The 142,639-nt window shown below is 39.7% G+C and overlaps 6 protein-coding genes, 2 long non-coding RNA genes and 1 pseudogene across 19 annotated transcripts; 3 read left to right on the forward strand and 6 right to left on the reverse strand.

The window, feature by feature from the left end:
- Positions 1-1,730: 1,730 nt before the first annotated feature.
- Positions 1,731-7,515, reverse strand: RABIF (RAB interacting factor). Its single transcript, XM_001364223.4, has 2 exons — positions 6,529-7,515; positions 1,731-2,873 (listed from the first exon to the last, which is right to left on the reverse strand). Exons 1-2 carry the CDS (start codon positions 6,652-6,654, stop codon positions 2,628-2,630), a joined length of 372 nt encoding a protein of 123 aa, XP_001364260.1. The 5' UTR covers positions 6,655-7,515; the 3' UTR covers positions 1,731-2,627.
- Positions 7,516-7,668: 153 nt separating this feature from the next.
- LOC130457121 (uncharacterized) lies at positions 7,669-13,884 on the forward strand. The gene is made up of 2 exons (XR_008916159.1): positions 7,669-7,845; positions 13,183-13,884. It is a non-coding gene; the product is annotated as an uncharacterized LOC130457121 (long non-coding RNA).
- Positions 8,414-35,849, reverse strand: KLHL12 (kelch like family member 12). The gene is made up of 12 exons (XM_016429508.2): positions 35,714-35,849; positions 29,484-29,717; positions 25,382-25,535; positions 23,960-24,177; positions 21,414-21,563; positions 18,759-18,873; positions 13,622-13,728; positions 12,697-12,892; positions 11,867-12,025; positions 11,462-11,560; positions 10,033-10,219; positions 8,414-9,850 (listed from the first exon to the last, which is right to left on the reverse strand). The coding sequence occupies exons 2-12, from the start codon at positions 29,664-29,666 to the stop codon at positions 9,724-9,726; spliced, it is 1,695 nt and encodes a 564-aa protein (XP_016284994.2). The 5' UTR covers positions 29,667-29,717; positions 35,714-35,849; the 3' UTR covers positions 8,414-9,723.
- A 542-nt stretch (positions 35,850-36,391) lies between these two features.
- On the forward strand, positions 36,392-56,390 carry LOC100012104 (ras-related protein Rab-9A-like; annotated as a pseudogene).
- Positions 43,048-69,993, reverse strand: ADIPOR1 (adiponectin receptor 1). Of its 7 annotated transcripts, XM_056815737.1 has the most exons (10): positions 69,191-69,993; positions 62,855-62,936; positions 62,449-62,510; positions 51,046-51,280; positions 49,628-49,744; positions 48,985-49,156; positions 47,682-47,868; positions 46,459-46,646; positions 44,144-44,337; positions 43,048-43,974 (listed from the first exon to the last, which is right to left on the reverse strand). In XM_056815737.1, exons 4-10 carry the CDS (start codon positions 51,184-51,186, stop codon positions 43,846-43,848), a joined length of 1,128 nt encoding a protein of 375 aa, XP_056671715.1. In that variant the 5' UTR covers positions 51,187-51,280; positions 62,449-62,510; positions 62,855-62,936; positions 69,191-69,993; the 3' UTR covers positions 43,048-43,845. The 7 variants fall into 7 exon arrangements, with proteins under 7 accessions (XP_056671715.1, XP_056671713.1, XP_056671714.1 ...); XM_056815735.1 differs by lacking the exon at positions 62,449-62,510; XM_056815736.1 differs by lacking the exons at positions 62,449-62,510; positions 69,191-69,993 and adding an exon at positions 68,906-69,075.
- Positions 69,994-70,397: 404 nt separating this feature from the next.
- On the reverse strand, positions 70,398-76,757 carry LOC100012151 (NADH-cytochrome b5 reductase 1). Its single transcript, XM_001364455.4, has 9 exons — positions 76,610-76,757; positions 76,087-76,236; positions 75,902-75,974; positions 75,158-75,264; positions 74,730-74,859; positions 72,922-73,005; positions 72,217-72,302; positions 71,592-71,691; positions 70,398-71,248 (listed from the first exon to the last, which is right to left on the reverse strand). Exons 1-9 carry the CDS (start codon positions 76,622-76,624, stop codon positions 71,076-71,078), a joined length of 918 nt encoding a protein of 305 aa, XP_001364492.1. The 5' UTR covers positions 76,625-76,757; the 3' UTR covers positions 70,398-71,075.
- Positions 76,758-98,281: 21,524 nt separating this feature from the next.
- On the reverse strand, positions 98,282-106,478 carry LOC103102801 (alpha-1,3-mannosyl-glycoprotein 4-beta-N-acetylglucosaminyltransferase C-like). 4 transcript variants are annotated; one of them, XM_016430077.2, is made up of 8 exons: positions 106,366-106,447; positions 105,655-105,765; positions 105,518-105,572; positions 105,160-105,261; positions 104,825-104,967; positions 103,720-103,800; positions 102,926-103,076; positions 98,282-99,465 (listed from the first exon to the last, which is right to left on the reverse strand). In XM_016430077.2, the coding sequence occupies exons 5-8, from the start codon at positions 104,930-104,932 to the stop codon at positions 98,375-98,377; spliced, it is 1,431 nt and encodes a 476-aa protein (XP_016285563.1). In that variant the 5' UTR covers positions 104,933-104,967; positions 105,160-105,261; positions 105,518-105,572; positions 105,655-105,765; positions 106,366-106,447; the 3' UTR covers positions 98,282-98,374. The 4 variants fall into 4 exon arrangements, with proteins under 4 accessions (XP_016285563.1, XP_056671717.1, XP_016285562.1 ...); XM_056815739.1 differs by lacking the exon at positions 105,655-105,765 and having other exon boundaries at positions 104,825-104,955; positions 106,366-106,478; XM_016430076.2 differs by lacking the exon at positions 105,655-105,765 and having other exon boundaries at positions 106,366-106,478.
- A 9,907-nt stretch (positions 106,479-116,385) lies between these two features.
- Positions 116,386-122,252, reverse strand: LOC100015496 (alpha-1,3-mannosyl-glycoprotein 4-beta-N-acetylglucosaminyltransferase C-like). 3 transcript variants are annotated; one of them, XM_007481168.3, is made up of 4 exons: positions 122,113-122,252; positions 121,264-121,391; positions 119,921-120,065; positions 116,386-117,622 (listed from the first exon to the last, which is right to left on the reverse strand). In XM_007481168.3, exons 2-4 carry the CDS (start codon positions 121,366-121,368, stop codon positions 116,481-116,483), a joined length of 1,392 nt encoding a protein of 463 aa, XP_007481230.1. In that variant the 5' UTR covers positions 121,369-121,391; positions 122,113-122,252; the 3' UTR covers positions 116,386-116,480. The 3 variants fall into 3 exon arrangements, with proteins under 3 accessions (XP_007481230.1, XP_056671718.1, XP_007481231.1); XM_056815740.1 differs by lacking the exon at positions 121,264-121,391 and having other exon boundaries at positions 122,113-122,241; XM_007481169.3 differs by lacking the exons at positions 119,921-120,065; positions 121,264-121,391; positions 122,113-122,252 and adding an exon at positions 118,849-118,980.
- Positions 122,253-122,719: 467 nt separating this feature from the next.
- Positions 122,720-131,042, forward strand: LOC103103228 (uncharacterized). The gene is made up of 3 exons (XR_461531.3): positions 122,720-122,846; positions 124,656-124,749; positions 126,156-131,042. It is a non-coding gene; the product is annotated as an uncharacterized LOC103103228 (long non-coding RNA).
- The last annotated feature ends 11,597 nt before the right edge of the window (positions 131,043-142,639 follow it).

Genomic DNA, 142,639 nt, shown 5'->3' on the forward strand with positions numbered 1-142,639 from the left:
GTTACCTACCCCCTCCTTCTTCAAGTAGGACAAAAGCCTTAAGTGAGTTTGTCTGGGAATTTGCCGGGAGCAGCGTCCCAGACTGTTCACATTTTTCCCCCTAAACCTTTACCTTCCACCTTAGAATCAATATTGCATATTGGTTCCAAGGCAGAAGAGTGGTAAGGGCTAAGCAATGGGATTAAGTGACTTGCCCAGGGTCACACAGCTAGGAAGTGTCTGTAGTCAAATTAGAACCCAGAACCTCCCATCTCTAGGCCTGGTTCTCAATCCACTGAGTCAACCAGCTGTGCCCTTAACTTGCACACCAAAAGCTCCAGAGCCCTTTGAGAAGGGAGTTGGAGCCTTTTTTTTTCATACCTTTCCCTTAAACACAACAACAAAATGATTCTGAAATAAGAACCACAGTCTAGTGGAGTGAGGGTGGGGTGGCTGGAGATGGAAAGGCTCTGAGAGAACAAGCATATCTTGTTCACCAAGAGATGGAATCAAGATAAAACATTAAGACTGCCAGGCTTCTTTGGGGGGCATTTCTGAGTCTGTGTCAGTGAGGTATTTCTTGAATCTTTGGCCTTAGCTCTCATTCCTGACTGTCCATTCCCACCTCCATGTATTTAACCCCTTACACTCAAAGCTCAAATGGGGACATTTAAAAACACTTCCCAAAGAACCAGGAAAAGCCAGGAAACTGGTGTCTCCCTCAGCTCAGCAGTTATTCCTTTTCCATTCTCTAGTTACAAAGGACCCTAGAAACGACCAAATGTTTTCCCTGGAGCAACTGCAGTGACCTTGACCACAGGAGTAAGCACAATTCACCCTTTCAGATGTAGTGAAAGTGAATAATACATTAATTAAAAAAAAAAACATTTACTTAAAGCATCTGCTATGTGGAAAGCACTGTGAAAAGATACCAAAAAATAAAAGTTTTCTATTTAGGAGACTGGACACCAAAAAGCCAAAGCTGAGTGGGGATTGGTTTAAGTAGCTGATGAGCCCCAGGAGGCAGGAAGGTCCAAAATGAGCCCCAGGAGGTATGGTCCATACCTTCTCTCCAAGGACACACATGAAGTCTTTTAGCCACTGTTCAGATATTTTTATTATGGGCAGTATATCTGAAAAGATGAAGTACTAAATGTCTTGTACTTTGGGCTTCTGCATAAAAACTGCATGTCCAGGTTTGGCTGATGATATTAGGGGCCAACATGCCCTTAGACACACCAATTTGGCTTTGCTTCTTTGGCCCAAATGTCTTTTTATGAATAAAAAAAAATCCTGTTGTGTTCCTAGCAACTATACAGCAACACATTTTACTTACTGGATATTAAGAAAATATCAGTACTGTCCAATTCTACAGTAGCATTTCAGTGGTCCATGACTGGGAAATAAAGTCATTATTTTTTGGTGGACAAGTTGTTCAAAGGTTTATGCACAATGCTTTTACCTTGACAGGGAAGCCTATAAAAATATGTTAAGGGATTGGGGAGAGGCAAAGGAAGAGGTGAGAAGAGGGAAAAGAGCACCAAACCAAGGGGTGTGAGGCACTGAAGTTCTCAAGATGGTATTTGCACTTTGAATTATCATTGCTTCTTCTCTACCTCAACTCTCAGCCCTCTGTGCTGTCCTAAGAAGTTGCTTTAAACTTTATACATCACTTGAGAAGAAGGTACCATGGACCAGTTGAGTGGAGATGATAGAGTAAGTGGAAATCATAGAAGAGAGTAAAACAAGTGTGCCAACTCATTCATATTTAATGCCCTCTTGTATCAGCACCAAACCAGAAGGGCCAAGAGTTTTCCTAGCAGTCAGGAAACATAATCCCACTCAGAATGAATAAGAATACAGGTAACTCAATGGAAATTTGCATTCTGTAATTTGTTATGATGGCGAATGTTAAAGATAAAGTCCCATCTCATCAATTATTCTTGCCTGTACCACTGTCCATTAAGTTCAGTTACTCTCAACAGATGATGCTTTCTTTAGACACAATTCTTCCCATAAATAAGGGAATCAGTCATCTGTTTAGACATGAGCCAAGTCTGTAAATTTCACCTACAAGTCAGTAATGGCTCCTCCCTTAAGTGCTCTCCACCCTGATACTCAAAGGAGAATCTTGGACACATCTGGCAAATTCCTTTTCTTTGTGGTGGTTATCAGAAGAAGATGCTAAAAATTTAACTCTCTACTCATACATCATAAGTGTGGGGTTAGACAAGAAACCACATGAGAATTTAAAAAGCTATAAAGAGTTCAAACAAATAAGAACAGTAAAAATATGAATGTCAATTTAGAGCAAGAAACAAAAAAATAGCACCCGGATAAGAGACATGAACACACAGGTAGGGCAGTGGAGGAATTCTGGGAGGCATTTGGCTTCCCATATCCCTCAAATTAAAGAGGGAAAGAGGAGGAAGTGTTATTATACAGGGAGAACTATGAGAGACATATGCACTTGAGGTTTCAAGGAAGCAAGTTAGGGTAAAATCCTCTGTATGTTCAAGTAGACATGTTGGTACTCACAACTTTACATTAGTATAGAGAAGAAAGCAGAAAAGTTATATCAGATTAGAATGACCACTTTTTGGGAGAGATGCTTCCACCATGGTAAGTCGCTGCTGAAGGTCCCTTAGTCACTCATGGGAAACTCTCTCCAAAGCCACATAGAAACTATTTTTGTCATCCAGGCAGTGCCAGCCGATGGGTCCAATTTCACAATCTGCGCAGACCAGAAATTTGATGTTCCCCACATCTTTGGTGAAGCCCACATTCTCAAAGGTGAACATGTCATCCACCAGCCAGTGTTCTTGAAGGAAGTCACCCTCTGGGTTGCTGTCATCAGCCAGAGCTGGCTTCTTCCTCATGGAGGGAAGGAAAAGCTGCCATGCAAAAAAACATAGAGTCACCTGGGCTCACACACCACCCCATTTCTTGATCATATTCAATGCCCTACAATCTCATAACAAATTTTAAAAGGGGAACATGGTCTATGGTTTGAAATTTTGGATGGTTTCTGATGATATTCTGATATAGGAGAGGTTCTAGTTTATTGCTGGTGTCTTCTCAATGTAGCAGCACAGAGTATACTAGCTCTCTAATTCCTTGCATGTCCTGAGTGTTGGGGATAAATAGCATTATATGAAGGATTCCCTAGGATTCAAAGGCAACATCAGGACTTGAGATTCCAAGTCCAAGATCCCTGGAATTCCACCCTTTCAACTTCTAGGATTCTTCATCAGCAGACCAGAAAACCTTTTGCAGCTAGAGAACCACTTTAATTTTCCAGCGCTACAAAATCAGCTCTGCTTCTACTTGACCAATCCAAATCAGGTTTCCAATCTCTCATACTTATTGCTGCTCTTATCACATTTTCCTCTAGCAATCTTCTCTTTTGTAAAATTATCTCTATTATTATCTCTAAGTTCTCTTCTAGCTCTAAATTTTAGGATCTCTATGGTCTTCAAAACCAGTCATGAAACAGGACAATAGCTTCAGTGTACTGATTTGGCATTTTGGATGGCCAAGAACTCAAGTGGAAGCCCTTATATAGTAACAGACATGTGGGACAGGAAGAACAGGGTAAGCAGGTTCTCTCCAAAGTACAATCAATCATGATGTGTGTGACAGATGCTGATGAAGGCTTCCTTAGTTTGCATTCAGGAACTCCTGGGTGGAAACACACTGGCGGTCACTTCAAGAGTTCTTTTGGGAGAATCATGCTCCTAATCCTTCCCTGACTTTGAGTACTTACTTACCTTTGTTCAAATAGATGTCTCTGTGTTGTCCTAATACACATTTATGTCCTAATTCACCTGTGACTTCTCTGATTACACAACAAAGTTAGAAGCCATTTCATGTTTACAGGCAACAATTTCCCCCAAAATATGTTGGACCCACACTCAGTCTTCTGGGCATGGATTAGATCATATCATAACAATATACAGGGAGACAGGTTATGTGACTTGAGGCAATCCCTGAGAATTTAACCTTGTGAAGAGCTTTGATATCAACAGATTAAGCGATGATATAAATATACATTATTCCATTAAACAGTGCTCAAGTAAATTATGTGCTTGGCATTAAAGTGTTAGCACAACAAAGAAATATAACTCTGTTCTCATTTATAGACCAATACACTACTATTTACCCCTGACTTACTAGTACTATCTTTTTTTTTTTAAACTATCTCTTCTTATTTGCTGGTCACATATATTCAACAACACCTCAGTTTACTGAGTGTCCACTCTGTAAGGTCCACTAACTACTCTCACTAATCTCTGAACATTCCCATTTAAATTTGCTTCTTGCTTAGAGCAATAACAGAGAAATATCCCAGACTAATTGTGTCATGTCAGGGACCTCCCTCAAATGAAGGCCAGGTTATGGGATGTGTTTTTAATTGGAATATTTAAGGGTATTAGTTGAATACTGGGTAGATGCTTAGCACCTAGGGCCTAGATGTCTAAAAAAACCCTCTATAGATTGAAGAAACCTAATAGCACCTACCTCACAGGGTAGTTCTGAAGATCAAATAATATGGGGAAAATACTTTGCAAACCTTAACATGGATTAAAAATGGTAGCTTTTACTATAAGGGTAACGGATGCCACTGGATTAATCAACTGAATTATACTAGGGATTCTAGAGTTACCTTTGCATAGTCTGGAATGCTCCCTCACAACCTCTGGGAACACTCAGCTTCTTTTAAAATTCAAATGCCACCTTCTTCAAAAGGGCTTTTCCTAATTTTCAAAGTTGTTAGTCCCTCTCCAAATTACTGTGCATTTATTTTGCATGTATCATGTATTTACTTACTTATGAACATGCTATATACCCCCTACTGAGGGCAGAGATTTTTTTTTTCTTGTCTTTAAATTCAGTGATTGGCATTCATCAAGGAAGTAAAAAACTTTTTCTTTCCTTTATTTGTGAGAGAAAAATGGGCTTTTTTGGGGAAAAACTGAAACACATGGATGGGTTTTTCCAGACCTAGAATAGATCAAAGGATATAGACAACACCCAGACTAAGTTACTTTTTGTTAGTTTAGGAATATTATGTCTTATGTTTATTTAATTAGTTTGTAAGAAGTGATGTTAGGTTGTAGAAAGACTAGACTGAGTGACCTAGGTTTTAGCCACACCTCAGGCCCTATCCAACTATGATGCTCTAGGAGTAGGTTTTCTCCTGAGGGGATTGCCATGAGTTAATTTTGATGTTTTTTGCTGTTTTTTTTTTTAAATCCTTACCTTCCATCTTAGAATCAATACTATTTACTGGTTTCAAGACAGAGGAGTGAAGGTAAGGATTAGGCAATAGGTGTTAAATGTCTTGTCCAGCACACAACTAGGAATTGTCTGAGGTCACATTTGAACCCAGGACCCTCTCATGGCTGTCTACTGAGCCACCTAGCTGAGTCAATTTGATATTAAGTTTTAAAAGTTTTTTTACTTAGTAATCATACATTTACAAACCAAATTAATTTATTAAATATAGGTTTTTTAATTTCTGTAATAAATGATCTAAACTTTGAGTTCTAATTTTAGGAAACCTTACTTTTACTAGCTAAAAAGAAATCATTACTATTGGAGGAAAAGAAACTCAAGTACATGCTTTGAGATAAGATTCTGGAGAACAGGTATAATTCTATCAATCTATGACATCAAAAAATCAAGAGCATGAGGAATCACAGAAACAAGGGCATGAAATCCGCCCTTCCCTCCAGAGAAAATGTCGGTGGGGAGATGGAAAAGTACTTCTGAGGGTTAAACCATTCAGTTTATCCTCCATATCACTCAGTTGGTCACTGGCATTTTAGTAATCTGACCCAGCACACAGCTGTACCTGAGACTCTTTCCAAAGCCATTTCTACAGTCGTTGTGGGAATGTGGAGACGAATCGGCAAAGTATGTGAACAGCTGACTCTGAATCGTTACCCTCTTCTGAAGGTTATTTTTTTAAATTGGGGGGTGAGGGTGGACATGGGATCTTTCCCATTTCCCAGGACTTGGGAGTCTAGGTGTGACTAGAGGGTTGGGGCCAGGAGGCCCGCGGCCGTGGTGCTTGGGCTTAAAGCAGAGGCCAGGGAGCTGAGGCTTTTTCACCCACGAAGTGGCTGAGGGGTTGACTTGAAGGGCCCTGCTTGAGGCGCACCCCCGGCCTGGAGTACTAGGAGGGCACCCCTCTGCCCCGAAGCTTCAAGGGCTCCCGGGTGTGGGCCCGTCTCAGCTCAGGGTTCCGACCGTGACTCCCCCAAAGATTGGGATCAATGAGGAAAGGCTGGGGCAGGGTATGCAGGGTGCACGACAGAGCTGCAGAGGAAAGGGGGACAGGAGTGAAAGCTTGGAGAGGTGAGGCACGGGCCGGAAGGACCAGCTAGCGAGGGTGCGGAAGTCGGAGCAGGAAGAAGTCTCGCGTGTTGACGGGCGGGGCTCAGAACTGCTAGAGGGCGGGGTCTCAAGGAGCAGGGGGCGGGGCTACGGACCCCGCAGTCCGCTCCTCTAGGCGAGGAAAGAGGGCTCCTTCTTGCGTGATACCTGTCTGCGGGAGAAGAGAGCGGCCCCGGGCTGCAGCACCCGGGATCCACAGCGCTGACACAGCACAGCTTTTCTGTTTCGGCCCTCAGCTGACACTAGTTCGTTCGTCTGCAACTCCGGCTCCATCGCGCCGCTGCCGCTGCCGCTACCGCTGCCACCGCCGTCACTACCACCACCACCACCACCACCACCACCACTACTACCACTTCCCTGAGTCGCCTCCACCGCGCAGGCGCAGACTGTTTCTCGGCGTGGGAGCCTTCTTCCCCACCTTCTTTCTTCAGTGCGCAGCCGCTACTTCTCTAGTCACCACTGTCACTCGAGTCACCGCGCAGGCGTCTTCGGCTACTTTTGGGTCTGCTACGCAGGCGCTATCCTCCTCCATTGCTTGCGCTGAATGGTCAGCTGTGTCGGAGTGGCTTTGTGACACGGACACCGGACTACTGGAAATCAGTGTCAAACTCTCTCCTCCCACCATAGCCAATTCACAGGACGTCAGCGCCCAACCTCCTTTATCCCGAACCAGGTTAGGCCAAATGGCTTACGAAATAACCTTGTACCATGTAACTAACGTTTTCAGACCTTTTGGAAGAATGACCCAGTGACTATTTCCTTAGGCTGCTGCCGGTGGGAGCAGCATATTCACATCGAAGCACTCAACCCGATTCTCTAATCCTTTCAGGCAAGCTGGTTTAAAAATCCGGCGTTGCTAGAAAATGCTGACCATCTTTTTTATCCTGGGAATAGTAAAATTAGTTCTGAAGATGTCAGCCTTCATTTCCCTTTTTGCTATAGGCCTTTGGTCTGGTGAAGAAAATGAGGCTGAGGCTATTTTCACCCCACAGAACTCTCATTTAGCTTTAACTACAGATTTTTACTAATATCTACGAACACTTCTGAGCAGGCCACAGGTTAAGATCTAGTCTTTCCCCTTCATTTTACATTTGTAGAAATGAGCCTGTCTATGGAGGCTGCGATTTGCCCAAAGGTAATGCAGGCAGAATCAAGAGGTTAGAACCACACAGGATGCTGTGGATGGTTTTAGTCCATCATCTTTATCTCTCATATCCATGAGGTTGGGAGGGGTTTTAAAACTTGTGACATAGGTTTGGCTCATAGTCTTGAATGTTCTGGAGGTCATTGGGAGATTATGACTTGCCCAAGGTCATACAGCTAGTGTTTTAAAGCAGGTCTTGGATTTCCCCTGGGGCTGCCCCACTTCAGCATATCTAATATACCAAGTTATCATCTATTTAATTTTGGAAATTGCTTTAAACCATTGGTCAGAAGATCCCAGGTGTTTAAGACTTTCAAAAGGTTGGTATCCTTTCTCAAAGATGGCTTCCCCTCCTACTTCAGTGGCCCCAAATTCCTCCTCTGAAAGGCTGAATGTTTGTAGAAGTAGTAGTAGAGACAGTGTAGGTTTTGGGGAGGCACATGATTTAGGACTAGAATGTTAATGGGTTAGGACCTGTAAAGGAAATCTGTTCATTTAGGAAAAGGAGCACTACAATACCTCCTTAAGCTAGTGCTTCCTACATTCAGTACCATTCATTTAGATGTGGCATACATACTTAGACAATAACCACATAGATATGTTTCTTTTCCTTGGCCTCCCTACCCCATCTGAGTAAACTGCAGTTGGGCAAAGAGTGGTATGGTAGGAGTGGTATGACCTGGCCTTCAAGGTTTTTCTTCTGGTCTCTACAAAAGAACAGCAGCTGCCTCCCATCTCTTTAATTGTAGCAGAACCTAATGCTCCATAGCAAGTATAGAGTGGGTAAGAGATTTAATATAAATCAAATTCTCAAGAAGGTACCTACAGCTGATCCTCTCCCCTTTTTCTATAAAGGCCTTTAGAGTACAGTGAGGATCAGCCACAAACTGCACTCAAGACATGTGGTTTTTAATATTTTCATAAAAAAATACAAATGAAATGAACTCTATGAGGAGAGTCAAACACAAAACTCTGGGAAAGGGGCCCAAGTAGATTTTTAGATCAGAGGTCAAGTGCTTCCTTACTCAGATGACTGTGTTCTATCCCCACACCCCAAGCAAGCATTTCATTTCAATTCTCAGTGGGGACCAGTTGGCAAAATGGCTCAGAAGACCACCAAAGGTGTGGAAAGCCTTAGAGAACACTTCTGCTTATCCTTGATTATGCAGCACTAGGACACAGGAACATTAATTACAGGGAGAAGTCAGGAACAGTAGAGGAAGATAAAAAAACAACTGAGCAGCAGCAAGAACCACTCTAAGAGATGAGCCCTGCTGAAAACAGGGCTCTGTCCATTCTAGGCAAACCTTGCCATGGCTAGATGTGGCCTGCTATGGATGAAGCATATGGACCGATTGCACTGATCCTTGAATTTCTTCCCTGGCATATTCCACTTCCACAGTGAGACATTCCATTTGTTAGCTTTGTTTCTTCCAGAGCTTAGTGGTCTCCAACATAATGAGAAACAAAGCTCTATCTTACACGCAACAGGGGAGGATGATTTCTGAATGGGTACACCAGACTTTCAGGATAGAATTAGTATGCCAAGTCCACTTATTCTCTACATTAAGTTGGATTCTGGTCCATTACCCTCTCTCCCTTCAGCAGCACCCCTGACTTTAGGGTGCCTGATGACCTCCCCCCCAGGCCTCTAACCTATAAGTTTTGATAAGAATCTAATTTCTCTGAGGCTGTTAGTGTCTTATGGAATGAAACTTCGAGTTCTGTCATCTCCAGTTACCAGTGCACACTAAAATAGTTGTTTTCCTAGAAAAAAGCTTTGGACTTAACCAATGTTAAATCAAGTTGGCACCCTGTGAAGTAGGCTGGGCATATCAAATGCCCAGGAAGCCATGCCCACCTCAGCTTTCTGGCAGGCATCAGGCACAACACAAAATTTGCTTAAGCACAAGGTAGGCAGGAGAATACCAGGAAAAAGCTCCCAGAACCAAGGACTGAGAAGACAGTGATCTCTCACATGTCACTCAAAGTGCTTTCCCTTGTGTTTCTGTCAACTACCCAATCCCAGGAGCTGCTGCCAATATAGGGGAGTTCAAATAAGTATAGCCATCACTGCACCGGTGCCTGTAATCGCCCCGTCCACACAGTGGGAAAGAAATTTCTGCAAGGAATCCTTGGCTCTCCCCCAACCTGCCCCTTGAACTGGTCAATGGCTTTGGCTGGTGCTCCACCCTTGGTCACTTTTCACGGAGGACACACACGCCTGCATCACACCGCTGGGTCCCCATGGATGTCACCACTTCCCAGCTGTCGACGATGGGGTCATAGCACTCAATGCTACTCAGTAGAGAGGTCCCATCATAGCTGGGGGGAAGAAAGCAAAAGAGGACATTAAGAGCTCTGCTCCTTCCCCTGACAAACTACTGTTCAATACAATAACTATGTTCCACTCCTAAACCCTCCTCCTTCTAAAATGTAGGTTTGGGTCCCACAGAGTCTCTTGCCCTAGGCACATGATGACTCCTTCCTAATTCCTGAATCCTCACCCTGCAATAGCATAGAGCCTCCCCCGAAGCACTGTGGCCCCAACATAGCATCGTGGGGTAGTCATACTGGTAACTGTGGTCCAGGAGTCAGTTCGGATATTATAGGCTTCCACAGAAGAGAGGTGTGCAGTACCATCAAACCCTCCCACAACATAAATATGGTCATTCAGCAGTGCTACACCTGCACCTGTGGAAAAACAGGGGATACCAAATAAGTATTATCAGGTTTAGGATTCTGTTCTAACTAGATCATAGAAATAGAAACTAAAGACCCCTGCTCCTCAATCCTTATAGCCAATTTGCCTTGGGGCAACCTAGGGATATGTATGCATAACAGGCCTATAGTATCCATTTCCAAAGGGAGATCTTGGGGCAAGGTCTGAGGCAGAGAAAATTAGAAATGGTTCTTATTTCTTATCTTTCCCTCCAATTTCTTCTAGTCCATACTGGATTCAACCCTTAACTCCCTTCTCAAAAGAAAGGGGAAAAAGCATCAAGGCAAGAATTGAGAACAAGATATACCATGAAAGGCAATGACAGTTTTTGCCTTTTTGTCTTATCCCCAGCCTGGCATATAATATTAACACTTAAAAAAGAATTAGCACTGGGGGCAGGTAGGTGGCTCACTGGATAGGAAGGGAGGTCTATACAGGAAGTCCTGAGTTCAAATCTGAGCTCAGATCACCAGTGTGACCCTGGACAAGTTACTTACTCCTAATTGCCTTGCCTTTAATATTCTGCCTTGGAACAAATATTTAGTATTGATTTTAAGAAGGAAGGTAAGGTGTTGTTTTTTAAAAATGTTTTTTGGTTGAGTTTTCACGAATTAGAAGAAATGATATGTAATTAAAGTCCTTCATTAAGAATTAGAACACCAGGGGGCAGCTGGATAGCTCAGTGGACTGAGAGTCAGGCTTCGAGATGGGTCCTAGGTTCAAATCTGGCTTGAGACATTTCCCAGCTGTGTGACCCTGGGCAAGTGACATAACCCCCATTGCCTAGCCCTTACCACTCCTCTGCCTTGGAACCAATACACAGTATTGATTCTAAGATGAAAGGTAAGAGTTTAAAAAATAATAATTAAAAAAAATAATTAAAATACCAAAGTACTCCCCCCCCCCCCTTTGTTCACATCTATTTTTTAAAAAAATCTTCACTCACTAAACACCTAAGGCTTTGCCTACAACATCCTATCAGAGAGCTGGAGACTGAAGTCTACTTTATGACAAATGCTACTTTGATGGGGAAAACAAAGAGAAAAGAAATGGTTTTGTCCATGCTTTACAATAAGCAGGTGTTAGAACCAGTGAAGAGAATCCACAGTTCCAGATTCCTAGTATTAAAGGGGCCTTACCAGTACTGGACAGTAACTTAAAATGAGTCCATCAGCATTGTTTTCTCTCCTAATTCCAATCTGACCTTTCCTCACCTGAGCGTTTAGTAGCCATTGGTGTAACATTAGTCCAGTGTCCTGTGTGGGGATCATACTTCTCAACCGAATTCAAGATATTCAGACCATCATATCCTCCTGGAACACAAAGTAGGACCATTTTGGCAATTCTCATGAATATTTTTTACTTCCCCATTTGATCTCAGTCCTCCTATTGTAGTTTCTTACAGCTTGAATAAACTACTGACCACCATATTCTTAGAAGCTAACTTGATCTTAGTTATTAGAATTCTAGAAGGAATCTATTTTGTGAAAGCAGCACACCAAATGGAAAATGTCTATGGACTAGCCTGTATTTTGATGAAAAAGAATTCATACCCAACAAGCAGTATCTGAAATAGAGCCCCCCCCCCCCCCCCCATCTCTAGGTCCCACGCTAAGTACCAAGGCAGTAGATCACCCCATTGGCCACCACTAGTCCGGCACCTTCCCGTGCTGTCTGCATGTCTCCCAACATACTCCACTGGTCGATATTTGGGTCGTATCTCTCCATACTAGTGTGCCGCCTGCTCCCATCAAAGCCACCAGAGACATAGATCATATCTGTACACAATACACAAACAATAATAAGAATAGCAGCTAGCATTTAAATAGAACTTTAAGGATTGAAAAGCACTTTACAATATCTCATTTGAATCTCACAACAACCTTGGTAGATAGGTGCTATTTTTAATTGCATTTTGCAGATGAAGAAACTAAGGCTGGGAGAGGTTAAGTGTCTTGTCCAGGGTCACAGAGACCATATTGGAATTTAATGTTCTCCTGACGCCAAGGTCCATCAATAGGGTCATCCTAGCTTCCTCAAATCACAAATCAATGGAAAAAAAAGGCTTCTAAAACCTCTGTTCCCCTATAAATTCTGGAAGTAAACTGAGAAGCTCTGTTAAACTTTTTTTGTGACATCATGAAGATCTGAAGCTAGAAAAGTATGCTCTATGACAATTCAAGGCAAGAGGAGTATTAAAATATAGTTTTTAATCTTAGTTTTGCAGCTAGGACACATGGGGACTTGATTACCCATCTCCTACCCATCACAACTTAGTTCAATGCTTCTTTTATACTCAAGGGGCTAATGGTTAAGGAGATGCAATTTTGATCTTTTCAGTGTCTTCCAATTCCTCTGATCTCACTCCCATGCCTAACAATAATTAATGTTACAAGTTCCAATTATTTAGCCACAGCTGAATGTGTTTAATACCCTAAAACATGCCTACCTCCTAGAGTGGTGGCACCTGCCAAGCCTCTCCGGACATTCATGGGGGCCATAGAATACCAGACTCCATCCTCATCAGCTGTGTAGTCCAGGCACTCTACTGAGCTGAGGCGGGAGCGGCCATCATAGCCACCAATTACATAGATTCTGTCATGTAGGGATACTGTGGCTACATAACGCCTTTTCCGAGTGATGCTCTATGATATGTAGAGAGAATAAACAAATACTAGGGATGGGGTTCAAAGACATCTACCATATGTTTATGAAAGAAAAATCTTGATTGCTACCCTTTGCTATCATATACTTTCTCCTAGCCTCTGCTGGGAGTCATCCCTATTCTCTTTCATGATCTTCCCACCACACCTGACTTCCATGTTTTTATTAAAATCTTTTTGGAAGACTCATCAAGTCTACATATTTATTAGGTTCTTCTTTAATGTCCTGCTAACCATCCAGTCTTTTATTACTGTTTGTCTTACTCTTATAGTGCCTGCCTGGAGAAAAGCAACATGAATTTTCTTGGTTGGATTTTGAAAGCATTTTTACTTTATCACTGCTCAAATCAGAGCCACAATCATGACTCCATTTAGGTCCCAGGAAGCCTCTTTTAGCTCTGAAAGTTCATCTCATGAAACAATAAAAAAGGTAAAATTAATTACTAATAGGACAGTTCAGAGCTTTGTTTGAAGAGACCATCCCTCCCGAGTTACAATGAGGCTGTGCTAAGTCCTAATACTATCAGAAGGACTCAAACCTTTATAGTAAAGTTTTGAATTAGAACCTCAACAAAAGCTAAAACTATCTTCATAGAAATTATGACAAGTTTATCTACTCCTGATAGACTGATAATGCAATTTATCATCACTTGGAGAGTAATCGATGCAAACTGAAAATCTCTGTTCAAGGATGTTTTTATTATTTCTTACTGGCAAAAAGCTCCATTCCTGAGTCTTGGGATCATACTTCTCTACCACATCAATGGGGGACTGCTGGCTGCCAAACCCTCCAATCACCAGAAGTACCTCATTGGCTCCTGAGGACAAAGTGAGAAAATGATAGGTTACTTTCTATCCCTAGTTGGAAATGAAGTTCCTCCTCAGGAAATCCTGACAGAAATATTTAACAGGCATCTAGTCTTTTCAGTAACTCAGAGTAATGGTTCAAGGTAAAAATATGTAGTTGGAATGTCTGAGAGAATGTTACTTTTTCATAGGGCCTCTGATTGGGAAAAATTGCATTCCTGATATCCTAAGAGTATTTGATATTCATGACAGTAAAAACCCAAAATGCAAAAAAAAAATTCACATCTTAAAAGTACCACTATATTATAGATTCTACTTAGCTGTGAGAAACTAAAAGGACTGGCGTCATTGAGTTGGAACCTACAAGAACAGTGAGGAACTTCTTGTCTCTCATTGTGAAAAACAAATCTGGAGATATGGATTGAAGGATAGGGGAGGTCTCTCTCACTTAAACCCTATTTCCCTAAAATGGCAAGTAGGTTTTTTCTCTATGACACCAATTCCCTGATTTTCATCACCTGAATGAGTAAACTCCTTACCAGCTGACCAAAGCTGCCAAAATCCTGAGACTGCTCACCAGAAAAAGAAAGCTCCATCATTTTCTTTCTTCCTTCCTTTTTTCCTTCATTCCCTTTCTTCCTTTTATTAAAACCCTTAACTTCTGCCTTAGTATCAGTTCTAAGACAGAGGTGCAGCAAGAGATAGGCAATTGGAGTTAATGACTTGCCCAGGGTCACACAGCTAGGAAGTGTCTACAATTAAACCCAGGTCCTCCTGACTCCAGGCCTGGTGCTCTATCCATTAGCTATCTAGCTGCCCCTGCTCCATTATTTTTAAAGAAGAAGAAAATCCCCATTTCAACAGCATTATTTGCCTCTGTTCTTTTGAAGCACATCAGGGCAGCTAATTTTAATTCAGTTTCTAAAAGACTGTTACATATCAGACTATTAATGGTTACAATAGTAGCCTGGACATGCCTTGAACCTACCAGGAAAAGAACACAGACTCTAAAGTTTAGTCTCATTCTCTAAGGGTAAATTCTTCCCCAAAGTCCAAATAAAGAAGTTCCTTTCCCCAATCTGAAGTAACAGCCAAACCATTCTTTCTTTAGAAAATCAGTGAGTTTTGACCAAAGGAACTTTTCAGATTACACTAAATCTGTAAGCATATTCCCATAGAGTCTATCCAGTTGGGAGGGCAGGACCAAAGTAGCTTTGTTTCTTCCCTTTAAGCATTGTACCCACTTCTTCCCAGTCATACCCACTATAGTGACATGGAAAGGAAAGGGTGGGAATTCAATCTAAATGCCACTGTCCTTTATATGTGATAATGCTACTGAAAGCAATGAATATATGACTGAATAGACTTAACCAATACATAACCAATTAACAGGTTTCATATTTTGCAAACATTAAGGTTGTCTTCTGATTTGTGGCTTGTAGTCTCTGCTATTCTATGTAACACATTTTGTTCAGGATTTTGCAGATATTAATATCAGAAGAAACTCGTACCCTCTTTTCTTTTAAAATATTCTAAGTACAGATGACCAGCTTTTTGAAGGATTGGCTAGATCAGCTAGATTGCTCTGAACTGGGGTAGTAAAACAACTCCCAACAGTCTGACATTCTCTCAAGTGGTCTCCACTAGTGAAAGATTCAGATGAAAGTTAGTTTATGAGCCCAAGTGGATTCCTAGTTCTAAATGGTTTTACCATGGGAAAGTTTGGCCAACAAGTGAAACTAAAGGTAGGGGAAAAGCTCATTTCAGAAATCAGCTGCTCTTCTCACTGTCCCTTAAGGAGACAGATTTCATGCTTATGATGAAAGAAAGGATGCCTACAAATTTACAAGAACAGGATCAAACACAGTATCACCGAACAGCTTATAGCAGTGACAAAAAAAATGACTTCTAAAAGTAAGGGGTTCAGTTACCTAAACTTTCATCGTGTACTAATATTTAGTTTGTATTTAACCCAAAGACAAAATAACTATTTTTGATGCTTACTCTTTTCCCAAAGAAATGCTATTTTTTTAATGTAAATATTTTTTGGCTGGGGGAAGCTAACAGTTAAAGAAAAAACCTACACAATATGCTTTTTAAAAATTTAGCTGCCCAAAACCAAGGCTTTATTCTAATTTTCAAATGAACTTCTATTCAGAACCATTATTCCACTTGATATATCTTTTTTTTTTTAAACCCTTACCTTCCCTCTTAGAATCAATACTAAGTGTTGGTTCCAAGGCAGAAGAACGATAATGGTTAGGCAAAGAGGGTTAAGTGACTTGCCCAGAGTCACACAGCTAGGAGGTATCTGAGGCCAGATCAGAACCTAGGACCTTGTCTCTAGGCCTGGCTCTCACTCCACTGAGCCACTAGCTCCCCCTTCCATTGGTACATCTTTCAGCCATTTCTATAGACAGAGAAAGTTGGAAAAGAGTGAATTAATCCTCAGTCACCTCCAAGTAGATCCTAAGCTTAAAGCCTATATGTAGAGTGCCAGAGGATTGCCATGCTACAACTTCCAAAAAGAGAAAAATGAGAGTCATTTGGCTTCTGAGAAACAAACCAGAAATCTCTCAATCATATCAGAAGGCAGGATTTGCTGCAGATGCTGATTAGCTGGTTTATCCCACAGCACATTACAAAGCATTGAGAATGTGTCCATGTATGTCAGGAAATGTAGCTAAAGGGATATCTATATTCTATAAAGGCACAGGCAGAGCAAAAAATATATTCTCTACATACATGCTCAGAGAAACTTTTTTGTCATGGAAAAACTGCCAGAGAAGGGGGAACTCTATTCCTTTTTTTTTTTACACCCTTACCTTCCACCTTAGAATCAATACTATTTATTGATACTATATATCTAAGACAGAAGAGCAGTAAGGGCTAGGCAATGGGGGTCAAGTGACTTGCCCAGTGTCACCCAATAGGGAAGTGTCTGAGACCAGATTTGAACCTAGGACCTTCCGTCTTTAGGCCTGACTCTCAATTCACTGAGCTACCCAGCTGCCCCCAGGAGGAAATCTATTCCTGAACTTATATCAGGATATACATCTATGAGGATAGGACGAATGGGCTTCTCTAAAGTGCCTTGAATTACAAGCATGGTCACCCATTCCTGGTAAACAACATTTAGAAAAAGGATATACTTCAAGTTGTGGCTGTAATTCTTTCCAGATACAAAGGTAATGCCAGTATAGAATGTATAGTTTTAGGACAAGTGTTAAGACAAATATACCTGAAAAACAATTTTTAAAAAATTATCAGATTTGTCTTATAAGAACTAGTTTCAAAGCAGAACATTAAGGAGAGGCAGTTGGGGTTAAGTGACTTGCCCAGGGTCACACAGCTAGGAAGTATATGAGGCCAGATTTAAACTTCTAACCCACTGAGCCACCTAGTGCTCCAGAAACAATCTATTTTTTTTCTCTCGAAACCTATACCTTCTGTCTTGGAATCAATACTGTGTACTGTTGTGTATAACTGTTCCTATGGAACTAAGTGGCCCCTTATCACATTATGTCACTTCTACCTAGTATTCTCCAGGAGAAGCTCCATGATGATGTTAGCTTCGTCCCTGAACACTAGTAGTTTGCACATATTAAGGGCTTAATAAAATATTTGTTGGCTTGGAATTAGTAAAAGCTTGTCTTTGCTAATTTTTTAAAGTCCTTACCATCTGTTCTAAGACAGAAGAGCAGTAGAGGCTAAGTAATGGGGGTTAAGTGACTTGCCCAGGGTCATAAAACTAGGAAGTGTCTGAGACTAGATTTGAACCTAGGACCTCCTTCAGGCCTGACTCTTAATCCTGAGTCACCTAGTCCCTTCAATTTTGCTAATTTTTGCTGAAGTTCTTTAAAAATCTACGTGCTAATATCCTGTGACAATGCCTTACACAAAACAGAAGCTTATGAATAGATGACTTTTAAATTAAGTCAGTCCTGTTCCAATTGTCAATAGAGTTGTTAGCTCTTTTGGGACCATTTTCTGTCTTGCAAAAAAAGAAAGGAACTAATGATAGGTCTTAGAGGACCTAGGTTCAAATTCTGTATCAAAGGATTTCTCCCTGTGGGATCCTAGATTTCTTCCTCTATAAAATGAGGGGGTTGGATTAGCTGGCTTCTGAGGTCCCTTCTGGCTCCTATGATCCCATGAAGTCTAACTCTTATTTTTGCTTTTTTAAAAATTATGGAACAAGGGGCAGCTAGGTGGCTCAATGGATAGGACATCAGGCCTATAGAGACAGGAGGTCCTGTGTTCAAATGTAGCCTCAGATATTTCCTAGCTGTGTGACCCTGGGCAAGTGACATAACCCCCATTACCTTGCCCTTATAGCTCTTCTGTCTTGGAACCAACACACAGTATTGACTCCAAGAGGGAAGGCAAGAGTTTAAAAAAAAAAGGAATGCTTCATGAATTTGCATGTCATCCTTGCACAGGGGCCAAATTTCAGTATATGTGCCCTCTCTAGCTCAAAAAATTGTTTAAACCCTTATGAGCCTTCTGTCTTAAAAAGGATACTAAGTATGGAGATATGAACTCAGGACCTCCCAACTCCAGGCCTGGCACTCTATCCACTGTGCTACCTAGTTGCCTCTTCTTTCTTAGAGAGAATCAGTCCCTAAAAGGCCAGATCTTATTTCTTAGAGTCCTAGTACACAGGTTTGGGAGATGGTGCTAAATTTTCATGTATCATTTATAGGAAGAGCAGATTACATGTTTGGAGAGCAGTTGTATTACTGAAGTGAATATCTTAAGAGAGCTGCTACACTATATTTGCTCCAGGTTATAATTTAAGCATATTAGTGAATTTCTTCATCATCAGTTGATCTACTAGGGATTAAATGATTGCCAATGGAAAGCAAAAATGACAGAAGAGGGAATCTAAAGGGCAAAGACAAACTCTACCAACTTCAGGATCCCCCATTTCATCATGCTCTTAAGGCAATTTCGGTTTCCCTGTTCTTTCCCTTCCATTTACCACACATTGTATTAAAAAAATAAAATAAAAGAGGGAAGTTTGTACATCCATCCTTACCAAGCCGAGCTCTTGTTCTGGGACCCTGCATCTGACTTCTCAGTTCTGGCCTCAGGTGGAACTTCTTTGCTTCATCAACCAGGTCCCTGCACTGCAAGCTGCATCGTATGAAAGGCTAGAATACATCCAATGTTTAAATGAACCACAGGCAATAAATATTTTCAGGGATATGCAAACTATATTAAATGGGAACTGACTTTTGAATATACAGAGCCAAGAGACTGGGCTCCACAAGGGCTGCAGGGAATAAAACCACAGAAAGAAGTCTTGAAAAGATCCCATTATGTTGTTTAAGAATGTTTAAGGGGAACACTACATGGCTGCAAGTGACCTCCAGGCACGAGAGGGATGAATATCCTATTTAAGAAGGTAGGCAGCATACCTAGCTCTCTCACTTTCCTGACCACCCAAGAAGGGCTGGTATGAATGGGATAGCAAAATGTAAAGCCAAATGATCAAAGGATATGAATTTGAATAAATAGTTTTCAGATGAAGAAATCAAAGCTATTTGATTAGAGAAATGCAAATTAAATAATTCTGAGGTACCACCTTACACCTAGCAGATTGGCCAAAATGGCAGTAAAGGAAACTAATAAATGTAAGAGGGAATGTGGCAAAACTGGGACACTAATATATTGCTAATGGAGTTGTAAATTGAGTTAGCCATTCTGGAAGGCAATTTGGAATTATGCCCAAAGGGCTTTAAAAGACTGCTGGATCAAAAATCCAGCAATATCACTACTAGGTCTGTATCCCAAAGAGATTTAAAAAATGGGAAAGGACCCATTTGTACAAAAATATTCATAGCTGCACTTTTTGTGGTGGCAAAAAATTGGAAACTAAAGAGATGTCCCTCAATTGGGGAATGGTTGAACAAATTGTGGTAAATAATGGTGATGGAATACTATTTATAAGGAATGAAGAACAGAATTATTTCAGAAAGAACTGGAAAGACACATGTGAACTGACGCAGAGTGAAATAAGCAGAACCAGGAGAACATATTGTGGGACGATCAAGTGTGATAGCTATTAACAGCAACAAAATGATCCAGGACAATTCTGAGGGACTTATGAAAAAGAATGCTATCCAACTCTAGAGAAACAACTGTTGGAGTAGAAATGTAAATGAAAACATGATTTATCACTTGCTTATTTGTATATATGATTTGGGGTTTTGGTTTTATCAGATTATTCTCTTACAAAAATGAATAATATGGAAATATATTTTGAGTGATAATATATCACTAGACTATAGAGTGGAATTGCTTGTCAACTGGTGGGGGGGAGGGAAGAGGGGAGGGAAACAACATGAATCATATACCTTTGGAAAGTTTATGTGTAAATTTGTTAATGGAATAAAGATAAAATTAAAGAAAATAATAAATCATTGTGACAAAAAAAAGAGTAAAGGCTAGCAAGAGGTGTGTGTGTCGGAGTTGTAAAGGATGACGGGCAGATTAAAGATAATCTGAGCTTTGTTGCTAAAAAATTTGTAAATTCTTCAGTTTCCATTTCTTTCCCTTGACAAATATATATTTTTAAAAAGTTAAAGTTAGGTTTGGGGGGGAACAGGAGAGAGGAATTAACAACCATGAGAGGTGGCAAAGTAGATAGAGCACTGGGCATAAAGTCAGGAAGATGACTTCAAATCTCTCTTTAGACACTTACTAGCTATATGACCCTGGGCAAATCAATTAACCCTGTTTCCTCAGTTTTCCCATCTGTAAATTAAGTTGCATGGCAAGCCACTCCAGTATCTTTGCCAAGAAAATCCCAAATGGAGTCACAGAGAATCAGACAGGACTGAAAGGAATGAGCAACAATAACAAAAAATAACACTATATCAGGCCAAACAAATGAGTTTACAAATTAACTTGACTCAGTTACATTTTATACTCATGAAGTCAATGATTAAAATACATAAAATCAGAATGGTGAAATATAACATTTTAAAGATACTTTCAGATAGCTTATACTCAACTAATGACCTTGACTTCTCCATGGTCGTTTAATAAACAAGAAATTACTCCTATTCCTTACTGGTCCTGTTTTCCTAGCCAAACTAAAATAGGCTCCCCTTAATTTGGGTGAAAGGGGAGCTGGCTGGTTGCTACTGGTTAGCTGTGTGAAATAGTTAAAGTCTCTGAAATACATAGCAAGTATTTAAGATCCTGGGCAAGCAGCATGCTATGGTAGAAAGGTGAACGATTTCAAAGACTTGGTCCTGCCATTTAGGCAATTTGTGCAACCCTGAACAAGTCACTGTACTTTTTGTTTCCTCATCTGCAAAATGAATGGGCTAAAAGAGATGGCTGCTATGGCCCAGCCAATTTCAAGTCTATGAGCCTAAATGACAAATTCAAAATAATAAAACAAAATGAAACAACATATATTATTAGTTTGTGTGTACCTAAAAGCTTCCATAGACAGTACTTCTGGCTACACTGATATGTAAACTTAAATACATTATCCTAGATATTTGAGGATATGACTGTTTTTAGCACCCTTTAACCCCAGCTTCCTGGCTAGGGAGATCTCTTAGAAAAACTCTATGTTCTACATACAGAGAATATAAATCTTATTCAGTACATGTGGTTAAGAAACAGTGAAACCAAAGAAAGTGGTGGTAGAGTCTAGGCATCTCCTAGGACCTACCTCAGCATCTATCACATCCGTGATGTACCTGGGGGTCAGCAGGGGCATCCGGACATATTGTAGCAAATCAGGCAAGGATTCCTCCCTCTCTTTTTTGGCATGCTTCACCCAGTTGATAACAGCCTCAAAAACTGGCTCTTCAGAATCTACCTACAAATGTACCATACAGAATATGGGTTACTGCTATTCAATTCAGTTCATCTTCTCTAGTTACTCATAGGGTGGATGAAGCTTTCTTAAAGAGATATTGTTTTAATCTCCCTCCAAACCCACTTTCCTAAGTGTCCCTGGTCTAGGCGACAGTTTTCTGCGTTATGGTTAAATCATGTCAGTCACAAAATTATTGCTGGGTGGCTAAGAATATTTTCTAAGAACATCATAACCAATATGCAGTAAAATGTCTGTTTTTATTTTTAATTTCTTCCTCTCCTTCCTTTTTTCTTAAGCTTTAGAAATGTGAGGACATTTGTTATCTTTAATTCAAAATGAGGTCTTCAATTAACCCTTCATTCAATTATAACATCTCTATATAAGAGGCACAGTTCCTAACATTCATAATAGCCTGAAGAGTGTGAACACAGCACAGAGTCTAAATCAAGTTAGGAAAATAGAAGGAATTCATCACCCCTAGTTAGAGAAGGGAGATTTAGGTCTGAATGTTATATTATTTCTACTTTGTAGTATCAGGTTTCAGTTTATTTTATTCCATTAAGTCCATTACCAGAGGTTTCTCTACTAATTTTTTCAGGAAAGCAAGTTTTTGAGAAGCTTTTAGTATTTTATTGATATTAAAGTAGACAGGGCAGAAATAAATGGAACAAAAGCGCCACACTCTAGACTCTAACATCTCTTGGCTTAAGGTAGAGCTAGCCAGCTCAGCTTCAGTTGTAGGTTTCTCAGTCACATACACCAGACACTCAGCCTGCCAGGAGGCCACTCCGGTTCACTTAGAATGATGTGATTTACCAAAATTCAATGTTCAGTTAACATATCTGCTATATAAAGTAACATACATATTTGTAGTAGGTGCCATGGATAGTGATTTTCAATTAATCTTTCACTATTGTCATAGGAGAATTTAAAAAAACCCTAAAGATCTGAAATGAGCTGCAAAAAATTCAAAAAGGTTTATTCCCCTAATGGGGAGAGGGGAAACCAGAACATTTCCCTCTAGAGTCAGCTTATAATGAAACTAACTAAATGAAGATGGAAAGCCAAAAATAGACATAATTATGATCTGTATAGGTAAGTTCTGTCTTTACAAAGATCTCTCTCTAGCCCTTAGAGTGATCCTTTGTTTACACCTAGAAAACTACTCTACTCAAGAAAAGTAAATTCTGGGGGGCAGCTGTGTAGCTCAGTGGATTGAGAGCCAGGCCTAGAGATGGGAGGTCCTAGGTTCAAATCCGACCTCAGCCACTTCTTAGCTGTGTGACCCTGGGCAAGTTACTTGACCCTCATTGCCTAACCCTTACCACTCTTCTGCCTTGGAGCCAATACACAGTATTGACTCCAAGATGGAAGGTAAGGGTTTAAAAAAAAAAGGAAAAGAAAAGTAAATTCTGCTAAATGACTAGCAATGGGATTTAGGACTAGGATTGACTGGTCTTAATATTCCATTTCTTGCTCTGTCATTAACTGAAAGTTTAATTATCTTCTACAACAATTTTTGCTTTGTGAAAAATTGAAAATATATAAAGAATTCTGAAAGAAATCTCCACTCCATTCCTGCTCCTCAGATAGGCACTATATGGCTTCCCACTCCCTCACCCCAAACCAAAACAAGCCTCCAAACCAAAGCAACCCCTCCCTACCAAATTCAAGTGGAAGAACAATAGATTGCCCCCTCCCCCCATAAGGGGTTTAGTTTGAGACCTTTAGCACTGAGAAAAGAGATCTTTACCCTGCTCTATTTGTTTACCTGCATGTTTGGCTCTCCTGCCCCCCATCTGTCTTCCAGTCAGCCAGGCAGGGTGCTGTATCTGTCCTTGGTCCCCAAATGGCACCTTTCCTTTCCTAGCTGTGTCTATATGTCAGCCTACTTCCCCCAGGTACATCTAATGATCCCTTCTTGTCTCCTTCCCTCCCTCTCTTCCTTAGGTCATAAAAATTCACATTATGTTTATAGACATTTTTGGAACTGTCCCTCATATAAAATGAAGTCTAGCGAGAGCTACTCTCTTTTGCCAGCAATAGTTTATCCCAATATTGCAACATAGTAATTCCCATAATGGTAGATAGAATAACTAGCAACAGCTGGTAATATCTTGTGGCCAGGACTATCATTGAAAGTACTGTGTGAGGGGGGCAGCTGGGTGGCTCAGTGGATTGAGAGCCAGGCCTAGAGATGGGAGGTCCTGGGTTCAAATTTGACCTCAAACACTTTTTAGCTGTGTGACCCTGGGCAAGTCACTTGACCCCCATTGCCTAGCCCTTACCACTCTTCTGCCTTGGAGCCAATACACAGTATTGACTCCAAGATGGAAGGTAAGGGTTTAAAAAAAAAAAGTACTGTGTGAGGCCAAACCAACAAGTCATATGCAGACCTGAATTTCATCACATTTGATTAGCTTTTCCACCTCTCCTTGGCTCAGAAGGATGAACTCTTCATGCTGTACCACTTCAGGAAAATGCTTCTGACTGAAGACTTCAGCTGCCTGCATCAGGTCAACACAATTATGTGTCTCCGCAAAATCCCTGATACCTAGGCAGTTGGATGGGTCCAGCTGGCTTTCTAAGAATTCACAACAGGCTTGCTTGACACCTATGATGAACAACGAAAATGAGAAAGACTTTAAGACACCTTGGAAGAGACAGATGTGTGGCACAGTAGATAGAGTACCAAGCCTGAAGTCAGGAGCATCTTGGTTCAAATTTGACCTCAGATTCTTTTAGCTGTGTGACACTGGGCAAGTCACTTAATCCTGTTTGCCTAGCCTTTGCCCTTTTATTTTATTAAGTTGTTAATAAGACAGAAAGTAAGGGTTTAAAAAAAAAAGATACCTTGGAGAGGCTAAGTCTGCCTGCATCCTCTGGATCCAGCTTTATTTTTGTATGTTTAATGTCAATGAAAGTCTGAGTCCATGATTAAGGCACAGATTGAAAAACAAAGGTAGGATATTGTCTCTTAAGTTGTTCCTTCATCAAGATCATTTTACTTTTCTATTTCTCATATTAAAACAGAAAAATCAATTTTATTTTCAGAGAGGTTGGAAAGAATGCAATAAAAATTATTGCCAATGGTTGGGGCAGCTAGTTGGTTCAGTGGATTGAGGAACAGGCCTGGAGGTGAGGTCCTGGGTTCAAATCTGGATTCATATATTTCTTAGCTGTGACCCTGGATAAATCACTTAACCCCTACTGCTTACCCCTTACACTCTTTTGCCTTGGACCCAATATACATTATTGATTCTAAGATGGAAGGTAAGGGTTAAAAAAAATTATTGCCAACAGTTAAGTCATTTAGCAATATTCCTTTTCTACATTCAAGTCTACCAAACAAATGAAGCCTATTTTTGGTGCAGATAGGGTAGCCACAATCTCATAACTCCCTAGTTAGTAGTTTAGAACATAAAATGAAATCCAAAAATATGTACAAAAGCAAGTGTCACACTAATGCATTTTGCTTTGTTTAGACCATACAGAAAACAATGACGACTAAAAATAATGAGGCATAACTGGTGTCAAAGTAAAAACTGGAATAGGAGGAGGGTAATTCATCACAGTTGAGGAATTATGATGGACCCCAGGGATATAAAAGCCCTTTTCTGAAGAGAATCCAATAGCCTTGTTTGGAGGTTATAATATACAGCAACTGATACGATACAGCCCATCTGGTACATTTCCTTAAACTAGGAGCAAAAAACAAATGTAGCATATATTTGTCACAGACTGCCCATAGCAATGTTTCAAAAATCTACAGCAATATCTGAATTGTGAAAAGCATCAACTCTGTATGACTGGTATACCTTTCAGCTGAAGCAGACAAGCTGCAGGAAGCAGTTCCTGTACATTCTCCACCGTCACATGCACTGTCTCTGTGTATACAAAGTCCAACAGGATTTCCATAGTGGAGGCAGTCAAACCTTGAATATCCACGTATGGCTTCCCCTTTTCTGAGAGCTGCAGATTCAAAGAGTAGTCAGCAGGGATTGAAATTCCAGGGGATACAGATATAATTTCATTTGATGAAGTTTAGAAGGCTATAAAAATTGCAACACTATATTTAAATTTTGTGAAAACTGAAATTTATAGCTACAGTGTGCCAAAGAGGCAAATGGTATTATTTATCCTGTTCACACAAACACATTGTTGCTATAGGCTTCTATTTTGACAAGAATTGGCTAGTGTTACAATGTACACAGTATACTAAGACATCTAGAGAACAATGGTATTAAGATACTGGCATTTGTAGCATTTAGCAGTTGAAGTTCACTGAAAGTACTGCACAATTTCCCAAATTTGATCTAGGTCAATTTCTTCCTCCTCCTCCCGCATTATTTGTTGGATGTTATGGAATGTATTCTTTGTTCAGGTGCCAGTTACATTAGATGGTCTCTCAGGTTCTAATTCTGACATTCTGTGATTCTGGGGATTCAAAACTGCAGATGACCAAAAGATACCATATGATTATTGTTTACTTTTAATGATTCAAATAGGTACAAATAACATGCATCATGAGGGGAAAAAGCATTAGGAAACATGACTAAAAATCAAAGTGTTGGGCAGGAAATGGAGACCCAAGGGACCTAAGACGTATAGACAGATCTAAGAGGTATAGAAATCACTGCTGCCCATTGAAGCAGGTACATCAGAAAAGAAAGGTAGATTCAAACACTTTAATAGCTGCCTACTAAAGAGAGTATCTGACAGGATGATGGCTTAAAATAATGCAATGATGGTCTCTACCAAAGATGATAGGAACCTAATAAGGGCTAGTAATATATCTATATGGAATCTTATAAATCTAATAAAAAATTCTTTAAACTGAAAAGGAATGGGAAGGAGAAAGCTGCTTGTGTTAATCCATCCACAAAGCTAGAGACCATAGAAAGTGGCTACAAAGTAGACAGAATGGGAGTAGAAATCCTGTTCAAAGGAGAAAAAATCCTAAGAAAGTATTAAAAACCCATAGTCTTAGCGGTTTTTGCACAATGTCCCTTAGTAAGGTTAAGGGGCAAGATCAGTTAGAGATTCTAACAAAAGGAAACATTTGACCTCTATGTTCTTTTCTGAAGCTTGGTAGGATGAAACCCATGACTAGACTATGGTTCAGGATAATAATTTATTCAAAAGAAAATAGGATAGGTAAAAGGGAAAAAGAATGGTATTTTATATTAAAAAGATGAATTACCATGAAAACCTCCAAGAATCAATCTAAGGGAGGAAAGTAGGATAGAGAACATTTGGGTTAAAAATCAACAGATGTAGGATCAAAAGCAAAATATACTACCAGCCATTGAGAAAGAGAGAACAGATGAGGAGTTTGGAAAAAGGATCACAAAAACCAATATTACAGGGATGACACTTCAATTATTTGGACAGTTTACTGGAGTCCTTTCTCTGCCAAAAGCAGAGAAACAAATGATTTATTGGATTGGTTAATAATAATTTCATCCATCAAAAAATATGGAGGGACTGACATGAAAAATTCTGTATTAGTAAGAAGAGTTGGTTATTAGGGTGGAAATGCTGGGAACCTCAGGAAAAAATGACAACTCTCTTAATTGTAATAAAAATGAAGCAAGTCAGATGAATTCTGACATGCATCTTGATATGGAAAAATAGGTTTCAAAAGCTTTAGAGGAAAGAATGGGAGGGGACTGATAGACTACAATTCCAGTCAATCTAGTAGTGAGAGGAAACTCTCAAGGATGAAATCCTGAAGACACAGAGAAATAATTTTTAAATTAAAAAAATACACACATAAAGATGCTAGAAGCAAGTGCAGGTAAAAGAGTATGTGGCATGATCTTATAAGGTCAGTAAATAAGCTAAAATAAATAAGCTGAAGATGATAAGGAAAGCAAAAGAAAACAAAAACTTCTAAAAAAACTATGTTGAGGAAAGATGATTAAAGAAGGGATGGAATGCTACAACTCTCTTTCCAAAAGAAACAATTATAGAAATTCTAATCACTACATATTTTTAAAAAGGTCAAGTTTTATGAAGAGTATATGATGCTATAAAAATATTTAAAATATGGTATTATAATAAATTATATAATTTAACAAAAAATTGTATTGTTACTAAATACAATGATCACCAAATGGATAGAAACTTTAAAGTACATCTATTGTACAGAATTTTTCAAGCTACAAAGAAGCTGTGTCTATATAGGTAAGCCATTAGTATGGGTTCTTTGCTAGGACATGGATATAACCATTATGATGTGATAAAAATACTTTTATTTATGTAGTGTTTTACAGCTTTTAAAAATGCTATTATATATATGATTTCAATTAACCCCACTAACCTTCTGAGATAGCCAACATAAGCATATGTCTCTAGGCCTTAGTTTCCTTATCTGTAAAGTGAAAGTTGGAAGATTTCTAAGGTCTGATCTAGTCCAAATCTATGATTTCAAGATCTTCTTTAGCCACATTTACAGATGAGGAAACTGGTCTTTTTTTTTTTTAAACTCTTACCTTCCATTTTGGAATCAATACTGTGTATTGGTTCCAAGGCAGAAGAGTGGTAAGGACTAGGCAATGGGGGTTAAGTGACTTGCCCAGGGTCACCCAGCTGGGAAGTGTCTGAGGCCAGATTTGAACCTAGGACCTCCAGTCTCTGGACCTGACTCTCAATCCACTGAGCCACTTAGCTGTCCCAAGAAATTGTTTTTTAAAAGCTTCTTAAGTTATAGAGCTAAGACTAAAATCCAGGCCATTCTGACTAATCCAGTGAGTTTTTTACCATATCATATTGCTTCTATGGATCCTTTTTAGCTTTCAAAAATGTGATATCATTTTTCTACCCCTCTCTGACTCTAGATACCCTAAGTATTATCCCTTTTTCTTATCTTTATATTTCCTCTTATATATAAAAACATTATTAAAGATGCTTTTTGTGAAGGAGTGGAGAGGGATCTTTCATATGACTTTACGTTCATAATTTTCAAACAGATCCTGTAAAAAAATGTACACTGTATATAAATTTGAAGTCAGCAGTCCTAATTCAGTATTCAGCAGTTGCTGGGTACACCCTCATTACTATCTGAAGGCTAATGATTCAGAATTATTTAGTTCTGATAATCTCAAACATACAATTTGTCAAAAATTAGGGATCTGATATTCTGTGTTTACCAAAGACCACTATAAAATAAGATTAGATCTGTTGGAACTACATTTCAGATTTCTATATTTCTTCTAATACATATCTTAGAATTAGCACCATGTTCAGATTTTAGGCAAGTAATTTAGCATGGTAAAAGTGCAACCCACAGTAATGGCACTCTCTATTCCAACACTCAACATGTCTTTACTCAATCAGTCAGTCTAAATATTTGTTGATTATCATCCTATGATTCTGGAGTTAGAGGATTATATTCTTTGTGTTCAATAGATTCTCTCAATCTATTTACAATTCTTTTACAGGTTGTGTAACAAGGAAAAATTCTCTTTTGTTCAGTTTTCCACAATTAGCAAACATAGCCAACTCATTCTAGGTTTCAAGACCTGATGATAATAACTCTTCACTTACAGCATCTCTCCATACCATCCGGCAGACATCCTATTTGTTGTAAGCAAACTTTTTCTTTGTCTCTTTGTTACTTTTACATACTCCAGACTAGGACCTTTTCCAAAGCTGTCCCACACAACCACAATGGTCATCTATGTTCTCCTCCTAGGAAGGCTTTACAGTATAGGTAAGAACTAATTTTCTTCAGACTACAGCCTGAAAATCACCATAAAAAATTTATCAGATTTTAAAAAGGAGAATAAAAAAGAAAAATAGCCTGGACTGTAGAGGTCAAGTATTATTATCATCATGCCTTTGCTATTTGAGACACATGGCTAATAAGCTCTAAGTAGGAGTTTTGACCCCTGGGAAACATTAGTTCCAACTTACCTCACTAGTGAACATAGCACAGAAGTAATCACTACAAGCCGCCAGAACAATCCGATGAGCAGGGAAGTCCTTCTGTTCCACTTTCAATGTAACATCACAGAGAGTATTGCTCTTCCGGAGAGAGTTCATTGAATTGAGGATGGACTTAGCATGTGAGTTTGTCATTATGTCTTTGGGAGCCATATTGCCTACCCCCAAGCAATATGGAGACAAAGAAAAAGTAGTCCTTGGATTCTGCAGGTAAAAGAAAAAAAACACTAGGTTATTTCCTAAAGTGTGGGGGCCTGAAGCATCTTCTAAGAGTTTTAGAAATAAAAGAGGGTTATTTGTTTGTTTTTAATAATAATGTCTTCTCAGAAGAGAAGAATACCACACAATCATAAAAGTTTTATCTCCTCAAGGTTTATTAAATAATTCCAGTGTTAAGAAAAGGCAAGGTGATTTCTGGACACCTGAGAATTTCTTGTAAGAAAATGCAGAACTTCATGTTATGTGAATACCAATAACATGGATTTATTAATCCTATCATTTCATGTTTCTTCTTTCTGTTTCTATTGCCACCACCCTAATACAGGCCTTTATTTCCTTACCTCTGCACTATATTTTATTTCATGGGTATACTTAATATATTCTATCCTATTCCAATTCAAACAAAGCACTACTATCTAAGCCATGTACTTCTGTGTTCTAACTCCCTGAACTGATTGTAAACTAAAGCATACTTATTTTTTATATCCTTCAAAAAAACCTGAAAAAGGGCTTTGACTATTGCTCAAAAAATATTGATTGGTTCACTTAATATAATTTTGGGAAGGTATATTAACTACAAGTAGTTCTACCACCTAAATGTAACAAAGACCAATGTCAATGACTAAAATAAATCACTTAATGCATTTCATTAGAAATTTTGTTCAGATGGAGGAAATGTACTATCAGTTCCTAATATAGATAACAAAACTGGCAAGAAGATATGGTAGTACTGGACAACTACAACACCCAGATAGCTAAACTAAAGATAATGAAAACGAAGTTACAAAGTACTAAAAGCTGAGCTTCTGATACATTTTTTAAAACCTTTATCACCTGTCTTAAAATCAATACTAAGTACTGGTTTGGGCAGAAAAGTGTTAAGGGCTAGGTAACTGGGGTTAAGTGACTTGACCAGAGTCACACAGCTAGAAGTGCCTTGAGGGTAAATTTGAACCCAGGACCTCCTGTACAAGCTGGCTCTCTACCTAGTTAGCCATCTAGCTGCCTCTTCTGATAAATTCTTGCTCTTCCTTGTAACAATTCTTTGACAATTTCATGTTTCATAGAACAGAGGAATCAGGTTCAGAATACTGAAGTGAACAGAACCTTGGGCAAAAGTGAACTCTCTCTTGGAGTTTCTAATAATGAAGAAGAAACATGCTGCAGAAAGACAAACAAATGTCTTATACTCTAAAAAGTTCATAAACATAAGATCTCATTGCCTAAGACTCCAAAAGGGAAATAGCTTAAGAAAAGGAAAGATGTGTGCTCACAAAACAAATTTATGACCATACAGCCATGAACTATCTTTCACAATCAAGAAAAAATTAGAAGGGTATCTTCAGGGACAGATATGAGTACACAAGGTATTCTCAAATCTTATTTACAGTTTTCAACTTTTATTAAAACAATCAGTTAACATTTAATAATCTTTCAGAATAGAAAACAGACTTGTCAGTATTTAACTCTGTTCAGGAGGGACCTCCATCTCTCTAGTCATAAAACATGATATACAAATCCAAATTTAAACTTTTGCTCTGAAAAAGGATCTAGACATGTTCATATTGAAGGTGTGATTTGCTAAATAAGATGAAGAAAAAGAGTAACTCTCCTTTGTTAGGAATCAAGGAGACTGGCACAAATGAGAACAGTGCTCCTTTTCTGGGCTAGAGGATTTGAGATGAGCTCACATTTTAAAAGGAGTTCTAAAAATACAAAAAGAAAGGCATCTATCCAAGGAAGGGGGGGAAAAAGGAGAATAGCATGACTCTGAAAGTTAATAGAGAATGCTGGTTGTCAGCTTGCAAAAAGGTCTAGCACTACTAGTCTGTTTGAAATTTTTAATTATTGGATTGATTTTTCTTAAAGACAGAAATAATATATTGATCAAACATGTAGATGATGTAAAGTCAAGAAGAAGGGGTTATATGCTGGATGAAAGACTGGGAAATTTCACAATAGGCTAGAACCATAATAGGCAATAATATGATTTAGTTCATAGTGTTGGGACTTAAAAGGCCTGGGTTCAAATGCTGTCTCTGATAGGAGATGGGTAACCATGAACAAGCAGGCTACTTATCCTTTCTAGTACCTTTCTCACCTGTAAAATGGAGATAGTTGAAACACCTACTTCAGAAAGATGCTGGGAAGCTCAAGTGAGATAGTGTGAAGGTGATTTGCAAACTTCAGAGTACCAGAGAAACTTCAATGACGACTACTACTACTACTACTACTACTACTACTACTACTACTACTACTACTACTACTACTACTACTACTACTACTACTACTACTACTTGTACTAAGCAAAATTAAATTCAATCACAATAAGTGTAAAATCTTACAATTAAGTTAAAAAAATCCATAACTCAAATATAGGATGAGAAGACAAGAGGGCTCAGATTGAGATCGAGAAGGGCCCTCACCCCAGGAGGTATATGGCTGTCCAAGAACACAAAGAGAGTAAGTAGCAGAGTGGGGGTTTGAACTAACATCCTCCAAATCCAAATCTAGGGCTCACATTTTTCTCATTCTGGTTTTATTTGTCTATATAACAAGTCTCAACCAGCTACTTGGCAATTTACCAATTTCCCTTGCCTCCAATGACTTTCTTATCCTGTTCTCTGGGGTAATCTCCACTGCAAGACCTCTCTGTTCCTACTATAGGGTTACTTGATTTTACTAGAACATCAGTTTCACCCACTACAAATTCATGGTAAATAAACTTGGCAGATAGTTGCTCATTAATCCTTTTACTCTAGCATTAACATAGCAGAGAACCCCATTTGCTTCTTCAATGAGAAAACTCAGATATACAGCAATCTTGGAGAAAAAAATCATAGGGGCTTAGTTCCCTTTAAATTAAAAATGTATCAACAATATGACTACTAAAAATACTACTAAAATATTGGGCTTCGTTAATGGAAATCTTAGCTCTAATGTATTCCATGTTGGTCAGACCATATTTGGAGTACTGTATTCAGCACATTTTAAAAGGTATACTGAAAAACTGATGCATCTGGAAGAAGGGAAGCAAAAGTAGTGAGGGAACCTGAAACTATGTAACATGAGAATTGGCTGAAAGTTTTAGAGACATTTAGCCTGAAGAACAAATTTAAAATGGACATAACAGCTCTTTTCAGATATTCAAAGAACTGTTATGTGGACCACAAGATATTTAAAAAGCTAGATGGTTACCTGTTTTTGTTACTAGCTGTGTGACCCTGGGAAAATCCCTTAACCCTGTTTGCCTCAGTTTCCTCATCTGTCAAATGATGGAGAAGGAAATGGCAAACTACTCCAATGTCTCTGCCAAGAAAACCAAATAGGATCACGAAATCAGACATGATTGAAACAACTGAACTGAATTCTGTATTTGGTAAGGACCTGGACTAAATATATATCTAGTGCTTAGTACAATGTTTGTCCCATAGTGGGTGCTTAATAAATGTTTATTGATTATTTACTTCTGAAACCAGGGGCCTTAAACACTGAGGCAACAGTGTCAAAACTCAAATAGAAAAGGGCATAAATAAAGGTCCCTGACTGCATACTGGTTTAGTTTTTATATGAAATGTTACAATGTTTTACTGTATTTTTATTTTGTTAAATATCCCCAATTCCTTTTTTAAAAAAAGAACACCTTGCTTTCCATCTTAGAATCAATACTAAGTATTGGTTCCCTGGCAGAAGACTGGAAATGGCTAGACACCTGGGGTTAAATAACTTGCCCAGGGTCATGCAGCTAGGAATGTTGGAGACCGAATTTGAATCCAAGATTTCCCCTCTCTAGGCATGGTTTTCTATTCACTGAGCTGCCCCTCAATTACATTTTAATCTGATTCCAGCAATGCTGGGGCCACATGTTTGATATCTCTATTCTAAGACACTATGATTCCACCTCCTCATTTTGTTCAAGTTTCAGCTAAAATCCCATTTTCTGCAAGTCTCTCTTGATTCTCCTTAACACTAGTGGCTTCTCTCTGAAATTATCTCCAAGTGAACTTGTAAGATCTTTTTGCATACATTTGTTTACCTGCTTTCTCTGCCATTACCTATTGAGGTGCTAGAGGGAAGAAACAGTTTTTTGACTTTCTTGAATCCTCAGAACTTAGCACAGTGCCTGGTTCATAGAAGTATTTAATAAATGCTTAATGACAGAAAATCCTGGGGCAGTCTGAGTATAACAATATAAAGTGGGAGAAAGAACCTTAGCCTGTAAATGAGAAAAACTGGTTCTGATTTCAGTTCTGCCACAAACTAATTATATGATTTAGAAGTTTCTTTACTTCTTTGGGCCTTAGTTCTCTCACTTGTGAAAAACAAGGGTTTGATTAAGTGATTTCTACAATCCCTTGACTGTAGAATGGCAGTAACCTTTCATGATTCTATTTATGAAAGGGAATCTCTGTTATTGGGTAACGACTGACCAAAGTAAAGATGCATCAATAAATAATTAGATTATATGATATTAAAATCTGTCTCAACCTAAGATCTTATCTGAGGCCCCTGAACCCATAGAAACCCACCAACTTGATTTATAAGCAAAAGTTGCTACTTTCCAGGTTCAATATCACTAACCCATGGCCATCATTACATAAATAAACAAACCACAGGGTTTGAGAACACAATTCATTAACTATGCTGACTATTCAAACTCTGATTAGTCTACTTTTTTAAACAGTTACAAACACTTCCTAGGGGAAGGAATAAGGGAAATTAACAATTAATTCCATTTTCTTTAGGGTCTAAAGCTTTTTAAGAGAATATGATGATGAAAGTCAAATTCGAGTCTTTAATAATTTACTCTATCACTTTTCAGTAACAAAGAGACCATTCCAGGCTACTTCATTAGCTGCAGTACATCTATCACAATTCTTTCATTACTAGTTATCCCTTTTTTAAAAATAGGTTAATCCTTACATCATCTTTACCAGGTAGGTGAACATGTTCTCACTGTACTGATGAAAACATAAATCACCAAAATATAAACCTTTACAAAATCTTTCATCATCTGGGACTTTGGCTTATCACTTGTTCTTGACTTTCTTCTGTTTTGAGGTGTTACCATCTACAAAGGAATCCTGTGTACAAAGGTATTACAAAGGTATCCTGTGTAATTGCTCTGAGGGTAGAGAATGTCACAGGTAAGGAAGCTAGTTGGCACAGTTATTAAGAGCCACTGGGTCTGCAGTCTGGAAGACTGGAGTTCAAATTTGCCTTTGGACACTCACTAGCTGTGTTACCTTGGACAAGTCACTTCATCTTTGCCTCCATTTCATCAATTGTAAAATGGGGACAATAATAGTACCTCCTCCCTCGAAGGATGATGCTGAGAATCAAATGAGATTTTTTAAAAGTCCTTAGCACAGTCCTGGCACACAGTAGGAACTATACAAATCATTATTATCATCTCTTCTCATCACCGGGAAAAATTGCCGGTGTACCCTTGGGCAAATCAATACTTCTGGGGGCCTCACTTTATCATCTGTAAAATGAAGGTGTTGGACTCTATATTGTCTAAAGTGCCTTCCAGTACTAAGGTCCTCACATTCTAAGGGTGTCAGTGGCCAAGAAATGACTAGTAGCGCTGCACCAAAAATCAGTGCTTATAGGAGTCACTCCACGTCACGAAACCCCCTTCCCCAGCAGACCCACTTCCTCTTCCCCAGCTGAATCTCAGATTTCACCACAGATCGAGAGTTGCAAGGGTAATGGGAACGCGGGATTCAACTTCGGTCCACTTTTAATTTTCGGCAGGATAATCAAAGGCCCTCTTCCTCCGCCCCAGAGGGAGGCAGGTCCCGGGAGGAGGGGACGGAGGCTCAGGGGTACAGCGCCTGCACAGCCCCACCCCACCCCGTCCTCCCTCGGGCCCTGCGCCTCCAGCTCCCACCCCGGCCACACGGGGGCGGCAGCGCGCGGACGGGGCGGGGAGAGGGCAGGAGAGGCTCAACTGTGGCTCCCTCCACCCAACTCACCTCAGCACCCCGCCCAACCCAGCCAGGCAGGGCTGGCCCCCCGCCCGAGGGGGTGGGGTGGGGTGCGGGGCCCGCAGGCGGCTCAGTGGGCGCCGAACAGCCGCCGCCGCCGCCGCCTCCCCGCCCCGGAGCCGCCAGAATCGTGCCGGTCGTCGTCGTCGTCGCCGCCGCCGTCGTCGCTGCCGTCGCCGCGCGACGTGATGACGCACGGAACGCGAAGACGGGCCCCTTCGCCTTCTCCAAGTGCCACGTGACGGGGCTGGGTCACATGACCCTCTTTATCCCTCACCACCTCCTGATGCTGCTGCCGGATGGCCGGAAAAGCGGACGAAGTAAAGAGGGACCTTTGCCTAGCAGCGCGGGAGTCGGCCGGCTTGTTGAAGCCGCTTCTCTACAGAGGCTCGCTGGGCTGGGCCAAGGGCCAAGAGTGCAGGGAGAGCCTTCGCTGGGCCGTCGTTTAGGGCCTGCCTACGGTTGGTTTTCTGGTCGCGTGGCCAGGACGCCTCTCAGCGCGGGGAGGAAACCTATAGAGCCGTCGCCGCCTTCCGAGCCCATCGCTCAGAACGGGCTCTGAGGTCCGGCAGTGCTCTGGGGGCGCCAGCCGGTGTGGTCAGAATCGACGCTGGAGCCACTTCTTCGTCCCTCTCCACGTTCTCTGCATCACAATGGGGCTTAATCATCCGCGCCCCGGGGGGCCTCTGGCGGTCCCTCGGCTGCTGAGCCTGGGAGGCCTCCCCTCGGATTCCTTTGGGCTTCGCCCTGGCCAGTATACTGAATTCTAGGCGAATAGGAAGGTATTTAGGACGTTCACTACCCCCAATCTTAAGTGATTACTGGGGTGGGGGTGGGGCGAAGAGGGAGAATAAAACACCCCACCCAACCACTTGTGGAAGGGTACCTCCATTTTCGATGACCTCTACATTCCACGCAAAGCAACTCTTCCCTAAACTGACTTCTCAACTCTCACCTCCATGCATTTGTACAAGTCAGTCCCCATTCCTGGAATACACTTCACATCTTTCCTCACGGAAATCTTCTCATCATTTAAGGTTCAACTCGGCTTTTCTTGGTTCATTGGTGCTAGTGCTCCCTGTTTTCTTTGTACAGCTTTCTTCCCTGTAGAATGTAAGTTTCTTGTGGGCAGGGACTGTTTCCTTTTATTTTTTTTCTGTGCCTAGCACATAATAATTAAATCCATAATAAATGTCTGTCCAGGACCACCATCAGTCACTCAACAAATATTTGTTTTTTTAAAACCCTGCTTTCCTTTGAAACTTAGAATCAATACTGTATATTGGTTCCAAGGCTAAAGAGTGGTAGGGGATAGACACTGGGGTTGCCCAGGGTCACATAGGAAATGTCGGAGGCTAGATTTGAACCCAAGACTTACCGTTTCTAGGCCTGGGTCTCAATCCACAGAGTCACCTACTTGCCCCCAACAAATTTATTAAAAGCCTACTATGCCAGGTACTGTGTATGCCAAGCCTAGGGAAAAGAGGACATAAAAAGAGGCATAAAACAGCTAAAGGAGCTAAACTCCCTAAAGGAACTCACAATCTGAGGGAGACAACAAGCAAATAAATATAAACAAGCCATATTCAGGATAAAAAGGAAATAATTGAAAGGTGCACTAGAATTAAGATGGGTTTGGAAAGACTTACTGTAGAAAATGGAACTTTAGGTGAGAATACCAGTGTTCATGACATATGTTCTCTTGGTGGTTTTTATTATATCCCATGAGTTTAGTAATAATTTTTTTTTTTGTAGATGAATCTTAATCCCACTCTTGAACTTCAGTCCAAAATTTTAGCTGGACAAATCTTCTTGGTGGTTAGTGTGAATGTTAGAATGTCTTAAATGGAATTTTTTCCCACAAAAACCACCATGCACCTGAAATTCTCCATGTCTACTGAAGGCAGTCATCAAGGTTCTCAAACTTGCATTTATCCTTGACTCTTCCTTTTCCTTCATTCCCAAATTCCCACCCTATATCCAGTCAAGTGCTGATCTTGATTCTTCATCAATTTATTCATCCTTTTTTCCTACAAATATTCTCTAACTTAATTCAGGCCATTATTACCTCTCAGCTTGGATCAAGGACCCATGCTTTAGCCTCCGAATATGTCTTTCATTCTCTTACCTCTCCAATCCAGCTTTCACATAGCTACCCAACTGATTTTTTTTTCTTTATCTGCCCATGTCACAGCCCTACCCTAAAGTTTTCAGTGGCTTCCTATTGCCTCTGGAGTATAAAATATTTATCCTGACATGCAAAACCCTCCACATTCTTGCTCCTACTTACCTTTCTGGGCATCTTAAATAATAATAATCACATTTATATATCATCTACTTTGTGCTAGGTGCTTTATAACTATTTTATCATTGCATTGGGAGATAATTATTTTTATTTCATTTTGTAGTTGAGGAAACAGAGGCAAACAGAGTTAAGTGACTACCCCAAGAGCATGTGGTATCTGAGGTCAGATTTTAACTTGGATCTCCCTGATTCTAGGCCAAGTACTTTAACCACTTTGCCATTTAGCTGCCCCAAATACTACCTCCTTAAATAAGCCCTTTTCTGATTCCTTCAGTCCTATTCCCCTTGAAATTACTTTACAACTGGTATTTACTCATCCATATACCCAGGCAGCTCCCAGTGGAATGCAAGTACTCTGAAAGCCAGACTGTTACATTATTTTTATTTCTATCCCCAGCTATATGATATAGACCAGTGATGGGAAACCTATAGCAAATGTACCAAAAAGGGTACACAGAACCCTTGGTACTTGGTAGTTCTTGATACTACACACATATAGTTGCCAGCCAGTTAGTTACTAGAAAGCCAGAGGGACCTGGGGTGGAGCTGTTCCCCTCCCCTTTCTCCATGCACATGAGGACATTCCTCACTTCACCCAGCCCTCGATCCAGCAACTAAATGGGAGTGCTTTCTCTCTCCCCTGTCTAAGGTGTTGGAGGAGGTGTGAGTCTATGGTGAAGGTGATTCCTGTGGTGGAATTAGAAAGGAGCTATGTTTGAGGTGGGACTTAGCTCAGTGTGGCACTACCCCTCTTCACACACCCCTCTCATCACCTGCCCCTCTGTCCAGCGGTCCATCTGGGGTAAGGTGAGTGCAGGTGGTGATGGGAAGGCAGGGAGGTGGGTTGGGGGTGAGGCCCAGCACTTCATCTCTAAGTTTCACCAACACTGATACAGACTCTTATCTCTTAGTAGATGCCTAGTCAATAATATTTGTTGACTTCAGTAGACAGAAGATAGGTAGCAATCCTGGCATGTGTCAAACAGAGGTTACTCAATTATTCTATTTTATCTATTATTTTTTGGTCTACTTGTTTCTTCCTTTGAAGCCTTTTATAAGTTAAGACATTCATGAAATTAAAGGGCAAGAACCAGTTTTGCAGACCCTTCTTAATCTCTGACCCTTATTTCTCCCTCCCAAGTCACTAATCTCAAATCATAAACATTTTTTGGTTTCACATTTCTGGCAAAATAGCACTTAGATGGGTTTGGGCCAATTCTAGCTAAAGTTAGGGGATTTTAACCAATGGAGAGCATAGTTCAGCATTTTTTTTTCAAGCTCTTCTTCCAGTAAATAAGAAGCTTCTCCAACTGCCTCTTTAGACATCTTGAACTAGATGTCCCATAAATATCTTTAAATAGTCTAAAAGGGCACTTACCTTACTCCTCCCCAAGCTCTCCTCTCTTTTTAGCTTTTTTAATGCTACCTAGGGCAGTGATGGCAGACCTTTTAGAGATAGAGTGCCAAGCCCTGCTCCCATCCCACACCCAGAGACCACCTGCCTCCCCCACAGAGTGTTAAGTGTGCCCTGCCCCTTTTACCCCACACAGGGTGGGGAGAAAGCACTCCCATTGGATTGCTAGGCAGAGGAGTGGGTGAAGTGAGGAATGTCCTCAGCCATTGTAGAGAGGGGAGGGGAGTGGCCCAAACACTTATGAGTTGCCCACCTGACCCCCTGTATACTCCCATTGGGCTGCTGGGCAGAGGGGCAGGGGATGTGAAAAAATGTCATCAGGTTTGGTGAAGAGAGGGAAAGGGAGGAGCTCCTCTGGAGTCCCTCTGCCTTTCTAGTAATGAACTCTGGGGTTGGGAAGGGCAGCCTCTTTGTGCCATCTTTGGCACCTGTGCCATAGGTTTGCCATCACTGGCCTAGGGCACCACCGGCCTCCCACTCATCCTTATCATCCTTCACTCTACACTCTTATCTTTCCCTCTGCCTTTATTCAGAATGTTGCCAAGTCCAGTCAATTCTGCCTTCACAATATATCAGCATAATGGCTCCCCTGTCTTACACAACCAGTACCTGTTGCAGTCCATCATCACTTTATGCTTAAACTATTACCATAAACTGTTTTCCCAGCCTCAAGCTTCTGATTACTCCTGCCCACCCTCTACTCAAATTTATCTTACTATAGTGCAGGTCTGACCACGTTACTGCCTCTATTCAAGAAAATCAAGTAGTTCCATTATCATCTCCAAGCTCAAATAGAAAATCCTGTTTGGCTTTAAAATTTTTTTGTAACCTGGCTCCTTCCCTTCTAAGCATTTCCTTATGCCTTCTTGTCCTCCAAATTCAAACCAGTGGCTTCTTTGCCTCACATATAAAAACCCTGATCATTTTCACTAGCTGTTCCATGCCTGGGATTTCCCCCTTCAACTAGTCACAACTAAAATCTCACCCTCTTCAAAAAGCTTTTTCCAATTCCCCTTAATGTTGGTGCCTTTGATCTAAGATTATTTCCAATTTATCCTTTTTATCCTTGTTTGCCCATAGTTGTTTACATGTTGTCTTCCGCATTAGAACTTGAGCTTTTTGAAATCAAGGACTTTTTTTTAGCTTAATGCCTGTCAACTTGACCTGATAGGCCATAGGAGGGAACCTATGAGATCTTGTAACATTTCAGTGGCACAGCTTGGGTATATGCTAGATTTACAAGTCATAGGGACAAACATTTTATACATGTGGTTTTGTTTTGTTTTAGTATATTTTAAGAAACCTTCCTATGTTCTTACCCACTTCCTAAAGGTCAAGATTTGTCAGTCTTGAGTCACCTTAATCACCCAATTCTTTCTCTGTTTCTCCTTGACTGCTCAGCTCCATTGGGTAATATTACAAAATAATGTTCAACCGTAGATGGTCTTTAAATGTTCAGGATCTAATGTATTTCTACTCCATTCAGCTACCACCACTTCCCCTTCACAGCCAATCTTGTTGAAATGCTGTATCTGATGCCTCTACTTCCTAACTAGCAACTCAATCCCTTGCAATCTAGCATCCATCACTATCAAAAGCTTCTTCTTGACTTCTGGAGCCTTTAACACAAGTAACAAATGCCATTACAGAATACCACACTGCTGAATCCTAGTTCTTTTGTCTTTCTTCAGGAAAATGAAGTTAACAGAGGTTACCATTTGTTTTCTTCTCATCCTCTCTAATCCCTCCTTTATGCACCTGCTAGAAGTTATCTTCCTTATTCTTAAATCTGATTATAGGATAATAGATTTGAACTGGAAAGGACACTTTAGGTTATCTAGTTCAGTCTCATTACAGATGAGGAAACTATGGTTAAGGGATTTGCCTACAATCAATATTATAAGAGTTGAGATTTAAACTTAGCAGTGTTTCCATTGTCATACTGTTCTTGTCACATCTGTAATCTCTTCAGTACCTCCCTGTTTTCTATTATGAATAAGGTTCATTGCCCTTAGCCTACCATCTCAGGCCCTCTATCATCTAGTACTTCCAAACTGGACTACTCACTATGCCCTATATATTATTTCCCATGCTTCCTTTCCTTTCACTGCCTTTGTTCCAGCTCTTTCCAATCCCCATATTGCCTTCTGGGTTTGTTTCTATTCATCTTTTAAAAAGCCAAACTCAAATGCCACTTTCAGGAAGATATTCTGATGTACAGCTTTCCCTCCTACTCCCCGATTGCTAGTGAAATGTTTTCTCCTTGAATACTACTTTGCTCATACTTCTCTTATGCATTTAAGTATTTTGTATTAGTGTAGTACATCTCTCTAAGAGATTAAGCTTATTGAGAGCAGGGCTCATGTCTTATCTAAATCACCTGACTCTAGCAGAACCAGATTAAAATGCAGGTCCTGATTTTAATGTTTTATTTAAAAAACATAAAGAAATGTGTGCTTTTCTAAAGCAATATGCAAGCTGCAGGGATCCTTATTTAAGAGTTACAGGCTTCCATTTCTATTTAGTTTAACACCACCACTCTATATTCAATAAGTTTGGTTGAATTTAATTGAAACTTGAGCCTCTGGTCACCTCTTTAGTTGTTATTGGGAGGTTCCAACACTACCCAGGCTGGGGACCAGGAAGTGGCTTTCTGATCCTGGGAGTCCAGGTTCCTGGGTTAGGTATCTAGGTATCTAAGCAGCTGGGTATTCAAATCAGCTGAAAGGTTAAGAGGTCAAAGGATATCCAACTAAATAAAATATTACAAGTATGCCAGTTCACTTTTGCACTCACTGGGGTACTGAAAAGACCTTCTTATCCACTTAAACAAAGTTTAAGAGTTTGAAGATACTTACTATAGTTCCTATGTTCTTATTGAAAGGAAGCAGTTTTTAAAAGTGACCACAGCAATACTGATATCCAGATCTCTACTTCCAGAGGTAAATTATACAGACTCCTTGTTCTCTTTTTTATTGTGGCCTGTTTTTGGCCAAATTAGTTTGTTGCATCACTACCTGGTTTTAGAATAAGGAAAAGAGGCAAATCTCAACTTTACTAATTAGGCTTTCTAATCAAAGTTCTGCTAAGGAAAGAGGTCAAAGGTGAGTCAAAGCAAAGAGTTTTCATGTTATCCCAGGCTTCTGACTATCCACATTTTTCTTACATAGAAAAATGGAGATGTTTCTACTTCATTAAAAACCTGATGTTTAGAGCTAGATAGGGTCAGAACACTTTAGGTCCAGTCCTAGATCAGCTGATCTCAGTCAGGGGCTTAGTTTCCTTGGGTTTTGTATTTTATACCGGAGAGATAAGAATAGTTTTCACATTTTAAAATAAAGTTTTATTGCATTAAAAATGGAAAAAATCATTCTTACCTCACCAGAAAGAAGTTCAGAATGGGTTTTGTTTGGGGGCTAATGTGCTGCCCCTTGAACTAAACTCTTCAAATCCCCTTCAGATAAAACATTTTGTGATTCTGTCACCTGAAAGGAATTGGCTTGTTTCCACAGGAACATATCCATAAGCCCTGAAGCACGTTCAACTACTGCTGTACTATCTGGTCAACAGATATTGTTTTAGCTTTCCAAAAAGGCACAGGAAGGCGTGGAATGACTTCTTTATTAGATAACCCTAGACAAGAAGATTTTAACGGCCCTAAACTCCCCCTAAAATACCATATGTCCTCTTTATATCATCATAGTCTTTGCACTGAAATACACAGCAATGATAGCAGGGCTCCCTTTTAAAGCTTAGTATTAAATATTAAATATTTTTCTTTCACTTTAATTTTACATTACTCTGCTGGGAGGATACGGTAGGGAGAGGGAGGAATTAAAACAAGTTAGATGAAGCCTGGACACATTTCATGATTAACCGGGCTTGGTAAAATTGGGTGGCTTTGTTCCTACTGCTGTATATGCAGATCCAGGCCCTGGAAAGTTGGGACCAATTTATGGTTGTTTTCAAAAGTGTGCTATGAAAAGAGTGGACAGTTCTAAACCAGCTTACAAAGTAGGAATGAGGGACCATTTTCTTCCAGAAATAGAATTTCTGAAGAGACCCAGTTCTTTAGTTATTTCCAAAATGATTGGAGAAAGGAGGGTAGAAGATGGAATCTCAAGATGAGTTTCAAAATACTGTCCATATGAGGCGATTGTGGTTGCTGTTCTGAGGGGGGGAGAGGAATGACTAGGCAAGCCATCCCCTCTAGTCCTAGCTATGGAAATTAAGAGTTGACAGCCCATAAGGTGTAAGAGTGGGCTGAGGCTCGGTTGGTATGGAATTTTACTAAGGTTTCTTCCAGAAACAGACAACTCAAGTCTTCCTTTCGCTTCGGCAAAGAAATAGTTTTTAAAAAGCACTTGGGAAGCTCCTCCTCCATCCCTGTAGTGGGTGGGCTCAGAGAAGGGAGTCATCAGTGCAGCCGCCTTCAAGGCCATAACGGAATTCCTGAAGGTTAGAGACGCCATAAAAGTGGACAAAGGCTGCTGCCACCACCAGGACATGGAAGATCTGATGTGACTGGAACTGCAGAAAATAGAGAGATACTATTAGTTAAAGGCACAGACAGTTTAGATGTAAAAATTTATTTTTGACCAAAAGACTGATTACCTTCTTTATCTCTTAAGACCCTTTACTTAGCGTTAGTAGGGGTCAGTCACTTCTCATGTCAATGATTAGAGCAATCAGTCCTTACCCATATATCAAATTTGCCAGGAAAGAAGCGTTCGGGGATTCGGGCAGCATACAGCCCAGCTCCAGTGATGTACATCACAGCCATGAGAAAGAACCACCCCATCTGGCCCACTGTTGTGGCCTTGACAAAGCCTTCTGCAATAGTGAAGTGCATGGTGGGCACAACCCCACTCAAACCAAGTCCCAAGAACACACCTAAGGGAAGAAGGAAACAGATACAATACTATGTACCATTTAACCAATAAAATCTCTATTTTTGTGCAGATTTTCACTAGGTATATTACAGGAGAAATCTAAAAATGTCAATAGCAGCAGATTATATGTACTGGGTGCTAAATTTTACACACAGACACACACACAATGGTTTTCAAGGACTTCCAAGGACACACATTCTTTATTTTCTCCAGAGAAGTATTTTAGTTTCACTGTTCTGTTCAGAAACTTAGGAATGTAAATATTAGATGTTTTTCCCAAAGTCACTCTCCAATTATTAAATATGGCACCTAGATTTCCCGGCTTTGGCCTACTTTAGTTACCAGTGGGTTATTTGGCTGCAAAATCCAGGACAGAAAAAGGCCATGTTTGATTGTTTTCAATTACTACAGAGAGGAGGAACTTTAATGGTTATGATATCCTGGATGGTTACATATCTTCAAATAAAGGATAATAGCTTTAAGATACGTATAGGACAGCAGTAAAGAGGGGAGTTAATACACAAAAGTTATTTAAGAAAACTAATCATACAGAATTGCCATTGTAACTTTTGGTAATGACAAGACACAAAGGTATTTAGCTGTGGGGCTACCACTTCAGTTACCAATGTTTGCTTTCATACCTTTCTGTTCATGGAACTCAAGATTATACAGTCAAGCTTTCTAACATGCTGTGATGCAGCTCTGGATACATTAAATTTTAACCTTTTAGTCTTCTGAGATGGTTCTTTCCTTACTACTTTAAATGAGAATGTTTAAGAAGCCACATATATCCTTCTAAGCTGCTTTACAAGCTCCCCATGATCAACAGAACAATACCCAAGTAACCTAATCGATTTTTAAATATATTTTTTCACCAATTACACATAATAACAAATTTACACACATTTTCCCAAGTTACACTATTGAATTTATCTCATGTCCTCCCTTCTCTTGCCCTTTCTGGTGCTGGCAGGCAATTCTATCTGATTTATACATATATTATCATACAAAACATATTTCCATATTGTTCAGTTTTGTAAGTGATAATCTTATAAAACCAAAATCCCAAAACATACCCAAATAAACAAGTGAAAAATCATCTGCTTTCATCTGCATTTTGACTCTAGCAGTTCTTTCTCTGGAGGTGGATAGCATTTTGTGTCTTAAGTCCTTCAGAATTGTTTTGGATCATTGTATTGCTGATAAAAGCTAAGTCTAGCATAGTTGATCATTCTACAATATTGCTATTGTTCTGTGAATAGCCTAATCTAAAAGCAAGAGGTAGTTAGGTGGCTCAGTGAATATAGCATTGAGCCTAGAGCCAGGAAGACTTGAGCTAAATCCAGCCTCAGACACATAATAGTTGTATGACCCTGAACAAGTCATTTAACCTATTTGCCTTACCCTGGAGAAGGAAATGGCAAACCATTCTAGTATCCTTGCCCAGAATAATGCATGGACAGTATGGTCCACAGGGTCATGAAGAGTTAGACATGAAAGAACTAGCAGTCAGAATGACATTATAAATGGGAGAAATGCAAATCTCTCTTTTGCTATGTGACATTAAATTTCCTATTTCCAGACTTCCACAAAAAAGCCATTTCTGGTCTTCCCAATCTTATATAATATACCCCAAATGCCTAAAATTCTAAAAAGAACAATTCTACCTTTGACGGAAAAGGTCTTAAGGACTCCAAAACTGACTTGCTTTGCCTTGAGTGATGGTCATATGTTACCAGATTTTAAAGGCATACTAAATTTTGCCTTGAAAATTCATTATAGTTCAGAAGTTCTGAAAGTAGATTCAGGGCTCACCTGGGATTCCAAGTCTAAGATAGGAGGACCTAACACTAAAGCTCCAGAGGTCCAAATGAACCCCTAATAAGGCCCATGTTGGCAAATCTATAGCATGGATGCCAGAGGGGACTCCTTCTCACCCCCTCTCCATGCAAATGAGGATATTCCTCCCTTCACCTGCCCCTCCCTTCTGGGGTAAGGGGGTACACCTCACATGTGGCTTGAGGGTTGTAGTTTGTGCACTCAGTCTCTAAGGTCTCGTAAAAGGTTTGCTTTCACTGCTCCAAGGCAACCCTCTGCTCTCCTGGGTTTAGATTTGCCTCACCTGCTCTTGTTTGCCGGTGTTTGGGTGTGGCAAACCGGTCCCACTGGGCTACAATGATGGCAGAGATGCCCAGGACACAGACAATGGAGAGGTAGATGAGCCGTGGCTGTGGAGAGCAGTAGAACGAGTAATAGAGCCAGGGGACAAAGCTCCCCATGATCAGTAGAGCAATCCCTGAATAATCCAATCTAAACACAAATCAGAAAGACAAGAGAAATCAAATGGGAGAAATCTGAGCGTCTCTTTTGCCAGGTGAACTGTTGTAGTTCCTGTCTGTTTCCAGATTTCTTCTACAGCTTATTACTCTTTGGGCTGGTCTCAGCCTTTTTCTAGTCTTACACAATTGACTCTATCCTCTGAAATCCAAAAGGTACAATGTTTCTACTTCAGACTGAAAAGGTTTGGGACTATAAAACTTAGTTTCTTTCTCTTAGACCTTTCTTTTTTTAAACCCTTACCTTCTGTCCTGGAATCAATACTATGTATTAGTTCCAAGGCAGAAGAGTAGTAAGGGCTAGGCAATTGGGGTCAAGTGACTTGCCCAGGATCACACAGCTAGGAAGTGTCTGAGGTCACATTTGAATCCAGGACCTCCCGTCTCTAGGCCTGGCTTTCGATCCAGTAAGCTACCCAGCTGCCCCTACCCTTAGTCTTTAACTATATTTTTTATTTATCCAGAGGATGCTTCAAATTTATGGGCTTTGGCCAAAACCCAGTCAGATTTGAGCACATTTTCACCAGTCCTCTGGAAACAATTCCTAACTTATATAGGTCTTTAGCCCTAAAACAAATAAATAAATAAATAAATCTCAATCAAGAGTAGAAAGAGTTGTTATGGAACTGACAGACATATGGGGCTTCTAGAGCTGTATGGGTGGCAGAGATAAACTTAGAAGGAGCACTGACAGATGGAAACACAGAAATGACCACACCCTGCTCAGGGATCAGATCAATAGAAGGTTAAGTTATCACTAGGTACAAGGTCAGGGAAAACTGCTTGAGTGACATAGGGATGGATCATACCCTCTGACTTTGCAGGCAGAAAACTCCATAAAAAGCACCACTTGTTGACAGCCACAAAAAGTTTTTGTGATGAGTCAGAGAAAAAAGTGTCATCACTCTACCACCCTTAGTAAAATTTTCTAGCAACAAGGAAGAATTTGTGTTGTTCATAAAATAGGCAGAGAAACTCAAGGGCCTCGAAAAATGGACTTTTGACTCACTTGGAAAATGTCCGAGAGACTTTTTCTGAATGACAATAGACGGTGTGAAAGAGCCAGGAGAAGCTGAGGCAGAGCACAGCACCCAGAAAAAACATCCCAAAAACCACTTTCTCCTGCAGAGGGGCCATGAAGTACATATTTGGTCTGAGCATGGTCAAGATTCCCAAAAAGAGAAACAGCACAAAACCTGTGGGAAGAACAACCAATGAATGAAAGCATGGGTCTCGCTGGTATGGAGCATGTTCTATCGACATCTAACTCTTAAAAAGAAAAGGTTTGAAAGACAGTGATCTAAGGGTCTGAAGGGGGATCTGCCACCTAAATTTTCAAGGAAGAATTATGTTAATACTCTTGGGGAAAGGGCACTATTTCAAATGGAGTAACTCTGCCTAAATATTTTATTTTAAAACAAGGTGATAAAGAATTAGAAGAAAGGTTATACGCCTCAACATTCTGTATCCTCCAGAGGCCATTTGGTCAAAACTGTTGGGTTTTGCTGAGAGTATCACCAACCATCTTTATCATCCAGGCTCTAAACCTAGGTGTCATCCTCATTCTCTCTCACCACCCACATCCAATCTGTTAGTTTTGTCAAGTCTCCTTTACATCTCTTGTTACATACTCCCCTTTCTATTCTCTGACATTCTAATCACCTCACACTCAGTCAGTACTGCAAAAGTCTTCTGGTTGTTCTGCCTCACTCAGCCATAAAAGTGATCTTCCTAAAACACAGTCCTGACCATTTCACCTCCCTCTCTTAATTCAATAAACTCCAGTGGCTACCCCTTTACCTCCAGGATCAAATGCAAAATCTTCTCTTTGGCTTTGAAAATCCTTTATAATCTGGCCCCTTTCTTACTTCCCCTGTCTTTTCCTATCCATCTTGTGATCTAATGACACTGGCCTCCTTATTGTCCCTTGCACCTCTCAATTCTGAGTTTTTACATGATTATCCTCTATGCCTGGAATTCTCTCCTTCCTTGTTCTAACTCCTAGCTTCCTTCTAGTCTCAGCTAAAATTCTACCTTCTACAAGATGGAAGGATTTCCTGAACCCTCAGACCTCCAAATTATTATGTCTATATCTAGTTTGTATATAGTTGTTAGCAGGTTGTTTCCCCTATTAGACTGGGAGCTCTTTGTGGGCAGGGACGTACTTGGTAAATGTTTATGGCCTTAACCAGTCTGTAAAATGAGATTCAGACTACATAGTGTCTATGGGCCCTTCAGCTCTAAAGATACTGTATATTATGAGAAGAGAAGTTGAACTGTCATACTTTCTACCCTCTAACATTACCACTTACCAAGCAGATGGGTCCAAATATTGCCAGTCTCAGTGTGGATCCGAAAGATGCTCTTAAAACAGGCACGAAAGGAAGGCATGGGTGGTCTGTGACCATGTAGAAGGTAGTCATTATCCTTGAGCCAGTCAGGGAGCACATCATATGGAATGACCCGCCAGCGTCCTTCCCATACCTAAAATACATAGACTTCTAGGCAAGCTCCTGTGGACTGATGCCCCTCTGTGGGCAGGATTCAGAGTGAAGCTGTCAGAGTCCTGACCCACATTTTGGCCAAGTCTCTTTTGTTATTTAAAAACAAATAAATACATTTTCTCTCTCTGAATTTCCATGCTTTGTCACATGCTAATTCGGATATGCTGCAAGGAGCTCTTAGTGGGAATAGTTTGTATCTTTTTAAAAGTATCCTTTGCACCAGGCCCAGGAAGCAGCTGAATAACTTGGTGACTGATCTGGCTCCTGTTTTACTTCCATTATTTAAGAAGAAGAAAAAAAAAGAGAAAAAAGCACCCTTTTAACTCCAAGAACACACACATACAAACAGAATCACTGTGATCTATCACATGCTTAGAAATGGGCTGAGCTCTTAGCCCGGCTGCCCCACGGATTACCCCCAACTTCATGACAGGTACTATTAAGTCAGCACCTTATATACAAACTCCTCCATCTTCTCCATGGCATGGTGGGCTTGTAGAGGCAATGTCAGTACCCTCACCTCTTCCTCTTCTTCTTGGGGTACTGGACATGTTTGTTCTTCTTCAACCTGCAGTATGGAAAACACAGGGTTCATCTATCAATCACTTTTTCCCCTTTGGTTATTTTAAAACAAAATATTTCTTTGTATGCCCATGGTTTGTTACATATTGAATATATTTGATATATTTAGTTTGTTACTGGTATATTACAAGACTTCCAGAGAAGCTTAAATCTTAGCACGGCTGCTCAACAGACATATGCCCACCACACAGAGTCATGTGGCCACTTTACCAAAAGCCTAATCCCTATTGAGTGTAAGCTATTTATTCAACTGAAAATGGAAGACTATTTGAGATGAAGCTTGCCCACAATTTGTCCTTTGAGAGGTACTAGGGAATTGGGGCAGCCCTTTCCATCCTAAGCCTGGATAATTTCTTCTACTTTCTAGAGCTGGGGTTCTTACCTTGATATTCATGGAGAGATTTCAGAGAGTTTGTGAACTTGGGTGAGAATTTGGTTTTCTTTGTAATTCTGTGTAATTTACATTACATATTTAAAACTATTATTTGGAGAAGGGTTCACCAGATTACAGATGGGATTCAGGACCCCAAAATGGCTAAGATCCTCTGACCACTGGGTTCTCTACTCTTCTTCCAACTCCTTTCCAAAAAAACACTCACTCCATACAAAAGATTCTCAAAAATACTTTCTTTCCTTTGTAAACAATTCTGTGGATACCAACTCAAATGAACCCCAGATTTTCTGGCTCTGGAAGCATCTTATTTTGAAATAGCAAGAAGAGAAGCAACCAAATGGAACCTAATCTTTGAATCTCAAACACTGTATCCACAGAAATTCTTAAAATAACAATCCAATCTTGACTTTGAATGATCACTCTATTGCAAATATTATGGAAATAGGTTTTGAACAATGATACATGTATAACCCAGTATAATTGTTTGTTGATTCCGGGAAGGGAGAGGGGAAGAACATGAATCATGTAACCATGGAAAAACATCCCAAATTAATTAATTAAATAAAAAAAGGAAAAATGGAAAGGAAAAAAATACCCCCAGAACCGGTTACCCAAGTGGAGGCAGCATCTATTCCTAGTGTTCAAAATTCTTCACTATGGGCAAAGATACAATACCTTTCCTTCCTGTGTATTCTGTTCTGAGGCTCTCCACCTGGGATAGCTTTCTCACAGGGTTTTTTGAATGAGACAGGGCTTCTCTTATCATGGGCAAAGCTAAGTCACATGAGCTAGGTTTTCTGTTTGGTTTATTCCCTTTATAAGTTGCAAACTCCTACATTGGAATCTGCCAGAGTTTTTATATTCAGGGCAACAAGTACAGGAAGCTTACTTACTTTGGTGGAACTGGGGGTCATTCGTTTACCCTTCTCTATCAGCAGGGGTCCGAGCTCAGCCAGCTCCACTGTATCGGTTTCTCGGTTACTGGCTGGTGCCCCATTGCCCGGACCCACCGCAGATCCTTTACTGGAAGACATCTGGTTGGCACCCCAGAAGCCAGCAGCTTCAGTATGGTTGAAAGTTGAAGCTTCCCAGGCCTAAGGAGCAGAAATCTCCCTTTGATGGTAGACCCTAGGAATAAGCACCCAAACACAAAGGGTATTAGCAAATGTTATTTTTCACTGTGATTCTGGTAGTCATATATGGAACAGAAAGCAGTGGTAGATTCAGCTATACAACCTCCTTTTTGCCTCCTTAGTCTAATGTCCAGTCCTCTTCAAAACTAGCATAAGGATGATTAGAACCAACAGGTTCCAGACTGATAGAAAGAGGAGTCATTCGCCTTAAATGAATTCTATCTTAATCCTCCCACTGTGATTTTACCCTTTTTCAAAGCTTCACTAATCCACAGAGAAGACAGACAACTTCACATTTACACACTGCCCAGACACCTGCAGTTAAGGCAGGGCTGTCATTATAAGGGTAGAGCTATCCTTCATCCCCACTTCTCACCCATTTCTTCCAGGGAGAGGATTCTCTCTCATCTCTCCAGAAGGTCATTCAGTCCAAAGAAAGGCTGGATTTTGAGAATAAGGAACAAAAAAAGTAGAGGCCCAGAAAACCAAAGGAACTAACAGACAAAGGTATTTAGTTTTGTTTTATGTGTAAATGAGCAGCCACACCTGTTTTCTATGTAAAAAGTCTTCTTAGGTAGCTGACAGCCTGGAAAGATTTATCTCCTAGTGAGGTCAGCCAGGTTAGCTATTAGAAGATTATAATTTAGATTTAGCAATCACAAAGACAAGTAATCCTGAATAATAAAAATCACCCACTTGCCTCCTTTCACCACCATCAGCAAGCAAAAATTGTAAGCAGGAAGCTAGAATCAAGTGGGCAGCATCATCCTTGCTTTCTGCCCCACATAGTGACCAAACCAGCTTTTCAATAGCTTCCTTCAACCACTTCCAAGATATACTTTAGCTACCTTGAGTCCATTCAGACTATTTCTTTAGACTCCAGAAAAAAAATGGAGATGTTCTTTATTAAAACCAGGTAACCTAAACCTTACTTTTCCAGGAAAAAAATCTCACAATCGCTTCAAATTTTTCTGGATTACAAATAAACCAAAAGGTCTCTTAATTCCTATGTGAACAGACAAGCAGACTAGAAATGAAAATGGAAGAAAATTGATCAAATATTTTTTACTACCTCATCAATCACTGGGCTTCAAACTAATTACAAATTATTATTAATTTGAGAGGATGCTAAATTCAAACAAGGACAAAATTCTAGTTATAGGGCAAGGGTGATATAAAGAATACCCAAACAAGCAAGCAAGCAAGCAGTCCAAACCTTCAAAAAGCAATTTTTATTTTACTTTATAAAAAAGAAAAAATTACAAATGTCCATAAAAAAAGACCTCTTTCTGGTAGTAAAAGTGACATTTATTTCTATTTCTTGCTGAGCTGAATTTAAATATGTAAAGTGTGCAAAACAGACACACTTGCAAGAAGAGTGGCATTCTGGGAGAACAGGAAACTTGGGAAAGCCTCCCAAGTACAGCCAATGTTAGGAAGAAACATTGAGAAATCTTTCTTGGTAGCAACACTTAACAAAGTAGAAACTTCCTCAAACTAAAATATTAAAGAAAAAAATTTCACATAGTTAAAACAAAACACAAAACCACTGACGTCTAAAACAATAAGAATAAATTCCAGGCATTTCGGAGAGAAAGGAAAAGAGTATCCATAACATTGGCAGCCTTAGAAAAAGGTTGAAATTTGTTTTCTAAGATTGTGATACTATATTCTTAACAAATTACCTCTATCTTTTTCGTGACTGCCACAGAACTCAGACTAAACAGATAGACATTGAAAACATTTCAATCATCCAGCCAGTGGGCTGGCTATCCCTGTGTTTCCACCCAAGGGTTCAGGGCTTTTTTGGGGCACTTAACAGATGGACAAGTCATTTAATCTTTGAGTCTAGAAACTCAATTCAGAGCTGTGAGAGACCTTAAAGACCATTTCAAAAATGAGAAAACTGAGTCTCAGAAAGGTTAAATGACTTGAGAAAGGTCACACAAAAGTAAATCCAGGCTTTGAATTCAAGTCCTTTGACTCCAAATCCAATGTTTTCATCCTATTTCCCTCCTTTCTCCTATTAGGATTAAAGCTTCCTCACTGTCTATTTCCCTTCATTGACAAAATGGGGATAACATTAACTCTACTACATAGGTCTACTGTGAGTAAAATGCTTATAGTGTCCCAAAAGTCTTGGTGCAGTTTTGAAAAACCCTTATCTTCTACCTTAAAATCAATATTGAGTTATCAGTTCTAAGATAGAAGAGCAGTGGGAGCAGCTGCCTTGGAACCAATACATAGTATTGATTCCAAGGTAGAAGGTAAGGGTTAAAAAAAAAAAAAGAGGAGGGGGCAGCTGGGTAGCTCAGTGGATTGAGAGCCAGGCCTAGAGACAGGAGGACCTAGGTTCAAATCTGACCTCAGCCACTTCCTAGCTGTGTGACCCTGGGCAAGTCACTTGACCCCCATTGCCTAGCCCTTACCACTCTTCTGCCTTGGAGCTAATACACAGTATTGACTCCAAGATGGAAGATAAGAGTTTTTATTAAAAAAAAAAAGAGCAGTAAGGACTAGGCCATTGAAGTTAAGCAACTTGCCCAAAGTCACACAGTTAGAAAATGTCTGAGGACAGATTGGAACCCAGGATCCCTCATCTCCAGGCCTGGCTCTCTATCCAAAGCTTAAAACGGCACTAAGACTTTTGGGATGTACTATATAAATGATTTCTTATTTCTACTGTGGCCAATACATTTATTCTATATAGAATACAAAGATTTTAAGAATATTCAGAAGCACACCATATAGTTGAAAAGATAGGGCACTTATCTAAAATACAAGGAGGCATGTGGAAGAACAATTTTCAGCACATATAGTTCTGTGTTTGAGTGAATAACTTTACTAGACAGAGGCAGCAAGTAAAATACAGGCACAAATCTGAAGGTGGGTACTCACAGGTGAACCAAGTAAACTCTAACTTTGGGAATAATGCTTATTACTATTTATAGCAGTCTTTTTTGTGGTGACAAAGAATTTAGAAATTGAAGGGATGTCCATCAACTGGGGAATGGCTGAATAAATTGTGATACATGATGGTGATGGAATGCTATTGTGCTGTATAGAAATGATGAACAGGATGATTTCAGAAGGAGCTGGAAGGACTTACATGAGCTGATGTAGAATGAAATAAGCAGAACCAGGAGAACCACAATAACAGCAATATTGTGGAATGATCAACTATGTTAGTTTAGCAACTTTCAACAATACAGTGATCCCAGAGAATTCTGACGGATTTGTGATAAAGAATGCTATCTACAATTTGCACTTGTTTATTTGGGTTTCTGGTTTTCTATGACTATTCTCTTAGAAAAATTATCAACATGGAAATACCTTCTCCTCTCCTTTTCTATGCCCCCGTTCCGCAGGAACCCAGCTCATCCCTGGAGTTGCCCTTAGCTGTCTTAGGCCAGGACCAGAACAATGTTGGTAAGGAAGATGATATACTTAAACTGAAAAATTAGAGTTTTTGTGCAACTCTAGTCTTTTCATCAGAAATGGTTGGAAATCCTCTATTTCATTATTGGTGCATTTCCTCCCTGTAGAATTATACTTTGTTTTGCTGGGATTTTGAAGTAAAGAGATCTTTTCATTCAACAATGGCAGGAAAATCATCACTTTTTAAAGTAATTCTCCTTGGAGATGGTGGCATGGGAAGAGCTCTCTTATGAATAGATATGTCACTAACAAATTTGAAAGCCAGCTGTTCCATACAATAGGTGTGGAATTTTTAAATAAAGACTTGGAAGTGGATGGACACTTTGTAACTATGCCGATTTGGGACACAGCAGGTCAAGAACACTTTAGAAGCCTTCAAACACTATTTTACAGAGGTTCTGATTGTTGCCTTCTTACTTTCAGTGTAGATGACTCTCAAAAGTTTCCAGAATTTGGGCAACTGGAAGAAAGAATTCATTTATCATGCAGATGTAAAAGAACCTGAAAGCTTTCCTTTTGTGATTTTGGGTAACAAGATTGATATAAATGAAAGACAAGTTTCTACAGAATGCCCAGGCCTGGTACAGGGACAATGGTAACTATCCTTACTTTGAAACAAGTGCAAAAGGTGCCACAAATGTTGCAGCAGCTTTTGAAGAAGCTATTAGAAGAATTCTTGCTATTGAGGATAGGTCAGATCATTTTATTCAAGCAGACAGTCAATCTTCACCGAAAGCCTAAGTCCAGTTCATTTTGTTGTTGACTGTTAAAAAGCTTTGCCAATGTAGCTCTAATCAACTCATTTACAAAACGGGGCAGGGGAAATGGGAGGAAGAGGGTCATAGAATAAAGGTCCAGCAAGTCCAATTCTAATAATAAAATTTAAACTAATCTACTGCTGCTTCATTAGAAGGTAGAAGGGAAAATACTCATTCTTTGAGTAACCTATTTACTGAAAGCACATTAATATTTACAAATAAGGGTGTCTAAAAACAAATGGTTACTTAAATTTTAATGTGTAACTTACATAGCTAATAATCAAATGAATAATTATACTTAAAATGAAAACTTGAATTTCTAGAAGCACTACTTGGATTTTCCCCCCTAGAATTCAAATGAAGACCACATTTTTGTATGTATATTTTCTTACAAAATTAGCATTTCATTTTTTGGTTCATTGAAAACACACTTTTTAAAATGCTCAATATTAAAGATTTAAATCACACATATACACAAAATAAATAAATAAAAGTTTTTCTTCCTGGTCCCCAATTTTGCTCACTCTCCTCTTTCTTATTTTCGATTCACCTCTTGGATTCCAGGTCCTTTTTCTCTAGGCCTTCAGCTCTCTTCTCCCTAAATGGGCCGGGGTCCAAGGTTTTATAAACCCTTCAGAAGAAATATAGCCCCCAGTTTAACAACAATCAGCAACAAGACAAGTCTTTATATCAGATATGTCATCATCACACATGCTAGTAATACACAAAGGAGGCCAATTAATCCTTAAAGGCAAAAGGAGATCTAACAAGAAAAAAAAAAGGAAGCCCCAAATATAACACCTGGACATTGCAGAACTCTCTTGCTAAAGGGGTGGGCTAAAAAAAAAATAATAGTAAAATAAAGGGGTGGGCTACTCACAAAAAACAGCTCCAGGCTTTAAAAAAAAGAAGCACTTAGACCTGAGATTAGAACTAGGGAAACAGTTTTTCTTGTTTTCTTTAGCTTTTCCATGTTGTAGAGGAAAGTGCCACCAAAGCTGCTACATCTAATACAGGGACCCTTTCTTTTCCCCAAGAATAACTAATACAAATTCACTGTTTTGGTGCAGCAATTACATTTTTTTAATATGATTTCCCAAGGTCAAGCTTCTTTACTCAATAAGCTTTCTAACTGGAGAGACCTAAATCTTGAGGAAGGAAAGTAGGTAAGACAAAAAGGCTACTCAGTTAAATATAAGAAAAATCTTTTTGTGAAGTCAGAGAAATTTCTTTTTTCCTCTTTTCTTCTCAATTACATATAAAAAAGGGGGCAGCTGGGAAGGTCCTAAGTTCAAATGTGACCTCAGACACTTCCCAGCTGTGTGACCCTGGGCAAGTCACTTGACCCTCATTGCCTAGCCCTTACTACTCTCTTCTGCCTTGGAGCCAATACACAGTATTGACTCCAAGACAGAAGGTAAGGGTTTTTGTTTTTTTTTAATTACATATAAAAAACAATTTTTAACATTTTAAAAATTTGAGTTCCATAATCTCTCTCCTTCCTTTCCTTCAGACCTTTGAGAAGGCAAGCATTTGATATACATGTGCAGTCATGTAAAACATATTTCCATATTAGCCATGTTACAAAACAGAAAGAAAAAAGTTTTTAAAAGTATGCTTTGATCTGCTTTTGGCCTCCATCCATTCTTTCTCTGGAGGTAGACAGCATTTTTCATCATAATTATTTTGAAACTGTCTTGGATCAGAACATTGCTAAAAATAGTTAACTCATTAACAATTGATCATAAAGTATTATTCCTGTGTACAATGTTCTGGTTCTGCTCTCACTTCTCTTTGTATCAGTTCATGCAAGTCCTTCTAGGTTTTCCAGAAAGCATCTTGCTTGAACCAGGAGAACATTGTACCCAGGGACTGACTGATACACTGTGACACAATCTAACGTAATGGACTTCTCTACTAGCAATAATGCAATGATCCAGGACAATTCTGAGGGACTTATAAGAAAGAATGCTATCTGCACCCAGAGAAAGAACTGTTGGAATAGAAATACAAAAGAAAAACATATGATTAATCACATAGTTTGAAGGGGATATGATTAGGGATATTGACTTTAAATGATCTCTCTACTGCAAATATTCATAATATGGAAATAGATTTTGAACTATGATACATGTAAAACCCAGTTGAATTGCTCATCAGCTGGGGGGGGGAAGAACATGAATCATGTAATTATGGGAAAATATTCTAAATTAATTAAATAAAAATATTATTAAAATAATTAATTTTTAAAATAAAAAAGAAAGCATCCTGCTTTTCACTTCTTATATTACACAATAGTATTCCATCACAATCCTGTACTACAAACTTGTTCAGCCATTCCCCAATTGATGAGTTTCTTTTCAGTTTCCAAACTTTGCCATCAAAAAGATCTACAATAAATATTTTTGTACATAAAGATTCTTTTCCTTTGATGTCTTTGAGATACAGACTTAGTAATGGTATTGCTGAGTCAAAGGGTATGCAATTTTATAGCCCTTTGGGCAATTTCAAACTGCTCTCCAGAATGGTTGGATTAGTTCACAACTATATAAACAATGCATTAGTGTCCCAATTTTCCACATTCATCCAACATTTCTCATTTCCCTTTTCTGTAATATTAGCCATCTGATAGGTATGAGATGGTACCTCAGAGTTGTTTTAATTTGCGTTTCTTTAATCAAGAGTGATTTATAACATTTTTTTCATGACTATAAGCTTCAATTTCTTCTTCTGAAACTGCCTATTCATAGATTTTGACCATTTATCAACTGGGCAATGACTCACTTTGACTCACTTCTCCATATATTTGAGAAATGAGGCCTTTATTAGAGAAACTTGCTATAAAATTTTTTTCCCACTTTCTTGCTTTTTCCTAATCTTGGTTACAATGGTTTTATTTGTAAAAAAACTTTTTAATTATAATTAAAATTATACATTTTATATCCTGTAATGCTGTCTTTTGTTTGGTCACATATTTTCCCTTATCCAGTAAAAGTAAAATTTTCCATGCTGGTCTATATGTAGTTTCTGCCAAATTGCTTTCCAATTTTCCCAGCAATTTTAGTCAAATAGTGAGTTCCTGTCCCAAAATCTTGGATCTCTGGGTTTATTAAACACTAGATCACTATGGTCATTTACTACCATGTATTTTGTATCTAATCTTCTAATCCACTGATCCTCCTTGGTATTTCTTATCCAGTACCAGACTGTTTTGATGATTTACTGCTTTGTAATAAAGTTTGAGATATATACTTCTAGCCCACCTTCCTTCATATTTTTTATTGAATCCTTTAATATTCCTGATATTTTGTTCTTCCAGATTAATTACTAGTTTTTTAAAGTTCTATAAACAATTTTTTGGTAGCTTTGATTGGTATGGCACTAAAAAACATGAATAGAATTGTGATTTTTATTGTATTGGTCTCGCCTCCTCACAAGCAATTAGTGTCTCTCCAATTTTTAGATCTGTCTTTATTCGTTTGAAAAGTGCTTTGTAATTATGTTCATGTATTTCCTGGGTTTATACTGGCAGGCAGACTCTCAAGTATTTTAAATTGTCTACAATCATCTTAAATGGAATTTTTTCTTTCTATCTCTTCCTATTGGATTTTGTTAGTAATATACAGAAATGCTGATGATTTTTATATACTGCAACTTTGCTTACAGTGTTAATTATTTCAATTCTTTTTTTTTGTTGTTGATTCTCTAGGATTCCCTAAGTATACCATAATTATCTGCAAAGAGCAATAATTTTGTTTCCTTGATGCCTTTTCTAATTCCTTCACTTCTTTTTCTTCTCTTTTTGTTATAGCTAGCATTTCTAGTACAGTATTTAATAACAGTGTTGATACTGGACATCCTTACTTCATCCCTGCTTGCTTATTCCCATTACAAATAATGCTTGCTGATGGTTTTAGGTAGATACAACTTGTAATTTTGAAGAAAGCTCTAAATATTCCTATATTTCCTAGTATTTTTTAAAAAGTAAGAATATGTTGTAGTTTGTCAAAAGCTTTTTCTGCCCCTATTATGTGAATCATAAGATCTGTTGTTTTTGTTATTGATAGTCAATTATTCTGATAGTAGTCTCTTGGTAACCGAGGATGACGATTGTCTTTGTGCATTTTCATCTATGATAGATGAGTGTGCACAAAGACACTTCTGCGTGAAGGAGATTTAAGTGGAAAAGTCGATGCACACAGTCCCACTCTCTCGGCTTTGGAAGCCTGGGTCCAGTGGCATGAAAAGTTGTTACACCTGGAGACTTCCTCAGCTGCATTGGATGGCCGTGTTGTCTTTTGTGCTCCAACACACCCTAAGCACTCCACAGTGCTTTGCTGCATCGCCATCTCAGCCGTTGAACCTTCTTGTTGGTTTCTTCCAAAGACTGCTTCAGCTGAACAGTTAAATCATGATATTTTCCCTAATATCGAACCAGCCTGGCATTCCTGGACTAAATCCCACCTGGTCATAGTGTATGTGATCTTCTGTGATATACTGCTGTAATCTTTTCACTAGTGTGTGTGTGTGTGTGTGTGTGTGTATAAATATAATATTTTTACCTCAATATTCATTAAGGTAACTGGTCTATAGTTTTTTTCTGTTTTTGATCTTCCATATGTGTTTTGTAAAAGGAATTTGGTAGGACTCCTTAGCCTATTTTTCCAAATAGTTCATATAGTAATTAGAATTGTTCCTTTAAATGTTTGACAGAATTAATTTTTGAGTTCATATGGTTCTAGATATTTTTTTCTTAGGGAGCTCATTTATGTCTTATTCCATTAATTTCTTGAAGGTAGGTCTATTTAAATATTCGATTTCTTCTTCTGTTAATCTGAGCAGTTTTATATTTTTAGACATATTCATTTAACTTATTTTACTGGTATATATTTAGGCAAAATAGCTCCTAATAACTGCTTTAATTTTCATTGGTAGTGAGTTCATCCTTTTCATTTTTGATACAGATAATATCTTTTTTTAAATGAAATTAACCAATGCTTTATCTATTTTGTTATTTTTTTCCTTCATAAAAGTAGTTCCCAGTTTTATTAGTCCAATGGCTTCCTTACTTTCCATTTTATTAATTTCTCCTTTGATTTTCAGGATTTCCAATTTAGTGTTTAATTGGGTATTTTTAATTTGCTCCTTTTCTATTTTGTTAAATTTCATGCCCAATATCGGCTCTTTCTCTATCTTATTTATTTTATTTATCTTTTAAAACCCCTATTTTCCATCTTAGCAACAACTGTAAAGTAGAAGTGCAAGGGCTAGCTAGACAATGGGGATTAAATGACCAAATATGAAGCCAGATCTGAGCCCAGGTCCTCCTGACTCCCAGGTCTAGTGCTCTATACTACTTATCTGCCTCTTCTTGAAAGAGTTAAAAGACATAAAATTTCCCTTAAGTACTGCTTTGGATGCATAAATTTTGGTATGTTGTCTCATTATCATTCTCTTTATGAAATAATATTGTTTCTATGATTTGTTCTTTGACCTACTCATTCATTAGGATTAGATTATTTTGTTTCCCATTAACTTTTAATCTGTTTTCATGGCCCTTTATTGAATGTAATTTTTTTTTTTACATTATGATCTGAAAAGGATTCATTGAGTATTGGATACACTAAGTATTTCTGCTTTTCTGCATTTGGCTGTGAGGTTTTTAAATCCTAAAAAAATGGTCAATTTTTTTGTGAAGGTGCCACTTATAGCTGAGAAAATTATACTCCTATTCAATTTTCTCTAGAAGTCATCATATCTAACTTTTCTCAAATTCTATTCATTTCCTTAAATTCTTTCTGGTTTTGTTTTTTGGTTAGATTTATCAGTGATTAGATTTTTAATCCCCAGTCAGCTGAAGAACTGAATCCCCTCCCTTGGGACAAAGAAGCTTTCCAGGTCATTTAGTCCAGGAAGCTTTCAGAAGCAGAGAGAGCATTTATTCTTTGAAACAGAATAGAACCTTCTACCCCTAGGGACACAAACAAATGAGCTCAATCAGGTCCTTCAAACTACCCTTTCTCTCCCACCCACCTAGTCCATCATACAGAAAGGGTTGTCTCTCAGTGGTCAAAGGGATCATTAATTTAATGGTGGAAAGAACATCAGAGATAATTTAGTTTTTTATCTCTCTCCCCTAGTTTTATAGATGAAGAAACTGAAGTCCAGAATTGTGAAATGACCTGCCCACAGGCAAGCAGAGAAAATAGGGAAAGTCGACCTGCAGAGTCAAGTTTAGGTCTACAAACTAAATTCAGTGATTTCTACTGTACTGCAAAACACCTAAAGCAGCCTAGGAGATATAGGAAGCATTCAGGAGTGAAATTCAAAAAACATAAAAAGAAACAATTTCAAGAAGGAAGAAAACACTAGGTCCATGTCCCAAAGGGATAAAAAAATAAAATTAAAAATTAAAAAAAAGGAAAAGGATCTGCTTGTATAAAAATATTTATAGCTGCTCTTTTGTGCTATAAAGAATTATGAACAGGATGATTACAGAAAGAGCTAGAAAGACTTACACGAATTGATGCAGAGTGAAATAAGCAGAACCAGGAATACATACATAGCAACAATTGTGGAACAATGAAATGTGAAAGACTTAGCTACTAACAGCAATATAATAATCCAAGACAATTCTGAGGGACTTGTGGCAAAGAATGCTATCTATCTCCAGAGAAAGAAAGAACTGTTGGGAGTCAGAATGCAGATGAAAACATATGATTTATCACTTGTTTATTTGAGTATATGTTTTGGGGTCTTGGTTTTATAAGATTATTCACTTACAAAAATGAATAATATAGAAATTTGTTTTGCATAATAATACAGGTTTGAATTGCTTGCCAGCTTGGGGAGGGGGGAGGAAAATTTGGATCACATAATTTCAGAAAACTTATGTGAAAACTTGTTATTAAAATAAATATATTGAATTTTAAAAAACTTTAAAAGGAAGAAAACAAACATTTATTACCTATTATGTGTCGGGCAAGGAGCAGCTATGTAGGGCAGTGGATGGAGGATGGAGCGCAGAGTCTGGAATCAGGAAAATGAATTCAAATCCTGCTACAGATACTTATTAACTGTATGACACTGGGAAAACCACTTAAGCCTGTTTGCCTGAGTTTCCTCATTTGTAAAATGATTTGGAAAAGGAAATGGCAAACTACTCCAATGCTTTTGCCAAGAAAACCACAATGGGTCAGGAAGAGTCAGAGACTTGAAAAGACTTGAAAAGGAGGACAACAAAATGTGCCAGGCACTATGCTAAGTGCTTAACATATTATCTCATTTGATCAACAACTCTAGGAGATAGATGCTTGTATTATCCCCATTTTATAGAGGAGGAAAGGAAACAGACAGAAGGTACAGTGACTTACCCAAGGTCACAAAGTCAGTATGTATCTGAGGCCGGATTTGAACTCAGGTTTTCTTGACTCCAAAGAAGAAGAAAAGACGAGCCTAGAATATGGAAGCCAGGGAACATAAAGGATGAATATACAAGCCAGACACAATACTGAGCTCTAAGAGATCAGAATAAGCAAAGAATGGCTTAAAAGCTAATGGAAGAAAGAGCTAGTTTTTCAGGCTGAATTGAGGAACAGGGGAGCATCAAAGAAGGGAAAGGACTAGCACTTGGGCTGCTAGGAAGGTGATTGATGACAAAAGATAAAAGGTAAAGCTATCCAATCTGTATTTTGCTACAGCCTTTATACTGGAAAGGCAAGAATGAAAATGGCTAATGAATTGATAGGAATCAGCCTTTGACTGGCTTGATTGACAGCCAGTGAATTTGTTACCAAGTTCAAGGCCCAAACAAACAATAGCTTTAGTACAGAAAGCTCTAACTGGCAGGTCATCACTGAGCCACTGTAAGTGCTAGTGGTAAGATTTTTGATCAGCAAAAGGCAAATGTGTCCATTCTCAAAAAAGGGTAATGGCTAGCATTCATGGGCAGCTGAAGGCAAAGGTGTCAAATATAACAGCCACATTGCAAAAAGAAATAAAAACACAACAAAATGACAATATTAATATGTATATGATTTTCTAAGGCATATGCTGCCCATGTATGCCTTATGTATCATTTATGTATCATTTAAAGAACCTCACTTCCTTTTTATTTTTCTTGAGGTCAAATTTGCATTTATTTTTTATAAAATTTTTATTTTTACAAATTACATGTAATAACAAATTTCCACATGTTTTCCAAAGTTATATTTTCCAAAGTGTCTCCCTCCCTTTCTTCCCTCCTCTTTCCCAGAATTAGCAAGCAATTCGATCTGAGTTATACATGTATCATGATGCAAAATATATTTCCATATTGTTCATTTTTATAAGAGAATAATCATATAAAAACAAAACTCCAAAACAAAAACCTAAATAAACTTAAGTGGAAAACCACATGCTTGAATCTGCATTCCAACTCCAACAGTTTTTTTTCCTCTGGAGGTAGATAGCATTCTTTGTCACAAGTTCCTCAGAATTGAAGGACCTCAGTTCTATTTGAGTCTGACACCACTGCTTTTACATTTGCAAAGCACTCTACAAATACTATGTCATTTTATCTTTATAACAATTCTGGAAGATACATTTTATAGTTGAGAAGTACTAAGGCAGATAGAGGTTAAGTGAACTGACCATGGTCATAAAGCTAGTAAATGTCTGATGCAACGTTTGAACTTGTCTTCTAACCACCATGTCATCTAACTGCTTTTGAAGAGAATAGATGAAATCACAAATTATAAAATAATGAACTTGACTTCAAATTCTCTTTGAAAATTCTTGAACAGACTGCTAAATAGTAAACACTTAGAAAAGGGAGTGATGATCACAAAGAGTCTAAACATGCCAGACTTAACTAATTTCCTATTTTTTTGGACAGTTACCAAACTGGTAGATCAGGGATGTGCTACAGATATATTTTATCTAGATAAAAAAATTTTCATGAAAAAAAAGCTTGTGTTGTTTTCCAGGGAAGGCGGAATATTATGAGTCAGAGACAATATTATAACTAGAAAGACTCAAAATGGGTGGATTTGGGGAGTGTTTGAATAGTCGGAATAACAGTATAATTAATAATATTAATCAGACAATGGCGGTGCACACTTGTAGTTACTGTTTCTGGGGAGGCTGAGGCTGCTAGCCAGGTGGAGTTCAGGAGTTGTGAAATTCAGCAAGGCTAAAATCAATTAGTAGCCTAAGATCAGCACTAATAAGGCAAGCCACTGGGCAGGAAAGGGCCACCAGGCTGTCTAAGGAAGACAAAACCAGCACATGTCAGAAAAACAGGTGCAGGCCAAAATTCACCTGCTGGTAATAAGTAAAGGGGTCTGGTCCAAGAAAGGCTAATGTACTTCTAGCCTGGGCAAGATAGAAGATTCAGTTTCAAAAAAATAAATAGTAATGATCCACTGTCTACCTGGAAGGTATCTAGTGAGACATAAACGTCTGAGGTCTTGTGTTGCTTGGCATTTTTATCTATGACTCTGATAAAGGAATAGATAACATCTGCAACACATTTGCAAAAGACATGGCAATGAGGGATATTTAATATACCAGATAAGTTTTTGACAGGTTAGATTATTGGGTTAGATATGACAGGTTAGGTCAAATAAGATGACATTTAATAGGGACAAATATCAAGTTTTAAATTTGAGTTGGAAAAAAAAACCACAAATCGCTTATTATAAGATGTGGGACAGCAGGTTATTTGAGGAAGATCTGAAAGCCTTGGTAGATTGTAGGCTATTAACAGTGTGGCAGGATATATAAAAAAGCAAGCAGAATATTGAGCTACATTAAGGAATAGCTTTCTAAGAAGTAGGGGAATAGTAGTACTGTTTTAGTTGGCTCTGATCACAACGCATCTAAGTATTGTATTTTTTTTTAAATCCTTACCTTCTGTCTTGGAATCAATACTATGTATTGGTTCCAAGGCAGAACAGTGCTAAGGGCTAGGCAATGGGGGTTAAGTGACTTGCCCAGGGTCACACAGCTGGGAAGTGTCTGAGGCTAGATTTGAACCTAGGACCTCCCATCTCTAGGCCTGGCTCTCAATCCACTGAGCTACCCAGCTGGCCCCTAAGTACTGTATTTTAGAAAGGAGAGCAGCCAAAAAAAGTGACTGAGAGTGAACAGCCTTGAGTTCAAGTCATGTAAGAATCAGTTGAAAGAACTGAGTAGAGATAATTAGCCTGGAAAAGGGAAGATAGATGTGTTTAATTGAAGGCTGTCATTTGAACACAGGAAAAGGAGTTAAGATTGTTCTGTTTGGCCTAGGAAGATCTCAGCATCATGGGTAGAAGTTGCAAATAGGTAAATTCCAGCTTAATGACAGGTTCAAACTCCTGAACAATAATAATGATCCTGAGGTGGCATAATCTGTATTGGAGGTTAGTGAGTTTTTCTCATTGGCCATCTTTACACAAATGCTGCCTGACTTTTTGGGTCTATAAAAGAATGGATTCTTCTTCCTTTCTCAAGTGAACAAGAAAACTTCTGAGTTTACTTTCAGCTTAAAAACTTTGTGACTCGACTATTCGTCCATGAAGGGATGGAAGGGAAATTTCACTGGATGGGGAAAAGTAAGAAGTTACTTTCAGGGATTTCAAGGGGTTACTTTCAGTAATTCCCAGGTCCCATGTTCATCTCTTATTTGATAAAAAAGTGGTACCAATGGAACTCTGATATTGTAACTTTTGGGGGTAGTTTTTCCCCAGAAATGCAACCAGAGGGCCTATGTTCTTATACTCATAAAAAAGGCAAGTTTGCTCTTAAAATGTAGTGATTACAAGTCTAAAAAGTGTACAGGACATTAAGAGGAAAAGTCATTTAGCAGTAATATCTGCATTTCCTGCCAGTCTCTGAAACTCAAAAGGATCATTCATTGTTTGGAGGCTTGTTCCACCTAGCTTTCTTAATTTCCTATTTAATGCATTTAATGCCAATCCAACTAAAATGTTCAATTTTCTTGAATAGAGGCAACAACATTAAAAGGCCTTTGAATTCAAGATTTTGGTAAGCAAGTTCTAGAGTTTAACATTCTATGTTAGAGTTAGAGATAACATTCTATGAGTTTATAAATTCTAGGTTTAGAGCTGGAAGGTTTTACATTTTTTAGTTTTCTACCTTTTAAGTATTCTAGGTTTAGAGCTAAAGGAACTTTAAAGATTATCTAGTTCAAGAAGCCCCTCATTTTTTCTGATGAGGAAACTGAGGCACATAGCAGTGGCTGGCATGACTTGCCTAAGATCCCTCAGCACTAAGTGGCAGAAACAGGATTCAAATTCAGTCCTCAGACTATGAATCCAGTCCTCTTTTTACTCTATTACTTATTACTCTATACAAACTCTTCAAGAAGTATATGAGGAATCTACCCCCTTTGAATATGATATGAAGAAAGTTTTCTGGTCTTACTTTGGCCAGGTATGTATTGATATCAGAGAAATAAAAAGTTAATGACCTTGACGGGTACACACAATCAACTAAGTTCTTGGGATCTGAACCTGACTCAAAACCCTCAAAGACCCGAGTGAGGACACCCTCACATGTCTGTCTACCCAATTACAGTATACTACAATTCTCTAAAGATCTTAGATGCCAGGCTTTTGTGTTGACATAGCTGTCCAGAAAGCTGCTCAACTCCTTCAGTATGTGGCTTATGGTAACCCGATAAACAGGATTACGGAGGTTCAAAGTAGCTTTATCTATAGGAGTCAGCAAACTTTCTCCAAGGTGTCCTAGAAGAGGAGCAAAATACCTAGTTATTAGGCTTGAAAGAAGGAGCAAATTTGATTTTTTACCAACAAATATTTAAGCTACAAGGTAGAGGAGACAAAGATGACTTCAGGTGTTTACAAACTTAGATGAGGAAAAAGGCATGCACACCAATAACGATAAATAAGACAACAGACCAAGAACCATATGACAAGTACAAAGTCAATAAGAGCTAAAAGACTTCAGAGGGAAATCGAGACCATTTTCAGTGCCAGGGTGATTAGGAAGGTTTCCACAGAAATGCTGGATCAGAGGAGTGTGGAAGACTGCTTATAAGCTATTTGTAGGATGTCTGTCTATAAAGTAAAATGTTTTCACAGAATTTTTTAGAGCTGAGACTTTATGTACTTAATAAGTTTTTTTTTTTTTTGCAAATGGAGAAATGGAAGGGGTAAAATATTCTAGGCAGAATAAGTGCTGGTAAAGGGCAAGAAATTGTTCAGAATGAATCAATGTGGTTGGAGCAAAAGGATTATTAGGGTAGTGAGATTCTCCAAAGCTCCAAAAAAGCAAGTTCATAGAGGATCTTGGGCATTACACTAAGAATTTTGTATTTAATCTTTTGGAAAACAGAGCCTAAGGGATGGCAATACTAATGCCCACTACTTGTTGGAGTTACCACCCTAACACTTTGAAAGGAAGTGGTCTCCCAGGCCTAATGTACTAATATTTTGCAGTCCCTGGCAACCACAGAATTCTAGGAATCATGGAGACTTGAACTCCTCAATTCTTGCCTGTGAAGATTTAGTTCTGCAGGGGTCTCCCTTCAAGCTGAGATTCCAATAGAAACTCAAGTTCTAAAGTCGGATTTCAACCAACATTCCACCCTTTGGGGCTTAGAAATGCTTTTCTAAATTCCTTAATAGGAGGAAACCAGACAGAAATAACTCCTTTGATAGTTCTATCAGTCAAAGCCCCATGGATGTAACTCCACAGTCTAATTTCTAGCACTGTTAATAAACTGTTGTAAAATCTCCTTAAAAAACCGAAGCTTTATCCCAGGAAATGTCGCCATTTACCCAGAATTAGGGAAATGAAAATCTGTCACAATCACCTTATTCTAGACAGTCTTATTCTGCCCTGCAGTCTAGGTCCAGCTTAGCTAATGTCTCAGAATCCACAGGGCTTAGGTCCAACTTTCCTAGTCTATCTCCACGCCTTTCTTGCTTAGGTCCTCACCAGTGGCACCAGTGGGGCACCCCCTCGAAACCGGTCACTCTCGGACCCTGACTGGGCATGCACAGTAACATGGATGGCAAAGCCACAACTGGAAACGTAAAAGTAAATCTAGGACAAGAAGGTGTTCTTAACCTTGTGTCCCAGACCAGGGAAGGCCAGGGAAGCAGAGGGGCTCCCCTTCTCGAATGGATGTTTTTAAATGCACCAAACTACAAAGGCATTAAAAAAAATCATTTACGTTGAACTAGACGATTAAAATGTTCAAACAAACCAGTTCCCCGATGCCAGGTCTGGATAGAATGTATCCACGGCATTTCCCTGCTCTCCCGAGACCCTCAGAAGGCCAGACCCGGAGGAGGCAGAAGAAGCCCCACAGAGTTACCGGGGAGGGTTCTGGGGCTCAGGAAGGCAGGGGGATGGGGGGCGAAAGCTTCCCAAACTAAACCTGAACATCGGAAGGGAGATTTCCTCCACACCGAGAACGCATCCAAGCAGTTGAGGCTTTAGGACCCGGGCTCGCCTTCGCTTTTGCTACTGCTGCCCCGAAGGATGACGGCGTTCCGGCTGACCGACCCGAAGCTAGGGAGACCCCCACGGGGCGCCCCGGCTACGGCCCCCGCACAGCTCGCGGGGTTCGGTTGTCCGCCACCTCCCCATACCCCGGGGGCTGGGGGCGGGGCCCGTGGGGAGGGGAGGGGCCGGAAATGTTTACTCTCCGAGGCCCCGGCAAGCCCGGAGACTCCCGGCCCAGGTACACTTACGGGCCGAGCTCCTGCTGCTGCGGCGGCGGCGGCGGCGGTAGCCGAGGGCTCTGACGGGGCCGCCTTCCCCGGCGCTACATACCCGGCGCCAGCGCGGGCGGTGACGCCGGCCTCGGCCTCAGCGGCGGAGAAGCCTCCACCCCCGGGGGACGCGGCGGCGCCGGCCCCGGAAGGAGCTCGAGAGGGCACCGCGTCACCTCCGCCCGGTGGAGGCGAGAGACGAGGCGACGAGACGGCAGTGGCAGCCGCGTTAGCTGCGGTGGCGGCGTCGCTGCCTCGGCCTCAGCGCTGGGGTCCTGGGCCTCCCCTCCTCCGATTGTCTCCTCCTCCGCCTCCTCCTCTTTGGCTGACTCCTCCCCTCCCCTTTATCTTTCCTCCGCCCACTCCTCCTCCCCCTTTTCCCCTGGCCTCTCCTTTCTTCCCGTCTCCTTTTCTCCGCCCCTTCTCTTCTTTCTTCCTCCTCTTCAACCTACCTCCTCCCCTCTTCCCCTTCTCTTCCTCTCCCTTTCCTCCCCTTCCTTTCTTTTCCCCTCCTCCTACCCTTTCCTCCTCTTCTTTTCTCTTCTTCCTTCCTGCTCCCATCCTTCTTCCCCTTCTTTTCTGCCCTCTCCTCCCCTCTCTCTTTTCTTTTGCCTCGTCCCTGCTCCCTTCCTCTTCCTCTCTCCTCTTCCTAACTCCCTTCTCTTTACTCTCTCTTCTCCCTCCTTATCTCTTTCCTTTCTCTTCTCTCTCATCACAGACTCCAACTTAGGCAACTATGACCTAGTTAAACCTGCATCTGAACAAAAAAATCTCAACATACCCGACCAGCCTTTGCTTTAAGAACTCCAGGGAGGGGAAGCCCTCTCCTTTCTGAGGAGGAGGAAGAGGAGGCAGAATGTCAGGAACGTATCCAAATAGACAGATAGCATTTAATAGCATATGTTCTTGTCCTCAGGAAGGGTCCCTTCATTCCAACTGCTCGTACTGCTCTTCCAGTCACTCCTTCCCATCTTCTCTTTCCCCCCTCCCCCAAGCTGTGAACCCTATCTTTTCCTTGAGGCAGCTGCTGAAATTGGAAAACAGTGGGTGGTGTATGTAGACCACTGCACATTTCAACACATGCCCAGAGCTGCACCAACAGTCCTCGAATGGAAGGCTGGGGGAGAATACTCTAGCAGCTGAAACTGTGACCAGTCACCCCAGACACACAGACACACCAACCCCATGAAAGCACACATGGGGGCCTTGACCCAATTTATTTCCAGCCAGAGGCTCCTGACACAGAGACAATATCTGAGAAGACCCCAGGGAGGCAATGTCTTCCAGCTGAGGTGAGAGGGAACTAGGAGGCTTAGCACAGAATACAGGCACAAACTTATACTCTTATACTGTGAGGGCTAGGAATCTGGAGAGGACACCATTCCCCCTGGACCCAGCAGCACTGCCTTCCCATTTTAATGCCCCCTCAACCCCAACTGCATCCACAATAATCTACCCCCCCCCCCCAGCCCCATATTTCAGCAGCAACAACTAAGCATCTTCAGTTTGGCACAGTGTCCCCTTCCCCACCCCCAACTGTTCTTTTCATTGCCAGACAGTGAAGGTGAGGGTGGAAATCCTCCTACCCTCTCTCCCAGTCAGATGCTTAGGCATGGCTTTTATGACCTTTTTCATTGAGGTTTCCAGCCCAGAAATTGGTTCGGAGTGGTGGTGGAGGGTCTGAGTCTGTCTGGACTTAATAGGGTGATTCTGGAGAAAACACCTGGAACCAAGGCTTAGCCAAGGTTGAACAAGATAGGTTGGTGATAAGAAGTCAGTAACAGGGGGCTCAATAGTGTGAGCCCTTGATAGGGGGGTGGATTGGAGTCATTAGGCTGACCAAAGCTAGGGAAGGGTAAGAGCCTCAGTAGGTAAAACGCATCTTCTGTGGATACCCCAGTTTATCCAAGTTGGGGTGGCAGGCCAGCTGCACCATGGGAGGCGGCCCACACAGCAGCATCAACACATCATCCCCTGGGGCAGGCAGGTGCTCCTGGATCATGTCAGCAGTCACAAAGCCCTTGCCATAGGCCCAATCTGCAGGGGATGGGAAGAGGAGAAATGCAGCTGAGACTCCACATTGATCCAGGGTGTGGGGGATGTTCCCAGAGGCTCCATGTTATTAACTAGTGTTAAGGAATGGAGGAAGTAGCCACAAACACAGCCATTGGTAGCCACACCCTTTCCATGGACTCAGAGAAGAATAGAAATGAAGTGGGTCTTTGAGGTGGTCTCAACCCTTTCAGACATGGAAGGTGGAAACTCTACTTACGGGTTTTTCCATTTAAACCAGAAACCAGGATGGAGGAGGTCAGGACCTTGATGCTGAGGGAGAGGGAATAGGAGGGGACAGCATCAGGAATGTCCAGGAAGTTGTTACCTGTAGGAGGTTGATCCAAGGTGAACCAGAGTTTAAATCGTTCTGGATATCGGGCCTGCAATTCCTCCAGATCTTCTCGGAGGATTATATCCTTCTCAGTCTAAAATGTCAGGGAAAGAGAAAGTAAACTCCTCTAGAACCATCCAACACCCCTCTCCCCGCCCCCCAAAGGAAAACCCAAGCAAAAGCCTGATCTCTAAAGCAACACCTCAATCTCTAGCTCTATATATATAGCTCTATAATGGTCCCTTAATTAGTGGGGGAAAACATTTATTAAAGGAATAGCTCCAAATTCTAGAAAATAAGAATTTCAAAGAGCTAAACTGAAGGTAAATAAAAAGATCATAGTTGGAACCCTCTCATTTCACAATTGAGGAAACAAAGTCAGAGATATGATTTGCCCAAGGTCACACAGGAAGCATACCATTTGGGATAGGAGCCCAGTTCCTCCATCCTCCCACTTTCTAGAAACAAGTTCATGCTCTCATTTCCAACAGTCAAATCTCAGACTATTGCTGGGATGGGTTTGAAACAGTCTCCAGCCCTAGTTTATGGTACCCATGAGTATCATGCCCCACAGTCATCAGCCATTCTGCAGTCCTGGTACAGAGTAAATCCAACCAACCTGGTTGGCAAACAGTAGAAAGCACTGGGTTGGATCTTCAGGGTCCTTTAGGATGGCCCGGATGAGCTGCAACATTGGGGTGATCCCTAAATAAAGACCATTCCCCTTTGTTGTTATGTATCAGGAAGGACTGCTCCTGCCAAAAGCCTGGTTAACTCTTTTTCTCAATCCCACTTATTACCTACTCCATGTATTTACTCCATTTCCCATTCTCTCAGCATCCTGATTCTTTCTCCCCTCTGGTTTTCAAGGGCTTCTCTGTTTCCAAATAGGAATTACTCTTAACCCCAGAAAAATCTCAAGTATGAATTTTTACTGAGTGCTTTGGGTAAATCTGGTACAGGATTTATATTCATTCAAATGGTAAATTCATTTAAAGAATATAAGAATGTCTAAAATAAATTCCAGTCTAGGGCTCGAGTTGAAAGAAACACCTGTCAGCAAATATCTAATGATTCAGTGAGAGGCTGCATATCCATCTTCTGCAGAGCCATTCTGATTTATTTCTTTCCATACCAATCCAAAAAGGTCTGGATTTGAGATCATATGAGATGCCTCTTGATTTCAATCCCCCTTTTTTATTTTTCACAGCAACCCATCATTACCAATCCAGCTATGGGCATCTAACCCTTCCAAGTATCACTTGCTACCAGCATCATGACAATAGCCAACAGCATTGGGGGTAGACACAAGGACAACACACACCTGTCCCTCCGGCAATCATTCCCACCTTCTTTGCCACTCGGGGTTCTGCTGGAGATTTCTTGCTGGGGTGAATGTCAAACTTCCCTGAAAGAAGCCAAGGATAGAGAGGCAAAGGGGAAGTCAATATAAGGAACTGAAAATAAAAATGTAGGAGTAACCCTGGGTGCACTTTATTAAGTAATTATGAACCTTCATTTTGGAACCTCAGTGCAGTGGCAAATTTATTCATAGACTAGTTGCAGTATTCAAAGTGACCTGGCTACTGAGAGCAATATATCTTGGAAATATGAGTAGGGGTAGGCCACCTGTCTCTCATTACTGCCAGATCCCAGTATTCTTAGGGAAGAGAAGTGTTGTTCTGGGGCTACATCATGAGTCATGAGCAATCTTAGGCACTGAAGATGCCTTGCTGGTGAGACAAACAGGCACAGGGCCAGGTGTGACTCAACATTCCCTAGGAGACACCAGTAGGACTCAGGGGGTTAGGCTAACAGGCCCAGCTGTTGCAATAGGGGAAGAAGAGGGAGGAACAGCTATGAAATTTATCTCTAGTTCACTCTGAAGAGTAGGTTGAGAAAGCTCTTTTGAGGAGCAGAGAAGAAAACTAAATGTTTGTCCTGGTCATATCTATGTGTTACAACTGATGTATTTAGGACCATGGCTGTTCCCTCTAGCAGAGGAGACTAGATATTATATTACCAGAGCTATGCTTATGTGGAAAAGGAGCCCTAGGTTTAGATGTATAAAAAATAAAAGAGGTATGTATAATGCAGATAACATTCAAATTGCACACAATGATTAAAAGGCCTCAGAACCTAAAAAACTAGAGGTAGGATTAAGAAGCAGTAGGGCTGTCTCATATCTAAAACATATAGAAAACTTGGTCAAATTTATGGGAATAAGACCCATCCCCAACTGACAAATGGGCAAAAGATATGAACAGACTGTTTTTGAATGAAGAAATAAAAGCCATATAGAGGTATATGAAAAAATGCTTTAAATTATTACTGATTAGAGAAATATACAAACCAAAATAATTCTGAGGTATCACCTCACACCTATCAGATTGGCCAAAGTGACAAATGTTGGAGAGGATGTGGAAAATGAAGGCATTAATACACTGTTGGTTGAACTGTGAACTGATCCAATAATTTTAGAGAACAATTTGGAATTACACCCAGAGAGCTATAAAACTGTATATACCCTGAGACCCAGCAAGGTTTCCCAAGGAGATCAGTGAAAAGGGAAAACAACCTTTATTGTCCAAAATATTTATAGCAGCTCTCTTTGTGGCAAAGAATTGGAAATTGAGGGATGTCCATCATTTGGGGAATGGCTGGTCTAATTGTAGCATATAATTGTGATGGAATACTACTGCACTGTAATGAACTATGAGCAAATTGAATTTTTTAAACCTGGAAAGGGGAGTGATGGAAGGCAAGGAGAGAACATGAATTGGAGGATGTCAGAAAAGGATTATTAAAAATTGTATCACTATGTAGTCTGGAAATTTCTTTCATTAAAAAAGCTTGGAAAGAACTCCATGACATAAAGAAGAATGTGATGAGTAGAGCCAAGAGAACATTATATACAGCTACAGATTTAATATTTGAATAATAACTTGTGGATGTTTCTCTTCAGAGAATGATTTGAAAAAATGGAAATATGAAAGATATAATCTATATATACACAACTGTTTGCCAAATGATGTCGTCTATGGTATGGGGAAGGGAGAAAGGAATTGTGTTATCTGGAAATAAATTCTATTAATAAAGAAAGAAAAAAGAATAAGCAGTAGGGGCTGATACCTTTCCCATTATAAGTGAGCATTCCACTTGGCCCCCGAAACTCCACCATATCTCCAATCTTTAGGCTGTCAAGGTACTGAGACATCTTTCCACCCTCAGGGAATTTGGCATGTACTCCTTTCAAGTAGATCTGCATTGAGGAGAGAATGGCATCTAACCAATTTCATCAGCTATATAACCTCATTTTTCCCAATTACATTTCTAGCTTTTTCTTCACAGATATAACCCAAACTTCAGAAATTCCACATTTCTGGTTGCTGAGTCAGTTGGTTGACTGATCTTGAGTTTAGGGCAAGGATTGTACATACTCCTTTTCTCCATCCCACAAAGGCTACCTGTCCTCAATAGACCCAGTGAATTCTCAGAAAATCCAGGAAAATATTGGGGAGGGGGAACAAAGGAAGAATATTTGAGACCCTATTTCATACCTTGATGACTAGATCCACATAGCCCTTGTTATCATCACTGGTGACAGGTGTGTAAGGTCGGACAACCAAGTTGCCATCAATTCGGGCAGAGAGGTAGACATGTTTTCCTGATGACCATGTAGAAAGTTCAGTGTGAGGGTGAGCAGCCTGGAAAATCCTCCAGCCCTTCCTGCTTTCTTATTCAGTGAGTTTTAAAGTAGCTTTTGAATTTGAGCCCACCTATTCTCTTTGTTCCAGGTCAGAATGAGTCATGGAGCAAAAGAAGAGTGTGCTCAGTACTCATTCTAGATATAGCAAAGTTTTACATGGGGCTACCTATGAAGAGAGGAGATCCTTTCTTGCTCCTAGTCAGATCCCCAATGATCCATCAGACAAAATTAGAAGAACCTTGGACATTTGTCCCAGAGCCCCAGTAAGGGGTTGTGGGGAAGAGAGATGGCCCAGGTGAATGAAAGGATTAGATTATGGAAATTAACAGTCTCTTACCCTAACAAGAGTCAGCAACAATGATATCAAGTCCAGGGGGATGGAAGGGGGCAAAAAAATGAAAACCACACCCTAGCAATGGGACATTATGGCATTTACCAGACTGGAAACGGAATCATGAAATACAAGGAAATCTGGGATCCAGGGGAAAAGAGGAGAAATGGAATAATAGGAGGAGGAAAAGAAGGCTCCTGTTCTTTCTATGCAGTGATCAGGAAGCATCTCCTTTCCTAGACCTCTGCCCACCAGAGATCTTACCTATGGGTAGTCCCAGGATGTGATGGGCAGAAGGCAGGGCAAAACGGAATTTCTTGGTGTTGTGGCTGACAGTCTACAAGTTAAAAGCACATCTCAGTATATGACCACTACTACCCCCTTGTCTTCTTTTCTAAGCTCCTTTCCCATCCCCACCTCCAACACACATTTCCCCACACATAACTTGCCGTCTTATCCAGCAGTCTCAGCAAGTACTTCTCATTGGGGTCCAGAAGAGTGACGGGCGCCCTTCGAGACCTACGAACCAGGTAGGAGCCTAGGGCCAAACCTAGCAGGGACAGGAGTCCCACCCCCAAGGAGGCCAGCAGGGCAGTGCTCTGTGGGAGACAGGAGTCAGAGTGAGGGACTGGGTGGGTCAGTTCAGGAGCCCTGGGACGCTTCACAAGCCGAGCCTCCAGATCGCCCAGCACCTAGATGGTGTTGCTGGAGAACCAGGATGTCCCAGGGTCTAGGGTAAGGCGCGTCTTGGGGGTCTGAGACAGGTAACAGGGATGTCTCCAAAAACGGGCGTTGGGTTGGGCAGGGGAAGGGATCCCGGGTCTGGGCATGGGTGCAGGTAGAATGAGGGGCGGAGTTCACGTGGGATGCAGAGTAGAGCTGCAGAATACAGGGGCCTAGGAGTTCCGATAAGGGGGAGACAGAGGGGGCAAAGCTGGGTAGAGGTAGGCGTGAAAGGTAGGAGGCTCTCACCGGCTGGATCCCCATGGTCAAGTGCGGAGTCCGCTCCCTAAGGCTCCCAGGCCCGATCCCACAATGCGCCGCGGGGCGGGGCGGGGCAGGACCAGACTGGGAAGGATAGTGAGAAAAAAGAAGGGGAGGAGAAAGGAGGGAAGGAAGGCGAGAAGATAGAAAAGATGAAAGGAAGAGGAGGGAAGGAAAGAAAAGAGAGAGGAGCGAAAAGGAAGTAGAGGAGGGAAGCGAAGAAAGGAAGATAGGAGGGGAGAGGAAAGGAAAAGAGGAGAGAGTAATGGAAAATAAGGGAGAGGAGCAGAAGAGGTGAAAGAAAGAAAGAAGCTCCATTATTCTCCTATATTAAAAATCTTGTTGCTGTATTTTAAATTTCCGTTCTCTCAAGTATTATATTTTATTTAAAATAAATGTTTGTTTTCTTTTGCTTTTATGACACTACATTTCTCTGCTTCTAGAAAGACACCCATTATAAGAATTTGTTTTAAAGGAATTTAAAAAAAAGTTCCACAAAACTAACCAATAAATCAAAGAGATATCACCTTACAGGTAGTATTCCTCACCCATGGTTCCTCTTTCTCTATGGAGAAGTATCTCACACTCATTTCTTTTTTGTCTTTTTTTTTAAAAACCCTTACCTTCCATCTTCCATTGGCTCCAAGGCAGAAGAGTGGTAAGGGCTAGGCAATGGGGGTCAAGTGACTTGCCCAGGGTCACATTTGAATCTAGGACTTCCCATCTCTAGGCCTGGTTCTCAATCCACTGAGCTACCCAGCTGCCCCCTCACACTCATTTCTAATTAAGATTTGAGAGCAGGGAAATATATTAGAAATCAGGTGTTTTCTGTAAAAAAGCCACCACAAGAAAACTCTGGTCACAGGCTTTACTGTATTCTCTTCCTCTTTGGGAACCTAACCTCAGTGAAAATATCCAACTGTGTCAATCCTTTTTCTTTTTGCCCCTGTTTGAATCTTCTTAGAGTTTAAGGGCAAGAGAGTGGTATTTAAGGAGCCATTTTGGGGAAGTGGAAGGAAGACTAGGCTTGAAGTTGCATGACTTGAATTGAATTTCCAGTTGTAAAATTTACTTGCTGTGAGACCCTGATCTTCAGGCTTTTCATTTGTAAATTTCAGATGATATTTGTACCACCTACTTTTCAAGTTCATAGGTGTATAATGCTGGAAGGGACCTTGGTGTCAACTAGTTCAATTCTCTCTCTTTTTTTTTTTAAACTCTTACCTTCTGTCCTAGCATCAATTCAAAGATTGGAGAGGAGCAAGGACTAAACAATTGTGGTTGAATAACTTGCCTTGTGGGTGAATGTGTGGAGACAAAAGAATTAATTTGTTCTTCTCAAGGTGGGGGACCTCAAGTATGGTCTGTTATTACCACTGGCCTAGTGAGTTGGGAGGCTGCTTATTTCAAGAAAGCAAACCAATTGGCTATCCTGCCTCCTTATCTCCTCTGACCTTATGGAGCCATAGCTTATGCTATGTAACTTGTTGCTTTCTGATTGGCTAGACTTTCATGCCTAGATTGTAAATTTGGCACCCCAGATCATGGGGCATCTGACTGAGAGGGGAGGGGGCTTTGTGTCAAGAATCTATAAAATGCTTATATCTGTACCCATTGCCATTAGGGAGTGTCTCTTTACTTATGAGTAAGAATAAAGACTGTATCTAGGACTACTCACTCTCTGACTTTAGGTTTGTAATTATAATTTGGGTGGATGGTCTTCTATTTCATCCCACACAGTGAAGAAAAGGTGATGTAGGGGCAGCTGGTGGCTCAATGGATTGAGAGCCAGGCCTGAAGTCAGGAGGACCTGGGTTCAAATTTGGCCTCAGATATTTCCTAGCTGTGTGATCCTGGGTAAGTCACTTAACCCCAGTTATCAAGCCCTTATTGCTTTTTTGCCTTCCAACCAATATTTAGTATTGATTCTAAGAAGGAAGGAAAGGGTTTTTTTTTGTTTGGCTTTTAAGAAAAGAAATGAAAAGGGGGTCTGATATGAGAGATGTTGCAGCATTAGGATTAACAGGATTTGACAACAATTAGATATTGGAGGTGAGAGAAAAATGGCTCCTAGGTTATAAACTTAAGGGTCAGGAAAGATGTTGGTAGCTTCAACAGAAATAAAGATTTTGGGCTTAAAAGATAGTAGAGAAGATGATGGGGCAGATAGGTGGCACAGTAGATAGAGTGACCTGGAGTCAGGAACACTCATCTTCCTGAATTCAATTCTAGCCTCAGACACTTAACTAGCCATGTGACCCTGGGCAAGTCACGTAACCCTCTTTGTCTCAGTTCCTCTCATCTATAAATGAGCTGGAGAAAGAAATGGCAAACCACTCTAGTATCTTTGCCAAGAAAGTCCCAAATGGGGTCAGGAAGAGTTAGCTATCACTAAAAAATGACTAAATAACAAAGAGAAGATGATTGTTTTCACTTGGGAATATTGAGCTTGAAATGCTGATAATGAATCCAAGTGGAGATGTCTAGCAGTCAGAGATATTTGACTGGAAGTTTGAAAGAGATCACAGCAGTATATACAGGTATTCCTTCCCCAAAGCAGGGTAGGAGCATGCATAGCATCCCCAGTGATCTGGAAAATCCATGTAAAAATTTTTGGCCCTCCTTTATTACCAGAGAAGTATGATTTTTTAATTTTTCTTTTACACAGTGTTTACAGTACCTTATATGCATTATGAGTTACTAAACTTTTAAAAATATCTACTTTCTAGCCTTTGTGTGTCATTTGTTGACTTTCTCATTCTTTCCCCAAACTTTAAGTTTTTACTTATTGTAACTTAAATATGGGGCACCTAGGTGGTTCAATGGATTGAGAGCCAGACCTAGAGACAGGAAGTCCTAGCTTCAAATCTGGCCTCAGGCACTTCCTAGGTGTGTGACCCTGAACAAGTCACTTAAGTGCTGCTTTTCTTTTTTTCCTTTGCTGCTCTTCTGCCTTGGAAACAATGCTTAGTATTGATACTAAGACAGAAGGAAAAGGTTTAAGAAAAAGACTTTGTTTATATTTATGGTATTAAAAGATGAAATATATTGATATGATATAATACTATACAGATATTTTATGTATTTTTGAGTTTCTAAACTTTTTCCGAATCACCTGCTGGCCTTTCTTTGTTGTCTGAGCCTTGGCAAAACTGCCCATAAGAAATGTAATTTCTCACGGCAACCTGAGATAAATCAAAACCTTGATGGGGAAAGTCTTGGTGTGGAAAGGATACTTCTTTATAGATTTGGGAGTTATCTATATTGACATGCTAATTGAACTCAGAGGAGTGTGTTATATTGCAAGGAAGGAAATAAAGAGAGAAGAGGTTCTGGTAGAGTGTTGGATGGAGAGAGGAGGGTGAAAACTCATAATTAGGAGTTGTAACCAAACAGGGATGTGCTGAAGCTCTCATACACATTATTAATTTTCATTGTGGGCATTTATGCCTCTGAAACTGTCAAATGCTACAAATCAGACTTAATTTATTGTTTTGTTGATTGTCTAGATGTAAAGTGATGGTAAAAATGTTAATAATGCAGAGTACACTTAAAAGTGTGTTGTAAGTTTTGAGAGCTGGTTGTCAAATATTTACTACCATATCCTTGGAGGTAGATAATGATAACAGAAAGGAGACTAGGGAGAAGTCATAGGAGTAGGAGAGATAAATATCACAGATTTCAAGGGAAGAGAGTGGTTATTGGGGTCAAAAGATTCAGAAAAGTCAAGAAGAACAAGGACTGGGAGAGATCATGGAATTTAATTCTACAGAGATCACTGGTAATCTCTAAGGGAGAAATTTCAGTAGAAAGGAGAGGTCAGAAGCCAGACTATATGGTGTTAATTAAGAAGAAAGTGGGAGAGGGCAAGTAGAGGCAGCAAAAACAGATCACCTTTTATAAGAATTTCACTGAAGTTTTCTATATGAACAAATTGTCTGTGTAATAAGCCCATTCATCAGTTTATAACTCCAAGGCTATTCTTAGCCTGTCAGAAAGCCTCTTAATGAAGGGCAGGGTTTTTGTTAACACACTTCAATATTTAAGAGGCATCATGATCTCATATGTGTCAATATTTCTGCTGCCATTACAGATTGAAAGCCATCTGTCTGGCCCTTTACCTGGTCACTTGCTCTCTCTCTCTCTCTCTCTCTCTCTCTCTCTCTCTCTCTCTCTCTCACTCACTCTCTACTTGACTGGGTATCTTTATTTCACCCTGACTAGAAGTACAACTTTTATTTATTTATTTTATTAAATTTTATTTTTTCAATTACATGTAGAAACAATTTTGACAATTGTTTTCTGACATTTTTGAGATTCAGATTCTTTCCCTCCTTCCTTTCCCTACTCCTCAAGGTGGTAAATAGTCTGTGATAGGTTATGACAGTGCTTTGATGCAATGTTTTTCCATATTTCCCATTGTCCTGATTGAAGGCACATTGCATATACAATTAAAAAAAATCTTTTTGGACAGCAGGAAGGACCAGGTGCTGAGAAATATACTGATTACAATCAGGTGGATTTTCCCTTCTATTCTGGGTTTACCTTACTGTTCATCTATAATGTTTGTACAGATAATGGACTAACTCAGGAGTTTTACCCATCTAAGTGCATGTTAACATCTAAACAATATTCATTCCTTATTAACTTTGTTTTTCTTATAATGAAAGGTAGGTGTATCTCTCTCTCTCTCTCTCTCTCTCTCTCTCTCTCTCTCTCTCTCTCTCTCTCTTTCTCTCTCTCTCTCTCTCTCTTTCTCTCTCTCTCTCTCTCTCTCTCATCCTTACTTTCTGTCTTAGAATCAATACTGTGTATTGGTTCCATGGCAGAAGAGTGGTAAGGGCTAGGCAAGGGGTGGGGGGGTTAAGTGACTTGCCCAGGGTCATACAGCTGGGAAGTGTCTGAGGTCTTATTTGAATCTAGGACCTCTCGTCTCTAGGTCTGGTGCTCTATGTCCTGTGCTACCAGCTGCCCTGATCCTGCATATATCTTGTTAGTACATAGTTGTACGTTGTCCCCCTCTCCCCCCATGAGACTGTGAGCTCCTTGAGGACAAGGACTCTTTTTTTCTTTCCTGTCTTTGTATCTCCAGTATTTAGAGCAGTGGCCATACTATAGTAGGTGTGTAATAAATACTTGTTGAGGTGACTCTCATCATCATAATTATTGCTTATATTCAATAAATACTTGACATGCTAGGAACATGTTCTTTATACTCTTATTCAATTGTGACTCTGAAGATATTAAATACTATAGAAAATTGTCTGAAAATCTGGCTGTTCCCTTTTTACATTTTAATTGACTATCCTTATAAAAATTAGTGTGTGTATACATAAATATATGTATACACGTACATTCACATGTATATAAATATTCACATACATACATGTATATGAAAAAGTAGTCATATATATTGGTAGTTGTAGCTGTTGTTTCAGTGTTGGTGTTGATGATTACTGGTTGCTGGACAAGCAAGTCATTTAACCTCTCTGGGATTTGTTATTTGCAAAATAACTTACAGAATTGCTATGAGGAAAGCCCTTTGGCACCTTGAAAGTGCTAAGTAAATTAGAGTTATGTATTGGTAATACTGCCTTCCATGGTCTTTTCTATTTTTTTGGGACCTTCCATTCTTTGAGATATTAGAAGAGCAATGTTTTAGTGCTTTTAAAAATTGGTCTACCTTTACCTGGATTTCTTTTCCGAACTCCTTGAGACCAAAGACTAATTTTTAATTTTCTTTTTTATTCTTAGCAAATTAGCACAAAGTCTGGCACATAGTAGGTTCTTTAAATTAAAAAAACAAAAACAAACCAACTCTTCCCTTTTGTCTTAGAATTGATTACTAAGTATCCATTCCAAAGCAGAAAAACAGTAAAGGGTAGGAAACTGGAGTTAAGTGATTTGCCTAGGGTCACATAGTTGGGAAGTATCTGAGGTCTGATTTGATACCAGGGTCTCCCATCTCCCAGCTCACTACCCACTGAGCAATCTAGCTGCCCCCACATAGTAGATCCTTAACAAATGTTTATTGACTGATTGTATATGTTTGATCATATGTACCTTCTCTTTTTGACTTTAGGACGCACAACAACCTTAAAAGGAGGCACTCTTTTCAGTTACTTCCTCAAATAGTATGAGGTGGTAGAGACCAACAGTTATGCTCCAGTACTGTCACTGATGAGAATAGATTGCCATAGAAACACTGGCAGATCTATTCCATTTCTCATATATCCACCCACATTCCTACGTCATCAACAACTAAGCACATCTCCTTCCTCCCAAAGGGGAAAGGGGAAAAATTTTTTTTCATGAGAGCCAATATTACTGCTATGGCCTTTACCCAAAAAAGGGAATGATTTGACTAACAGTTCTCTCTCCAACTTCACAAAAATACTTTCTAGCATATATGGCATGAACTTCAGGAAATATGTAGGGAACAGGGATTAGGAATTGTATTGATTCCCTCTCTTGTCTCTTTAATTCTGAAGGAAAAGGAAAAGGATGGCCACCTTTAAATAGAAATAAAAAATTTAAAATGTTAGTTTTAGAGTCAGAAGGTACGTTTATGGTCTTCTAACATAACCACTCCACCAAGAACATTAACTTTCTGATGAGACATCATAGAACTCCTGTTTAAATATCTTCAAGAAAGAGAAATTCATTGCTCTACCAGGCAGCTCCATTCCACTTCTGCATCACTTACCGAGGAATTGAATCTGTTTTGTTCTCCACTGAGAGCCTCATTAAGGATGTCCTCAATACATGTGCATATGATTCTAATAAAAATATGTATATTTATAGGAAAGGAGATATATGTCAGCTGTTCTCATCTTGATCATTAAAAAAAAAGTTTTTGTGGTATCTTTCCTTTTTCAATTCTCTATTCTTCAATGTCCTCAAAACTGTGTTGCCATCAACATCTCCTCTATGTAGAATTGATTTAGTCTAGCAATTTTCTCCATTTTATTTTTTTGTAAAGATATTTTATTTTACCAATTATAGGTAATAATAATTTTCCACATAAGTTTTTTGAAGTTATAAGATCCAAATTGTCTTCCTCTCTCTTTTTTCCTCCCCCCTCCTGGAGATGGTAAGCAATTTGATCCAGGTTGTACACATATTATCATGCAAAACATATTTCCATTTGTTCATTGTTGCAAGAGAATACTCATATAAAACAACCCCCCCCAATAAAAACATAAATAAAGTGAAAAATCATTTGCTTTGATCTGCATTCCAACTCCAATGGTTCTTTCTCTGGAGGCAGATAGCATTCTTTGTCATAAGTTCTTCAAAATTGTCCTGGATCATTGTATTGCCAAGAGTAACTAAATCTTTCCCATTTAATCATTCCATAATATTGCTATTACTGTGTACAATGTTCTTCTGGTTCTGCTTATTTTACTCTGCATCAGTTCATGTAGGTTTTTTCCAGCTTTTTCTGAAATCATCCTGTTCATCATTTCTTATAGCATTCCATTCTTCTTCTTCTTCTTCTTCTTCTTCTTCTTCTTCTTCTTCTTCTTCTTCTTCTTCTTCTTCTTCTTCTTCTTCTTCTTCTTCTTCTTCTTCTTCTTCTTCTTCTTCTTCTTCTTCTTCTTCTTCTTCTTCTTTCTTCTTCTTTCTTCTTCTTTCTTCTTCTTTCTTCTTCTTTCTTCTTCTTTCTTCTTCTTTCTTCTTCTTTCTTCTTCTTTCTTCTTCTTTCTTCTTCTTTCTTCTTCTTTCTTCTTCTTTCTTCTTCTTCTTTCTTCTTCTTCTTCCCATCATATACCACATTTTTTTTGTTATTCCCCAAAGGATGGACATCCCCTCAATTACCAATTCTTTGTCACCACAAAAAGAGCAGCTATAACTATTTTTGTACAAGTAAGTCCTTTTCTCCTTAAAAAATTTTTTTTGTGGGAATACAGACTAGTGGTGGTATTACAGGGTCAAAGTGAATGCATAGTTTTATAGCCCTTTGAGCATAGTTTCAAATTGCCTTCCAGAATGGTTGGATTAGTTTACAGCTCCATCAACAAAGCATAAGTGTCCCAATTCTGCCATATTGCCTCCAACATTTATGAATCTCCTTTACTATCATATTGGTCAACCTAATAGGTGTGAGGTGGTGCCTTGGAATTGCTTTAGTTTGCATTTCTCTAATCAAGAGTGATTTAGAACATTTTTTCATGATTGATAATAGCTTTGATTTCTTCATCTGAAAACTGCTTGTTCATATCCTTTGACCATTTCTCAATTAGAGAATGACTTATATTCTCATAAATTTGACTTAGTTCTCTATATATTTGAGAACTGAGACTTTTTCGGAGAAATTTGTTTAAAAATCTTCCCCCAGCTTGTTGTTTCTCTTTTAATCTTGGTTACATTGGCTTTGTTTGTACAAATCTTTTAAATTTAACAGCCAAAATTATTCATTTTATATCTTATAATATTCTCCATCACTTGTTTGGTCATAAATTTTTCCCTTCTCCACAAATATGACAGGTAAAGTATTCTATTTTCCCCTAATTTACTTAAGATATTGCCCTTTACTTAAGATATGCCCTTTAAATCATATACCCATTTTGACCGTAACTTGGTATAGGGTATGAAATATTGGTCTATACCTGCTTTCTGCATCTTTATTTTCTTCAGAATTTTTCTATCTTCTCTATAAGCACACCAGGGACTTTGATATTGGAATTCTAGTGTGTTAAATCTACAGTCCTTGATAGTGAAAGAAAATATTTGTTATAAAAATCTTTGTGGAGTTTTTTCCATTTTTCTCCTTTTCACTGACCTCCTTTTATTTCTTTCCTTTAGAAATGGCTTTGCTTCTTGGGTTTCTCACAAAGCTTTCTTTAAACTAGTCTAATCTATCACAACTTCTCTCTATTTTACTGGGTAATTCTGCTTATAATCTTTCATATTTTCCAACCTATTTCCTTATATTCCTCACCTATTCCCACCTTTGCACTAAAATCCCAAATCTCAAAATATCTTGTTTTAGTTTTTTTACTTCTTCATTTTTTTATTCTGAAGTTAACCACCCAACCCTCCTAAGCATTTTCATATACACAACTGAAAACAAAAAAAGGATTATAGCATATATAAAACCATGAGTCTCCATTTCAAACTACTTGTTTTTTTTTTAATGAAAAAGAAGAAATTCTATCATTACTTTGAAAATTGTCCTGCTTGTCTGTGCTTTCAGTAGTTCTCTTTTGGAAGGGGCATCATTATTGCTACTTTCCCTCTCTTTTGCCCTCCTCCCCCCCCAAAAAAAGGAAAAAATCCTTATAACAAGTAAGGGTAGTCAAGCAAAACAAAACCATACAATGGCCATAAAACCACTGTACATCTTTCTCTGCATCCTGAGGTCATCATGTCTCAGGCAGTGAGTGAATAATCTGTTAGGCCCTAGCATATTCTTTTCTGTGGTAAGCACTTTGATGTGATTGCTGTACTCCAGGTTGTGAATTGAAGTGCTACTAAATGAGTATATAGAAAGAGTAGGATTAAGGGGCCTCAGATACTTCCCAGTTGTATGACCCTGGGCAAGTCACAACCCCCATTGCCTAGATCAGCGGTTCTCAACCTCTCAATTTGTAGCAATGAGAATACATAATGCATATCAGGTATTTACATTCCGAATCATAACTGTAGCAAAATCACAGTTTTGAAGTAGCCACCAAAATAAGTTTTTGGTTTGGGATCACCGCAACATGAGGAACTGTATTGCCGGGTCACGGCATTAGAAAGGTTGAGAACCACTGGCCTAGACATTGCCACTCTTCTGCCTTGGAACCAATACACAGTATTGATTCTAAGGTTTGGAAGGTAAGGGTTAAATTAAATTAAAAAAAAGTTTCCCCAATCCACACGACGAGATTATAGTCATTGTTAGTCCTTGATCACTCAGACAGTCATAAATAATTATTAAACCTACTAAATAGCAAGCCCTGGGGATTAAAAAAAAAAAGCAAAAGGCAGTTTTTGCCCTTAAGAAGCTCATAATGGTGGAGACAAGCAAATGAATATGCATAAACAAGTTACTAATGGTTAACCAAGAAATAATTGAGAGGGAAAAGCACTAGAAAGGTTTCAGTTAAAGATGGAATTTTAGTTGGGACTTAAAGGAAACCAGGGAAACCAGTAGGTAGACATGGGTAGGGAGAGCCTTTCAGGCATGAGACCAGCCAGAGAAAATGACTAAAGGATCCACTGTTAATCAGTTTCAGCAGTTGCCTTAGGAGAAGAGAAGGTTCATAGATAGGAGTTAGGAGGTTGTCTAGAAGGAGGGATGGATAGTGTCAGTTTGAGTGAAGGGACTTACTTTAATGCCTGAGGAAACCAGACATTGAAGGTCTTAAAACAAAGACAGGTATGTTATAGGATGATTCTTGTTCAGGTACAGGTTGGATCAAATGACCTCTGAGAGCCGTTCCAACTGTATAATTTTTGTAAAATCCAGACTTAAAATATTTTTTGAGAAAAAAAAAACTTTAGGAAAAGAAGATTGTTAACTCCTCAAATCAAGAAAATGAACTGTTTGGAGAAGGTCACACAAAGAAATCTAAAAGAAACCTACACTGCATCAGAAGATCCAGAATGAACTTTGGGATGTATTGAGTGAACTTAAGGGGGTTGAACATATTTATTCTGAATGTAAACTCTTAGGCCAAAGGGGATTACTCCCTACTTGGCTTTTTGACAATGTGCCTACCAATCATTGGTTTTGCTCTCTCTTTCTCTTATCTCCAACTGTTGTAGTTTCTTCTTAGAAAGTGCAACATTGTATGCACCTTTAGTTAGATGATCTTTAGAGGTATAAGCTAGTTATATTAAATGATTCATTGGGAAGATTAGATTGTGAAGATAGGATTAACTTTCCCCTTGTGTATTTTTAGATAATCAAATCAAGAACTTAAAGTACCCCTACTTACCAGTGTAAGTAGGCCTCTACCCCTCCCTCAACCCCCCCCTTGGGCAGGGCTATGCAAATTGAAAGACTGCCTTTGGTTTCTGTGAGGAGGGAGGAGTGAAAGGAAGTGACAGGAAGTGATATGGAAAAAGGGGGTCTAAAAAGAGACCAACATGGTCTGGGAAATTCATTCTTTTCCTAGCATTTAGAGAGATTGACTCTGGGCATTCCTTTCCTGGCTTCTGGAGAGATTCGTTGCAGAGATTTCTGCTTTAGCTTTGGAGAAAGCTGTGTTGGTGGAAACTTGCCTGAAGACACCACTGAGACTTCTGGCTTGGAGAGATTCCTGCCTTGGTGGCTCTTTGAGGAGACCCTCTCTACTTGTTGGTACTTTGGTGGGACACTCCCTTCAGCATGAGTTCTGGTGAGATTCTTGGTAGTCTTAACCTCATGTGCACTGAAGGTTCTTGATAGATTCTTCAGAGTCTCCTGGCTCTTCAGATTTTAGCTTCCTAATTAGGACTTTGGATTCTGTAGAGATTCACTTTCAGATTTGAATTTGCCGTCTGGAGACATTATGATTAAACTTAGGGAATTTGTAGCTAGGCAGTACTTTCTATCTCTTTATTTACATTTTCCCACTTTTGCTCTTTCTACCTCTTTACAAATAAAGTTGCTAAAAGTCATTTTGACTTAAGCTGTAATATTTTTAAATTGGCGACCATAATATTTCTTTAGTACTTTCATATTAGCATAATAACTTAAATTTAAATTCTTACACAACTCTGATATTTGCCATACTGTCAATCAGAGTGTTAGCTAGCTATCCTAGTGATAGGGGCAGACAGTAGGCAGTGAGGGGTAGTAATAGGAACAAGACCTTCATACTCTAAAATCTTGTATTTCTTGCCAGTTAGCATTGGTTAAATATTGACTACAAAACCTGTAGTTTCAGCATTAGTCAAGCATGAATTGCAGTTTGATCAGTTACCCATTATGTGTATTGGATCTGGAATATTATATACTAGGGATTAGCTTTGTGCCTAATCTGTTTTATTAATTACTCATATTGTTCAATATTTACTTTAGTTCACAGCCATAAGATATAATTACCTATAGTGGTTCTCTGATGCAATGCATCCCCCCTTCCCATATTCTCATTCCAGAAGGGTAGTGAGATCTCTTCCACATTCACAAATGATGACAAGGTGGAAAATGGGGAACAAGGGACCTGCACACTGAGGACTCTGGCATTCCAGAAGGATTCCCCAAACTTGCACATGCTCCTTACTCTCTATACATGTCAAACCCCAAAACACACATCTACCTGAATTTGGCCATGCTCATTTTCCAGGGTTTTGAGGAGGGGTGAAGATTTCTCTGGAATGGATGATTATCCCCCAGACCCTAATGAATATGATAACCCTGATCCACAGAGTGTGGAAGCTGCTACCCTACAAATGGGGCTACTACTCCACACATGAAGCTACCACTCTATAACTAGGACTACTGCTCTATTACCTATTGGGTTAGAGCTGCTACTCCATCAGTCCAGGGCTTGGGAGCTGCTATTTGACTCTTGGAACTGCTATTTCCTATCTGGAGAGCAGCTATTCCTTTAGCTCCAGAGAGGCTACTATAATAATTAAAATGGGTTTGACAAATATAAGAATTTAAAAATTGTTGTGGTCACTGTTTATAAAAATTAACTTTTTCCCATTTGAATAAGTATTTAGTCAATTTAGAACATTATTCCTTGGTTACAATAATCACATTATTTCCCTCCCTCCCCTCCACCCACTCTTCCTGCAGTCAACGTGCAATTTCATTGGGTATTACTTGTGTCCTTGATCAGAACCTATTTCTATGTTGTTTACACCAAGATGTTCATTTAGAGTCTACAACCCCAACAATATGCCTTCAACCCATGTGATCAAGCAGTTGTTTTTCTTCTGTGTTTCTTTTCCCACAGTTCTTCCTCTGGATGTGGATAGTGTTCTTTCTCATTTGTCCCTCTGAATAGTTCTGGATCATTGCATTGCTACTAGTAGAGAAGTACATTACATTCGATTGTGCCACAGTGTATCAGTCTCTGTGTACAATGTTTCCCTGGTTCTGTTCTTCTCACTCTGGAGGTTGTTCCAGTCCCTAATAATTAAATCTTAAGTCATGAGGCTATTAGTAGCTTTAGTAGCTTTATTACAGCAAGGTAGAGATAATAAAGGGGGAAATGTAGGAAGGAGGTAGAAAATTTTGCTTAGCTAAATACCATAAGTCCGAATCTGAGTGCTTCCAGACCAAAGAGAGTGTCTCACCAAAGACAGGAGAAGAGCTGAAGAGCCAGTGTCTCTGGCCAGAGTCTCCTCAACCCAAGCAAGTCACCAAAGCCAAACTCCTCAAGTCACCAACACTGAATCCAAGACAGAATTGAATGCCTAATGAAGCTGCGCTGCACTAGACAGAGCCACCTAAAGACCCTGAGGGTCCCAGAGGCTCCTGCTTATCTGCAGTTTTCTACACCCATCAGTTCTCCCCATCACATTTCAGGAATCAATCAAAGTTTCTTAATTTGCCTGGCACTGCTGAGGGGACAGTGCCTGGGATCTACCTTCAGTCCTCTGAAGGTGTGAATTTTTATCAAAAGGATCCTTGAGTTCCTGACTAATTAAGTTAAAAGGGTGGAGCACTCCAAGTACTTGATTGACTAAGTTAAAGATTAAAAAAAAATCCCTTTCATACTACTCTACTAGCACTTGGATTTATCCATCACACCATATTCTCTCTGGAACAATATGAGCTCAATTTTTTTGTGAGTTCAGCAGGTCATAAATAACATAAACCAGGAAGTTGCCTAGGAGATTAGGGATTTTATTTATTTATTTATTTTTTAAAATCCTTACCTTCCTCTTGGAGTCACTACTGTGTATTGGCTCCAAGGCAGAAGAGTGGTAAGGGCTAGGCAATGGGGGTCAAGTGACTTGCCCAGGGTCACACAGCTGGGAAGTGTCTGAGGTCAGATTTGAACCCAGGACCTCCTGTCTCTAGGCCTGGCTCTCAATCCATTGAGTCACCCAGCTGTCCGCTGAGATTTGGGATTTTAGAAAAAGCTGACCAGACATGGCATGAAAATTAAAGAAAAGGAATCATTTTGAAGTCATTCTTATAGATCATCTTCTACCAAGGCTGGTGGACATTGAGACATTCCCTTCATTTTTCTTCTAGTCACATTTCTGACTTTCTGGACTTGGTAACCTTGCTTCCATACTGGGGACTTTGAGGGCAGAGACAGTTTTTGTTTTCTTTGTATTTGTATTCCCAGTCCTTAGCACACTGCTTGGCATATAGTAAATACTTACATTTTCCTTCCTTCAGGGGAAGGAAAGAACATGAATCATGTAACCATGGAAAAATATTCTCAATTAATTAATTAAATAAACTTAAGTAAAAAAAAAACTTCCTCCTTTTCTCTCTCCCTCTCTCCTTCCCTTCCCTTCCTTCCTTCCTTTCTTCTTTCCTTTCTTTTCCCCTTCCTCCTTCCCTCCCTCCTTCCCTCTCTCTCTTCCTCTGATTCATACTGATAGACACTACAGATAATAATGTAGTATCATTTTGCCAGTCCTTTGAGGCTTTTCACCTTCTGTACTGGGAATTGGTTACAGGATACAGAGGACTCACTGGTCCAATGAGAGAGACAATATTGCCCCAAACCATTGAAATACAGTGGCTTCAGTGTTCATCCATGGATAAGCCCTTAACAAATCTTTTACTGTCCCCCTAGATTAAATACCATATTGATTTAGCAGCATAAGAAAGAAAGAACAGCCTTTCTCCTCTGGTCCTTTGATGGTTGGTAGCAGTTTTTTCCCCACCCTTTCTCCCTCTTCCCTCTTCCCGCTGCCTGTAAATATTCACTTACACATATAGGAATAGTTCTTTCTCTGGCAGCTGAGTGGTATGAATGTGGCTGGGATAGTTCTTGGGATGTTGGATCTAGGTAAGCCACACCAGGTACAGAACTAGATCCTGAGGTACCAATTCACTAACTGTGCATGAACAGATAGTGCCAGTCTGCTCTTTCCCAACTGCTATTCCTCCTAGTTGCCTTCCAAAGTTCCTGTCTAGGGTTACAGATATTCTGATAATAATTCATCATACACTTGGCTCATGTGCCTCACTGAATTGCCCTATTTTGCCTCCCAAGTAATTTGCCAAATAAGCACTGAAATGAAATTGTATTTATTACATTGGAAAACAAAAAATTTAACACCTAGAACCAACACATTTGAGCACACACATTCAGACTCTCCACTCTCTTCTGTGCCAAGCCTCTGTGTTCCCAAAGTGGGAACATTATGAACCCCAATATCTTGGAAGATACATGCCTTTAAGTGGCCCCCAGTAGCAAAATCAGGGAGCAGGAAATCATCTTACCACCTCCAACTTCTCTTATCCTTTTGTATGACTTATGATGATCTCCTTATAACTGGAAATCAAAGTGAGCCTGTCATTTGATACTTCTATAAGCTGAATTCTTGGGAGCATTTCCCTACCTCAGAGGGCCTGGGTACTCAGAAGTAGGCATCTTGGTGTAGCAACTTTGAACCAAGGAAGTCCAAATTCGTAAGAGCAATGCTGAGAGAAATTCTGAGGCAGAAACCCAGAAAAAGACAGACACAGAAACAAAGAGAGCTAGAGAGAAAATGAGACATACACACATGTCCATAGAAAGAGATAGGGATAGTGACAGTGAATGAGAAAAAAAGACAAAGATAACAAGGAGAGAGAAGCAAAGCACTGCAATTTTTAAAATTATTATTAACCCTGCTGATTATGCCAGCCAACCTCTGACAATTGTCTTTAATGGCGACCTCAAATCTATTCTACTTCATACTTTCATCTTTGGCACCGAAGATATGGAAAATTAGACATCATGGCAGGAAGTATTACAAAAGTAAATGCCCCTTTCCATTGCATCTTCTCAGCAATGGGCCATTTGTCTACTTCCTAAGGATCTAAGTTCTCAAAGGCTATTCGTTATTTTTCTGTGTATGTGGTGCTGAATGTTTCATCCATGGCAACCAGTGAGAAAATTTAAAAAATGCAAAAATAGTTGTCAATCCTGTACAGCCCTTTATTTCAGCAGTGATCACTGAAGAGTTGCAGAAAAATTCAAGAATGACATTAAGACTAATATAATTTTTAAAACATTTAAAAAACATGAATCTTAGTTATTGGCCATCCAAGTGAGAGATCTTAATATTTGGACATGTTACTGGAGGAACTGAGTCATATGAATTTTTTTAAAATCATTTTTCCTGATTACATAAAAAAACTTTTAACATTCATTTAAAAAAAATCTAAATTCCAAATTCTTTCTTCCTTTCATCTCCCTCTGTCCTCTCTGAGATGGTAAACAATATGATATAGATTTTATATGTGTGATCATGTAAAACATTTTTCCATATTAGCCATTTTGTAGAAGAGATCTCAAACAAAAAAAGAGAAGTAAAATATATACATTTTAGTCTGCATTCAGACTCTATCAGTTCTTTCTCTGGCAGCAGATGGCATTTTTCATCATTAATTAGTCTTTGGGATTATCTTGGATCATTGTATTGCTGAGAATAGCTAGGTCTTTCACAGTTTGAACCATTTCAATCTTGACACTATCAACATAAATGAAATCAGAAAACAAAAAAAAAGTCATAGATAAATAAATAGATAGGCTGATCCATGGTATTTGGAGAAATGAATATAGGGTTTAGTTTTTATCATGGGTCCAAAAGCAATAAGAAATATTATTTCATGGGACATTTGGATCACCTTGGGTTGTAGTGTTTATTGTAGTTATTTGCAAAAAGGCCACATAAAGAGAATTATGGGGGCAGGTAGATGGCTCAGTGGATTGAGAGCCAGGCCTGGAGATGAGAGGTTGTGAGTTCAAATGTGAACTCAGATACTTCCTAGCTGTGTGACCCTGGGCAAGTCACTTAACTCCCTTTGCCTAGCCCTTACCATTCTTTTGCCTTGAAACCAACACATAGTATATTCTAAGATGGAAGGTGAGGGTTTTTATAGTAAAGTAAAATAAAATGAAGCAACATTTAAAAAAAAGTATTATGCATCAATATCTACCACAGAAGATGAAATAGAGAAATGTTATGAATAACTGAATAAGACATTCCAAATGAAATGGACATAGAGTGAGACTTGATGCATCCAATACCAAGATAGGAATAGATAAGAATGTTGGAAAATGTTGGAAAACACGGTTCAGGAGCTCAGGAGTAGTAATGAGTGAGTTCAAAAATTTATAGACTACATAGAAACCTCACAAAGACTATTCCTTTTCAAAAGAGAATTGGGAGGTGGTGGATATAGCATTCTTTAACAATAACTAAATAACATCAGCAAACATGATATTAATTCTATTTTAACAGACAGGAAATGGCTCATTACTGAGGTGGGAGTAACTTCTGAGTCAGCTGTCTGTGAGTAAAAGGCTAAATTGAGCAAAGATAAAAAGCTAAAAGGAATAATTCAAAATAAAAAAAGATATAGTGTTAAAATAACATCATCCTGACTAATTTTGGTGTTACTGATTGATGAAAACAATAGGCCAGAGATAGGACAGTCACACATACTAGGATAACTTCATACAGAAATTAAACAAATTTATCATTTGAAAATAAATGCTATAACAAAGAGATCAAAGAAATCTAAAGAAAATCTTATTCAGCAAACACAACTTAATTGCCAAGTGGAGAGAAATAACAGCTAAGGACATTGGTAGTTTAGAATAGAAGCTCACCTGTAAGATCCAGGAATTGATGAAGGAATGAAGGGACAATCCAGTTTAAAGAGTCAGCCAACAAGTGTTTACTAAGCACGTTCCTAGCTTTTCAGTCTTCTTATAACATTACTTCCCTTTCATGTACTACTTCATAATCATCAGCACTGACTTTCTTGCTACTCCTCATCTAGGACATCTGCCTGACTTCCAAGTCTGGACTATTCTCCTTCCTTATCTCTGGCTCTTTAATTTTGCTGGCTTCCTTCAAGACTCAACTCTAACCCCACCTTTTGCAGGAGACCATTCCTGGGTCTCTTTCATCTCCTTCTCTTTGAGATTCTCCCCTATTAGAATGTGAACTGTGGTTTTTGCCTTTCTTTGTATGCCCAATACCAAGCACAGTGTTTGGCACAAAGTAAATTTGGACCATCATTTCATGGAGTACCCAGATCATCCATGCTTCCCATCTCCTCTTTGACTCTATCCCTTAATGCCCAGCTCCTTTTTATATATTGCCATCCTCCATTAGAATGTAAGCTCCTTGAAGGCAGGCACTTTCTTTCTGCATTTATTCATATTCTCAATGCTTAGTACAGTGTCTGGTATATGGTAAACCCTTGATATATTATCTATCTAATAAATTAACATATATGCTTTTTGATTGACTGACACCTATCTTGTGGTAAGCATAGAACTAGCTAGATGCTGGGGATACAAAGACAAAAATAAAACAATTGTTGCTTTCAAGAGGTTTACATTCTATTGATTGAGACAATATAACTGTAAGTATGTAGCAGTGGTTATTAGTATTTGCTGCATGAGCAAATACATGATGACAAAAAAGTAGTATGAATTCAGTAACACTTTTGAATGAAATTGTATTTATTTATTACAATTATTTCTACCTAACATTTGGAAGATAGGAATATATATACATAAAAAATATATTTGTGAGGGCTAGCTAAGTGATGAAGTGGATAGAGCGCTGGGCTTGGAGTCAAGAAAACTCATCTTCCTGAGTTCAAATCTGACCTCAGACACTTACTAGCTGTGTGACTCTGGGCAAGTCACTTAATCCTGTTTGCCTCAGTTTCCTCATCTGTAAAATGAGCTGGAGAAGGAAATGACAAACCAATTGAGGATCTTTGCCAAGAAAAGCCCAAATGGGATCACAAAGAGTCAGAAATAACTGAAACAAATGAACAACAGAACAATATACATATGAGACCAAAATTAGAATGCTTGGCAGGAATATGGATTTGTAGATCCATTATACCTCTGTGACCTCCCTGGAGTGAGAACTTCTCCCAGCCTCAGTTTTCTGTGAATAAAGGTAATAGCACCTACTTCACAGGGTTATTATGAAGTCAAAATGAGATATTTATAAGGCATTTATCATAATGCCTGGCACATGGTAGGTACTTGATAATACTGTACCTCTTTTCTCCCTTCCCTCCTTTCCTGTCAATCTTAGTTTTTATCTTTAAAACCCTTCTTGCTTCTGACCTTTCCTCTCTATTCAACACAATTATTATCTTTTTTTTTAAACCCTTACTTTCTGTCTAGAATCAATACTGTATTTTAGTTCCAAGGCAGAAGAGCATTAAGGGCTAGTCAATGGGGGTTAAGTGACTTGCCCAGGGTCACACAGCTAGGAAGTGTCTGAGGCCAGATTTGAACCCATGACCCACTATCTCTAGGTCTGTCTCTCAATTCACTGAACTACCCAGCTGCCCCCCAAACAATTATTATCTTAGTTGAGACCCTCATTACTTCTCTTCTTGATTATTTTAATAATCTCCTCCCAGATTTCCAATTCATTTCTCTAGTTTATCCTTAATAGTTGTCTTTAAGTGCACATCTAACAATGTGATTTCCTTTTCAATCAACTTCAGTAACTTCCTATTGCCACTAGGATAAAAAAAACAAACAAAAAACTGTTGTTTAGTTAAAAAAGAACCCACACAAAAAAACCCCTTTACCTTCTCTCTTAGAATCAATACTAGGTATTGGTTCCAAGGCAGAAGAGAGATAAGGTCTAGACAAATGGGGTTAAGTGACTTGCCCAGGGTCACACAGCTAAGAAGTATATAAATTCAAATTCGAACCCAGGACCTCCTGTCTCCAGGTCTGACTCTGTATTGACTGAACCACCTAGGTGTCCCATTTAGTTTTCGAAGCCTTTTGCAATGTGGCCCAAACATCTTCCCAGCCTCATTGGACACTACTCCTTCTCCCAACTCTATCATCCAAACTGTTCTCTGTTCTTCATATACAATACCCCAATACCCCCAAAATGCCTTTGCATTAATTGTTACACATGTCTTATTATATCCCACCCCCCTTCCCTATGCCTCCTCGAATCAATTCCTTTACGCCAGAGCTCCATAGCAATTATATAGCATTTTAAGGTCTATAGAGCACTTAACATAAGTTAACTCATTTGACCCTCATGACAACTGTCTGAGTAAGTAATATTCGCATTTCACAGATGAGGAAGTAGAGCTTAGAAGAGTTAAAAGACCTTCCCAGAGTCAAACAGTTAGTGACTAATTCAGGATTTGAACTCAGGTCTTCTTGACACCAAATCGAATACTCTGGCTGCATTGATGCGTTTAGCTGCTTAAACCTTATTGTCCACATGAAGGTTATCCTGATCTCCCAAATTGCTAGTTCCTTCACACCCAAACTCCCCTGTTTTTAATTACTCTTCATATTTATATTTTATGCCATATTGTATTAATATTTATGCCACATATACTTCTATGGGCTGTTCCAAAAGTCTTGGGGCAGTTAGGCTTTTGGAATACTTTGTATATGTACTAGTTGTCTCCTTGATCAGAATGTAATCTCTTTATGAGTAGGGATTGTTATATTCCTTGTACTTATTTTCCTATTGTACTTATCTTTGTACTTATTTCCTAGGACAGTGCCCAGCACTAATGCTTATTTAATTGACTGATAATCTAGTCCAACCCCCTCATTTTCCATATGTGAAACCTGAGCCTCAGAAAAATTAAATGGTTTGCCTACTGTCACAGAAGCAGAACCAAACTTTGCAGACTCCAAGCATTCTTTCCACTTCAAAGGAGTGCTATAACAACCCTCAAAATTGATTCTATCTTGAGTTTCCCTAATGGAAGTATAATGCCATGAGAAGAGAGGTCATGGTCAAATTAGTTTGGTCTTGTCAAGATGTATCTTAAATATTATGACCACTCATTGGTGCCATATTTTAGAAGGGACATTGCCAAAATGGTCAGGAGATTCAAAGGAGGTCAAATTAACATGGTGAAGTAATTATAATCCATACTGTGTAATGATCAGGTGAAGGAAGAAGTAGGGATTTTCAGCCTAGAGAAGATTCAATATGGTGGCATCAGTTATGTTAATAGGCTTTGAGTTGTTATGTGGGAGGGAGATTAGATTTGTTCTATTTGGCCTCAAAGGGAAGAACCAGGACCAATGAACAGAAGTTTTAGGTAGCTATTGATTCAATTTAAGAAAAAAACTTCACAACTAGTAGGATGCCACAAAACACAATGGGCTGCCTTTGGAAATAGTTAAGCCAAAAAGCATTTTTTAATGCATTTACTATATGCCAGGCTAAGCTTTAGGGACCAACAAAGAAAGGCAAAAACAATCCCTTCTCTCAAGGACTTCATTAATCTACATACTGAAGCTTCCTCTTACCAAAATATCTTCAATTAAGAGGTTAGATGAACATTTGTGTCAGGTATATTATGGAAGGGATCCATATTTTGGATAGGTGGATGAAATGACCTCTGAGATTCCTTTTATCTCTGTGATTATATACTTCCTATGATATTAGTGGGTAAGACCAGGAGAGGTTAAAAACAAAAACAAAAAAACAAGGGGAGATCCCCCAGGAGTGGGGAATCTCAAACAAATTGCATCTTTCCAGTTCAGCAGGGACAGACCCCAAAGCAGACTTCAATAGTGATTTCAAGATTTTAATTTGATCCCTTGTGTCAATTCAAGCCCCACCCTGGGGTTTCTCAAGTCTTTCCATCATTCTCTCAGTCTCTTTCTATTGCTCAGGGTTGCTCCAAATATTAATGCACTTGGTCTTTACTCTGCAGTGTTGAGAGGTACTCTCTACTAGATTCAGGCAGCTCATATTGTTCCCTGTCTTTTTATTCCATATCTTATAGTCCAGCTTTCCATTTACCAGTGACCCCAGAAGGTGATGGGTACAGAATTTGAGCTTTTCCCTGGCACCATAGTATAACTCTACTTTTTTGTCCTTCAACTTCTCATTATTTTCCTGATCTCTGCCTGTCAACACCTGGGTTATGGTGGCTGCCTTGGCCAAGACCTCATTTGGATGGTAGCCAACCTTAGGCTCCAGTGCCCAGAAGACCCCTTTCTCCCTTGGAATATAGGCCTTTTGGAGAGAAACATTATTTAAAATCTGTAAACCACTGTAGACAATTGCAGGTGGATTGTTGGGTATCTCCATTGTGACTGTCTTGTACTCTAGTCTGTTGGACCTGTCCTTACTGAAGAAGCTCATTTGATGGAAGAAGAAGGGGCTGAATTGGATGGAATTGTTCTGGGCCAGCAGCTTTTGAAAGTGATAGAGAAACACTTCAGGGGATGCTTCCCTGGAGAGGAAGAAGAATTGAACCAACCAGGGGAAGTCACTAGAGTCCAAGAATTTGCCAGCAAAACCCCATATTGAGAATTCCATTAGCACCCAGTCATCTTTCTCCCAGGTCACTACCTTTCTCCATATGCAGGTGATAGAGGTGGGCAAACAGTGGACATTATCTTCCATCATCAGGAAATAGACAGAGAAGTTGTCAGCAAAGTTCATGAATAAAACATGGGTCACATTCTGATTCAATTGGACCATACTGGGGTAGGCCTCACTGAAGCTGGGTTTCAGAGCTGTCACAGGAGGATAGACAGTAGAAAAGAAATGGATTACCAGCAACTGCCCTTTCAGTATTTGTGGACTGAAGATCTTGACAATGTCAGTATCAAGGATGGTTAAGCAGACCAGCACTAGGATACTCTTCTGCTTATCACTGGAGGAAGCTTGGAACAGTGACTTCAAGATTCTCATGAGGTAGTTGCCCTGGGAATGCCGCATAAACAGACCCATATTCAGTAGCTCTGAGAAGGAAGCACCAATAGTAGAATTAGAAGCAGAAGGAGATGAAAAAAGGATTTTTGTATGGGTAGGGTTTGAGATACTCCCTGGGAACTTCAACTTTGCTCCCTTAACTCTTCTCTCTTTCCACTTTCATGATTTCTTTCACCCTTCCCTGGGGGAATGAACCAGATCAGGTAATGGCACCTACTTAGAGGTTTATATTAAATATCCATTTTTTTGCTCCTCATGGAGGAGGGTGGTGAGAGTATGTATCTGGGACCCCAGAGTGGGAAGATTCTGATTGGAAATGTGAGAGTGCACGAGAGATAAGGCTTGCTTACTTTAAAATGTTCCTAGGAATAGCCCTGGCCCAGCTTCTCAGCATTATCCTTGATGCCACAGGGGATGGATGACATCTTTCATTTTGCATCATTTTTATCTTGTATGCATAATTATTTGTCACTCCACTAGGAGGTATGCTTCTTGAAAGAAGGGGACATATTTTGGCCTTTCTTCATATCCTCAGAACTTTTTTTTAATTGAAAATTTTTATTCAATTAATTAATTTAGAATATTTTTACATGGTTACATGGTTTATGTTCTTCCCACCTCCCCACCCCCAGCTGATGCACAATTCCACTGGGTTTTACGTGTGTCATTGATTAAGACCTATTTCCATATAACTGATAATTGCACTAGGATGAGTGTTTAGGGTTTATATCCCTAATCATATCCCCATCAACCCATGTGATCAAGCAGTTGTTTTTCTTCTGTGTTTCTACTCCCACAGTTCTTTCTCTGGATGTGGATATTGTTCTTTCTCATAGATCCCTCAGAATTGTCCTGGATCATTGCATTGCTGCTAGTAGAGAAGTCCATTACATTCAATTGTACCACAGTGTATCAGTCTCTGTGTACAATGTTCTCCTGGTTCTGCTCCTTTCACTCTGCCTCAATTCCTAGAGGTCTTTCCAGTTCACATGGAATTCCTCCAGTTCATTATTCTTTTGAGCACAATAGTATTCCATCATCAACAGATACCACAATTTGTTCAGCCATTCTCCAAATGAAGGGCATCCCTTCATTTTCCAATTTTTTGCTACCACAAAGAGCACAGCCATAAATATTTTTATACAATTCTTTTTCCTTATGATCTCTTTGGGGTATAAACCAAGCAGTGGTATGACTGGATAAAAGAGCACATATCCTCAGAACTTTGTACAGGCTAGGGTCTTTTTTTTTTTTAAACCCTTGATGTAGCAGTCCACCCCTAGCTATGGGCAAGGGGAACAGTTGGTATGTAAGAGAGCATGCTCAGTATTGCACATGGCTGGGAAAGCCTCTGACCCTTGACCCCAGCTTCCCCCAGGTTAGGCGGGAACACAGGTTTCTTTGTGCTCACCTGGTTAAGAGAAACCACACCTATACCTAGTCATCAACCAATGAGAATCATCCCTATGTACTGTGTATATTTGCATATCAAAGATTATATTTAGCCCAGCAAGCTCTGCCTCTCTCTCTCTCTCTCTTTCAGGCTAGCTGATGGCTGTCCTGGCAGGAGCTTGGCCTCTGGCCAAGCTCCATCTTTAAACCTTCTCTATCTCTTTTTCATCTCTCTGACCTGTGTGGTATTAAATTTGGATCTCTGGACTGGTAAAAGCCTTCGGAAGGGTCCTTTGATCAGAGCTTAGCTGTGGCTCATGGAAAATTAATAAAGACTCATTCCTGCCACCTCATATCTCTAATTTGACTCCGTCATCCCCCTCATGGTATCTAAAACTTCTATCCTGTCTCTATCTTCCTACCTTAAAGCTTCTCTCCCCTCTGAGGAAGCTTTACTTACCTTCCATCTTAGAATCAATACTATGTATTGGTTCCAAGGCAAAAGAGTGGTAAGGGCTAGGCAATGGGGGTTTAAGTGACTTGCCCAGGGTCACACAGGTAAGAAGTGTCTGAGGCCAGATTTGAACCTAGGACCTCCCGTCTCTAGGCCTGGCTCTCAATCCACTGAGCTACCCAGCTGCCCCCAACCCCTTCAGGCTAGGGTCTTTTTAAAAGGCTTATTGATAGCTGTGTGATCCTGGGCAAATCACTTAACCCCAATTACCTGTTCCTTACTGCTCTTTTGCCTTAGAATTTATACTTATTATTGATTTTTAAGATAGAAGGCAAGAGTTTTTAAAAACTGCTTGTTCAGTAGCTAACTGATATAAAAGGATAAAGGAACTTTATAGATGATTCATAGAGTCCTATAAGGACCTCAAAGTTCTGAGATCCTAGTAGGCTATGAGAAACACCCACCTACTCCATGAACCCATTCCTTCTCTTAAAACAAAAGCAAAACTTTTATTAGTATCTTTCATATATCATCTACATTTTCCAATGTAACCCTACCAGAGAGACTTTGCCCTTAGAACAAAGAATAGAAAGAAGGAAGAAAAACAGTTCAGTAAAACTAATGGATATATGGGAAAGGTCTGACTTGATATGCAGGATTATTCATACATATTCCCTACCCTGTTCTCCACCTCTTCCAAGAAGAGAATGTTTTAGTCTTGTTTATTCCATTTCCTTTTCCAAGTTCTTCTGCCATAGTTCTTCCTTTCCCTCTTCCCTCCCATCTCCTTCCTCAAAATCCTGCTAAGAATGTGCTTGTTAGGGGCAGCTGGGTAGTACAGTGGACAAACCACTAGGCATGGAGTCAGGAGAACATGATACAAAAGATGATAAAAGTTTTCTTTTTTCTTTTCCTTCTTTCCTTCCTTTCTTCTTTCTTTCTTTGAATTGGTCAGGATCTCAGACACTTCTCTGCTTTGTGACCCTGGGCAAGTCACTTAACCCTGATTACCTAGTCTTTGCCTCTCTTCTGTCTTAGAATAGATTCCAAGACAGAAATTAAAAAAAAAAAAGTAAAAGGAATGTACTAGGCATAGAACTGAACAGATAACAGGTGTGATTTGGTGGGAGATAGAAGATGGGGGATGGTTGGGCTCGATGTTACTTGTTTTGGTGCAATCTAAGTTTGGGGTGAATAATGGACCTAGCATTCCAGGGTTCTACATTCAAAATTTCATAGGCAATAGCTGTCTTCCAATGTGTTTTTCTTTCTTTTTTTTTCTTTTTTGCCTCATTCCACCTCTACTCCCCACTCCTCCCATCCTTCTTTCTTTTCTCCTTCCTACTCACAGTCTTCCTGTCAGCTATTCTACTCTTTACCTTCCTCAGGTTTTACTTTCTATGGCTTCCTAAGCTGCAGTGTGGATAAAGTGCAGTCCCTGGAATCAGAAAACATCAGCTAGAATTCTGCCTCAGACACTTGTATGGTCCTGAGTAAGTCACTTTTCCCTCTCTCAAGCTCAGGTTATTAATCTGTTAAATGAGAGGGTTGGGCTTGATAACCTCTATGACCTCCCCCTTCCCCCCATTCCCTATATACCTCTAGGATCCCATATCTTCCCAGGTCTCTTTGATATAACTTACTGTTCTTTATGAGCAGAATTCCAGCCTTTTGATAGGAAGCATTACTAAGCTTGAAAGGGTTCTGTATTTCTTTAAAGGGTTTCAGGTGACTCTTGCTCACAGATGTGATCTGTTCCTGAGCAATCATCCAAGTCAAGAGCTTCTTTTCCTCCTGGAGATGGGACTAGCTTTAGCCTTTCAAGAAACCCTACTCAAAGCCTCTAGGGCTGTGGTCTCCAAAGGTGGGGAAGGTGACCCAACCCCAGTAGGGCTGTACAACCAACTAGTATGCCACTTCTTAGTGCTCTCAGGCTTTTGGGCAAGTCTCCAACATAGCTACACCTACCCTTCCCCCCCCAATGCCCCCTCCCTCTATTGTTCAAGCTTCCAAACTTTTCTGTTCTAGAGGCAATTATTATTACTTATCTAGATACCCATAGCAGCAATGGCACAAGTGCCATTGGGAAAATTCTAACCTTGCCCCACACTTATCAACTGCCTTTTTCCCATCTCCTCATCTCCCCCTTCCTCACCACCCCCACTATTTCTGAATGCCATGATGGTGAACCTATGGTACATGTGCCAAAAAGGGCACCCAGAACCCTCTCTGTGGGCACGCCTGTCATCACTTGCCAGAGTTCTTTCCTAGAAAGCCAGAGGGACTTGGGGTGGAGCTGTTCCCCTCCCCCATGAAGGCCTGAGGGCACTCCTCACTTCTCCCATCCTTCTGCCCAGCAGGCCAATGGGAGTACTTCTTCCCTCCCCTGTCTGGAGTGGTAAGGTGCTGGGGTGGGAGAGGCCTGAAGGGGGCTCACCTGCGGTGTGAAGGCACTGTGCAGACAGTATCTTGTTGAGTCTGTGATTAAGGGGACTCTCTTGGTGGAGTTGGAGAGGAGCTAGAGGGAAGCATAGATCACAGTGTGGAATATACATACATATGTATGTATGTATGTATGTGTGCATCCAGATCTAATCTCTCCACTGCAATCCAGACATTTCAAACTGGACATCCCATAGCCATCTTAAATGCAGCATGTCCAAAAACAGAATTCTTACTTTTCTTCCCAAACTTCCCCGTCTTTCAGGCTTCTCTATTACTGTTGAAGGTAAACCACTGTTCTTCCATTGACCAAGATTCACAACCTCCATGTCATCCTCAACACCTTTTTCTAGTATCCCATATATCTCACCAGTTACCAAACCTTCCTCACAATATCTTGTGTACATTCTCCTTTCCATTCATCCAGCCACCACCCTAGTTCAGTCCCACATTGTCCTGGATGATTACAATAATCTTATTTGTTCTTCCTCTTTTGAATATCCCCCATTTCAAATGATCCTCTAGATAGCTACCAAAGAGATTTTCCTGAAGTATGTATCTGACCCTATCATGCCCCTCTACTCTAAACTCCTGTACCAGTTACCTTGAAGAAAACAAATAGGCTTTGGAAATTCTTCAAGCTGTCAAGTCCCTTAGAGTCTCTTGGAGACTCTCTTTTGACTTTCTTCATATCTCATATTTTCATATCACTTCTTCAGGGTCAGGCTTGAACAGCCTCCACAGCTTTAAGGATGCTGATTCTCCTAGAATGCTCCTACCCTACCTCAATTAACTTTGTTCCAATTCTACCAGGGTCCATTTCAACTCTTCCCTCTTTCCTTTATGATATTGGCTGGCTCTCACCTCTCAGGGTAGTTGTGAGGATCAAATGATATCATATTTTAAAGCCCTTAGTACAGTGTCTGGAACATGGTAGGCACTAAAGTAAATGCTTGTTTCCTTCCTTCATTAAATGCCTAGCCTTCTATTCTGAAGTGTTATATTCAGACTCTATTACATTACACAAAATAGAACTTGATAGGTGCTGTCTTGCATTGCCTCCTATTCATTTTCTCTTCACTGTTGACTCTCTTACTCACCAGGATCTGGTTTTCATCAGTTTCTGTGGTAGTTCCCAGGCTGAAGAAGCACCCCAGGAAAATGAAGGCAAGAAAGGCCAGGGCAGAACATTGAGTGGAATAATGCATGGCCCCCCAGGTGGGATTCAACTCTGAAAAGGAAACTAAGTAGGATCTGAGAGTCAGAATGTATAATCTGGGAAGTTTCTATTTCTATTTCTATAGAAATTTGGAGCATCTTTCCATCTCCTTTGGAAGTTCTTCCCCCCCCCCCCTTATACCTGTTCATTTGATTTCCCAAACCTTTAGCTCTTTCCTATCTAAAAAGATCATATACAGAACAGACACCTCTTTACCATCTAGGTGGAAGAGATCTATTACATGTGGCTATGTCCTCTTCTGTCCACAGGGACATCTCCCAGTCCCTCAGAGCCTTTTGGGTCATTCATCATATGCATCTGGAAGTCAAATATCAATGAAAATCAGGCAGGCAAAATCAGGTGACAAAAAAGTCAAAAGGGAGTGAGGAGGAGAGAGAAACAAGACCATTCTGGGAATAGAGTAATGCATTAGAAAGGGTACAATTCCAGAGAGAAACAGGGAATAAGGGGGACGAAACAAGTTAGACCAAAGGTCAATTTCCTCTTCCAGTCTGACCATCAAGCTGATATTTATAATTGGGTTAGAGTAATGTGCATTCTTCTAATTCCTTACCTGTTGTCTGTCCAATTGTGGATGGACCTCACCTTCACCTCTTGGCTAGGATTCACTTGGAAGAGAATTAGAACAGAGTTATCCAGGCATGAGGTAAGGATGCAATCCTTTGTGGCCTGGGTATAAAGCTATCTTACCTTTCTCTATTCAGCTCTTATTCTTTAAGTACAACAACCCACAGATCTTTCTCTTTTTTGGCATCTACTTCCCTCTCTCTTAAGGCTGAGTAGTAAGTGTTCATGAATGGACTGAAAAGAAGTAAATAGGGAATCCCAGCCAGTTCAAGCACTTTCGGATTGGCAGGGGCATTGTACCCCCAGAAACTCAGGCAAACTATTAGCAGGGAAATTCCTTGGCTCCCTTAAGCCCTTGTGACTCCCAACCCAAAACATCTGACCTTGAGGATTACTCTCCTTTGATTGTCTCATTGATTGGAGATGGACAAAGAGACACACCTCATCTGCCCTCCAAACTTTGAGGTCCACCCCGAACCCATGCCTTCGGGCAAACCTCCTCCCCACAATCCCTTGCTTGAATCACATCCTCACTGTTGTAAAGAGTATAAAACCCTCAGAATTGATGTCCTCCCATGCTGTTCCACCTAGGAGGCAGGCTTCCACCTATGCTGCCCTCTTGGCTAGATTCAACATTGCCTTACAAATTAATACATTTTTCTTTTTTACTTTTAATCTAAGTTTTGGAGTCTTGCATCCTTGCAAAAGGTATCCTTCCCAAACTCCAGGGGTTCACCTCTAGCATCCCACAACAGAACCACAGCAGATGGTAAGTTCATCTAGTCAACCTATTGCCTCTTAAGTGCAGGGTATTTCAGAGAGCCCAGAGTTTACCCAAAGATCCAAGGGAAGAAACTTCAAAACCCCTGTAGGTGGGACCAGACCAGGACCAGGGGACAGAACCTGATGGGACCAGAATTTGTATCATCTGATTTCCAGAGTAACCAAATAAATTTGTTATGGCCCCTCCCAGGTGACACAGTACCCTAACAACCATTGTTCCCACTGAATAGGGACCAGGCCCCCCCCCCCAACCTCAGGGGTCTGAGACAAGGGGGAGTATATGGACATCAGAAGATCATTGATTTAAAGCTGGAAAGGATCTCAAAGACCATTTAATCCAATCCCAGTGTTTCATAGCTAAGGAAAATGAAGTCCAGAGGAACTTAACTGACTTGCCCTGAGGGAGGCCTGAGAAGGAAACTGCCTGGCCTTGGAAGTTCAGAACCATAAATATGCCAAGATCCCAGCAGCAGTAGGTACCAGATAAGAACTTAGAGGCCAGGCAGACCCCAGTAACATAAAAATGTCAAGGTTCCAAGAATAGTATGTAACAGATAAGGGCTGAAAGGAGCCATACATTCCGGCAAAGTTCCAACAATGGTATGTAACAGATAAAGGACTGGAAGGGGGGGCCATACATACTGGAGGGTATTTAAGGCCTAGCCTTCAGAAGGGAACTCTTTGGCTGAGTTTCCACTGGTGCGCGCCAGTTCAATAAACGACCCTTTTGCTCAATTGCATTGTCTATGGGTCTTCCTTGGTGGTGGGCGAAAACCTGGACCCTAACAGCCCATGGCCACTACAATCTTTTTTCCAAATAATTTTAAACAATTTATTTCATTCCATCAGCATTTAAAGCTATATAATCAATTTAAAGCTATTATAATCAATAACCCCATAGAGTACAGATTTTAAAACAAATTTATGATTTAAACATTATATCCAACACAGTTTTATCAAATTCATGCCAAACATTAATTCTATCCATAGTATAAATTGGTAAACTGAGATAAATTTTCATAACATGGCTAAAAAAATTCTGTCATAAGTATTTGTTCCAATCACATTGAAAACTTTATAAAGAATTACCTAGTATGAGACTTTTACATCCAATTAATAAAATAAGACAAATATACAATGTCTATTATATCCCATGTTCTGTATTAATTCATAATCACCAAAGTAGTGATCAAATGTAAATTATCTCGGTTAGCCTACTTCTTCTTTTTTTTTAACATTATTTTATTTGGTCATTTCCAAACATTATTCATTGGAAACAAAGATCATTTTCTTTTCTTCCCTCCTCCCCCCCTTCCACCACCTCTCCCATAGCCGGCATGTGATTCCACTGGGTATCACATGTGTTCTTGATTCGAACCCATTTCCATGTTGTTGGTATTTGCACTAGAGTGTTCATTTAGAGTCTCTCTTCAGTCATATCCCCATCCACCCCTGTAGTCAAGCAGTTGCTTTTCCTCGGTGTTTTTACTCCCACAGTTTATCCTCTGCTTGTGGATAGTATTTTTTAGATCCCTGAAGATTGTTCAGGGACATTGCATTGCCACTAATGGAGAAGTCCATCACCTTCGATTGTACCACAGTGTATCAGTCTCTGTGTACAATGTTTTCAGGTTCTGCTCCTTTCGCTCTGCATCACTTCCTGGAGGTTGTTCCAGTCTTCCATGGAATTCCTCCACTTTATTATTCCTTTTAGCACAATAGTATTCCATCACCAACATATACCACAATTTGTTCAGCCATTCCCCAATTGAAGGGCATCCCTTCATTTTCCAATTTTTGGCCACCACAAAGAGTGCTGCCATGAATATTCTTATACAAGTCTTTTTCCTTATTATCTCTTTGGGGTACAAACCCAGCAGTGCTATGGCTGGATCAAAGGGCAGACAGTCTTTTATTGCCCTTTGGGCATAGTTCCAAATTGCCATGGCCACTATAATTAAGAAATGCCAAAGGCAGGATTTGGTACTGGACCTAGAGCCCATACTCTTTCTAATATTCCAATGGTTCCACTGTACTAGTCAACTTCATTGGTCTCCATCATGAGACAAAAGAAAGGTTACATATACCTTTCTCACTTTTATTCTGACTGGCAACGTTAGGGTAGTAGTAAGTTCTCTTATCTCACTTTTCTCCATGGGGTGGCTGAGAACCTCATGCAGACAGGAGTCCAGGCCAGTCCTAAATTTTGGATCAATCTAAAGATTCCTGGGAGAACCCATGAAATTCACCCATGGAAAACCACTCCAAATCAGGAGTAGGATGTGCCTGGGTAAGTGAGGCTTTGGCCAGCATAGGAAGAACCAGGGAAGAGCAGCTTCTAAATTTCCTACCTGTCAGAGGAAGCTCTGGATAAAAGAGGCAGGCAAAATCTCTTCCTTTGCTCACTACTCTGTTGTCAATTATTTTGTTAAATATTGTTTTAGGAGATTGGAAAATACCAAGAAAGGTTTTTCTAAATCAGGAAGTTTTACATATAAATACTCCTATCAGACTTAAAAACAAAAACAAAAATAAAAAACCCTTACCTTCTGTCTTAGAATCATTCAATTCCTAGGCAAAAGAGTAAGAGCTAGGCAACTGGGGTTGAGTTGACTTATCCAGGGTCACACAGCTAGGAATTATCTAAAGTCAGATTTGAACTCTTGTCTCCAGATCTGGCTCTCTATCCACTGAGCCACCTAGCTGCCCCATCAGACTTTTATTAGCTGTGTGACCTAAGGCAAATCAATAAACCTGAGGTTAACTTCAATCTCTTTTCTGTAAAACGGGGTTAATGATATCTATTAGTATAGGGGATAGATATTGAGACTCAAATGAGAAAATGAATGTAAAGCATTTTGCAAATCTCAAGATGTATACACACACACACACGCTAGTTATTATTGTGGTGGCAGTAGTTATTTTTAGCCTTAGTCACCAGGCCTCCTATTTGGTGATAACTTTATTAATGTCCTGAGACTTTTGCTACAACCCTGCCAAAGCAGCATATAGACTAATCCAGGAGTGTGCTGGTAAATGTTTCACAAGAGGGAAGGGGATATATTTGACATGGGTGTTGTACCCCCAGAAACTCAGGCAAACTATTATCAGGGAAACTCCCTTGCTCCCTTACATCCTCATGACTCTGAGCCTAAAAACATCCAATCACCTCTCTAGGGTCCTGAGATCATTGTCCTCCTTTGATGGATCCTATCAGGCTACATCTCAAATATCTGTTTGTTCCCTAAAACTAAGGAATCTTTATGCCTCCAGGCAGACCCCAGTCAGATGACCATCCCACCCCACCAAATGCCTGAGGGTTTACCACTCTAGAGTCATGTCCACACCATGACATAACATCTGTTGTAAAGAGTATAAAAGCCCCAGAATTGATGTCGTCTGGAGAACAGCCTTTCCATCCATGCTGTCCTCATGGGGGGAACAGCCTTTCCATTCATGTTGTCCTCCCAAGGAACTGCTTCCCATCTTGGTGTTCCACCTTGCTATCCTCCTGGCCATTCCTGGAGATTACTTCCAAAATTAATAAATTTCTCTTTTTGTTTTTAAGCTAAGTTTTGGAGTCTTGCATTCTTGCAAAAGGTATCCTTCCCAAACCCCAGGGGGTGCACATCTGCACCCCATAACATATTCAGATTATATGTCCAAATAATTTTTAATAATGGTTTTCTTCCTCCCATCCCTTCTTTCTCCCCAAGATGGCAGGTAACATATGGGTTGTACATGTGTTATCATACAATACGTATTTCCATGTTCATCAAGTTGTAAAAGAAGATACATATTAATAACAGTAGAGAAAAATTCATGGAGGAAATAAAGTGAAGAATGGTATGCTTCACTTTGTGCTCAGACTCCATCAATTCCTTCTATTATTGTGGATAACCTTTTCCTCATGAGTCCCTTAGAGTAGCATTGCTGATAATAGGTTGTTCACAATTAAGCATGGTACTTTGTTACTGTGCTCTTCTGGTTCTGTCTACTTCACTTTGCATCACTTCATGTAAGTCTGTGTGTGTGTGTGTGTGTGTGTGTGTGTGTGTGTGTGTGTGTGTGAGGGAGATCATCTTGTTTGTCATTTCTTATGGCACAACAGTTTTCCGATTCTTTGCCACCACAAAAAGGAGCTGCTGGAAGTGTCCTTGTAAAAGGATGTCCTTTCCCCCTATTTTTGATCTCTTTGGGATACAGATCTGGTAGTGGTATTGCTGGATCAAAGGTTATGCATAGGGGCAGCTAGGGGGCTCATTGGATAGAGAGCCAGTTGTGTGATTCTTCTTGACCTCATTTGGGATTTTCTTGGCAAAGATATCGGAGTGGTTTGCCATTTTATTCTCCAGCTTGTTTTACAAATGAGAAACTGAAGCAAACAGGAATAAGTGAAATGGCCAGAATCATGCAGCTAGGGAATGTCGGAGACTGGATTTAATTTAATGAAATTGAATCTTCCTGATTCCAAGCCCAGTTCTCTTTTCACTGCACTACCCAGAAATAGGTAGACCTGAGTTCAATTCAGCCTCAGATATTTACTAGCTCTGTGATCCTGGACAAGTGATTTAACCTCTGTTTGCCTCAGTTTCCTCATTTCTCCCTAGCAGGATTATTGTGAGGATCAAATGAGATACTATTTGTAAAGTACTCTATAAATGCTTGCTGTTATACTACATAACATTTCAACAACTTGTAATTCAATTAGTTTTTGAAGTAAATGAACCAGGTATTTAACAACTCAACAGAAAGCCACATAGCTGAACTCATCTGTGCCTTAACAGCCCAGGATATTTAAGCATTTAATATTCAAAGGTCACCTGCACTATAAAATGTGATGCGGTATTCTTTACTCATGAATCGTTTTACAGTAAAATAATCTAATAATCTCAGTAGCTGAAACGCAGCATTTCATCATAATTAGGTTATTGAGTAAATGGAAAATTAGAGAATTTGAGCTGGGAATGCCAACTCTTACTTCAGTGGACCTGCTTGGGCCCTTGCCTTTGGATAGCCTGAGGCACAATGGTTAACAAACAGAATTTTGTACACTAATGACCTTTTTTCTTTTTTTCCAAAACATACTAAAGGTTAAAGTTATACAAAATTATAACTAGGCTTTCACTGTTATTTAACAAATTAATTAATCTAAAGTAAATCTAAAAATAGAATTCTAAGATATTGAGGTAGAAAGCATTGCCTTTGTTTAAAAAAAAAGCTGGACTTGACCAAATGACTTGACCATCAGTCCTAATCTGATCTTTTATTTTTTTTGAAAATTTTATTTAATTAGTTAATTTAGAATAGTTTTCCATGTTTACAAGAATCATGTTCTTTCCCTCCCCTCCCTCACACTGTCCTGTAGCCAAAGGGCGATTGATTCTATTGGGTTTTACATGTGTTGTTCTAATCAGATATTTTAAAAGAATATGAAAAGTTTGATAATTTGGTTGTGGTTTGAATTATGACCAAAACACTGAAAACATAATCATATTAATTTAAACATAAGCCTATCTAATAATTAGGAGTAGCTAAGTGCTCAGTGGACAGAAGAATCCTAAGCTGGAGTCAGGAAGACATGGGTTCATATCTGGCCTCATATGCTTGCTAGCTGTGTGACCTTAGACAAGTCACTTAACCCTGTTTGCCTCAGTTTCTTCATCTATAAGATGATCTGGAGAAGGAAATGACAAACTACTCTAGTATCTGCCAAGAAAACCCTAAGAGGGATCATGAAGAGTCAGATATGAAGTAAATGACTAAACAAAAACAACCTAAAACCTAATTCAAAATAGTAATTCATGAAAAAAAGTTCTCTGATAGATTAAATTAATTTAAATAGGTGGTACAAGAAAAGGGAAGAAATTCTTATTGCAAGTGTTAACTTGAAATCTGCAGGACACCAATTCTGCTCCTGTCCCCTGAGAACTCACCCCAAGGGAAGTCCCAGACTCACCCCTTTCAGAATGAACAATAGACCTTAAAGTACTTGATGGTCCCAGCTTAGGTGGGATCAATCATTTTAAAATTATTAATTTAATAATCATAATCAACAAATATACTCTAATATACAAAAAACAGCAAAATAATCTATGTGAAACAGTGAACTTCTGCTGTATGTTTAAAAAGTATATTTTAGGGGCAACTAGATGGCTCAAGTAGATAGAGAGCCAGGCCTCTTGATGAGAGTGTCCTTGGTTCAAATGTGACCTCAGATACCTCCTAGTTGTGTGATGCTGGATAAACCACTTAACCCCAACTCTTTTGCCTTGGAACAATGCAGCTATGCCAAGTTATGCTGTTCAAAGTATTCCTGTTGTGGGGGCCTTGAGGTGAACTCCCAGGATTTGGAAAGGGTACCTTTTGCAAGGATGGAAGACTGAAACAGCTTAAAAATAAAAAGAGAAATTTATTAATTTATAAGGTAATGTTGAATCTGGCCAGGAGGGCAGCATAGATGGAAGACTGTCTCCTAGGTGGAATAGCATAGATGGAAAGCTATTCCCAGATGACATCAGTTCTGGGGTCTTTATATTCTCTACAACAGTGAAGACATGACTCTAGAGTGGTATGCACTGAGGCATGGGCAGGGGACAGGTTTGCCTGAAGACATAGGGGGTGACCCTCATAATTTAGAGGATAGATGGATGTCTGAGATATAAGTTGATGATATCAAGGAGATGTATCTCTCTGTCCATCTCAAATTTAAAGGATGATCCAAGGAGGATAATTCTCTCAGGGTCTTATAGGAGTTACCAGATGTTTTGGGTTAGGGGTCATAAGAATATAAGGGAGCAAGGGATTTTCCCTGTTTATAGTTTGCTTGAAACACTTCTATAGTTTTGGGGGGCACAATGTCCATGCCATTCCTGCTTCTCAGGACATTCCGTGTAATCTATTGTTTTAAGAGATTCAGATCATTGTCCTCCCCTCATATTCTATGTCATTATTATACTTGACCATTTATATTCCATATTCTCCCTAGTAGATTGTAATCTACATGAGAATAGGAATTGTGTAATTAAAAAAATCTCTGTAACTACAGCATCTAACTCAATGCCTTGTAACATAGGGGATGCTTAATAGATATTTAATTAAATAAAGATATTGAATAGAAGAGACCCATGAACTGGCATTTTACACTGGAGATTTTGCCTATAGACCATAGATAAAAGTATGAAAAAGAACATCTGGACTGATATTTGTTATAAGTTAGCCCACTGTTGTTTGTCCTTAGTTTTAGAAGAGGACTGATGATATCGCCAGATAATGTTTTCACTTGCCCAAATAAGTTGTATTTAAATGAAGCAGAGTTGCACAAAGTCATCAGTCCCGATCTCTCTTTAAGAGTCATCCAGGTCCAGTGGCAAGACAAAGTCAAGATGACTGGTGGTGGCTTGGGATACAGTGGATGACTGTGACTATCTCTATCTGTTCAAGCTGCAATATCACCTGGTTCAGCTACTTTCATGGCTATTGGAACAAATTGTTCTCATCTACCCATCCTGTTGGAGGGAGTCCTCACATGCTTAGAGTAAACATCCTCCTAACTTACCGATGACCTTTAAATTACCCTCAACCTGGTTTATCCTAGCTCCTGAGACTACTGTGCATGCTACAGCTTTTAAGAGCCATAGGTGACAGTTTGGTGAAGGTGGACAACAAAGGTGAATGAGCAGCCCTGAAAAGGATTTGTCAAGCCCTCACACCAGAGGTGCTAGTCCTCCCTGAACATCCCAGGTTGCCCTATTATGATACAGTTGTATAGCCCACTGGAAAAGGTGGAGAGAGATAAAGACTAGGAGAAATTTCTGTTTGACAGAGAAATATATTGGGAGGGGGTTCTGCTGTTTTAGAGTTCTTATATGCCTGCCTGGTAAATTCCTATGTTTTGGACTGTGTTGCAAGTTGTCCTCTATGCTTTCAGGCTCAAAGGATACTAAAGTATTTGTCATAGGATTCGAATGATAGCTGTGGCTTTGACAGCATCTCTTTTCTCTAGTATATCAGTGTGTCAAAATTCACAGAACCTGACAATATTGATCCATTAATCAGTTTTCTTCAGATCAATAAATTCTGAATGCTCTCTCCCTCCTCTGCCCCCAAACAACAGTAGTATTATCTGATTCATAGAATTATAGAACTTTAGAATTAGAAGGGACTTTAGTAGCCAGAATACAATCCATACCCAAATGGAATGCACTTTAACATTCCTGACAAATGGTTATCCAGTCATTGCTTGGGTACCTTTTGAGTATATACAAAATAGTGATAATGTCATGTAATGGAATGAGTGGCACTAGTGGCTGGGGTGAGGAGTGAGAAGGAATATGAGACTTGAAGGAGTATTTTCCAGTGAGGAAATGGTACCTGAGTTGAATTCTGAAGGGAAACTAGGAACTCTTAAGCGGCAGAGGTGAAAAAAGGGTAAAGGACCTACTTATACAAAAATATTTATAGTAGCTCTTTTTGTGGCGGCAAAGAATTGGAAACTGAGGGGATGCCCATCCATTGGGCTGAACAAATTGTGGTATATGATGGTGACGGAATACTATTGTGCTATAAGAAATGAGGTACAGGATGATTTCAGAAAGAGTTGGAAAGACCTTCATGGACCAACATTATACACAGCAACAGCAATACTGTGGAATGACCAACTGTGATAGACTTGCTACTCTCAGCAATGCAATGATCCAGGACAATTCTGAGGAACTTTTGCTTATCCATCTCTAGAGAAAGAACTGTTAGAGTCATTATACAGATCAAAGCATATGATTTTTCACTTTATTTATTTGGGTTTTATTTTGGAGTTTTGGTTTTAAATTCTTTTTCTCTTTGGTATTTATATGATTAAGTTATTTAATTATGGATTATGGAGATATGCTTTGCATGATAATACATGCATGACCCAGATTGAATTGTTTGCCAGCTCTGGGAGGGAAGAGGGAAGGAAGAGAGACAATTTGGATCATATATCTTCAGAAAATTTACATGAAAACTTGTTATTACATGTAATTGGTAAAATAAAATGTCTTTATAATATAGAAAAAAAGGTAGAGGTGAAAAGGGAGTACATTGCAGACATGGGGGACAACAGTACAAAGGACAGAACTAAGACATGGAATGTTGGGTATGAGGAAAAGCAAGTTGGCTGGAATGTATAATTCATGAAAGAGTGAAAGGTCTATAAAACTTAAATCAGTATGAAGGACTTTAAATGTCAAACCAAGGAGTTTGAACCTTTTCCTGGAAGCAATGTCCACTGTGCCACCTAGTTGCCCCAGGGTTGCCCCCTACTAGCTACTAAATGCCATGTGCTTAGATTGCTGGATTTTTGCTTCTACCCTAAAGAGACCCTGGAAGGGCACATCTTATGAAATTACTTCCTTGTCATTTAAAAAAAATTTAAGGTAAAAAAATCATTCTATTGTATAAACTTGACAAACATCAACTTCCAAGGTACCTAGATCCCCTGAGAGTTCTCATTAGCAAACACATTCTTGACAATATGGGTAGAAGGCAATAATTCTATCCATAAATTCATTTGGCTTTAGGGATAGACAGAGAAACATCCTGGAGTTTTTAGGGCCATTTGTTCATGCTGAGCTGAGGAAGGCAATTTATGAGAGTAGATAGACTTGAAGAAAAAAAGGGCAGCTAGGTGGCTCAAGAAATTGAGGAGACAGGCCTAGAAATGGGAGGTGGGTTTGTTTGGCCTCAGATACTTCCTAACTGTGTGACTCTGGGCAAGTCACTTAACTCCCATTTGCCTAGCCATTATCACTCATATGCCTTGATACCAGTTCTTAGTATTGGGTCCAGGATAGAAGGTAAGGGTTTAAGAAAAAAACAAAACAAGAAAAAAGTGAGGAGAGGGCCCTCCTTACTGCCTTATGGTTCCCTTCAAGGATGGAAAAGAGTCTCTGTCCTTGGTCAGCTCATATTGCCCATTCAAATGAAAGTTATAAAGTGCTTTGCAAACCTTAAAGTATAGTATAAATGTTAACTGTTATTATAGTATTATTATTCAGGTACCAATAAGACCCTCTCAAATAAATGCCCCAGAGCTTGGTTTTCAAATATTTTAATTTTCTGTCACCTCCATCATTTCCATCCCCAGAGTGAGCCCTCGTTACCTCTTCATTGTTCCTTCACACTGATCTTCAGGCTACCCAGATCTTTATATGCTTGATCACAATCCAGTCGTCCTGAGTGGTTGTCACCACTAGTCTCAGGCAGCTTGCCTTGTTCTCCATCTCTTCGGACAGCATTTTATGATCGAATTTCCCATTCTGTAGTGTTCCAAGTAGGATGTAACGTTCACAGTTGTTGGCATTGTCATTGGGCTTATATCCCAGTTCTACTTTTCCCTTAAGTAAGAACACTAGATCATCTTCTGAACCTGTCACAATTTGCACTCGTCTTATCTTAGTTGGCTCCTTCAAAATCACAGTCAAGTGGTTGCCTTCCATTGGGTCCAGGGCCCAGAAGAAATCCTCTTCCAGGCTATAGGCTTTCTCAGGAAGATAGTCTTTAAAAATCTGCATGTCAGTATAGATGAATGCAGGTGGGTTGTCAGGCTTCCCAAAGTCCATCTCTAGGAACTCATCCTTTGGTTTTAAGATGATTTCATGAAAGTGCTTCTTAGTAGAGAAGTTGCCTTCTTGGACAGGGAAGTCTATGGGATGGAAGAGTGATGGACTAAATTGGATGGCATTTTTCTGGGCTAGCATCTTGTAGAAGCTAGGGAAGAGCTTCTCAGGGGACATACTCTGATAGTAGAGAAAGAAAGAGGCCAGATGAGGAAGGTCACTGGAGTGGCAGAGCTTGCCTGTGAAGCCCAGCTTAGAGAATTCCATTATCACCCAGGGCCTACCCTCCCAGATCATCAGTGCCCTTTTTATGTTGGTGATGAAGTTGGAAGAACAGTGGATATTGTCCTCCATCAACAGAAAGTAATTGGAGAGGTTGGTAGCAAAGTTCATGAGGAAGGCATAGTCTACAATCTGTTTAAATAGGACAGGGCTGACGAGGGACTCACTAATGTTGGTTCTCAGGGTCCTCAAGGTGTGATAGGGAACAAGTGGGGTGTGGATTACCAGGAGCTGCCCTGCCTGGATTTGCAGGGCAAAGAGTTTGTTAATGTTGAGGATCATCTGTTTGAGAGAGTCTGAGTCAGGACTGGAGAGGTGGAGCAGTACTGTGAAGTACCTCAATTCGACCTTGGAGGAAGCATTGAACACAGACTGCAAAGTACTCAGGAGGTATCTTCCCTGTATTGAGGACAGTCCTATAGTCAGGAGCTCTGGGGAGGAATTTTTGGAGATAGTTAGAGCATAAGGGAGTGGAGAGGACAATTTGTATGAGTTGGTGTTGGGATACTCCCTTAGCCCTTTCTTACTGTTCCTATTCCCTGTCTTTCCTTTTTTATTGTAACTTCCTATTCTTGTTGATAGATTAGATTGTCTAGATCAGGTTTTGGTAACTATTCAGAGGTTAAATGAAAGTTTTATTTTAGAGAATCACAGGACTTTAAGGCTGGATATAAATGTAGACATCACCTACTCCAACTCTAGATGAAAAGAAAAGAATAAATGACTTACTCAAGGTCATCTTTCCATTTACAACCAAAGGTCAGAGATATGCAGATAAAAGGAGCTTTAGTGTTCATCTTGTCCAAATCTTTCATTTTATGGATTTAGAAAATGAGATATGAAAAAGAGAATTATTTGCCCATGGTCCCATTGCCAATAAGTGGCACATATGGTAACCTAGAACTCTTGGCTCATAGCCCAATATTCTTTTCACTAAACCAAGCTCTCTCCTGCCTCCTTTTCAAAAAGTCTTTCCTACAAATTTCAGCCCATAATCTCATAGCTGATCTCCCCCCAGAATTTCCTCTGCCAATTCCTTTAGTATTTCTATTCTTTCTTTCTTAGTACTCTCAAATTGCCCTTCTAATGAATGGTTCTGATCATATCATTCACCAGCTATAAAACATTAATGGCTTTTTGATGCCTAAAAGTTAGTCTAAACTCCTTAGCCTGACATGCAAGGGCTCTCATGATTCTAGACTCAAATCTGTTTTTCTAGACTTATGTCTTCCTTCTCCCCTTCTTGAACCCTCTGCTCTAGCCAAGTTGTCCCATGTATATAAACTATCTTTTCACCTTCATTCAGGGAGATTAGCCTGCTTGGAATATTTTCCTTTCTCTAATGTAAATGTGACCTGTCTTTTAGTCTAGCTTTAGTCCCTTTTCTGTGAGCCCCTCATCCTCTTTGGAATGGCTTTAGAGTAATCAGTCAGGGAGAATTAGAGAAAGAGAATGCGTGAAACAAGCACTGGATTTGGTGTGAGAGAACCTGAATTAATTTCAGCTCTTCCACTAATTATTTGAGGGACCTTTGGGCAAGCCCTTCTTCTCTATAGGAATCAGTTTCCTAATCTCTAAAGCAAAGGGATATCAGATTAAGTGACCTCCTCTAAAGTCTTTTCTGGTCATAAATCCATGATTCTGTCACTATACAAACCTGGCATCCTTCACCATTTGTTCTAGAGGCTGCCCTGGTTTGAATATTCAGTATCATCCCAGGGCCATAGACTGATAACCCTTGGGGTATATGATCTTCTGAGTCCCATGTTGGCTCAAAGGTTCTGGGAGCCTAGAGAACACAATGTAAAGCATTCCCAAGAAGCCCATTCATTCTCCTTTTACTCACCTTCCTCCCTCCCTTCCTTCTTTCCTTCCTTCCTTCCTTCCTTCCTTCCTTCCTTCCTTCTTTCTTTCCTTTCTCCTTCTCTCCTCTCCTTCCTTCCTCCCTTCCTTCCTTCCTTCTTTCTTTCCTTTCTCCTTCTCTCCTCTCCTTCCTTCCTCCCTTCCTTCCTTCCTTCTTTCTTTCCTTTCTCCCTCCCTCCCTCCCCTCCTTCCTTCCTCCCTTCCTTCCTTCTTTCCTTCCTTCCTTCCTTCTTCCCTCCCTTCCTTCCTTCCTCCCTCCCTTCCTTCCTTCCTCCCTCCCTTCCTTCCTCCCTCCCTCCCTCTCTCTCTCCCTTCGTTCCTTCCTCCTTCCCTCCCTCCCTCCTTCCCTCCCTCCCTCCCTCCCTCCCTCCTTCACTCCCTCCATTCCTTCCTTCCTTCCTTCCTTCCTTCCTTCCTTCCTTCCTTCCTTCCTTCCTTCCTTCCTTCCTTCCTTCCTTCCTTCCTTCCTTCCTTCCTTCCTCCCTTCCTTCCAATCTTCCTTCCTTCCTTCCTTCCTTCCTTCCTTCCTTCCTTCCTTCCTTCCTTCCTTCTTCTTTTTCCCCTGCTAATCCATCATTCCCTCCCTTTCCCCCTTCTATTTCTCCAGCTGTCAAGGATATGATTAATGGATTTTTTCAAGGAGGGATGAAGTTTTAGTCAGGACAGAAGCTGGGACATAATGGCTATAGGATTACAATTGTCTACTCACAGTTCTAGGTACCTTTCCCTTCATTCCCCTCTTTTTCTCCTCTCTGCTTCATATTCCTCCTCCTTTTTCTTTCTTAATCACCTTCCCACTCAACTATCATATTCTCTCCCCTCCTAAGAGCTCAGCTTTTCTAGAAGCTCCCTTCCCAGGAACTCACTCTTCTTTTGGGACAGAGTTCCAGCCACGCGTTGGTAGGAGACATTATGGAATAGGTCTGAGCTGTTCTTCCATTCCTTAAAAGTCCTCAAGAGGTTCCCTGATGTGACATACGCCTGGGCTATCGGCCAAGTCAAGTTTTCCTCCTGGGAATAGGATAAACATCAGCTTTTCAGGAATACCTCCCAAGTTCCAGCTGAAAGAGGAAGGAAGGGGTCTCCTCCAGAAAGACTCCACTCCATTCCACATGGAGACTAAGCAATCAACTAGGATATTTTATGTACCTGTTATTTATTTAGAATTGTGCAAGGCACCATGAAGGATACAGAAGACATTTTAAGACATAGTCCCTGACCTCATAGAGTTTACAATCTAATGAATCTAGTATAAACTACTCTGCTTAGACTTTCAAAATATCCCTATCTCCTGGGTCCACTCAACTAATATAAAGTAATTACCCAATATTTATTCCTTTCTTCCTTTTTAAATCCTTATTTTCTGTCCTAGTAACAACTCTAAGATAGAAATTCAAGGGCTAGGCAAACAGGGTTAAATTATTTGCCCAGAGTCACACAGCTAGGACATGTCTGAGGCCAGATTTGAACCTAGGTCCTCCCTATGCCAGGTCTGGTGCCTTATCCACTGTGCCACCTAGCTGCCATTTACCCTAGTATTTCTTAAATTGTCTAACACACAATCGTTGCCAAGTATTTCTTGAATATGATGGTGATGCTGTAACTCATACTAGTTTCATCTTTAAGACAGATTCACAGAGCTAACCTTGGAACAGGAAAAGTAAGGATTTGTCCCAGAGTGCAAAAACGAAGATTTCTCAAATTTTACCCATGCATTTCAGTTGTGTAGATTGGGGTAACATTGGGGTAACAAATTCCTTCCACTGAGATGATTTTGTCTTAATTACTTCTATCATTTTGATATAAATTACAAAGTGAATTCTTTTTTGTTTGTTCCAGGCACAATTCATGCTGCTTTTTTCTCACTACTTGCCCTGGGCACCAAGATTACTATACTAGTAACAGCTTTATATCTATGTGTCCTCTATGCTTAAGATACGTTATTTTCTTGTCTCTGCTCTGCCTATTCAGATTCTATTCATTTCTCAAGGCTCACATTCCTCATTCTTCTCTATTAAACCTTTCCTCATTACTCCAAGCTCTCATCAGTTCTTCTGTCCTTCATGACATGGATACATATATCCCATGCTCTAACACTTAATTTTTGTCTTTGTAACATAGTGATCAGCACATACTAGTTGCTTTATTAGAGTGACTTTTGATTGGTTGATTTCATCTCAGAGGTTATTGCTACTTGGTTGTTACTTACTAGGGCTTGGTCTTTAATGTTGCTAGTGGTTCCCAAACTGCTGAAGATACTGAGAAGCACTGAGCCAGTTAGCACAAAGACATAGAGTTGAATAGAAAGCTGCATGATGCTTAGGTTGAGGTACAGTTCTATAGGGAAGAGTGAAGAAGCTTCATGATATAACAAGGCAGAATTCGGTACAACTGAGTTCTAGTAATGGCTTCAAATCTAACTAGTTATATACCTTGGGCAAGTCATTGATTTTCTCATTAGTAACACAAGAGGGATGGATTAGATAATGCATAATCATTTTGGCTTTTATTATTCTGTGGTTTTATGAGGAAGGTTCAAGAATCAGAATTTAAAATCCAAAGACTTTTATTTCTACCCAGGCTTAGAAGTGTCCAAATCTCCCTTGGACACATTCTTCCTCTCTTTGTTCTAGTTACAGGAAACCTTCCTCTTTCCTCCCCTTAATCCACCCCCCAAACCTTTACTTTCTGTCTTAGAATCAATACTAAATATTGATTCCAAGGTAGAAGAGTGATAAGGGCAAGACAACTAGGGTCACACAGGTAGGAAATGTCAGATCAAATTTGAACCCAAATTTGAACCAAATCAAATTTGAACTCCCATCTCTGGCTCTCTATCCATTGAGTCACCTAGCTGCCTTTACCCCTTTAATTCTACTATCTTCCTTCTAGTGATTATTTCCCATTTATCCCGTGTTTAGATCATTTGTTGTTTGTGTATCATACCTCCCCATTAGATTGTAAGCTCCCTGACAGTCTATGTATCCCCAACATTTAGATCAGTGCCTGGCACATAGTAAGTGCTAAATAAATGTTTATTGAATAATTGTTTGCTCACCATTTGTATTTTTTCTTCCCCAGAGTCTTTAGCCCTTTGCCAACCTGAATACAGTCCTTCTATAAGAATGAATGGAGATTGCTAAGAATGACTTTGTCCTTCTGCCTTTTGCATGTCCCAGGTGGTTTGTCAATTGAAGAAAGCCTGCTTTCCTCTAAACAAGCCACCTAAAAGAAGTAGATAAGGTATGAAGATGGGTGTAGAAGTTGGAAGGGGAGGAGAATAAGGAACACTTGGCCTGTGATGCCCATTGCTTCCTAAATGGCCCCCTTCTTCCCTTAGAACTTGTGCTTATATTCTCTGTCCTTAGATCCCTGCCCCACTGTTCTCTTTCAAATCTCTTTTCAAATCTTTTTTACATTTCTTTCTTTTAGTTGAAAACTTGAATCTTTTAGCTGAGCTCCCCATGGATATTCCCTCTTCCTGGAATCTCCAGGGCTGTGGAAGAGGCAGTGAGCAAAGGGATTGGAAAGAAATAAGCAAAAAAAAAAATCTAACCAATTCAAACCCCTCACCACGGTTGCCGTTCCAGGTCCATTTAAGTTATTATTTTTTTCCTGTTTCTTGCTTCCAGAATATCCAGAAAACAAGGCTCAGGTGCTTCTTCAGGATTCAGAGCTTTCTCCAGTGTTAGTAGAATAAATTTGAACCCCCTGAGGCTGGGTTTGTGACTGGTCTGAGCTGGATGGGATCAGTTGCCTCTTCTGAGTTTGGCCAAAGCTGGATCCTCCTAGGTAACAGTCCCCTGACAACCATTGTTTCTCCTGATGGGCATACTCATTATCCCCCTCCCCAGGGCACCTGCTCAGATGTATATATGGCACAGGTTTGAAGGACAGTATAGGAATAAGGCCTGGAGGTGTTGTTGCTTTTAGAAAAACAGAAAAAAAATTCATAGAATCTCAGAGATGGGGCAGATTTTAAAGTTCAGTTAGTCCAAATCCCTAATCTGACCTTAAATGATGGAAACTCAATTCTAGAGAGATGAAGTGACTTTCCTGATGTTATATAACAATGGCAGAGCCAGAACTAGAAAAAATTCAGGTCTTATGGATATACTGTATTTGATTCTCTGGGCCTACCCAGAGAATTATGTTTGATTTGTAGCAATAAGAATACATAATGCATATCAGGTATTTACATTCTGAATCATAACTGTAGCAAAATTACAGTTTTGAAGTAGCCACCAAAATAATTTTTTGGTTTGGGGTCACCACAACATGAAGAACTGTATTGCGGGGTCACGGCATTAGAAAGGTTGAGAACCACTGCTGTAGTGGATAGTTAATATCCTGCTTCAGATGGTAATTAGAGGTGTGACTTTGGGCAAATCATTTAATCAGGATCAGCATTTGAATCATAGTCTAGCACTCTACCCACAATATCACCTACCTGTTCCTTTCCACCTTTTTTACACTATCCCACTTTCTTCATCTATAAAGTGGGGATAATAATAACACCTGCCTAACTGGGCTGTGCAGATCCATTGAAATAATAGCTATATAAGCACTTTCCAAATCTTAATGTATTCTATAAGTGTTAGCTATTATTGCTTTAAATGTTTTTTAACATTTCAATTTATCATTTCTTTTTAAGTTTGAAGCTCTAAATTATCTCTTTTCCTCCCACTACTTCTCCTTCCTACACTTAGAAGGCAAATAATATTGAATCAATTATTCATGTGAAATCATAACTATTTCCAAAAAAAGCAACAATGATAAAATGATAAAATTATGTCAGTTTTCACTTAAAGTCTATCAGTTCTCTCTCTGGAGTCCTTTGGAATTGCCTTGGACCATTCTGTCATTCAGAGTAGCTAAGTTTTTTTTACCATTGATCACCATTACAACATTGCTGTTACTGTGCACAATGATCTCCCTGTTCTCACTTCACTTTTTATCTATTATCGTTATGGAAGAAGGAGAAGGAAGCTGTTAATTTTGAGCAACTTTATTATTGGGAATTTGCCAGATACAATTTGAAAGTGTCAGGTTTGGTTAAGGTGCTTTTGCTGCTCTAATCACATTTGATAAACTGTGATCCAGTTGCCTCCTACAGTTTCTGGGCTCTGGATAAAGTTGAGGAAATCTGACTAGAGAACTCCTACCTGCCAGAGGCAATATGGGGAGAAAAAGCTTAGAAAACTGTGCTAAAGGGATATGAATTTGATACTCAGTTATGGCTCTGTTTTCATCACTCTACCCCCTTCTAAGAGATTATAGTTTTCTGTTCTAAATATAATCTACACCATTTGCCACCCCCATTTTGAGGAGTGTCTGTAAGCTGATAATTATGCTGGTCAAAAGGATATAAATTTAAAGCTAGAAGAGACCTTAGACATTTTACAGATGAGGAAACTGGGATTGGGAGAGGTTAAGTTCCTTGCCTAGAGTCACACAACTATTAAGTCTGGGACAATATTTAAACCTGGATCTAGCATTCTGCCCAGAGTGTACCCTAGATGCTCCTCCTTCCCCTTTCTTTGCATTGGTGAAAGAGGAGGCACTGTAAATGATTCTTATTATCTTTGGTTCTTCCCAAAGGGCCTGAAAAAAATTTAAGAGCTATTTCTCCATAAGATCCCTTCAATCAAAACACTTTGTCTAACTGCTCATTTCTTCAGATGGTATCCGGCAGGTAAAATATTTGAAAGCTCTAGCCTTAGGCAGCCAGTTTCATAAAACAGGAAGAATATAGTAGTTGTGTTCAAATGTATTAAAGGTTGTCATCAGAAAAGAATCTTCTCCTTAGTTTTACAGATCGGGGCCATAAGGGGTAGAAGTTGCAGAGGCACATTTAGATTCCTATAAGAGCATCCTAACAGCAATCCCAAAGTAGCATGTGCTGCCTCAAAAGGTATTGAGTTCCCCCTCTCCAAAAGATGTTCAAGCAAAAATTGGATAACCACTTGTGAGGATGTTGTAAAAGGGGTTCTTGTTCAGAATTCATAGATTTTATTAGGTTGAACACAGTACTGGATTTGGAGTCAGGAAGACCTGAGCTTCAATTTCCCCCCATATTCCTGTGAAAATTTTCTGATTGAGCTTCCTATAAAACTGGGAAGCATGGCCACCAAAAAAAATCTCCTCTCAGGGATTTTACAGGATAGTGATATAGTGAGAGGCTTGAAAATGTGTGTGTGTGTGTGTGTGTGTGTGTGTGTGTGTGTGTGTGTATGTTGATCATCTTCCCTATGTCCACATGAACACACACACCTAAATGCAACTTGTGGGAAGGTATGGATGGATGTTACTAGAGAGTCTGGAAACCCACGTGTCTCTCACAGATGGAAGAATGTCTCTCCTCTTCCAAAATCTCATACCAACACTATTCCATTCTCATGTACATGTAACATTGTCATCATTCTCTCTGCCAATTAGAAGAACTATATAAAATGCTCCAGGATTGAAAACAGTATTACACTAATCATCTATTTATCTGTCCATCCATCTCTCTCTCTCTCTCTCTCTCTCTCTCTCTCTCTCTCTCTCTCTCTCTCTCTCTCTCTCTCTCTCTTTCTCTCTCTCTCTCTCTCTCTCTCTCTCTCTCTCTCTCTCTCTCTCTCTCTCTCTCCATCCATCTCTCTCTCTCTTTTTGTTGGGAGTCTGATTTATTTTAAAATAATTGCAGTATTTTTTTAGATCTGAACCTCTAAATTTATGATCCTATGAATATACACAATAACTTCAATAATGTGAGCAGAAAAAACAAGAAAACAATCAAAACTGAATATTGAAGAACCATAAGGCAGCTAGGGATTTTACAGGATGATGATGTAGTGAGAGGCTTGAATACCACTGAGAAAAAAGTAAGGATATATGTGACCCTTGTCCTAGAGAAGAGAAGATAATAAGTTAAAATCTGGCCTCAGATACTTACTAGCTGTATGACCCCAGAAAAGTCACTTAACCCTGGTGTTGCCCTTCTGATTTAGAGTTGTTACTAAGATAAAAGATAAGGTAGAAGAACAGGGAGAAGAAGGAGGAAGAGAAGCAGAAGAAGACAATGAGGACATATGGTTTGTTTTTTTCTTCATGTTTTAGGTACTATCAGATGGAAGAACTGCCATGTATGCATCTTGGATTTACAGCTGAATTGGTCCTCAGAGGTCATTGAGTACAACGTTCTGGTGCACAGAAAGGTTAAGTGACTTGCTCAGGGTCACATGGTAGGACTTGAATCCAGGGCTCCTTGATTCCATGTCTGGTACCCTATTTGCTATGACATGCTGCCTCATGTTTTTGCATTATTCAGTTTCAATTGCTGTTCTTTCCACTCGCATTGTTGCAGCCATTGTGTCTTGGACCACTAGGTAAAGGAATATAGTACATTGAAAATGCCTGGGTACTTTGGGTGAGCTGGGAGTTGAGCCTGGGACAGCCTTGTGTGTCATTGCCCTGGAGATTCTGGGTTTGTGTATCATATCCCTGGAGACCCCAATGAAGACCATAACAAAAGAGACATCATCTTGAGTTTGTGTTCATGTATTTTATGGATACCCTTGGTTATCTGTTGCCATATCTATATTGCCAGTAACCATGTGGATGGGTATGTTTGGAGAGGGAAGTCAGTATGACTGGTTGCCAAATATAGTACCAACTCAGTTTCCTATAAGTAATGTAAGAATTGAAATAATATCTCTACCCAGATATCTATTTTATAAAGTATATTGGAAAGGGTAGACAATCATTCCTAAGTAACTTGACCGTGTGGTGCCTAGCCTGCCAGTCTCTTTCTTCCTTCACTCCACCTGCCTGTTCTGCATTCTGACTTCTTCCTTCCTAATTCTCTTCTTGGTTCTCCCCTGATTCTCTCTTGATTCTCCCCCAATTCTCCCCAAACCTTGACCTTTATTGACCCACAGCATGCTGACTGACACAAAACCTGGCACAACTGTGGTATGTTAGGAATGTTTGATAGACAGATAAAGTTATTGGGGGGGGAGGGGAGGATCTTCCTTGACACAATCCTCCCTGTGATCCTTTGGGAGACTCATCTCCCCAATGGATCATTTAAATATAACTATCATATAACTAAATACCTTCTAGCTAAAAATACATACAATATTACATTTTTCTAAGAGGGAGTTACAATAGTTAGAGATGAGAATAAAATACAAAGACTGATTGATAGATGCATTGACAAAATGCCAATTAGGGGGCTGTCCCCTTTGTCACAAGAGTTTACATTCAGAAGAAGTATGTTCAATCCCCTTCAATTCAGTTCATTATATCCCAAAGTTCATTCTGGATCTTTTGATGCAGTGTGTGGCTTCTTCAGGCACTTTACAGCACCTTCTCCAAAAGGATCCGCTTTCTTTTTGGATGTTGCCAAGTTTCTTTTCCTGAAATTTCTCCAAAAAATTTTAAACCTTAAATTTTTTAGGATACTTACACAATCCCCCCTGAGGAGGGTGTTGACAAACACCAGAATCACACTGAGATAAATGACTGAGTTATGAGGTATATGAAACAATTGTCAAAAGAAAAACAAAAACAAAAAAAAACCACCCCCAAAAAATCCCAAATAAAAGAGTGAAAAAATGAAATTTCATATAAAATAATAAGAAATACAGAAATGATAAAAAATAAAAATTTTACATGTATGAAATTCTGAGTAAAAAATAATAAACCTGTAACAGGTTCTTGAATCACAGTAAAATCCAATTAAAGTGGCTTATGTTCCACAAGCCTGTAGGACAATAGCAGCAACACAGAACTTTACCCATTTGCAGCCAAGACTACAGAAAATTGCCAAACTATAAGAGAGAAAGGACTAAGTTTCAGCAGCAAATGGGAAAAATCATTCTTTGGTCTGATTTTACCACTACTGTCAGAGATAGGGGGATCCAGGATGATAGCTAACCTGAGGCACTTGACTCAAAGTATTGCACATGGAGTGTGGTTCAAGAAAGTCCTGCCTCTTAACATATGTCAAGTGCCTCAACCTTGATTCGCACACTAGGTTCAAGTCCTTTTGTATTGGCATAGAAGTTCAACAATCCTCCCTGCATTGGATTTGGTCTGTTTTGGCCTTGTGCTATTTGGCACTGTATATTGGCTCTTTTGTTCCCTTCTCCTGGAATTAGACATAGACATAATCTTTTAACAAAGTCCCATAACATTTATCAATAAATAGCAGGTTTCCATAGTCTTTTGCCTTTTGGATATGCATATTACTAGGGCTAATAGATACTGTAAACTTTATCCTTCAAGTTAAAAAAACATTAATACTGATCTCATGTACTTCAAGTATCACCAAGGTTAGGAAAAAAGAAAGAAAAATAAATCAAATATCCTACTGCAAACAGAAAGAGAAAAAATGGAAAAAAATATAATTTCCTAGTTAAATATTCCATGTAACAATGTGTTAGCTAAGCAGAGGCACAACACAATAAGTGGTCACTCAAAAATGAAATTTATATCACTCTTAACTTGGCCAGGATCTGCAGTGTGATTGCACATAATTTTTCACCAGGTAAAAACCTTTTAAAAAACAGTAGTACAACAACTAATACAGATTCTAAAAAATGCCAAAATCCTCAAAATTATAAGAACCCATTTGAGGACAATAACAAACAAACCAACTATCATTAGGATTCACATGATTTGCTGTGTGACATCCAAAAACCTATAAACACATGAATACTTGTCACAAGTTCTACAGATTTAGCCAATCTTTCAACCTTGGCAAAGATATTTTTAACAAAGTCTATCATTACCATCTTTCCAAAATTTAGTGGGAGAGAAACCCAAAAAACCTCAGTACTGTTGATGAATAATTACAAAATATAATAAATCCATTTAGAAGCTACAAGGTTTCATAGGAAAAATCATTCCCACCTCCCAGATGAGATTATAACACTTCAGAGGGTAACTTAGCCATTTAGGCACCTCCCTCCCTCTTGGTATGAGACTGTAACAGTACACCAGAACTGTCTCCAATATGTTCCAACCATTTTCACATGGAGCTGAGGACTAAAAAGCAAAAATCACTTCGGATACATCATCCATTACATTTACAATAAATGCAGAGATGGGAAAATACAAAAATGCCATTGCACTCTACTTCTGCTACAAATAGACCCTTACCTCTTTTTTTAAAAAATATATTTTATTTGATCATTTCCAAGCATTATTCGTTAAGGACATAGATCATTTTCTTTTCCTCCCCCCCAACCCCATAGCCGACGCGTAAGTCCACTGGGCCTTAGATGTTTTCTTGATTTGAACCGATTGCTTTGTTGATAGTATTTGCATTAGAGTGTTCATTTAGAGTCTATCCTCTGTCATGACCCCTCAACCTCTGTATTCAGGCAGTTGCTTTTTCTCGGTGTTTCCACTCCCATAGTTTATCCTTTGCTTATGAATGGTGTTTTTTTCTCCTGGATCCCTGCAAGTTGTTTAGGGACATTACACCGCCACTAATGGAGAAGTCCATTACGTTCGATTATACCACAGTGTATTAGTCTCTGTGTACAATGTTCTCCTGGTTCTGCTCCTCTCGCTCTGCATCACTTCCTGGAGGTTGTTCCAGTCTCCATGGAACTTCTCCACTTTATTATTCCTTTTAGCACAATAGTACTCCATCACCAACATATACCACAGTTTGTTCAGCCATTCCCCAATTGATGGGCATCCCCTCGTTTTCCAGTTTTGGGCCACCAGACCCTTACCTCTTTTTACAAACAACTCAAGAGGCAAGCAAATAAATGATCAAAGGTAGGGATGCTCCCAGATATCTGAAAACCACTTTTTAAGACTCAGTAAAATCAACTGAGATTATTAGATAATTAAATTCCCAAAACTTGTATACAGGTTGAAACCAACATGATGGAATCCATCCATCAGCTCTGTGTGACAATTAACAAAGGCAAAAAAGGAATCAAATTCTGTTTATGGGCTTTTACAATGAACATTCTTCAGTACAAACATAGTTATAAGGGAGGTACAAATAAAGACAATGTAACAGAAAATTTCAATTTTGATAACTTATGAAGTGGTTAACAGTAAATTACATACATCTTGTATTTAAGACTTGTGTTACAGAGACTTCTTCATTCCGGGGAGGGAAACAAACTGAAACAGTTAACATTAATAAGGCAATGAGGTCTGAAAAGGCTTAAAAATTCACTTCCAGACTCTTTGAGGTTCCTTCCCCTCCCAAGTACCACCAGTCAGCACAATTTCTTTGTTCACACCTCTGGGTTCCCCCATACTGAGGGGAGTTCCTGCACTGAGTACAGGTGTTTGGGTATGTTTTGATTTTTATATATATATTTATAAATACTGGTACTTGTGGGAATATCATGTTGATAAATCGACCATGCCCTTCAGTGAGGAAACCATTCTTTCCTTGGGACCAAACCATTCTAGCTTAACTCCTTCAGTAAAATCTAGCATCTGAATAACTATTCCTCCTACCAATATTACTATTCCTGAAACTTCTATTCCTATTTTCCTGATTTCTCTTCTTATAATTCATAATTACATGACTAACTTTTCCACAAAAATGACATGTTAGTGGTTGTTTCATGGATTCTAGTAAGGGTGCTATGATCTCCTTGCTTAACCTTTACAACAGTTTCAGTTAATTATTTTATTTCCTTCCTCAATGTCTCTACTAAAGTAGCATTCTCCTTATCCTTCTCACCCTGTTTAGAAGTCAATTCATTTATTTCCTTCCTCAATGCTTCCACTAAATCAGTGTTCTCCTTTTCCTTATGTCCCTCAAAAGCATAAACTGTCACTCTTTTCAATTCTTCAGGGTCTATAGTAGGTCAATTTGGACAGCTAATATCATCTGTGGTAACTGCTACTTGGCCTGTGTTCTGGAGTTCAATGGAGTGGGTTGTAGTGAGGCTGGCAGGGGGAAAGGAGTGGGGTGGTGGAATGGAGCTGGTCAGCAGGTGGAGAGGCAGAGCGTAAGGATTGGGAGTGTGGTGGAGAGGAGTGGGGGAAGGGCTGGGGTGGGGTGGAGAGGAACAGGGGAGGGGCTGGGGGTTGGGTGGAGAGGAAGGGGGATGGCACCGGGTACTGGGTGGAGAGGAGTAGGATGGCTGAGGTCTAGAGGAGTCATAGTAAGGTGGGTGGGAAGGAGAGTATGGAAAAGGATTGAAGTAGGGATGGTACAGGTGGGGATAGGGGAGATATGTGGGTAAGGGAGGGTAGGGAGGTAGATTGGGAAGAAAGGGGATGGGAGGAGTAGGGGATGAGCAAGGTCTGATAGGGAGAGGAGCTGAGGGGTTCAAGTCCTGGTTTGGGTCAGTATGAGGAGAAACCTCCTCACAGGCCAGGTGGGATGATAGAGTGTGTTTCTTGCTAGATTTCACTGAAGGAGTTAAGCTAGAATGGTTTGGTCCCAAGGAAAGAATGGTTTCCTCACTGAAGGGGATGGTCGATTTATCAACATGATATTCCCACAAGTACCAGTATTTATAATCTTTGGAATCTTTGTTTTTAATGGCTAACTTCAAATCTTTTAAGATCTTGAAGTCAAAAGAGTCGAACTTTGGCCAAGTAAAAGATATGTCCACCCATGCCTTACAAAGCTTTCTAGCTTCTTTCTTTGTCATCCAATTCTCCTTAGGCAAATTAGGATCTGCCCAGAAATTTAGAAATTTATGCAGGGATGAATCAGGAGGAATATGTCCTGATTCCCCTTAATGTGTTGCAGTATTTCCAATATTGTCTAGTCTGTATGTCTTATTTAAGCTAGTTTGAGTATATTGCTAAATGGCCAGTTTAAACAATGAAATGTTCCTAAAACATAAAAAAAATAGAGACACAAAGTTCTTCAATGTTATTGTGGAAGGCAATAAGTGGAGGTTAAAAACAAAAGGCTAATGTAAGGAAACAGTAATTGTAGCACAGCAATAGTATCAATAATGAATGTGTATTCAGTGTAATAATTTATTAATAATTAATAACAACATGCAATATACATTTATTGTAATTATTGTCACTAATAATTATATGCATTTATCATAATTATCAACAATATTATATATAATTAATATTGTACATCTATTATAATTATTGTTGTTAATAATTAATAAGCATAAAACAAGCATCAATAATCAATAATAACCATTAGTGATTAATAATGACTAATAATAGTTATTGAAAATTAGTAATTATTGTTATTGATAGTATTATTAATACTATTGTGTTCTAAAATTATTCCTTAATATTGCATGTAATTAATTTGATTTAATGTTGTCTTTGTTCAATTTTAGAAATTTTGTTTTAATTTAAATTCAATATTATAAACATTTCCTATTAAAATAATTTTATTTAAATGTATTCAATTTAATCATATTATTTTAGGTCACTAGTATCAGTAGCAAAAGATTTCTTTTTATTTTCCTGCAGTTTAATTCTCAACAGTAGGTGATGCTATAAATGCGGTAGAGTGAAGGCACCTGTGGGTAGACATAACTAAGCAAGCAGTTAGATAAAGGAAAGAAAAAAAATATTGGCTTTTGATACGCTAAAGAAGGCAGGCACTCTGCAAGGAAACTTTGAGGGTGGGTTTTAATATGCTAAAGGAGTCAGGCAGTTTGCCAGGAAAGTTTGAGGGTGGGGGAGGGAGAGAGAAAAATGCAGTTTCCCTTTCCCCAGAGCTTAATCAGTGGCCACGATTTTTAAAAGTTGGGGGGGGGAAATCTCCTAACCCTAGCCCACAGCCTGTAAGGACCCTCAGGATTAATTTAATGGGTGTTGCCAAGCAGGTCCCTGCAGCAGTGGCCCAGTGGGTGTGGCGAGGGGAAAGTCAGGCAGACACTGGGCTGGGAAAGATCTGTTGGGTTCTAGTACCCCTCGGTTTAAAAAAAAACAAAAAAACTCGGTCCCGTTTGGAATGGGGGAGGTCTTACACCAATTCCTAGGGGGCCACCCCTGTGTACTATTCCCCCAGTCAGCAAGGGCTGGTCTGTGCCCAGTGCAGTGGGAGGGTTTTGCATCACAGTACCAGCAGCCAACTATGCTCATGGTGTCTAAAAGCCTGGGTTTTTGCAAGCCCAGGAAAACAGACCATCCTTTACCACCCCACTCTCATCCAAAATGGGTGGGGTGGGGTGGGATGGGATGGGGCGGGATGAGGTGGGGTGGACCATGTGGGGAATCCTTAACAATCCGGGGGGGTAAAAAAAACCAGTAGTTCTCCTACCTGGTTGTGTTTTGGGTAAAAAGCATCCTTTCTTTTCTCTACTGCCCCAGGGAGCCCCTAACTCTAATCCACAGCCTAGAAGGATCCCCAGGATTTGTTCAAGGGGTTCCCCCTGCCCTGCACTGCACTAGGTTGAAAGAAGGAACACTAGGATCTTGTGTGCTGTGGAAAGGAAAAGAGCAGGAGTTCCTGTTGGGTCCTAAAACCCACTGGATTCTGTATGGGCAAAAAGTCCCCCTTCACCCCTATTCAAGCTGAAAGAAAAAAAAGGGTGGGGTGGGGGACACCACCAGGGAAGGAGCTTTTCTCACCAATCCAATGTGATCCTATCCAGGAAAAATAGCAGCCTGTTCCCTCTCTCCAACTAGATTCCTTTCATACACGAAGGCAGGCCAGCAAAATGAAGCTGTTTTTTGTTTGTTTGTTTGTTTTTGTTTATTTGTTTGTTTTGTTTGATTATTTATTTTACTTAAGCTATACCTACTCAAAATTTCCCTCAGAAGAAAATTAAGGTCCTAAAAGTCCCTGACTGATGTTTGCCAACTGTAGGAATTGGAATAATATTTCTACCCAGATATGTATTTTATAAAGTTTATGTAAAGAGTAGACAATTATTCCTAAATAACCTAACTAACCTAACCTAAAATTCCTAACCCTAACTAACACGTAGTGCCTAGCCTGCCAGTCTCTTTCCTCCTTCCCTCCACCTGCCTACTCTGCATCCTGACTTCTTCCTTCCTCATTCTCTTCTCAGTTCTCCCCCATTCTCTCTTGATTCTCCCCTGATTTTTCTTCCCAAACCTTGACCTTTACTGACACACAACATGCTGACCAATGCAAAACTTGTCGCAACTGTGGTATGTCAGGAATGTTTGCTAGACAGGTAAATCTACTGAGGAGCGGGGAGGGGAGGATCTTTTTGGACACAGTAACATCCCCTCCCTCAATAAAGTTGCCACTGTTGTCATTAAATACTGTGAGAAGGGAATTCCCCTCCCTTTGTTTTGATGTAATGTAATGAATCAGCATTTACTACTGAGATGTGCAGGGATAAACAGGCCCTTGGAGAAAGGAGAGGGGGAAACTCATTCCACAGGCACACCTCTCCCCCACAGTATCAGGCAAATTAAGGAATTATGATTGGTTCCTGAGAGGTGACATGGGAGACTTAGTGGGTGGAGAAAACTGCTTATAAGCCAAGACCCAGTGACTGCTCAAACACTCTTGCACTCTTCTGATTAGAGATTGGACCTGAAGGAGCCTTTGTTGTTGTTGGTAAGCTTCAATTCATCAGAACAGCAATTAGGGTAGTTAGGAGGCAACTCTCTACTGCTTTCCTACATTTCCCTCTCTTTACTCTCACTACTTTGATGTAATAAATTGTTAAAGCTACTAACAGCCTCATAATTTAGTTTTAATTATTAAAATACTATCTGTGTCAGTGGTCCTTTTGATTCGACTGTCCTTATAATCCTTGCTACCTCCTTACCCCAAAGAGGACTTTGCAGTACCCTTGTAGGACTACAGATACCAGCAGGATGTTGCTGGTCAACTCTCTGTTCTTATCAATTGTGTATATTCATAGCATCATATATTTAGAGTCAGAAGGGAATTAAGAGGCCATCAAGTCGAACTCCCTCATTTTACAAATGAGAAAACCAAGGCTAAGAGAGCAACTTGTTCAGGGTCAAACAGTTAACAAACAAGGTAGGATTTGAAACTCAGGTTTGCCTGTCTCCAAGCTCAGCACTCTATTCACTGTACCACCTAGCTGTCTCAATGAGGTGTTTTCCTGGTTCTGAACAACAATCCCTTTTATAATGCCCTACAAGTGATTATCTGACCTTTGTCTAAAGACTTTTGAAGATGGAAAACTCACAACCTTTTGAGGCATCACTTGCTGCTTTGGGACTGCTCTTTTGGATGCTCTTATGTTGAGGCTCAATCTGCCTCTCTGCAACTTCTCCTCCTTATGGCTCTTAGTTCTGCCCTGTGGAACCAAGGAGAAGATTCTTTTATAAAGGCAATTTTTTTAACAAGGCCCCATTTCTTTCTTTCTTTCTTTTTTTTTGAGAATTTTATTTAGTCAATTTAGAACATTACTCCTTAGTTACAAGAATAATATTCTTTCCCTCCCTCCCCTCTCCCCATCCTTTCCTATAGCCAATGTACAATTCCACTGAGTTTTACATGTGTCTTTGATTAGGACCTATTTCTATGTTGTTGATGTTTGCTTTAGGATGATCTTTTAGAGTCTACATCCACAATCATATCCCCCTCGACCTATGTAATCAAGCAATTGTTGTTGTTGTTTTTGGTGTTTTTACTCCCACAGTTTTCCCTCTGAATGTGGATAGTGTTCTTTCTCATAAATTCCTCCAAGTTGTTCAGGATCACTGCATTGCCTCTAATGGAGAAGTTCATTATATTCAATTGTATCACAATGTATCAGTCTCTGTGTATAATGTTCTCCTGGTGCCGCTCTGTAATGGCAATTTTTTATACATTTTGAACACAAATATTGTTTTCTTCCTAAGTCTCCCCTTCTCCAGGATGGACAACTCTACTTCCTTCAATTCTTAGGTAACCATATATTCAGACATTCCCAGCAGCCCCTTGCCTAGAGGAGGTAGTATCAGAAGATGCATTGGGAGGATAAGCTTAAGCAATTGAGCTTGGATTTCATTCCATTTTAGTGAGGTATAAAGGGGAAAATGAGCAGTTTTGAGATGGCAGGCTGTGGTCAGTCTTTCAGTGACACAGATGGGCCAGCAGGGACTTTGAATAGAAGCAGAGATGGGAGTAGTGATACAGCTAAATCTTTCCCCTACTTGCTGTTCCATCTATTCAGATTTCTGTGAAGGGGTTGTATGTGGCCTTCATGTGCTAAACCTACTGATTACCATAGCTCATCAGTAAAAGGATAGACAGGGAAAATTTAACTCCCTTCCTCCTTATCACAGTTTACAAGCATTTCCTACATTTTTCCATTTCTTTAAACTATATCTAATTCCTGATTTTGTTTCCTGTAATATTGTGACCAATCATAAATTCTTATGATTCATGTCTGTTAATTAATCATGAAGAAAGGGACTGAAGTAGAGGAAGCCAGGGAATAGCTTGGAATGTAAAGGACTAAATAAGATAGAAGTTTGAACCTTGGTCTAAAATAGCTAGAGTCTTGGCTTTGGAAGATTTGAGCTGTATTCATAAAAGACTCATTTGGTTTTGACCTTTTTCTTATAATTTAAAAATAATTTATATTCATAATTATAATTCTTATAAACTCTTAAATAATAGAGATTATCCAACCATGTGAATCAAGACCATTGGATGCATACACTATTGAGTCATGGGTAAGCAAGATTCAAATGGCATAGAGCATGGTAGGTCTGTGATGGTGAACCTATGACATGTGTGTCAGTACTGACACATGTAGCCATTTTCAATGACACGTAGCTGCATGCAGGCTCATTGTGCCTAGGGGCCCAGGAGCTGCATGCCCAAGGCCATGGGAGGGGGGAGAGGGGAGGGCTGTTCCATGTGCTGGCAAGGGGGGTTGGGGGGGTGAGCAGTGGGCAGCATGCCAGGTGGCTGGGGCGTGTGGGGTCCCACAGGGGTGGGGAAGAGGAGCACACTTGAGGAAGGAGTTCTCATGGTCAGGTAGGCTGGCAAGTGGCAGATGCTACTCTTGTGGAGCCCCCAGGCCAGCTGGCTGGGGAGGGGCAAGGCGAGGTGTAGGGAGGCCAGGCTGGTGGAAGACTAGGCGAGGCTCTGACCCACCAGAGAAGTGCTTGGAATTGATTACCAGACACTTTTAGCACCCTGAAAAATATAGCAATGGTTTTACTCACGATTTTTCCCTCTGCATACTTTTGTGAGACCTTATTCTCAGCATTAAATAATATCAAAACCAACAAAAGAAACAGATTGGCAGATTGTTAGTTAGTAGTGCTTGCTTGGGTTTGAAGTGTACAAAATACCAACCTTCAATTAAAGATTTAGCCAATGAAATTCAGCAACAAAAAAAGTCATTAATAGGCAGGTTAGTTAAAGAATTCCCTCTCCCCCTCAATTATCTTAGTTCACGGCACCCCACACAAGTTAAATAATATCCAGACCAACAAAAGAAAATGACTGACAGATGAATAAAGAAGTCACTAAGCAGGTAAGTTAAATAATTAGTTTTTGGTTTATTAAATACAGTTATATATTACAATTATACATTTTTGTTATTTAAACTTTAAATATTGTGAAATTATGTTTTTTTTCCTCAAAGTGACACACCACCCGAGTTATGCTCAGTTTTTTGGTGGATTTTGACACACCAAGCTCAAAAGGTTGCCCATCACTGTGGTAGGTGTTTCATTAAGCTTTCAGCCTCAGAAAAGGGGCAGGCACAAGGGGAAGTCATGCTTCCTGGGGCCAAACAGTAACAGGAAAAGGACATGATTTTGAAGGAGTGTCTAAACCTTAAATTCTAAGGGTTGGAGTTACTCCCTTAGCTAAAGAGCCAATCTTGCTAGATAGATAGTGCCACCTTCTGGTTATACTTACATGGCATGTTCGTTGAATCCCTTAACATACCACTATGGCCATAGCATCAGTTTGTCTATGTCCTTCATAAAATATTGTGTGGAACTGAATACAAAACTCCAGATATAGTCTGACCAGGGCAGAGAAAAAGGATCACCTTTCTTGTTCTGTATATTATTAATCTCTACTAACATATTCTATGATTATGTTTGTATTTTTTCCAATACATTTTTATGTTGTTGACTCATTAATTTTATAGACAATGAAAACCCCTAGGTATTGTCTCTCTGTGCCTCCCCTGTCCTATATTTGTGCAGTTCATTTGTTGAATCCAAATGTCTTTTACATTAATCCCTATTTCATTTCTTCTCACAAGATTCAGTCCCATCATTCTAGCCCTACGTTGGTGAATCTATGGCATGTGTGCTGGGTGGGGGTGGGGGGATGATACTCCTCTCCTCCTCTCCATGTGTCCCTGAGGTCATTTCTCACATCACTCATCCCTCTACCTGGCAGCCTAATGGGAGTGCTTCCTCCCTCCCCTGTTTGGGGTAAAGAGGTGGCTCACATATGGTGTGAGGGTACAATTTGGGCACTTGGTCTCTAAAAGGTTAGCCATCACTGTTCTAACCTATTGAGATCTTTTTAGTGCCCCAGTCTGTCATTGGGAAGAACCACCTACTCAAAAGAATCTTGAACTTTGTGTCAGTGTGTCAAAGGCTCTTTTATTTCATCCTTTCCAGAATAGGTACTCACTAGCCAGTGTTCCAATGTTTCAGTCAGCAAGCAAGTACAAAGTATGGGAGCAGGCAGCCTTTTATCCTAGTCCCTGACAAAGATGGTCTTCTCCTCTTATTTACCCTTGGCTGGTTACTTGAGAGTTATAATCTTATCTGGAAAGCTAGCTAATCAGCACAATTTACAAAGCCAATTATCTCAATCAACAAAAGATCTGTTTCAGTTCTGTATGTATATCTGATATAGCCTTTTATCCAATCAACATAAGAACAGTTTCAGTCCTCTCTATTTGGCTTAGGTTGGGAACAGGAAACTTAATTTGTTTTGATGGAAAGGTTCCCTGACTCCATTTTAGTGATTCATTGAGAGGAGTCTGCTATCTTTCTGAACTCCATCTCTCATAGTCATCCAACAGGCTAGGTTTTCTGCCAGTTTCATTTGGTTAACAAATTTTGTACCTAAGTATGCCATATCTTAGTAGGCTGTCATCCAAACCATTGAAAAGATGTTAGATTGTCTTGCAGCACTCCACTAGAGAGACTTCTGTCCTTCTTGACTCTGGTTGTAGGAATTAAATTTAAATGGTTTGACTAAAATATATGAAAATTATAAATAATGTGGTAGTCACTGATTTAAAGTATTATTGCTCAAAGTCAAAATGACTTTTAATAGCTTTTATTTACAAAAGAAGTGGAAAGAGTGAAAGTAGAGAAATACAGAAAGATAAAAAAGACATAGAGCCTATCTATCAAAATATTTCTCTGGTGCTTGATTCAGCCAGGACTTGTTGACCTTCAATCAGAATTAAACTCTCTCCAGAAGACGGGAAAGGAAAGCCAGCTATTCACTCATCCAAGTTCCCTCCAAGAGGTAGGTCAAGATGACTTGAATTGAAGATGACTCCCAAGGCCAAATTTCTTCTTGAAGTCAACTGCCTTCTTGAAGCCCCAGAAATTCAGAGCCTTTTATAGTGACTTCTTGTCCCTTCCCCTCTTCACAGGGGCCAATCACAGCTTCCAAATTGCCAGCAAGGGGCTGGGAGGGGGGGCAGTATCTTGTGGGATCCACTTCTCACCTCTGAAGGTGTTAATTCTTATTATAATTCTTATTATAGACCTTTTTTATCATGGGATTCACATGTTTCTGACTGATTGGGTTAAAAGGGTGAAGATCTCTTTATTTAGTGGTTAGCTAGATACTAAGTAGGGGTACTAAAAGAAAGAGTTGACTAAGTGTTAACTCAAAGTAGACAAAGAGAATAAAGAATTCCCTTTCACATGATCACCTCTTGGGAAATTTAGCAATAATCATTTTACCTTCAGTCTTAGTATTAGTTCTAAGATAGAAAAGCTGTGAGGGCTAGGCAATGGGGTTAAGTGACTTGTCCAGGGTCACATAGGAAGCATTGGAGGCTAGATTTGAACCAAGGTCCTCCTGATTTCAAGCCTGGCTATTTATTGTACTACCTAGCTGCCCCTATTTATTTTTTATATAATTTTTTTATTTTTTTAACCAGTAAATTTTTCTCTCTCTCTTCTCCCCAGTTGAAAAAGAAAGAAAAACAAAATCCCAATTACAAACATAAATATAGTCAAACAAAACAAACTCCTGAATTGGCCATGTCTAAAACAATATGTCTCCTTTAGTACTCATGAGTCCTCTATTAGGAGCAGAGAAGTGTATTTTTTCATGAGACCTCTTAGATTGTGATTGGTTATTCTACTGATCAGAGTCCCTAATTCTTTCAAAATTGTTTGTTATTCCAATATTGTTTAAACTGTTCTGGTTCTGCTCACTTCACTGTGTGTGAATCAATTCATACAAATCTTTCTAGGTTTCTTTGAAATAATCTGCTTCAGATTTTCTTATAGAATAATACCAATCCATGAAAGTTACAGACCATAACTTGTTTGGCCATTCCCCAATTAATGGGCACAGCTTCAGTTTCTAATTCTTGGCTACCACAAAAAGGGCCATTACAAATATTTTGCATAACCTTGGTTAAAATTTGTTTTGCTTAGGACTCTCAATTTATTTTGTCTTTTATTTCTCCTTCTCCCTTCTCAGTTCCTAGCTGAGTAAAATGTATTTTTGTTTGCAATTTTATGTGTATGTATATTCTTTCCTCCTTTGACCAATTTAGATGAAAGTGAGATTAAGGTGTTACCTGCTCCTCTACTTCTTCTTTGTTTGTATTGCTTTCTACTTGCTTGTCTTAAGTGAGGTAATATAATAGATGATATTGGAGGGTATATTTGATGGATACTTGACAACTAATAGCTCAGGTAGTTATCTTCTTTTGCCTTCTTTCCTCCCTTTTATACCTTCCTCCCTCCCTTTTCCAATCTCCCTTCCTCTCCTCTTCTTCCCTTCAGTTTCCCCTCCCCGTTTCTTCTTCAACCTCCTTCTAAGTCACTCAGGGTGAGCTATGATGTTTCAGAGGAAATACTCTTTTCTTTATCACAATTAAGGATTTATTGGGGAAAACAGGACAAAATGGAGGATGGAGGTAAGAGGGATGGGATTTCCCTATTATCGACAATGAGTCTTAGGTTGGAGGATATTGAGAGAAATGGCAATTCAACCATTAGCATGAAACAGGGCAAGTCAGAGAGAGATATATGGACTATTGTCCTTCTGCCTTCAAATCAGCCAGGTCACCTCTAGCTTGATTATCGCAAGTCCCAGAGATAAACCCAGCTTCTTCCTTCAAAGTCATCACCATCCGCCAAAAGCCCAGAAGTCCAGTCAAGCAGTTGGCTCTTGACTTCAACTGTTTCCTGGTCACATTCCACATGGAATTTTCCTTTGATTGACAGCTGATCAATCTCCAGATTCTTGTCTTGCTTCTTGTCCTTTTGTATGCCTTATAATTTCTCTTCTCCACAATAATTTCCTCCATAGTTCCTTTCTTTTCCCCTTCTCATCCCTAGTGTATTCCTCTTTCCCTCCCTTTTCAAGAAGATTATGAAGTCACAGCTGAACCACTCTCAGGCACTCTGTCTAATCAGACTCCCTCTTTTTCTTGATGATGACAAAGTTCTGAGGGGACTTATGCCTTATCTCCCCATATTAGGATATAAACAGTTTATACTTCTCCAACTGCTTTATGATTGTTTGCTTAGGGGTGCTAACTTGAGAAAAACACAGAACTATTAAAGTAGTCAGAAAAACCAAGTCTTTAACATGGAGAAGGATAAGTCCAATATTTGGCAACTACACAGAGCCCAGCACTAAGAACTATACAGGGCCTACACCCTGGGAACATATCCCTGGGAGAAGACACCAAGCTAGATGCTTTCTTGGAAGAAATAGAATTTGGGGAACTTATATACCTTTTGGGGAACCAAGGGACAGGGAAGTATGATTGATTGACATTACCATGGTTACAAAGAAATGAGAAGCCCAAATTTCACTGACAGAATACAAACAGGTTTGAGAAAGGAACCATAGCCAGAGGTTGGGGTACCAGGGAGTGGCCTAATTACAATGGATAATAAAAGGATGGTCACTGCTGTAAGGGTTAAAATAAAATAAAATAAAATAAAAATTAAATTAAAAAACATATAAAAATGTGGTTGCCAAAATTATTACTCAAGTCGGAATGACTTTTTATGGTAGTTTATTTACAAAAGGAGAAAGAGTGAAAGTAAGGAAATCTGAGAAAGAGTAGATAATTACTCGAGTCAAACAGGCAGAGGTCCTAAGCCAGAGCCACTTTAAGGTTAAGGGTTAGACCCTTCCTTTTGTCACTTCCTGTACCTTCCAATTGCAGCTATAGCTTTACTTAGGACTGCTGTCAATTCTGATTCATCATTCACTATAGCACACATGGATCACAGATCTCCCCATACTTAAGAATAAGTGGGGTATATAAGCTTCTGGTGATTAAATCTAAAAAATGGGCAGGGGAGAGTTAATTCCATCTTCACATTGCACAGGTGTGGGTCTTCTGGGAAAGGATCTCTGATACAATGGGGGAAACTTCTAAGACTAAAAGGATAATTAGCATTTGCTTAGGTGGGCTAGCCCCATTTTAGCTAGGATTATCCATTACTTTAAAGTCTATTCTTCAATCTGAAAC

The sequence above is a fragment of the Monodelphis domestica genome, chromosome 2 (genome assembly GCF_027887165.1).
Source record: "Monodelphis domestica isolate mMonDom1 chromosome 2, mMonDom1.pri, whole genome shotgun sequence".
Taxonomy (NCBI): Eukaryota; Metazoa; Chordata; class Mammalia; order Didelphimorphia; family Didelphidae; genus Monodelphis; species Monodelphis domestica.

What these genes read in the sequence shown, in the direction of transcription:
- KLHL12 (XM_016429508.2), bottom strand. Translation starts at nt 29,666, where the DNA reads ATGGCTCCCAAAGACATAATGACAAACTCACATGCTAAGTCCATCCTC. An exon ending in CGGATGTGATAGATGCTGAG is followed by an intron (nt 18,874 to 21,413) that starts GTAGGTCCTAGG and finishes GATGTATTCTAG; the next exon opens with CCTTTCATACGATGCAGCTT. An exon ending in AGGCTCTATGCTATTGCAGG is followed by an intron (nt 9,851 to 10,032) that starts GTGAGGATTCAG and finishes TCTTCCCCCCAG; the next exon opens with CTATGATGGGACCTCTCTAC.
- RABIF (XM_001364223.4), bottom strand. Translation starts at nt 6,654, where the DNA reads ATGGAGCCGGAGTTGCAGACGAACGAACTAGTGTCAGCTGAGGGCCGA. An exon ending in CTCTCTTCTCCCGCAGACAG is followed by an intron (nt 2,874 to 6,528) that starts GTATCACGCAAG and finishes TTTGCATGGCAG; the next exon opens with CTTTTCCTTCCCTCCATGAG.
- LOC100012151 (XM_001364455.4), bottom strand. An exon ending in AATGATTGCCGGAGGGACAG is followed by an intron (nt 72,303 to 72,921) that starts GTGTGTGTTGTC and finishes GTCTTTATTTAG; the next exon opens with GGATCACCCCAATGTTGCAG. An exon ending in CTTGGATCAACCTCCTACAG is followed by an intron (nt 71,249 to 71,591) that starts GTAACAACTTCC and finishes CATCCCCTGCAG; the next exon opens with ATTGGGCCTATGGCAAGGGC.
- ADIPOR1 (XM_007481162.3), bottom strand. Translation starts at nt 51,186, where the DNA reads ATGTCTTCCAGTAAAGGATCTGCGGTGGGTCCGGGCAATGGGGCACCA. An exon ending in TATTTGGACCCATCTGCTTG is followed by an intron (nt 47,869 to 48,984) that starts GTAAGTGGTAAT and finishes TTCTTCCCACAG; the next exon opens with GTTTTGTGCTGTTTCTCTTT. An exon ending in GTCTCTCGGACATTTTCCAA is followed by an intron (nt 46,647 to 47,681) that starts GTGAGTCAAAAG and finishes ATTTGTGTTTAG; the next exon opens with ATTGGATTATTCAGGGATTG.
- LOC100015496 (XM_007481168.3), bottom strand. Translation starts at nt 121,368, where the DNA reads ATGCAGCTTTCTATTCAACTCTATGTCTTTGTGCTAACTGGCTCAGTG. An exon ending in ACATTAAAGACCAAGCCCTA is followed by an intron (nt 120,066 to 121,263) that starts GTAAGTAACAAC and finishes TCCTATTCCCAG; the next exon opens with GAGGAAAACTTGACTTGGCC. An exon ending in AACTCTGTCCCAAAAGAAGA is followed by an intron (nt 117,623 to 119,920) that starts GTGAGTTCCTGG and finishes ATTCCTCCCCAG; the next exon opens with AGCTCCTGACTATAGGACTG.
- LOC103102801 (XM_056815739.1), bottom strand. Translation starts at nt 104,932, where the DNA reads ATGCATTATTCCACTCAATGTTCTGCCCTGGCCTTTCTTGCCTTCATT. An exon ending in ACAGTGCCTTCACACCGCAG is followed by an intron (nt 103,077 to 103,719) that starts GTGAGCCCCCTT and finishes TCCCATCTCCAG; the next exon opens with GAGGAAAAGAAGCTCTTGAC. An exon ending in AATTCTGCTCATAAAGAACA is followed by an intron (nt 99,466 to 102,925) that starts GTAAGTTATATC and finishes CTTCCTTCTCAG; the next exon opens with AGCTACTGAATATGGGTCTG.